We start from the raw sequence: 141,656 nt of genomic DNA, 5'->3' as shown, positions 1-141,656 counted from the left end.
GCAAGTCAGATCAAATCGTAAGGCGTTTTCTCCAACTTGCAAAGTCTTGTCATTTTCAACAACAGTGCACCCAGATGCAGGTGTACCTGGCTTTCATCAAGTGAGAAATGTTAACTTTTTTTGCTCTCTGCACCTCAATTTGCGCTCAGATTATGCATCTTTTAACCAAATTGAACAGACCCAACACGTGCATCAAGGACAACTTACATCATACGTACATGAGTTGCAACAGAATGTTTCGTTTTATGTTCTGAAGCATATATGAGTCTAATATTACCATAACCCACATTAATATCCTTAAATATCTCTGTGAGGCTGTTCTCCTTCATTAACAATGTTCTTCTGCCTGTGTTTTAGGAAGGTCGGCCCTATTGATCCCTGTCTCCGGGCACAGGTGTACCTTTACTACCTTCCTAAGTGGTTGAGGAAAGCCATCGCCATCTTCATCAAGCCCCTGGTGAGATTCCTCTATCTGTGACAGCTCTACTAAACTAACAGTAGTCAGTCAATTTATTTATTTATGATACACCCCACTGTGTGTTGAGTATGTTACTACCATTCGTTCATCCCACGTGCTTATTCTTCATAACTGCCTGGCAATTCTTCAGAGCTGCCTGATAAACAAATGACAAGTCGATCATTTTCATGCAGACATGATCAAGTTGTCTATACAAGGTGTAGAATTGGACATTCTAGACTCACTCGTGGATTTTTGTTAACTGGAGGTGAACCTCCCCTTTGTGATCTTTGTGGTGATCTCTTATCAATGAAGCACATTTTTTCCGGCTCTGCCCTTCGAATAAAAAGGCAGAAGTTTTTTTAAAGAAGATGCTATCGTAGATATTTTTCATAAGGTCACACCTTTTAAAGGTTTTAAACTTTTTAAAGTTAATTGATATGAACAAACTTATGTAATGTATTTGTTTATTTGTTTCATTGTTGTTGTTGTTTTCAAATGATATTTATTACCTGTTTTGGCCATGAAATAGCCACAGCTGCTTAACCGGCAATAAACTAAAACAAACAGAGCTGCCTGACCATCGGATGTGTCCGATTGTAATTGTGGTGTTAGTTTGGACTCTGTGCCAAAGGTCTGACAGCATCAATCTTGATATGCTTGTCTGTTGCAGTGTCCTCGTGTGTCTGCCCTCCTCAATGCCACCACCGGAGTTGGGTAAGATGTCTTTGGTTGTGTTTGACTCTTTGTTACATCATTACTCATAATATGATGGGGAACTGATTGTTTATCTCTTCTGGGGGTTACAGAGCTGTTTCAGATGTGTGGAAGCAGCATGCTGCTGTCGAGGTACTGTTGCCTGCTAATCAGGGATGCTTAGCACAAATGAACTCTTAGAAGGAGAAAATCAATTCTGCTGTGTTTTCAAAAGGACTTCATTCAGGAAACGATAGCAGAGTGGAGAAGATGCAGCATAGATGTGCTGCTTTACCCTGTGATTGGACCAGCCTTCAACTTCCACTATTGCGGCAGACTTATGTGTATGTTCCACTTAAATGTGTATGTGTGTGTGCGCGTGTCTTTGTGTTCGTGTGTACTACAAAAACATACAGTGTCAACAGCAAAGTTTTGAGATGTCATCCATTCTCTTACTATGACTTGTCATCCTTCTCAGAATATGTTGTCTTGTTTTCGGTCAAACTTTTGGTCAAACGTGTTCTGTGTTTGCTGTCAGTTTGTACAGTTCATGATGGAACTTCATTAGAAGCCCTTTTTCTTTTTAACATTTTTTTTTTAGAGGAAGAATTAAGAGGCTAGTGTTTGACTGAATTCAAAATCAGTAAACACTGACATTTTCAAACTAACACACAAACTAAACAGCTGTTTGTCCTTCTGAAAGGTTACCTTGCTTGGTTACCAAAAAAAAACAACAACCCACTTTACTTTGCAACAGTTGCAGAACACACATTAAAATTGTGTTATTTATTACACATCAAACAAATTGTAACAATCAAATATTGAAGTCATCATCAACGTATTAAGTCAAACTAGGTTTTGTTAGGTCATGAAAACCCTTTTTAAATCGATAAAGCAAGAGAATTTTGAAAAGCCATTGAGATTTGCTTCACAAATGACAATGTAGAGCAAATGTGGGTTTAGTTGGGATTGAAAAAAACAAACGGAAGACTTTTGCACATTTTGGTTCGTGTTCTACACACTGATGGTGGTCACAGTACCAAAACGTTTGTTATATATTGAATGAAACCTGTTGCAAATTCAGACAGTGTGCGGAATACTTTTCTTCTTTTTTAGTTGGGATTGGTAAGGCTAAAAGTGTGATTTACTTGGAACACGTTTATGTTGCAGTTAGCAGCTTAGTCATTAATTTTAGTTGCATATAATTTTTTTTTTTTTACAATTTCTCTGTATATTTTTCATGTGTAAACAGAAAATTATTCTCACAGATGAGGGAAATTAATGGAAAAGTATTTATTGATAAAATGTGTATGAATCTTGTCTTACAATACCCAAAGGATTCTGACTCAAACGTCAGCCAGTCTGGAAAGTCTCAGAAAAAAATGTGTTCATGTTATTTACAATGGCGTAGTGTAACAAGGTAGGTAACTATATTGGTCTTTTTTTCTCTTGTTTTTCTGTCCTTTTAGGTCCGCTATCATACACTATGCTTTTCAATATCCTCAATTTCCCTGCTGGTGTTGTTCCTGTGTCTAAGGTGACGGCAGCAGATGAGCAGGAGCTCAAACAGAGTGGAATTCAAGGGGACTACTGGGACAGGCTCTTCAAACAGGTACAAATGTACCAGCGACAGATGCCTCATTAAACACAGGGACCATAAACAATAATGTCATTAGTCCTGCTACACATACTGTAGCTCTAAAAGACCTTTTTTTTTTCTTGGAAAATGTATTGCCCATGTTAGGCTGTAGACGGATGATAACTTGAGATTGATTTTGTGTGTGAATTAAGCTACAGCATAGGAGAACTCTAACCTCACATGAGAACCATGAACCAGCCAACAGACAACATCAAATAGATGTTGTCCTGCGACCTGTGATACGCTTTTAATTTCACCAACGTTTAGAGCACATTGTCATAGCTGTCTCTGTGCCAACACAAACTGTAATTCCACAATAGGGCAGCAGGTGGAGCCAGGAGGCTGTATTCTTGCTGCAGACTGAGGACGATCTGTATTTGTGTGCAGGCGGTGTCTGGAGGCGAGGGTCTGCCCGTGGCAGTGCAGTGTGTTGCCCTGCCGTGGCACGAAGAGCTCTGTCTGCGTTTCATGAAGGAGGTGGAACAACTCACTCAGCAGAACAGAAAGTAAGGCCAGTGTTCAGGTGGGGCTGCAGACGAGAGGGACCTCAGGTTAACTGTTCTGAAGAAAAATGAACAATAAGCTTTCTGAATGAACCTGATCTTGTAGATTCACAGTATTGAACTGAAATCACATGAAATCATCTCTCTTTGCAGTCAAAATGATGTGAACAACATTATGCAACTGTTTTCAAACTTGGAATCTTTGGGGATTGGCGGGATGTAGAGGTCAGTTAACTAGGAACATTGGGAACGTCTCCCAATGCCGTCCTAAGACTTCTGAGCAGAGCCAGTCATTTAGAAAACAAGCTCATTGATCAAGACCATGACGTCACCTGCTACCTGATCAGCCAATAGCAAAAGCCATTTGCGAACACTGGCAATGCATCTTTATCACACCGTATTTAGAATACTTCCACTATAACGTTATTTGGTCTTTAATCAATCGATACAACTACTTCTTATCAGCTGACAAAAGTGGTTTGGAGATGCAGTTACTTTTATTTAGGACTAAATAGATATTTGGAGGTATTTTTCCACTAATAAATTGACAAGACATGCTAATATTAGATATATAAAGAGACTTTATTCGGAAATTGTGTTAATTTTGTGTCTTGCAGCATCTGCTCTCTAGCATTTTGTGTCGTTAAGAGAAGAACACAAAAACACAACGAGGTTGTTTAGCATTTGAAACTCTAAAATATAAAGGTATCACTCCAGAACTATGCAGATCAATTGCAGTTTCTGGATCTTTGGCAGTTCATCATTGTAATCCAGAGAAGATACACTCCTGTGCTGTACGTCATTTTGTGTTGAAAAAAATTCACAAACAAGCTTCACGATTTAATTTGATGTCAATTGCTATTAATATAGAGTGTAACTCAAATTTAATGGGTCCTGTTTCAATATTCAAAAGATTTTGCATTGAAATGAAGCTTCTCATTGACAATTCTGTAATCTGTATGTGGTTTAGATGTTATCAGAGTAAAACAGGCCAAAGTTTTTTCCTCTATATCAACTCAACTGAAATTACTGTAACATTTCCCCCAATGTGGTTTGAATAGATACTCCATGATGAAACTGGAGTCACTTTACAATTAGACATCAAAGTATCACATGGAGGAAATACTGGACATGAAGATCCGTTATCAATATGAGGGAAACGCTTGTGTCTCCTCTATCATGTTTGTCTGATCACCCTACTTTGTGTAAAGTAATGACTCAGAATAAAGCAAATTAACTGACTTGTCACACTGAAACTTTTTGTTGTTTCCATTCTCAAAAAGTTGAGACTCGCATATTAGAATGACTCAAGTAACCCCTGTTCTCTTTCCTTATCACTGGTATCAACTGAAAACCATTTTATGCTACATATGTTAATGTTCCAGCTTTTCAAGTAAATCTTTTTATGTAGCTGAATATTTGATGAAGTAAATAATGTATGTTGCACCTTTTAATATACCCATCAGTTTATACATTACATATCTTTCTCTACCTTCATCATTACCCCCGACCTCTTCATCCCTGTGCCAGAGATGAGCATCACCGATGATCATTGTCATTCCTCCTCCTTCGTGAGTGATAGTAGCATTGAAGCCAGAACAGGAAAAAGAAAAGAGCTAGCGGAGACTAATGACACATGGCGCCTCCATCTACAAGGCCAACGCACCATGTCTTCATATTGTGATTACCCCGCGCTATTGTAAATATGTGTTTCTGTTGGGTTTACATACATTTACATATGTTTTCTAACTCCCATGAGATAGGAAACCATTAGATACAATGTTAGTGTTTTCCATTACAATTGCCCACCTTTTGGCTGCTGTCTCACTCAATGGAAATAGCTGTGGTGTGCATGCGGTAGAGGAAGGAGGGCACATTAGAAGAGGAGGAGAGCTGGAATTGAGAGGTTGTTCTTCGCATTATCTGTGGCACATAGAGAGAGAGTGAGTGGCTCTCGCTGTGCCACTCAGTCAGGGAGCATTAAGCTTTAAGAGCCAGTGAAGAGACTCAGGTCTTCTGAGGGAACTTGACATTGTTCATAAATCCCTCGGGATGGGAGAAAGAAGCAGTGACAAATACACACACAAATGCACAAACTCATTTAAAACGGCCCATTAGATAAAAATTCACCCAGTGTTATTGTACAGAAATAAGCCCTAGAGTGAAAAAGAATATTTATGATTAAAATAATAGAAATGTTTCTATTTAGATCAATATTGAATATTCTTTCAGTTTAATTCTCTCCGTCTCCCACAGAGGGGGCGATCTAAAGGGACCTGGTTTAAAAATGTAATAGTTTGGGTAGATCACATACATGTTGCAGTATAACACAAACTAATTGGTTGATGAAGAAAACTCAATGTGGAGATAAAGTTGAGTTATGTGCCCTTTGAAGAGCTAATTCCAGGAAGAATTCAAATAAGTTTTTCCTTTTAACTTTGAACAGCAAGGCCAAACAATCTAGTATCCCAGATATATACACATGTAACAAAACAAAACAAAAAAAGTATTTAGTCAGATGCGTGTTTGTGATGGGAACCTGTGTGTCAATCATAACCTGGTGTTTAAAAGGTTGAGAACCCCTTATTTAAACAAAAGTGTATCGCATGAAAGCATTTTGTCATCATTTGCTGCTCCAGGATTTAAGTGTAGGCTGGTGCAGAAGCAACAACTGACCATGAGGGAAGGTGGTTTGAGGGGAGAGAATTACAAAATCTGAATGTTCAGTCAAGCAATGGTGCCCTCAATCCAAAGGTCTGTTCACACTGCAAGCATTTATTGTTTAAATGTGTCAAGTTTTAGATGTCAGTTACCAGTTTGAAATGGTCACGGTGGTGAACTGACCAGTTTGTGTCGCTGAATAATAAAGAAGTCTTCTGGAAGTCATTGTTGAATATGAACCCTCATGTTTTCCTTTAAGTGAAGTGTCACCCTACGTACTCATTGTCCCTCCACTGAATGCAGTCCTATTTGTCTTCCATGGTGGGTTTTTGCTGAATAACTCTGTGCAGAATTGTGAGAAATTTTCTTAAAAAGATGAGGCTCATTGTAATTTCAACTGTTCGCATTGTCATTAAAAAAAATCTGACTTGGGCCACATTTGCCTGTGGTGAGAATGATTCTAATGATTCTAATGAACACAGTCAGCCCCCGTATGAATCAGATCACCGCTGAGGAGCTAGCATGAGCAGAAAGTGCACTGCAGAGACAAAGTATTAGGATACTTTTTCTGCCATTAACTTTACGGATGCTATTTTGCAGTGTAAGAAAACAAACGTCTTGGTGGGGTCTTGATGGCGTAAATAGTCCTACAAAAGTGAGGTATAGGAAGTTATAGAGGTTCTCATGTGAACGATGGCACAGATCAGCCTGTTGAACACGTATCAAAGAATCATCAGCACTGCCAGTCCAAGGTGCTCGCTTCGTGTAACGTCTCATTGGTAAGTGCGGCAAACACCTCATTTACAGGAACCTTAGGCCATAAGATCAGGTACTTTAAAAGCCATCCAAACACATTCAAACCCTGCCTGTGTACCAGAAAATAAAACACCTTGATATCACCCCAACTAAACTAGGATGATTCTGTCTTAATGTCCCATTTCAGGGACCAAGGAGCCCATAGTCATTATGGTCACAAGTATTGCTGGTAGTAATATTTGAAACAGCAGGGCTCCTGTCTTTCAGATGATCACTTTGACAAGTTCAGCCTGTGACCAGAGCCACTTACAAGAGACATCGAGAAGCAGCAAGATTGGCAGCTTTTGGTCTTTGGTCCATTTCATCAGCCATTAGTAGCAGCAGTGGCGACATGCTGTGGAAGACTAGTGGGAGGAGGGGAAGGCAGATTAACAGACAGCTGATACAGGTGTATAGGCGGTATCAAACAACAGCTCTGTCAATACAGCAGCCTCCAAATATCTGCAGAAAGGGCTGGGATCCCCAAAGTAGGCCCACCGATTTCACTATGACGGGATTAACTGCCAGCTCTGTATGATTTTCTGAGATTCTGTGACTCAACAATTCAGTGATCCACGTTCTATCGGCTTTAAAGGCCCCTATCCCAACTTTCAAAAGCCTACCCTTCGGACAAGGGACACTCTTTCTCCCACACGGTTCCGCTTTCCCCTTTTTGCTGCATTCAGTTGTTCATCACAGCCCGTATCCTCGCCAGCTCTCCCATCTTCTCTTCTCTGCACATCTGCTAGGTCTGAGTTTTCCTTTCTTCCCTCCAGCGCCTTGATTGGCCCGAGGCCCTTATAGCCAAATTGGTTTACATTGGAGAGATAAATGCTCTGCAAATGCGCTTAAACACGTACAGTAAAAAATGCAGACAGTGCGTGTCAGGATTATCACCCAAGTCAGGGGGAGAAAGGAGAGCGTCTCTCTAGCACAAAGCTGGGGAGCCAGAGTGAAGCCTGCAGATAGAGTCCGTCTCATCCACTTCTCAGGAGAAAGAGAGAAGGATTTAGCATTTGCATGCTAGTCTGTAATTCCTGGCATTATATAACTTGTCGCCAACAATCAAACTCCTGTGGTATTGTGAAAGTATTGTTTCACATGGGTGAGCAAAGTGTGGAGTTACACTCTTGGGGAAAGGGGTTTTGGTGGTACTGCTTGTTCGCAGCAGTCCAAGCTCTCCTGAAGAGACCACCCTATCAGCTTAGCCAAGAATCATTGTTCCCCAGTACAGCCTCGGGCCCAACTAGAAACGGTGCACTTCTTAATCCTCTCCAAATATACAATTTATAACCTGAACACAGTCAGCGATATGTAGGTGGCTGCTGATCCAGAATGCACAAGACAGACAGATGAGGAAATCTAGCACTATGTTTGACACAAGGGTTGATTTAAGATGCTTCTGAACCGCAGTTCTCATAGCACTTCGAATGGAGAGCAACTTTGAAAAGCACAGAAATTCTCATCTGTGAAACGCATTCACTTTCATTTAAGTTCATGTCAGACAAGTTTGTTCATGAGACAGTTTCCCCCCGAATTTTGTATAAAATGAAAATGTGATTCACGTGATATGACAGGATATCTTCCTGAAGATTGAAAAACTAAACTGATTTCAAAAATGCATATTTTCACATTGTTTTTTATGAATGGTCTTTGAAAAATAAAATCAAGCGTACATTTTGATATATTTGCACTGGCATGTATTTGGAATTTAGTTCTGTGGTATGTTGATATACTTTATATAAGATAAAGTATTCAGAAAAATCCAGTAATTGTGAAATTGTAATCCTCATATGACAGAAATCTAATCACAAATAAATGAATTGGATTCACATGTAAAAAAAATAAAAAAATTGGCTCTTTAAAAATTGTATTCATGTGGAAAAAGTTTCATGTGATCATGTCTTAGTGTTGCATTTTAAAATTCCGTTCACACGGCACAGTAGCGGTACATGTAAATGTGAAGTTAAAATGGAATTACAAATGTAACATGTTTTGTTTTCACATGTGGAAATTTGATTCCATTGTAGAAAAATATTTGCATATGAATGTATGTAGGTTTCTGTGTATATGCGAAATAACTGATTAATTGTGGTTGATAGGTAAAAAAAAAAAAAAAATGCATGGAAAAATTATGCAATAAATCACTACCATGCCTTTTGATCCTATGAATAGAGATACAATTGTTTGTAAATGAGAGGTGAGAGAAACCAGTGGAGGTCAGCAGTATGCCCTGGCTGTGTCTAACCTGCCAGAAATTACAAGAAGAAGAGGATTCTGACCTTTATGATTTTATTCATTCATACATTTACCAAAAGCTTTTTGATTTGAAAAATTCTAATTGCGTGTCATGGACAAAATTGCAATCCCCACTTCATTTAAATGTTCAAAAACTTTGCGAAGTATAATTCCAAAAATGCTAGCTAAAAATGTTTGAATAAATCAAATTTGATTGACAGATTAAATTGCAACATTTTTTTTTATTAGATTCTATTTTTAACTTGATTGACAGCTCTTGGAGAATTTTAACTTTAAAAGGAGGACGATTCTATCCATACATGGAGAAAAAGCGAATCGCCTCGTAAGGGCAACACTGTGGTTCATCTCGACTTTCGTTCTGGTAGTTCCAAGGCAAATCATTGGTCTTTCATAATTCTATCCCTACTATTTTTTTTTTACAGGACAGAAGACGAAGCTAGCAGGTGACAGTAGTTATTAACAAATGTTACTTGACAGGAAAAAAAAAAATCTGTTTATGTTGGGAACCATTTTCATCTGCAGATTAGTTCACATTTGATGCTGGCGTACATATGCGTACAGCAGTTGGATGTACAGTATATGGGATCAACTCAAAATGACAAAGGACGTCAGCTAGTGCAACACTGGCTCATTGATGTGTTTTTTCAGCAGTTTTTGGATAACAAAGGGGCTCTGTGTCACAGGGGAATAAGGTTTGGCTCAACAGAAATGTCTTGTTATCGTTAGTGGGTTTGGGCTTTTCATGAGATTTGTACTGAAAGAGGAGAATAAAAGAATACAATGTTCATCTTTTAATGAAATAATAGAATCACAGCAGAGTCACTGTCACAATCCCACAAGCCCCCAAATATAATGTTGTGAGGTGAAAGAGGTCTCACTCCACTTCGTGAAGACTGGCAGGACAAACTGGATAATGATGATTCAGGAAGCTGTATCCTCCTCCCACACTTGATGCTGCTGCTGCTGTTGTGGGGGCATTGGGGGGGGGGGGGTGCTCCTGTCTCTGTGCACCAGCATAAGTGTAAAGACCCTGCTCTGCCATGTGGATGTGGGTCCAAAACTTTCAAGAGGAACCACGGTCACCCAGCCCTTCCCTACACCCTCAAAAGCCCCCTTTTTCTCATCCCCATGACCTAACCCTCCCTCCAAATCAACGCCGTCCCCCTCAGACCTCCCAACACAAAGCCCCTAGAGCACAACCAGCACAGAAATCATAGCACACCATTCAATCATTGTTTTTTCCCCTCTCTCACCCCTTTTATGGTCCCACTAAAGGTTTTAGCCGCGCAGAGAAGGAGGGCTGTCACTGAGGAAACCTTACCCATTGATGAAGTGACAGGAGCTGCCAGAATATGATCCTAATCCTGTTTCCAGCATTCTTTTAGCCCGCTGGCATCGCAATTCCTCCACACATTCTCTGAGCTGTCAACTAGGAAAATCCCTCTAATAGCGCATTGCCCAGATACACATCAAAGAGCTCCTGGAAACCTTCAGCAGCTTAGCTGCCATAGACACACACACACACACACACACACACACACACACACACACACACACACACACACACACACACACACACACACAGCATTCACTTTAACCTACACCCACACAATCTTTTACAACACGCCGAACCTAGATGTTCATGACAAATTGACCACATATTCAAAGAGGATGCATGAACATAATCCAAGTACAAGTAAAAAATAGTCTTAGCGGCCTCAAAATGATTCATGCACTGTAACCTGCCCCATCCCTACCACTTCCTCTTCCCCCAGAGAGTGATATCATCTTTATGGTCACGGAGCAAGAGAGCGGGAAAGAGCCGGGAAAAACAGGTGTCTGAACTTTGCTGACTCTAGGAACCCTTTCTCTTCCATTTTATCTCATTCTATTCTTACTTAATCCATCGATATCCCAACCAAAGGTAATCTTCTTATGGCAAAGCATTCGGTTTCGGTGCAGCCAAACCTCGACTGACAGGGTAGGGGGAGAGGGGAGCAGAGGGTTTGTGTATGTGTGTGTGTGTCTGTGTGTGTGTGTGGAGGGGGGGTGCATGGTTGGAGACTCTTTAGAACCTGACACACTGCTTCAGTCATTTCATTAAGGATTAGTTATTCTGCTTTGGGTGAACAAGTGGCAGGATCTAGCCTGGTTTGGTGTGTAAACCTCACCGTCAAGGATGGTGTAGACCCCCTGCGTCTAAATTATTTACACATCATCATGAACGTATTAACCACATTTGCACCACAAATGGCTGAAGGTAACGTGTGAAGAAATCAAAAGTGTCAGAGTACCTTAAACAAATTCTCTCACTTTTTTTTAATTTTCTCTTGGGTTCCCTGTCAGAGTGATTCTGTGTTGATGCTCGTGTGCATTAGCGAGTTTGTCCTCCCTCCTCTGACTTAACTTCTATCGCTGAAAGTTTAAAGATCTCTGTGTGCAACCCATAATATCTAGACATCGGAATTTTCTGTAAGTAAGGACACCTGGTAGAAAGGTTCTTTAATTTTAAGCAGCGGTGTTCTCTCCTTATTCCCTGTGCTTCCTTGTGTCACTTTTAGGTCAGGTCCTGGGGTTTGACAAACCAACACTTTCATCCTCTTTTCCAACTGACACAATGAAAACAGATATTTATTCATAGGTTTGATTTATTCCCTTGCATTAAACAGATAAATTACTCACATTTGAAACAATTGAGAAATACACATCTGGAATCTACAGTGATATAATACATGGAGACTCGGCCTGCATGTGCATCCTTCTGCAGAAGCCACTGGCTCAGAAAAAGCAATTTGGGACCAGAGTTAACAAAATATATCAGTTTGTATCTCCTTCACCGACCCCCCCCTCCGCCCCCCCCATTTCATTTCTGTTCTTGGTTTGAAGCCACAATTGAAATATAAATGGAACATTTAATCTCAAGTCACAAGGAGACTTGGTCTTTTAAAGATGCGCTGCTCAACAGATCTCGCCGAGCGCTGTCATCTACAAAAAAGCTCCTGTTGTGTGGGGTGTTATATTCATCAATATGTGCTTTATTTCTGATAGCAGATCTGCCTTGAGCGTAACGCCAGCGCCTGTAATCATGCTTCAGAGGGGCGCCTGCATGCATAGTTCATGGGTTCTCATGATTTATAGGAAAATGCTTGAATCAGGAATCAGGCCTGCAGCTCTGTGGTTCAATACTTTCTGCACCGACAAAGTGAGGAGGCTGAATTCCTTTTGAGCAGCTATATCTTTAGTAAAACAAACAAACAAAAAAGAATCCAAGAATCCACAAGTTGTTTTCAGAAACAACAGCAGTCCTGTGGGTTTTTTCATTGAAGAAGTCTGGTGTGTGTGTGTGTGTGTGTGTGTGTGTGTGTGTTTATGGAGATGTGCTCCAATGGTGAGCTACACTCTCATGGTGACCATGAAGTCAGAGGGACACAGCTGAGGTGATGGTGTTTGACATCACAGGGCCACAAGCTGAGGGGTGGCGCCTGAAGTGCTCTCAAACACATATTGTGGTCCTCAAGTGGGCTGATATTTTTTTACTGCCAAACTGCTCCGGTTGTCAAATTGGGTTTATTTGACATTCAGAAATTCTATAAGGGACAATCAAACAAGCACTGAATTTGTAAATCTCAATAGAGTTTGAGTCAGTTTGGTTCCAAGTGGGTAGCTGTTTGAAGGTGAGGGGTCAGGAGGGGATTGGAGGGTGACCCGGGTGAGTCCACAGTCATGAGCAGGGGGCAAAATACAGCAGCTGGAACTTCAGTTGGGGAGCGTGTCCAATCCCAGCGAGGCTGCATGCTGCTTGGCTCTCAGACGCAGGTTCTCAATGCTGGTGGTCTTGCTGTTGAGGCTTCCCGGGAGACTGCCTGGCGCTGCCTGCAGCAGCGGACTGTTCCATACCTGCTGGGCCTGGGATAGGGTTTGGTAGTAGGACTGGCAGGGCAGCGAGCCCAGTGGGGAGGGCATGTTGACATTCATGCCCAAGTAGGGCAGAGAGGATGGTGCACTCATGTCAAAGGACGGATAGTGCACCAGGTTGTTGGTGGCGGCCATGTGCTGCCGAAACTGTTCCTGCAGCCGGAAGAGGCTGAGGGGAGACGAGGCATAGGAGTTACTCTGAGCCAAGCCGGTTGTCATGCTGCTGCTGGAAGATGGCAGGGAGGGGGAGTTCAGGGGTGAGTCTGAGAGACAGGACAAGAGAGGAGTTTGTATTAACACACAATGAGGTGTCGTAAAGGAGTAGTTTTTGTTTCGATTGTGTTTTTGTTTAAGTATTTGTATTTAATTAATATCATGAAACAAACACCATGATGAAAAGAAAGCAGAACTGTGATTTGATATAATAATACAGTGTTAGGAGGTTTAAACAGCAGTGCTCTTACCGGATGTGGGACTGAGTTGTTTGCAGGACGGAGAGCTGCCCCCTGGTTGTGACCCCCCTTCCCCCTGCATCTCCTCCCTCATCTTCACCCTGGTCTCGCCTCTCATTTCTTCTTCCTCTCTGTCAGCAGTATCTTCTGCTGCTGACTCGCTGTCTGATGGCTCAGGGGAGGTGACGTTCACCTCCACGCTCATCTCGCCAGGCTGAGGCCGTGCCGCTGCTAGCCTCTCTGTCTCTGAGTGACAGGAGGATGCGGATGAGGGAGGAGGAGGTGTGCGGGCTTCAGGAACCAGGGTGGTGCTGGTGGTGGTGCTGGTGGTAAGGTCAGTCTTGGATTCTTCAGTTGAGCCCTCTGCAGCTCCCGATGCTTCTTTCTGTTTTTGGAGCTGCTCCTTCTGGAGACTGCGCTGCTTCTTACGGAACTTTGCACGGCGGTTCTTGAACCAGACCTTGACAGGTGGATTGACAGATCAGAGCTCGGATCACTGACATCACAGCTTGCCGGTTGATTTAATGCCCCTTATTTTTGCCTTCTTACAGTTCAAACAGCACAGAGGAGAAATCCTTCATGATAGGTTTTACCTGCACTCGGGCCTCAGGCAGGTTGGTGCACATGGCCAGTCGCTCCCGCATCACCACATCAGGGTAGTGGGTCTTCTGGAAGGTCTTCTCCAGGGCCTCCAGCTGCTGGGCTGTGAAGGCCGTCCGACTGCGCCGTTGCTTTCGGTGCTGGGAGCCATACCGAGCCTCAAGGATGATGTCTTGAAACGTGCAGCCGTTGAGAAACAAGAAACAGGACCAGTTTAATTGAGGGAGGGGTCAAAGGTCAGTTGAGGAGCCAGGCACCACACACACACACACACACACACACACACACACACACACACACACACACACACACACACACACAGGTAATTCTGCAGGAAAGAAGAGAGGAACTGAACAGAAAAAAGAGAGACTGATTCTTACCAGCCAGTCTCTCTGCCAGGGTGAGAGCGTGAACTGAGGGCCTATAGTCAGGCGCGTGCTGGGCCTGCTGCGCCGCCTGCTGGTGGAGGTTGTACATGGCGCTCAGTGAATTCATGGCGTGCAGCGAGTAGCCGTTCACCCCGTAGTGCTGCATGACCCGCCAGCTTTCTGCAGACGACAGACAGTGATAGTCTGTTTTTTTGTTTTTTTGTTTGTTTTTAACAGAATTTTTCCTTTTGTGTTGTAATGTTTTGGGGTCTTGCAACAGTTGAAATACTGAAATTCTATCTTTTACCAAGCAACAACTGAGACGGTAGTCATGATTTTAAAAAGAATCCCAGTGATTGACAAGCTTGTTAAAACCAGCTTCTACCAGAATTTTGAAGCAATAATTTTCCTTTTCTCGGCGGGTTTACTCTTAAAAAAAAACAATAGGATAAAAACTCATCACAAATTTAAAGCTCAGAAAAAAAGCAACGAGCGCTGCAGCAATTTAAGAGGAACTGAGGGAAACCAATAAAAAATGCGAAAGAATTATTTTAATAAATCACGTATTAACGATGAAAAATTAAACGCAGTGATTACTACTATTAAAATGTAGTAATGAGACTTGAAACATTTTTAAAAAATAGGACTTACGATGCTTCCTCTCTGTTTTAACATTTTCTTACTGGAATATCTGATTATGGTCATAATTTAGAAATGCAATTATACGCATTAAAAACAACACAAATAATAATAATGTCTCCTACTGCTGTTGTTGTTGTCGCTGCTATTTTAGATATATTATCATCGTCACCATCTCATTTGTTTTTCCTTGGCCAAGGTGGTAATGATGCATTTATATTAAGCTTTTGCAAAAAAAAAAAAAAAAGGGGGCCTGAAATAACTCTGATAATTTGGATTTGAGTAGTTAACTTCTATCAAATGAAATAAATTTTGAATATAAATATTTACTTGCAGACATGTTTGTGCACGCTGAAATCTCCGTATAGGCTGAAGACGCGAGGAAATATTTAATATATTTACTGCCCAACTGAGAGTTGGCCTGAAGTGGAGGCCGGTTGTTTTTTTGTTTTTTTTTTTGGTGTCAGTTTGAGTCTGACAAGTGAAATATACACGATCCCCGGGGGCTTCTGTCTAATGTGGCTGCAAATAGCTTTCAACTCCAGGGCTATTAATTTATCATCATGTCTGACATGTCAAAGGTGGGCCAGTGTGTGTGTGTGTGTGTGTGTGTGTGTGTGTGATCAAATCGTGTGACCAATGTAATATTTGTTCTAATGTAGCCGAACAATTTGTTTCACCATTTTACAAAATTGATTCTTGTAATCACTGGCTTTCTTTCCTCTTCTCTCTTTTCTTTTCTTTTTAAAGATATAACGTGTTTAAAAAAAAAAAACCCAACAACATCAACATAACGCTCGTCAGTCAGGACAATGTCACATAGCCCCGGGCCCCGATTTAAACCTCATTATGCTAATTGCCGTGAATTTATAAGTTACACAGCATTTACTGTAGACTGCCTCGGGGCCGGAGCTCATTCAAAAATGTATGGAAACAGAAAATTCACGGTGATAATTAACCTACGGTCAAATAAACTTCCTGTAATGTGGAATACTAAAACTCACCAAAGACGTAGATATGTTACCATGTGTGTCACCACACTGAATGGTTTTATTTTGTTGTAACCTACTCCGTTATTGCCCGTTACACATAAAGGCGATCCTGAAACTTGTTTTGATCGTGCAGGTGTTCGTGCTTTGCGCTGCTCGAGAAGAAGTCTGCTTCAAGTTTGAAAAGTAAACGACTGAAAAAACCAACAACACAAATTGCACACGCTCTCGTTCAGTTTAAAATCAGGCAAATATCAGACAACTAATTCGGGAAGATTGCAACTTGCAAAACTTTCTTACCTTTTCACCCTCTCTTAAGTCGAAATATCTCCACTCGCGGTCAGATATTTTCCGTTCAAACCTCCTCAAATATCCGCAAGCGATTGGTCATCTTTTTGTATTTTATTATCTACTATTATTTTATTCGACTCTCTCAGTTCGTCCTTCTACTCGGATATCCTGGGAGTATCCCGGGTTGCTCGTACCGTGGTCCGGCTGTGGTGCCTGTGGATGTGGGAGGATGCTCAGCTGCCATCTATCGGCCTTTAAAGCGCTCCGGGTGGAGTCAGCGCGAGCTGAGACGCCGCGTGTGTAGACCAATCACGTCGCTCTGCTCCGTTTCCTCAGCCCTGCCCACCGTCCCATCCTCCTCCTCTTCATCCACTTCTCTCTTTATAAATTATTCCTGCCTCCGTGCAGCAGACTTTGCTGCCACCTGACCTGCTCTTGTTTTGGGAGTTAAGCAATCTTTTTTTCTTTTTTTTTTCTTTTGGAAATTCTATTAAAGCAATGTTGCTTTTTCCTGCACGAATATTCCCATTAATATTTTAAGTTTCCCTTTTCTGCCGTTTTTAGATGAGTCTTTTTTTTTTTTGTAGTTACGCGAAGTACAACATATACAGTCATAATTGATCTATAAAATGATCACTTGAATTTGCAGGCCTGTATTTCATTTATAGTTTTCTTTAAATTTCCGCTTGTACGTGCGTCACATTCAAAGGACACGTGCGCGTGTGTGGTTGTGTGTGTTTCAAATTGTACATTCTTATATACATCCCTTTGTTTTCTATTAAACCTCTACTTTAAATTTTTGATCAAGGGTGATTATTTTTAATTTGATCATTTTCGACCCTTAATGAACTATCACCAATTTGACAAATCAAACATGTTCAAGTTCTCTATGAGAGTGTAATTGTTTATTTAATAGTATCAAATCCTTTTTTTCCCCCCATTTTTTTTGTATGCATGAATTCACACGCAGGTGTTAATGAAGCGTCCCGGCCCGCTCGAGTGCTGTGACTCCAGCTCTGACTCTCAGGTTAATTCTGAGCCCTCATTGTGCGTCTCTCCGCCTCGGTTCGGTGGGAAAGCAGCTGAGATGGAGATGCAGGCTGCCGGGCTCCTGTCTCCAGCAGCTCCCCGGCCCCGAGGGATTTAGGTTAGGATTGGGTAGACAAGACGCCATTTCACCCTCCAAAAAAATGTCTTAAAATGACTGCTGGTAAGAGGATTAAAACAATAATGCCCCTCTCTTCTTCAAGGTTTTTAGAAAAGATTCCTTCTCCCGAGGAAAAACCGTTTAGGTTGGAATTAAGGGCAGCGAAAAGTAGCCTTTTAATGTAAAGCTTGCATATTTGGTTGAATTTTCTCTGAGAGGGGGAGAGACAAAAGGAAAGGTGGGGGGCTCAAATCCTAAACTCAGTTTGATCTCTGGACACGTTTGTTTTCACAACTTCACACTCCTGACAACAGCCCGTGTGGGAAGAAAATGTGCTGCTTCATATGAAAGAGCCTCAAGTTCAACATGATCAGGCCCTTCCTTGTTTTTCCTTTTTAATTGGGTAGGAATTGGCTATTTATGGTCTGGAAAATCCCTGAGTGAATACAAATATATAAGTGTTCTTTTTCAAGCAACAGGTGGTTTTCAAGTGGGCCATAGGTGAAAATTTCAAATACAGTGAGGCTGGATCCTATTTAGATCAATCAAGTAATCAACTTTACATCCTAAGCTTTGCTTTTTTTTTTATTTATTTCATGGAAATATAGATGCACATCAGTATGGCACTGAGGACAAAAAATGCTTAACTTAAAAGAGAAGAGAAAAAAAAGGAAAATCTCTTTAGTTAATATTCATTAAAATAAGAAGGAAGAGTGTTACGTTCAGTCATGTCCGATGTGACAGTCGGGTTTGACGTGAGTGTAAGGAGGCCCCTCCAGGAGACTGATATCAGACGAGGTAGCAGCAGCTCCTCCTGGCTGTGCAGGCATGGAGGGGCCATCGACCCACTGAGGTTCATACACTGTCTTTATGCATAAACATTCCAGAACACATTTCATTGAATTCTCTGTTCACACCTTGAATCTAAAATGCAAAATTTTTTCTTACGCAAACTGAGTTTGGGGATTTGAATCTCAATCTTTCACATGACCTTTGACCGTGACTGATGATAGCAGTACTATTCATAATGAGGTGATATTAATAGTTTTTTCTGTACATAGTGTCCAACAATGAAAACAAGTCCGTCATAGATAGTTTCAGTAGTTACAAGGTGATCAATCAAGTTTAAAGTCTTGTTATATGAAATTCTGCAAAACAGGATGGCAGCCAATAATCACATCGGAGGGGCTGTAACCATCAGATTTGGGGATTTTCACCTGGAAATGACTGAAACATTTATTTTGTTCCCTAAAAAGTTATTGGTTGATCATTAAAATCATTGCAGCTCTGTGTTTGACTGTAAAAGATGACAAATGTTTCCAATTATTGAAGTTTGCAGTCCCAATGGTGATGCTGATCCTGTATGCAGAATCGTGTTTACTTATCTCTTTATTTACCATTTTCAAACACACCATCTTTCATCCAGATCACCTTCGGAATCTCAGCCTGCTGCTCCATGCTTTCTAGCTTCCTAAACCCCAAATTCATCTCAGATTTCTGTGGATTGTAACGGCACACTCATTGTTCTCTGCACTCCGGCTGCATTCAAGCTTTATCATGTTAAAGCCTCTCTTCAGATCGAAGTTATCGTCTTTGCTCTCAATCATCCTCCCGCCTGCGTTCTGAATATCAAAACTTTATCCATGCATCAGGACTTTGGCAGCCTGAATCAAAGCTCAGCCGAGGGAAGCTGCAGCGATTTATAAATCATGTTCAGTTTTTAATCAGGTTTATAACGCATGGATGTTTGTAATTTTACCCCTCAAATGGCTCTCTGCATCTGCAAGTGGCATTTTACAACAAGTCGAGGAGAAAGTTGACGCCTTCAGCCTTCAGAGCCCATTAACTTTTATCATTAGGTTTTCTTGAACTTCATGAATATATTAGGTTTCATTCTAGCTGCTCTCCTCTGCACATGCTCTTATTCAAGGTTAGCTTGTGCTCATTTGGGTGAAATTAATCATCTTGATGTATGCTTTAGAGTTGACTGCTTCCATGGGACTTCTGTGACTGGAGTAACAAAGCAGCTTGCCATTAGCAATGCTGTCTGTGAATTAGCGTGCCGTTCACCTTTAAGACTTTCCTCAAATACCAAATGTAAATGAACGAATCTCTCGGCGCCGCTGCCTTTTTTCTGTAGTCAGATAAACTTTGCGTCAAAAGACAATTTGCCCCGTTTCTAAATGTTGCTGAGTATGTGTACAAATCACCAAATACAGGTGCTGTAAGACAAGACATACTCAAAGGAAAAGGAGGAACTTATCTCACAATAATCAGTCTTGGAACATGGAACTGTAGCCATGTGCATATGTGTGTACGGTAAATGCATGCATATATATATGCATCTGTATATATATATATGTATACATACATATATGCATATATTACAATATATCACAATTTATTTTTCCACAATACTGCATTGATATTCTTAAATCTAGGAATGACACATTAAAAAAATCCACTGCTCCTGTAGATAACGTTGCATGGCTAAGTGCAATGGCACTGTTTGAGGAGACAGACTGTCATGGTGGACAACATCTGAGCACCCCCAGTAATGTTCCAGACAAATGTTTGGGTGCATGTTGAAAGACATGACTTAGATGACACATGTAATGTATATATTATTAGACTACCCACCGTAAGTTTTGTTTTTGTCTTGATCTATGTAGAGAATGTCAATAGGATTCATTTCATATGAAACGGTATTGCAATATATAGTGACAAAATCACATTGTGACCCATGCATCGTGGCATTTACTGTGAAGTAGTCAAAACCTTTGATGCCTAGATTCTGAGTGGTTTTTTTTTTATTTTTATTTTTTTATAATGGTGACAATACCATAGGTGCTTGAGATACGGGACATGAGAAACATCCAGAGGGACTGCAGCAGGTGCAGCAACAGGTCTGCCTGTGGCTCTTTGAAGATAAAAACACACACTGAAACTATAAAACTGAAACAATTTGCACCAGCGTACGATAAAAAGGTTGGGATCATTTACATAGCTCGAGCACAGCGAAGCTCTCTGTTTCAGTCTGAAATAAAAGCACAGTGGCACCACCACCGTACATGCATCTGTATGTTCACAGTTAAGGTGTAATGTTGGTTAGAGAATGCTACATCTCCTCAAGCCCTGCCTTCCAGTGTTTAGCTTGCAAACTGTGTAAAGTGAAGCAGGTAGCCACGAAGTTAGCGGTGTCTGCAGCACTGAACTATTTTTTAAAAGACTATGTTGCTCTTACAACACTAGTGATGGGGACTGATTCAGATAAAGACTGGATGTCAAACCGATGGGTTCGCTTTATTTTAGCGACAAGCCGCACCCCTTTAACACAGATTGCAGCAGGAGGCCATTTTAAATATTTCATTATTTCAATACATATATTGTATTGATGTACTGTAGAATGTTTTGTGGTATCAAAACAGGTATCAGAAGTTGTGTAAATTCAGTGGTAGTGTGACAACCCTATTTAGAGATCCTTACCCCAGTACAGTGGGTTTAGCAGACTTATTTGGCTTAAAACAGCTGGCCTGCCTGTTGCAGCCAAAAACCACGTGATAAGAACAGTGAAAGTAGTTGCGTCAAGTATGAGCTAAAAGAGCTGAGGCAACAGATTAACTGTGTAGCATTTATAACAAGAATGCCCCTTGTAATATTAAAACAATGGTGAGTGCAACTGTAAAACTTTTTTTTAAATAATTTGGAGTAAGACAGTTATTCTGTTCTTGAGAAGCTGCAAGTTGTTCACGCTCACTATTGTTCATCCTGTACGATGCTGTAGAAGCACCACACCGTGCTGCAGCCAGGGCCGCTCTCCTAAACGGTTTCTCTTGCAGACTTGACATATCGAGGTTGGCAGGTTTGTTTCCTCCCTCTTTCTCAGAGCTGGTCTTTGGTTGTGCCCCTTAGGCTGCGGCCCAGCACAAGGGTTCCTATTGTCAGGGCCTAATCCAGGGGCTACACAGCTTTAGCAACATGGTGGGATAAAAGCCCATCAAACCACTACTTTATGGGGGCAAATCTTTCCTAATCCCTCGCTTTATCTAAACAAAAGGAGAGAAACAAGAGGATAGAAAGAAATTGTGCAGACACAGGGCAAGACTGGGAGCTACGATGCAAAGAAGTAGTTTCACTGGAGAAGCTAACCATTTTTGACAGGCTTTCACCAAAGGAGTGACAAAAAACGGACATCAAGAACTCCAAAAAAGGGCCTTTCAGGGACATTTTTTAAAGTCTTAAATTAAGCTTTAAGACCCTGAGATGGATATGTTGAAATTAGTGAGAGAAAATCATAAATATTAACAACAAGGACTGTCAAGGGGCACCTGTCAGATTGGGAAAATGTAGACAATGTACTATGCCGATGTAAGCAACTACGGGCTTTTAAACCTTGTATATTCTCACTAGGGAAAGGGAATATTTCTTTTTTCACCTCTTTCTCTCTCTCTCTCTCTCTCTCTCTCTCTCTCTCACACACACTCACACACACACACACACACACACACACACACACACACACACACACACACACACACACACACACACACACACACACACACACACACACACACCGCTTATAGAAGATTCGCTCCATCAGGCAATCCGGGTGACCCTGACCTCTGTCCAAACCATGAAGGGTCTACTTTTAAGAAAACCCAGGTCAGACGAATCTACTTAATTTCATGTGAAAGAATTCCTCAAAAGACATTGACTGACATCTACAAATTAGGCTATTTATTCGAACACTCTTTACGCATCTGTGGCACCTTTGTTTGAACAGCCCTCCCTTGTAAATCAGAGGAGATTCAAATTGCATGGTCTGTGTTTGTGTGTGCATGAGCGCGTGTGTGTGCACGCGTGCATGTGTGTGTGTGTTTGTGTGTGTGTGTGAGAGAGTAACAAATCCCCTGTCCCCATTTCATGTCTGCTGCCAATTCCAATTTCTATCTTTGCAACTCGCTTCGAATCCCAAGTGTCGCATCTGCAAATGACTCTGTGAGTTAGGGGCTCCTTTCTGCCACACTCCAAATGCTCCACAAGAGGAACATTTGGAACCCAGCGGTCAGAGAGCCGAGCAGAGATTGAGAACAAGCCAGTTTGTTCTGGCGCTACGTACATAAACCACCATAGCTGGGGGGTGTTCACGGCCATGCTCGCTCTCACAGGTATGAACATGGTGACATACATAATTCACTTGCTGTCCTCATTCACACACAACAGGCATTGACCAACACAGCCTTTTGAAATATAATAATATACATCACAGAGTGCACTTTACTCACTGGAATTGCCTCAGAGCATGCCGCCCCCTGCTGGTTGGTGCTGTTACCCCCTTGAATGGGGTAATTAAGAGATAATAGGCTGGGGATGCTAGTCAGGGACCGGGTGATTAGTGATTCATTACATGAGCTTAGAAAGAGGAGAAAAAGGAAGTGGTTGGGGGGCGGGGTCTCACTGGAACAGTCTGAGAAATTGCCAGTGGAATTTATCCAGAGTAATTAACTATCACCCAGGGAGGGAGCTGGGTCTGAAACCCACAGTCATCGACATGAACTCATTTAATGTTGCTTATATGTCCATGAACAAAAACACAAACACTGAAAGCACATTGAAGCAAAAAAATAGATTAGAATTAAATTTGGTGTTGCTACGTGCAAATTTGCAGCCAGATTCTGTCCCAATTATGCATGGTACTTTTGGTTAGGGTGTTTGACACGAGTTATTTTGGTGTAACAGAGTATTTTTTACTGTCGTTGCTGTCGGGCTTCCACTTGCTAAAACTGAAAGCAGGAAGTAAACACATAGATAACTATTCATGAAATAATATAAAAAGAAAAGCACAAGTTGTTAAAAACTGTGGTCCCAACAAGAAATCATTTATGTCCAACTGACCGTTAAACGTCTGTTACTCAATGATTCCAATCCAAGATCCAATCGGATTTTTCAACCTATTTGCTGTCAGAAGGAACTGTTGAACATAATCACTCCAAGATAGTGGAATAATTTGCAACACTAATCGGTGCAACGTCAAGATATTATAGTTGTATAAAAATCAGTCAAGCAGCAGTTTTAAGAAGCCAGTCTGAAAAATTGCAAAATGTTCATATTTACTGCATTCCTGCATTGCAGTTTTATGCCTCCGCGATGTGCGCCTGTAACAGTGACCTTGACCTTTGAAGCTTCAAAGTTATTTATGATCCTTGATTCCAAGTGGATGTTTGTATCATATTGGAGGACATTTTGTCAAGAACTCCCTGAAATATTGTGTTCGTGAAGTGACAGTGACCTTTAGCCAACAAAATATTTTCAGTTCGTCAATGAGTCCCAGGGCACGGTTGTGCAAAATGTGAAGAAACTCCCCCAGGATTTCCTCAATATCTTGTCAACAAGAATGGGACAGACTTTTGACCTTTTACCACCTTTCTCAGTAAATTAAACGAAGTCCTCCGAAGCCAATAATCAAGATTATAAAACTGAAAAGTTGCATCACCAATTAATAACAATTACAAACTCATACAATGCATATATGTTGAATAAGCTTCACTCTGATTGAGAAACCTACTCTGCTGTAGACACTTGATCACCTTTTGAACTTCACTAAAGTAATCTGAAACTAAACATTCACCAGTGACCCAACCTGGTGGAGGATGGAAAAGTTTAACAGTCAGATTCAGTTTTATTTCTCTTAAAAAATGTTTGGATGAAGGACACAATGGCTTCCATCCATTACTTGACTGTCATGATCCCATAAAGTAGGAAAGTCTATATTCTGTCTTCATAGTCCTTCCAAAGCCAGCCTCCCATCCAGGAGTAATCCTCTCTGGTCCATATCAGCCTCCCAAAGCAGCACACACTTACATGGAGAACTTGATTTTCTCTGTCTGCTTTATCTGATTTTGAAGCACTTAGAAACAGCTCTAAGACTTTTCGCGATTAACGGGATGGCAGAAAACCTCAGCCGGTGTGATAACCGCTCCCCTGGATACTAGCTACCTCTCAACATCTGTCTTTTGTTGTTAAATCTGCTCAGCCCTGATTTAAAGCATTGGTGGGTCATCTGGATTCAAACATTTAGAGAATTGAGGCTCATCTGTTGAGCTTAAAGCACTGTCGAGTTGCACTCTTCTCCGTAGAGCTTCACCGAACTTCTAATCAGAGTAATGGGCGCTGAGCTGAAGCTCTGAGTCAGACGTCTTGGAGGTGCTGCTTTCCCTGCCCAGTATCTGATTAATCAACACACACTCAGCACAGTCATTCATTTCTACTGACAGTTTACCCTCTGTCTTATCAGGATGGGCCTTCATCTGAGCACAAAGCAACTCTTAACACCCCCCCCCCCCATAAGCTCTATTATACAGTGTTTTATGAAATGAGCAGAAGGGATTGTTTTGTTGTTGTTCTATAATCTGGTTTTATGCCTTGTTCTGCAAAAAGCCTTCTTAAAAAGGCTTTAGCTGGCCACCGCTGGAGCAGAGCCACATCCAGTATTAACCCAGTGACTGGCCACTGCCCACAGGGACATCAGCGCGACACGACCACTTAGACACAAATATTTGGGTGGTGTCTGGGTGCCTGGTGCTTAGAAGAGATAACATATTGTGACGACTACATCCCTGGTTTGATTCCACCCGGGGAGAACTCTGATAACCCATCCAATTAAGGCAAAAAAAAAAAAGAAGCTGTCAACAAGCTTATTACAAACTGTCAAAAGCATACATTTTAAAAGAACACAAAGAAACACTTTTTTGATACGTACATCTTAGCATTTAATTAAGAGACAAATGGTATAGAGAACATTTAATTTGGCACATTTAATTAGCGCTTCTTGCAGGATTGACAAGGATGGAACAGCAAATAACTCCAGGATAGATGTGGATTCTGTTTAACATACAGTGTACCAGTTAAAAAATTCTTAATTACTTGCTGACAAAAAAATGGGTTACTTGTGGATCAACATCTGGGCTCCAGGCTATTTTGCTCTAATTACAGTGTGATGGAGGCCTCCACAGAGAAAGCAAATAGGTGCTTAAGAGATGACTACAGTAGCTTGCCTGAAGGCATCGTGCTGTCTGCAGGGAAACTGTGGTTGCCAATTCAACCTGGGTACCTTTTCACTTATCCCACCAATCAGGTTCAAATTATGGACAGTTATGAGTAGAAGAGGTCGTTGAGGGGAACATTTATTATTTGTTATATTCCCATTTAAAATAAAAGCAGAATACAGTCACAACTGAACACCTCCTATGCTGTCAGTTAGAAAACGAGAGACAGAGAAGTGGTTGAAAGCAGAAGAGAGAATAAAGAGGAAGTCTTGCTGGGTCCAACTGGCCTTGTAAAGAGTAGGGCTGTCCTACTTGTCAGATGGCGGCTGGCTGGAGGACCCCAGGAGCCGCTGTCTTCTCGGTAGATAATCCCTGCGGCACACAGCAGCAGCGGGGGGCACTGAGAGCCTGTTAAAGAGAACCAGCACTGATGGATATCTGTATGTATTTATCTGCTCTTAATGAGTGCTGATTAGCTGCCTGCCGAGCTGCAACAAGAGTATGGGGGGGGGGGGTGGTCATGTGAACATGATTGTACAGTATGAGTGAATAAACAAACAGATGTAGAATGACATAATATCGGCATGTAATCGGTGTGATGGCAGATCTGTCTGGCCAGTTTTCCTGAAGACATATTTTCTTTGATGAGGAAACAACAATATGATTTATTGGCTTTTGAGTGGGTGTCACACCGTCCTCAGGAAATAAAGTACACTTCTCTTCATGCTGAAATGTGCTGTGATGATTGTGTGAGTGTCTTTTCTGTGCCCTGCGGCCACAGAGGAGCTCATTGGCAAAGATCTGACACCACATGAATATGGATGAGGAAGTAACACACAGGGGAGTGTCAGGGAACCTGATGACAGTGCAGGAAAAGACCAGAGCGTCTACGGGGATGTATGACTTCTCAGCCGCGTCACTGATATGATGAAGTGGCTACATTCAAATGTAAGTGTGTGTGGGTGTGTGTGCGTGTGCCTCGCCTCAGAATGTGTCCCGTCAGATGGATATGAATAATGTATTGATAGCCAGCCCCCTATGGTATTTCATACAATTTAGCTTGTGTGTGTCGTGTTTAGCCTGCCCAGCTGGCAGGGTCACAGGGGATGAACACACATTATGTCACAGTCCCTGGAGAAGTGTGTGTGCATGTTCCCTTGTCATCATCAATCAACTGAGCAAACTGTTTAACAACAACAATGAAGCAGTTAAGAGGCCCCTCAGTTCATGCCAGAAGTGGTGATAATTACCTAAACATGACGTTGTCAGCCGGCTCCCTTTTCCTCGCCTCTTGGCATCTGCCCCTTTTTGATGCTCTGCCCAGTGAGGCGTGAGTCCCACACAAGTGAGACAGACAGTAATTGGCCAGATTGATTCTTAAAAACCATATTCATTTAACCTGCCCTTTGTCCATATAGAGGTATGTCATTAAACTTGATAAATGCTTCAGTATATTTCCTCTCATTTCCTAAACTGGTTTTACTTTTTATAAATTGATCTAAGAGGTTAGTTTTGCCCAAAACATTGTTAAATCCACCTCCTTTTGCATTCTTATCAAGTCTGAAAATCCCAAATGCCTTTGTTGCATCCACATGCATGATAACATCTTCATCTCCTAAACACGCCAACACCTCACATGTAAAATAGGCAGCAGGACTGACACAAGAAATAATGAACTTGACTTAAACAAGTACTAGTGAGCTCACATTATGATAAATGCCTTAACTGCAAATAATTCTTATTATGCAGCCTCAGAGTGAACAGAAAACCATCTCTACCTCTCCTGTTCTTTGCAGTGATACCACCAGGTACCAAATATCACACTTCCCTTGTGAAACGATCCTGTCCTTGTTAAACATTTATATGTAATGGACTTCTACTGCGTGAACAAGTAAAAGCCCTCCCTGTAAGGAATGATACTGGCTAACTGGAGGCAGTAGACAGAGCTGTAAATATGACACATTAGCATCATATAAAGTTCTTGTGGCCCAGAGAGGCTGCTACCAATCGGACATATTTAAAATTTCACAATGACTCTATGATGTAAAATAGAGGATGATGACGGGGTGCAGTCATGTTCATTTTTATTCTCTCATTAACAGTGTACATACAGAGGACACAGAGGTGATAGGTTTTAACCTCTGTAGCTGGACATGAGGCTTTTTGGCACTGTGACTTTCATAACCTCTGGCCCCTGCATCAGTCAGCCCTGCATTGATTTCTGTTTTCTCAGTTTGAGTGCCAGCTGCAAGTGAAATAATATTCCCTTGTTTCAAGTGTAAGCGATCCACTTGAGGATATTCCAGGGAGCCTCACCAAGCTTGTACATACTGGAGCGTGACCTCAATGACCCCACATTCATTTCTACCCAACTTTCTCGAGCAGTTATGAGGAACAGCATGAATTATGCTAAGAACAAACTCTTCAATTCGTCATTTGTAAGATTCAAATAAAACATCAGAACTATCCCTTTTAGATGGACTTGATCAGAAATGTCTTTCTTTCAAAATAATAAGGAACCCAAGTGCAGTAGCAAAGTTTTATTATGAGTTTTTTTTATTAGTGCTGAGCAGGGTTGCAAAAGCAGACTCAACAAACATGATCTCACATAGCCTCCAAACTCAGAAACTAATCCATGATATTGATCAGCGTGTTTCATATTGGTCCCTGTAATCCATCAAGCTAACAGTGTGGGATAGGCCTAATTTATATCATCTGAAAGGTGTAATCAAAGATGAATGAACCCCAGCGTGATAGAAATGTGCACTGGGTCATAATTTCTACCTCTGTGAGTAATGATAGGTGGGATAAACACAACAGCCGCCGCAGAAAATAGGTCGAAATAAGTAACACAAGGTTTATAGAGCCAAACTGAGGTCTTTTCTACCAACATGCTCTGAATACTGTTTCAGGAGATTTGTGCAACAAAGTTGAAAGCATAAAAACAAAAAACTGTACTGGATATCTGCAAAATATAGCACATTCGATATATTGCAAATACATTACAGTGTGAAATAGTGCTAGGTTTTGGCAAGGGTCTCACATCACAAGACAAATTTATCACAAGATATTGTGATACGATATGACATGTTGGCTAGAGGTGGGGTTCACCCTGGTAGGGTCACCAGTCTGTCGCAAGGCCATCAGGAGCAGTTAGGGGCTCACTATCTTGCTCAAGGGTACTCTGATATGGACACCAGGGGGAAGTGAGGATTGAACCAGCGACCCTTTGGTTGCTAGACTGCCACTCTACCTCCAAGCCGCGCTGCCCCCATATATGATGTGGTACATGATTTGCTGCAAATTTTAAAGCTGAGTTGAAACTTGTTGTAATATGTTTCATGTTAAATTGATAACTCAATGGACAAAATTATACTTCATTCAAAATTTCCCTTCGTTTATTAAAATATTTACAAAATTGCACAGTTGCACACTGTTACTGAACAAATTTATATTGCAATAAAATATGGATACTAAAGGCTAGACTGTTAATATAGGGGAAAGTATGTGATATACCTCTATACCGATTTTATTGCACACCCCTTGATATGATAAACAATCTGACTCCACAACAAAGCTGACTCAGTCTTATAAAAATTGCTGCTTCCTTCAAATTAAAAGCTGTTAAATCTTGAGATACAAATTTACACGACAATGTAAGCAACATCTGCGTATCCGCAGTCATCCGCAGCTTTGATGAATTACCTGTGAACAACAGCTTTATTCATTGAACAGTAGAAGCTCATGTAGATGTGACAATGTGGGCTGACCCAGAGGCTGAAAGATGGAGGAGCTGTTGAGCGAGCGAGAGAGAGGGAGAGAGAGAGAGAGTAGCTGTAAATATATGTGTAAATATATATAAATGTTTCCTTTTAAAAAGCCACTTAAGAACTCCAACCCTTTAAATAAGGCCAGGAATAATCTGTTTCCTTCGTTGCGGTAGATCCAGCAGGGATTTACAGAAACATTCGGCAGTGACACAGATCTACATAATCATTTTAAGTTTCTACCCGCTCCTTCCGATGATTCTCCTGCTGTCACTTTAGATACCGCTAAAACTGATTTGGGCTCCCTAATCTCCCAGTATTTCTTAGACTTTAAAAATCTCTAATATTATAAGGAGATTATTTCATTTATAATTGATTGAGTGCATTTGCCGGAGTGCCACTTCAAAGTTGCTGAATTAAAGATGCATTTAAGAAGCCTGGTGCTGGGCGCTGCAAGTCGAAGGGTGGGGTGGGAGGTTGTGTTGGGGGACAGGATGGTGGAGGGGTTGGGAGTGGTGGTGATGGGGTGGTGGGGTGGTGGGGGGAGCTTGTGTCTTCATGGTGGAGCGAGGAGAGCTAGCAGGGACTGATCCATGGAGATTTCTTAAAATGGGCTCTCATAAAGTATGTGGCTGTGAAAAGGCATCAGAGGACACTAGCCAGTGGACCGGCACCGGTGGGGGTCTGTGGCTCTCATTACATTTACTTCCTCTAAGAAGTCCTGTCCATCCTTGGAGTTCCTCTAAGAACACATCAAGAGGATGATTCCCAGGTGAAGTCTGCTTTACCTGTAAGAGACTTTACCTTAATATATTCCTTTCCACTCTGTGGAACCACTCTCCAAAAGTGTGCTTTTTTAAAACGTTTTTTCTTTCTTAAGCTTTCTCTTTGGATTCCACAGGACCCTAAAGTCTTCACAGGCCAGGGCTGAAATTTGAAGCCCCTAGATTCCTCATCTGCCTCTTTTTTCCAGACTGAGCCCCAAACCCCACTTAAAATCAAGGCCTTGCCTCCTCATTGGCTTACCAATACCTGGAGCTCCTCCCAGCGGACCACTTTGAGGGTCTTTATTAATGCAAAGAAAGAGATAGCGAGTCTTTAAAGACAATCCCCCCCAGCCAGAGAGAACAGGAAGAAGATATGGCCTATTGGAGAGCTCAGGCCTATTGGGGTGCTTAGTTCTGACTAAATGAATCTTGACAGTGAGGAGGATGCTCCCCTTCTGCCCAGTATTGTACCAGCCGCCGAGCTCAACACTATATGCCCCCCCACATATCACTGCCTCAGATGCTCCGACTCCCCCTCCCCCTGTCCACCACCACCACCACCACCACCACCACCACCACCACCGTGGCCCAACCAGATCATAATCCTCTTAACGCTCTGCCTTATTAACCATTCATCTAAATGACATGAAAGCAAAAGGCTGGAGAGAGGGGAGGAAAAAAAAGCAAATTATTTCCCTTGAAATAAAGTCCTGGCCCTCTCACCATACAGTACTTTGTACTTCACATTTGATTATGTGACAAGTGTATCTAAGACTGCTCATGGCTCAAGAGAAATATATTTCAGAGCCCATCAGGCACAGCAAGTTTAAAAGAGGGTCTAATGTGCCCTCTGTGCTCACACACACACACACACACACACACACACACACACACACACACACACACACACACACACACACACACACACACACACACACTGCTAAATTGAATTCCAATTAAGATGATTCACAGATGATGAATAAATGGATGATCCATTTGGCTCATTTTTTTCAATTTAAGAAATAGTGAATTACTGATCCCTGCTTACCCCCGGAGGAATCCACTCATTAGGGTCCATTTCAGAATTAAGAGCTCCATTTCTATTTGCCCTCACACCGTTGGTCTCCACCCTCACCCTGGTGAACCCTTGTATTACTCAACATCACCACCTGTAAATTAATTCTTGCTTCAGCCATTTGACCCAGTTTTTGCTCCTGACCTTCAGAGGTAATAGAGGTTTGTCCCTCTGAGGGTTACATGGGACTAACCAGGAGGAAATGACTTGTATTGGAGGAGTTGATGAAATTACACAAATGCCTGTTGTGTAAGGAAATGTGTTACGGAAGTGGGATAACGTGATGTTCAAGAACTACAACCCACAAATTATCATCCCATTAAAAATGTAGGTCCAGTATTGCAAAATTTTCTTTCAAGTTGACAAATACTTACATTTTTAAACATGCTGATGTCCCAGGCAACATATGACTTCGGTTGAGAAAATAAAATATAAAAAAATCTCAGTTACATGTTTTCCTTCCGAGTACGCAAAAGCTTGGGATGCAGTGACAGTAAAATGTAACGTGATTTAACAACAGACCTTCCTCTTGTTGTTCATATTTCAAAGATTAGGAGAGGTTCAAGAACCTTAATTTAGATATTTTTGAGCGTCCAAGGATCACTACCATACAAACAACTCACTTAAAGTAGAGTATAGAGAAGGCAATGTTGGAAAGATCAGAAGAATCTCCTAAAAAATGATTGTCTTGAAGCAAATCATGGATTGAGACCACAAATGCCCCGCCACTGTCTCAGGCTGAATAGAGGAAACAACTTACAGCTGTGAGCCCCATATTTTAGATCGTATATTCAAACACAGCAAAGGCTACAGATGTTGTTTGTGGCGGTTATGGCAAGACCCACATACAACATCTGTAGAGAAGGTGACACAAGATGACATGGTGTGGTGAAATGAGGATCTGACAAACATGAACACTGACAACCAAACTAAAATACGCTCAACTAATGACACAACAAGAGATAGGAGGGAGAACACAAGGACAGGGATGGAGCTGACAGAACAAGGAACATTAGGAGAAGGGCTGTAAAGACTGATGACAAAACAGGACCCGGGTGCAGCACTCAAAAAGTGGGAAACAGACGAAGACAGGAAAAGAAAAGCACAAAACAGCACAGGTGGGAGGAGCTACCAAAATACGACAGGAACTGAGCGGAATGTACTGAACACAGGTAGACACACACACTAGAAGCAGACAAGTGAGGAAACAAGAAACACACAAGACCACCTCACGTTTCCAACACTAGCAGACATTACTAAAACTGACACATGACAAGACCAGAGTATTTTACAATCTAGCAGGTGATGACACAATGGATTTACCTGTGGGAGATATTCCCTTTGCCAATATTCATCTGTCCTCGAGTGGCCATTCTTCTTTTACCTCTTATTTTTTTGGCAGGGGCCATTCGATAATATCTCCTCTCAAGATGTTAAAATGTTGCTTTACCTGCGGGAAGTGTAGCAAATACAACAATCAATGTTACTGCATTGTTTAGAAATTAAGAAGTAAAAAATTAATACAAACACATGGAGAGAAGGTGAATAAATCTTTGGGGAAAAAAACAGAGGCTTTTGTTGACATTGAGATGCTGGCAAACAATTTTATTTGTTTCATAGTAGCAAATGGAAACAAGACATACGACGTTTCTCTGCACAAAATACGCTCCCATTTACATGGACACTGAAAAGTCACAAGGTCTGTCTGACAATAACTAAAAAAAAATTAAGCAGTGTTTTGATGCATTTCAGCAATTAAATAAATAATTAAGCGGAATTCAATATTTGCCATCAGAGCTGCCATCAACCAGACTAAAATGAGTGAAGGGGGAAGTTAGAAGTTAGTTTTACAGTATCTACAACATGAACTTTTTTTTTTTTTTTTAGTTGCAGGGTTCTCTTCATGGTTCATGTTTTAAATTCCTCATGTACTTCCTGTCCCAGCTTAGCCAGTGTAAGCCCTGTATTATCATGTCCGTGACAGAATCTCACATCTTGACCATAAGTGACTGGATCTGTGAGCTCTGGTTCTGCACAAAATTCTCACCAGCTTGTCATTAACAATAGTTTATTATGGCGCAATAAACTTTAGTCGTAAAAGAATAAGGATTACAAAAGGAATACAGTTTGATAAAATTGTGAAGTCATTGACCTATAGGCCATTAACATTTACACAAGTAAGATAGATAAGCTATTTTATTTAACTTAGAGTTAAAATTTGAGAGAATAAACAGTTTAAATTTAGAATTAGAGAATAGACAGAAAACTGGTTTAACAGGCTGTTCTCCTCAGATTTTTTCAGTATCACATGGACACTTTTCAGCATGAAATACAGCCCTGGTCTGTGTTTGGACCTGCTGAGATAAAATGGAGCTCAAAAGTGTCTTTCCTTTTACTCCTCTAAGTGTACACCATACTCCTGTTAAGTTAACTAAAGACACCATGTCCAGGGCTTTGTGAGGTCTGTTTGGTTTCCCCACATCTTGTTTTCTTGTGGCTCCTCAGCACTCTAAGTCCTTTTCAGGGAGTTTATGAGGGCCCGCCTTGTGGAGAGAAAGCCTTGGCTGTGTTTGCTTTGGGAATAGTCTGCTGACAGGGTGCTAAAGGAGCATGTCAGAGCACGGGTCCCAAAGTGTTTGGGTAAAGAGAGCCGCTACCTCTTGCCACTGAGGAATCCGCCCTTCTTCGGTAATCTGTCACACCTCCTTCCAAATAAAAAGGCTCAGAGATTTTCACACAGGTCTGTCAGGGTTAATATTTACCCCTGCCCTTCGGTCAAGAGGGAGAGGGAGGCCGATAGGGGAAGAGAGGAAGTAAGAGAGTTTGGAAAACTCTGCATGTCTTTACGGACAATCAAAGTGATAAAATACTGACATTCAATCAGGTATTTTAATGGTTTTGATGGGAAATTTGTATATTTATTTGGAATGTTCACAGATACTATTGTGCAGAACTAGTTTGACATTTTGGGAAATTTGCTTGTTCATTTTCTTGCTGGGAACCGTACTGCCTATCTGGAGTCCCTTCGCCACTCTCACATGCAAGTGTAACCCAGATTTGTATCCATATTAACTATCAGGCTGTGTATTTCTCCTGCTACTTACAAAAAGCTCTTAAATCAAAGTGGTAACTGTTTTGTTCACAAGACAGCTCCAGTTTGATGGTCTTTGCTTACACTATTACCTAAACATCAAGACACTAACTGGTCCCAAAAGAGCATAACTTCCCTCTAGGCAAAATAACATCAACAGAAACTAAGTTCTGCTTCAGACGGATGATCGAACCGGTGCTAGTGATCTCATTGGTGGAGATAATAACCGCAATAAATGAAAGGATTCAGTGTGCTTCAGGGGCCTCGGTTTCCTCTCATTTTTCTGGTGCTAATTTTTCTTGCAAGTCTGATTAAAATAACTTTTGCCCCTGGGTCAGAGCACCTTTGTTGCTTTCCTCACCCCCCCCCCCCCCCCCCCCAAAATCAATCACCCATTAGTTTAGCTGTTGGCTCTTGTCCCATCAATGCACGTTCCCCTGGTAGAAAAAGTGTTGCAAAAGTGTTGGCTCCATATTCACATATCTTCTTTTTCTTATTGGTCTTCTTCAAGATTAAAAGTCATTTGATTGAGCATTTCAGTGGCTAAAACAAGTTTGTTTTGTGGATGGACTTGGAGAAAAGTTGCCCCATTTGATAGTTGGACTGTGACTGGTCATAACACTAACACTGCTAAACATCGGGCCAATTTTTAGAAAAAAAATTGGGTGTGTCATTCATGTCAAACCAAACACAAAGGCCCAGGTTGAAAAATTTCTTTGAAAAGTTTCTTTCAACAAAAGACCAGCTCACATGAGAATATGAAGCAAGAGTCAAGAAACAATCAGTTCAGCTTGGCATGAAGACAGCAGCAAGACAAGTCCACCCGGAAAAAAATGTGCCACAGCCCTTTTAGTCTGAGAAGTCTCTCCCGGTTGACTGGTTGGTGATTAAAAGCCCCCAACAAGTTTTTAACCATTAACAATTTTATTGTTGTTTTTTTAACCAAAAAGCTGTATCGATCATCTCACTGAAATATTGGCAAGTTGCCTAAACAAGTAATCAAATGTCTCAAAATCACTTCCTCAAAGGTTCTAAGAAATATATTTGCAACTTGCTAATTCAATTCAAATGAATAGACATGCCCTTTTTTTTTTTAATAAAACCAAGCATAAAATTCCCCTCTTTAAGTTTCTGTGTGTTTCCTGTGTGTGTCTGTCATAGCCCGTCAAAGAGTGACAGCGGATGAATAAGAGGAGGCGCTGCAGGAGTAAAGGAGGAAGCAGGGCTGGTGGGAGGAGGTGGGAGATTTAGCGTGGCCTGTCGGAGGGCTAATTCCTGTGCTGGCGTTGGAGCTCCTCATCTCCGCCGTGGCTCAGATATTCAGATTTGGGCTGGGCTGCCATGTGGGCTTGGAGATACTCTGTAGCGGGCTCCTCCCCCGCTCTATTCAGGGCCTGTGAGGAGCCTTGGGACGGCGTTTAAAAAGGAGATTAAGTTTCCTCTAGAAAGCAAAGCTCCTTAAGGGGGTATCTGTGTGCTTCTCAGCTGCATGGTCAGTGAGGGATGCGCGAGGGGGGCCTTGCCGTGAACTCCACTGAGACAGCGGAGGATAGGGGGTGGGGGGTGACACTTGAAAAAGTGGGGGTAAGGAGGCTGACCTGACTCCCACCTCGCCTGAATTCCCCCTGACCTGCTGAAATGTCAATATCAAACCAGATTCAGAGGTTTGGGTCCTAGTGGTAAGAATCCTCTGATAAATAATGTTTTTTTCTGAGGCAGCAGAAAGTTGATTTATCTCATACTATCAGATAATCATCTCAAGACTGTGAGATGTTGAGGGAAATGTGGCTTGTCTAAGCTGCATGTCTATGTCCTGCTGCACTGAAGCTCTCAAGGTCTTTGGGATCTTGTCACTTCTCCTCTCAGTTTTGACTGATCTGACTGTATAAACACACAAACACACACACTTCAGGAAAATGTGTTCAAACTGGTTCGTATGATGGATCTGCCTCAAATCTTCTGAATGATTTCAATCACCCATTCAGATTAGGTGAATAATATATATCTTAAAACCCAACTTGTGATAATATATGAGTGACTGCATATTCAAAAGGCAGATTTATTGCAATTTTGAAGTTATTGAGGTTGAAATCTACCCTTCAATGGATATTCTTTTGAACAAAAAAGCCCTGGGGGCACACAGAGAGGAAAGACCCTTACACATTCCTTTCGTTGATTAGAAATACTGATGATGGGGTTGGATGAGAGAAAAAAATTGAATGCCATCTTCAGCTTTGTAGCTAGCTGAAAAAGCCTTATCTGCTCTATTCAGCAGCAGTCTGTCCTGGAAAATGAGGATCACAATGCTGCAGGACTGGCAGGTCCTGCCAATAGCTGTAATGGGCCCTAATTCCACATTAATGCAGTCTAAATGAAGTGTCATGGGATGATTGATCAGCTGAGGGCATTGCAGAGATGAAGGCTGTTCTACTGAGTGTGCGCCTTGGTAGACACCTGCTTACCCTCTGCAACGCCTCAGGCCTCATCTGAAGCCTCCAAAGCCACCTGTCAGTGTGTGAGTGCACATCCAAAAAAGTCTTAAATATATTTAAAAAACTGTGACTGAGTCAAGATGAGAGAGTCATTTTCACCGATTCCCATAAATAAATATCAGCAGGTGGAGGGATGGAGCCATGCTGTCACTAATGTTTTGAAGATTGTCTAATATTTGCTAGGCTCCTTTTGATGAAGGTACGTTTTTCGTCATGTTCTGTTGTCTGACAGGTGCATAGGCTGGATAATACTGCCAGTGGGAGACTTTGCAGGGAGCTTAAATACAACCAGTCCTCCTACTGTACATATCTAAACCCCCATTTTACTTCTTTCCATTAGTAATTCTTGTCCACAGAAATGGATTTTTACTCACTGTCACGTTTAAACTGCTACTTTTCCTGTATGTGGAGTATTAGGCTAATCATGCAGTAATTCGGGTTTCTCTATGCTTGTCAAAAATATATATATAGCCGGGCAGCCACTTCTGACAGGCTCTGTTTCCTTTTTTCATATTTACAGTGGAGGTCTATGTCAAGTCAAATTACAGGGCACAGCAGTGGCAGATCTTGTCATCTTCACATGTCAAACATAACATGGTAATAATATCTTCTTACATATCTAGTATGTATGTATATATTTATGTGTCTATTTACGTATCCATCCATTGTCCATTAAGGGTGGGGGTGGGGGGTGGAGGGCTGGAGCCTTTCCCACCTGACATTGGGCAAGAAGTGGGGTTCACCCTGGAAAGGTCACCGTCGCAGGACCATCAGGAGCAATTAGGGGTTCAGTGTCTTCCTCAAGGACACTTCAACATGGTCACCTGGGGAGGTGAGGATCGAACCAGCGACCCTTCGGTTGCTAGACGGCCGCTCTGCCTCTGAGCCATGCTGCCCCTTATCTAGTCATCTACATATCTATATCTATAAGAATATTCAGAATTTTAAATTAGAGTCAAAATGTTTCATACATTTTCAGACCTAAAGTTATTTTATGAAGATATTAAGATGTTTCATTTGTTAAAAAAAACAAAGACCAGAATGAATAAATCGCCTTCAGGAAAAAGTGCAAATAAATATGAATATAATTAGTATTTTATGCATGTCACCAAACTTTAAAATATATGACATATCATATACGGCATATCAAATATTGCATATCTACACATATGTATTTGATATTTGCAATTTGACTTACATCTAAAGACTTGAATTGTGGCTAAAAGTATAAATTCAAGGTTCAACTTGATGATTAAATGACATTCATACAGGAACGGTAAGCCGTGAGGCTCAGTGGACACACTACCTTCACATCCGTCATCCATCGTTAATTGAAACTCCTAAATTATATTTCATGTTGTTGTAGTTACAGAAGAGTGAGGCGGTGAGTTTTCTGAGTATGACAGCACATGAGATAAATACATGCATATACTACAAGTGTGCACCTCCAACATTTGAAGCAGCAGGCGCAAGGATGAGCTTCCCGGGTGACCCAGAAGATTGCAGCAAGTGTGTCAGTGTCAGTTTGATTAACTCTAATACCAGGGCTTTTGGCACATGTGGTCAGGTTAATGAAACTCAGTGAGAAGGCAGTTTTCTCTGGTTTCTTCCCCACCAGGAAGCTGCGGGTGATGGGATGAGGTTCAGCAACTCCTTCAGCAGCCTCCCCCTCCACTCCACCAAAGGACAGTCTGATGCCTTCTTCAGGCTTTGAAGCTGTTGAGAAGTAACCTCCACACCCTTCCTTCTGCTGCTGGAGATGATTCATTTGGATTAGTTTGATAATGGAAATATACATATTAAAAGTTTAGTTTGTTCTTGGTAAAAGATGTTTCCCTGCCAAAGTCATCAATTGTAACTTCATGACAAATTCCCGCCACTTGCGAAGGAATGCAATGACAACTTAATGTGGGTGTTCCGTGTGTGTGGATCGGTTGAATGCTGGAAACTTTAAACAACTAGAACACACGCAGAGAGCACATACCTCCACCCAAGTGACATCAGCCAAACCTAATATGAAGAAAAAAGCCATGTCTCATCATGTTAAATGGATCTGCCCCCCGTATGGAATGGGTTCTTCCTTGGCTCACACTACAATCCTCCACCACTTTGGGTGACAGTCAACCTTACTGTCTTTGTGTAATGCTGCTCACAGACAGACAGATGCCACCAAAAACATTATCTCCTTGGCAGAAGTGAAAAAAAGTAAACAAAAAAATTCATTCATGTTTTTCCATGGATTGCCAAGGTTATCATAACAGCAGCTCTCCAGACCCTCAGACTGTTTCTCCCTGCTCTCTCTTTCTTCGCTGACACAGAAGTCGGGCAAAGCGGAGAAAAGCAATACAATTGGAGGGCATCCTGTCACTTTAAGAGGGAGACCCATCTAATCTTCCCCTATCCACTCAGGCCCTGGATTTATAAATTTCTTGCAATCTCGATTCTCAAAGCCGTCTTGATTTTGAGAGTGTGTGTGTGTCTGTGTATGCTTGTGAGAGAGGAAGTGTAGGACTGGCAAGAGGTACTATTGGGGGGGTTGTGGTTTGTTTGTGCTGTCCTTTAGAAAAAGAGCTTACGGGTTCAGCAGAAGAAACGCGGGGAGCTAATGTGAAGATTTAGGACTTTCTCCGAGGCTTGGCCTCGTCTAAGCTCTGTTTGCTTGAGCCGTTTGTGGGGTCCTGCTCACACTAAACCCAGATTAATATTCCCCCCATATCCAACCAGCCCAGACACCGACTCCCGGCCTCGCTGTCCTCCACCCCCCCTTCTCTCCCTGCCTTTTCTGGCCGTGATCGTCTCCCTTCCCTAATCCAAGTCCGCTGCCTCTCATCTTGCTCTTTATCTCGTCTAAGTAAGCACCTTTCTCATGGCTTCTTTCCATGAGTGGGAAGCAGCAGGAGGAACGTAAATATGTTTTCCCCCATCCCTCCTCGTTGCTCGCTGACCTCTTTGAGGCGTTATTATCAGAGTGACTGCTAAGCTCCGAGATTGCTTTTAGCCAGGTTCACCAGGGGGAAGTAAGGCTGGCTTTAATGGCTCTGTATTGGTTTACATGCCACCCAATGAACATAAAGGATGGGTACTTATTGTATTAGGCAAATATATGAACCATTAATATAATATACCCATACAAATGGATAAAAACTTCAAGCTCATAAATAGAGTGAAATGCTGAAGAAATCAGTTTGACTTGTCATTTGTTTGACTTCTGTGTTATTTAGAGACCATGTCAGAAAACCCCGTCAGTTTTTTTCAGAAGAATTTACAAATTTTTTGGAGACATCGAGTCATGTAGGCAGTACCTTATATTGTTTTTACAGCACCAACAGGAAAGGTTGACAATATTTCAATTTGGTTTCAATTCATTTTTACTTTTATAGCACTTAATCATGACATGTCATGACACTCAACAAATAGAGCAGGTTAAGAACCACACTCTTTGAATTGATTTCAAGAGACGCAAAAATATAATGGGATGCAAATCAAAAACACCAGTTATTAGCTTCAACATTAGCTACCAGAGATGCAAAATTGAGCTTCCAAAAGGATCTATTGACAGCACAACTCAAGTTTCAGTTTACAAATGTTAACAACGAGTTTGGTTCTAAGAGCCAACAAAAGTTGAATTACCTTGTGGCTCATCAGCACTGACCTCACTGAGAAAATGCAAGCACTAGCGCCATGGCGACTGTAAATAACAAAAAAATAAAACGTGAATGTTATTCAATGTTAAATACTAATTTGAGTGTCTCTGTATTTTGCCCTGATTTTCTGGGGACATTTCTTTCCTCCTTGAATGTACAAAATGAAACAAACTGAAATACTGAACAAAAACTGCATACAATAGTGACATGACCATAATACTGGGTTGAGTCATTTTAAGGCCAGTCCTAGTCACTATCTCACTTGGCCTTATTTTTATAAGACCTACTTGTATTTTACAGAAATGTACAAGATTTCTGTAGACCAGCAGAATGATAAGCTGCACAGGCAGTCTAGTGGCTGCTCCCGCTGGTCTCCCAGACTCTGCAGACTCTCTCACAAGATTGTCACCAAAATCCTACTCTTCTCCTTTTTTCCCTTGTTTTTTTCCTCCCTTTTTTGTCCCTTTTCTCCCATCTGGATCAAGACTGGGAGAAGAATAACAAATGCATTTCGAGCCTAGAGAAAAGGGGATGAATTTGGCGTGCTAAACAGGCAGGCTAAACCCATTACCTAAGTGTTCTTTATCTTCCCATATGCTTTTGTTGTTTAATCAGCTTTGTATCTCTCCAAATCCTGGATTGAGATAACAAACAAATGGATGAGCTCAACGCGCAGAGTAAGAAAGCCTTTTTGTTGGCATCTTAAAGGGCATTCCTACTGCTACACAGTGGTCAGAGTAGAAATCACAACCTGGTCTGTTTTTTTCTTGTTGTTGTTGTTGTTGTTGTTGTTGAAATTTTGGACCAGTACTGTTACAGCCTTCACCTAAAATCACCTCTTCTATCTCCCTGCTGTAGGAGACTGGCCCGGAGAGAGAGCCCAGAGTGAAGCTGTGGCTGACAGATTTGCAATCTTCAGCTTTGACTTCTTTCTGATTCTTCTCCATAAGAAAAGGAGGATTCTAGATTATCTCTGGCATTCAAAGGCAGGGAGAGTTGAGGACTCACTGCTGAATAGAGAAAGGATTTGACTGCCAATGTAGTTGTACAACAGCCACACTCGTTATCAGATTTACTGTTGGGTTTCTAGGAATGTTCCATCTGCTGTTACTTTACTTGACTGCAAAGAACAGTGGGGGACAATAAACTTGTGAACTACATTTTTGCCAAAAAAAAAACAGCAAAGAAAGAAAGAAAGAAAAATCCCAAATGTTGGAATTCTGCATAGAGTATATCAAACCAATATGTGTGGAAGTCTTAATCGCAGATTGTGTGTCTTTTTTGTTACTCTATAGCACATCTTGACACCTCAAATAGCCTTTCATTCCTTATCATTAACCGTTTAATGTTGTTACTCGGTAATATAATGGTAAAGCAGGTGAGGAAATTATTAAAATTCTTTAACATACTCTCACAATAAGAAGCCAGAAAAGCCAGCAAAGTTTGCTAACCATAGAATTTAAAACAGCTAGCATTGTTCTCTGAAGGATTACACTGCCCCTGCACAAGGAAGTACAACACAAACTTAATGTTAAACTCACTGCTGTTACTAACTTTATATTTAATTGTACGACTTTATGGTGGCATCAATGTTCTCATCTAGTTCTCAGGGAGAAAATAAATGACAAGCAAATAACACTCAAATGTGTTTGTCTTGGTGAGTATACTAGATTCACCTAAAAAGACTCAAGACTCATCTTTCTGTGTGAGTCTCCATGTTCTCCCTGTTCCTGTGTGGGTTCTCTCTGGTACTCCAGCTTCCTCCACAGTCCAAAGACATCAAGAGGGGACGAGGCTGATTGATACTCTAAATTGACCGTAGGTGTGACTGTGAGAGTGAATGGTTGTCTGTCTCTATGTGTTGGTCCTGTGATGGACTGGTGACCTGTCCAGGGTGAACCCCGCCTCTCGCCCAAAAGCCACTGGGATAGGCTCCAGCCCCCCCACCCCCCGAGATCCTTAACAGGATAAGTGGAAGAAAATGGATGGATGGATGGATGGATGGACATGTTAGATGAGTGTCCTGGCCTGGCGACATCTACAAGCTGAATGTAAATCACAGCATCACCAAGTTGTTACACAAACTAAAAACTTTTGATTTACATCAAAATTACACTGTGTTGTCTTCATGCAATGTACAGCAGTATAGTGTATAGTAGATGGGTGTTCTCTAGGAGCACCAGAGGACACAGGAAAATACATTTGCACCACACAGAAGTCTGCTAATTCATACAAAATCCAAATACTATCAGGTTTCTCATCCCTCTCAATCTATAGAACAGGCACACAACGTGAGGGCTCATTCATCAGTGCTTGCTGCATTAGTTAGGACCTGAGCATGAAAGTGTCGGGGGCTAAAAGTTCTGCTTTCGAATTCACTATTTTTTTTCATTTACAGCTTTTATCATTTACATGTTCACCTGTGTAACCTTTCAGTTTCATTCATGTTTCCATGTCAAAGGAATAGTTTGGTTCCTACCTGCCATTGTTTACCAGGGACTGGGCGAGTGTGGCATGATGATACTGAAAGAGAATTTAGTTGTACTGTAATACTGTGTTGGTGCTGATTAAGGGATAAAAAGATAACTGTAACCCAACACTGCCTACAGCCAGAGAGATTGAAGATGGTAACTCGAAGTAAACACTCAATATGATTCTGCAGCAACTAACGCGATCTGTGTGAGTTCAATTGCATAGCGGTCAATTCAGCAAATATGGAAACCAGTTAAAAAAAATATTGGATCACTCATAAACATTTAGAGGGCTCAGAAGTTATTTTCAGTGACATCTTAACTCATCCCTGACAGAAAAAGGAAGACAGAAACAACTCTCATGTCAGGGAAGGTGATGATAAGAGTGGGTGCAGGAGACCTCGATGTGCATCTCACAGTTGAATTCCCCCAGGGTAGAAAGGCTCATCACCCCTTCTTGTTTCCTCCATCAGCTACACACACACACACACACACACACACACACACACACACACACACACACACACACACACACACACACGCATACCAAGACACATACGTACACGTAGTCTGGGAATGCTGAGGAAAATAGCCCTCATTTATTATTGCCACACATTTCCTCGCCTTGTCCCCTCGGTTCAGTGGGTGCACCGCCAAAGCACGTCTTCCACCGGCAATGTCACACAATTACCTCTTAACTGCTCAAACAAATAGAGCGACCTGGAGAGTGACATCAAATCAAAACTGTCACAGGTGATTGAGTCCAGTCATCAAGGCAGGCGCTTGCTACCTGTCAGGAGAGAAGAGGGCCAATGTGATCTCTGCTTTATATAACAGAGCCCTAATAATGTATAAACACCCTCCCTCGTGTTTCTGCTCCAGTCATATTAAAGTTGGGCACAGAGTGCATGATGCCCTCCTTTTCAGCCGCTCCGCTTCCTCTTGGGACTCAGGATGCAGAGATGGCTGTGAATGGAGTAATGATAGGGAAAATGATAGAGGGGAGATAGAAATTTCCATCCTCCCTGAACCATGCCAGCTCTGTTCCTCAAAGACATTGACTGTTAATGGAGTAAGATCATGAGTTTGGGGAGCCGGGGTGATGTCAGCTGCTGATAGTCCAGATTGAAAATAAAACTTGGAGAACTGAATGTTTGCATGTAGTGATGACCCCCCCCCCCCCCCCCCGGGTCATCAGATTCAGCCAACAAAAGAAAGAGAAAGAGAAAAGAGTTCTTTTGCAGTTATGTTGCATCATCGAGAACAACAACAGAGAAATGAAAACACTGAGGGAAGGGTTGAGCAAGAGCAAGCTCAGGGGACATTAGGGACATGATGATGTTGTCAGTGTCTGATGTAAATTGGGAAATTGACACAGTCAACAGACACGCCTGGCTGCTCGCTGCAGCGACACAGTGAAGCCGTGACACTGACAAATGGAATATTTCAAAGGACTTAATCAGAGGAAATGGGGTTTGGTCTGCAGGTGACATGAGTCCCGCTTCAGCGCTCACAGAGAGAAAACTGATTGCCTGCCTTGAAACCCTCCTACCCTTCCTCTATTTCTCTGCCTGTCGCTCTCTCCACTGTTCATCACCAATCTCTCTGTTTCCCTGTCTTCACCATCTCACTCCCGTACAAGTGAAGAAGTCAGCATGAGCGTGCGATACAGTTAGATTCAAGCAGACAGCCAATGAAGGCTTCCAAGATACGTTGAAGCAAAACTCATCACTACAGCCATGCTAGCTGCAGATGATAGCAGCTTCATTATCTTTGCAAGTATTTAATAATTTTGACCTTGAGATTAGAACCACCAGAGAGGCCTAAACTGAAAAAGTCTACAGTACATATTTGGAAGACTTTGAGTTATCATTAAATGGTGTTACCATGGAAGAGAAATCAGTAACAGGAGCTTGCTGGTGCCCCTCAAACCAATCAGTGCCAATGAAAACATGTTACCTCAAAATGGTAAAATTACACTGTTCTCTACAGCAATAAAATTATGTGCTCTCTTGTGCTATCTTGTGAATGCAGGAAATAACATCTGCACAACAGTGCACACTAGTCTCCTTCATCCATTCATTTAGTTTCTTCCGCTTATCCTCTTAAGGGTTGTGGGGGGTGGAGCCTATCCCAGCAGCTTTCGGGCAAGAGGTGGGGTTCACCCTGGACAGGTCACCAGTCCATCACAGGGCCAACACAGAGAGACAGACAACCATTCACACTCACAGTCACACCTACGGTCAGTTTAGAGTATGAATCAGCCTAGTTAGTCTACTTCATGAAAAATCCAAATAATTTCACTGACAGTTACACACTGCAAAGTGGGTAGAGGTATGGGCCCACTCATTACTGCTTACAGCTTTAATTAGAGCATGCACAAACGTGTTAATCTTGGTGTATGTAGACACTAACTGAGTGGTCGGTTTGTTAGCCCAGTGCTAAAATACCAAAAGTTTCACCTTCCCAATAATGCTTCATGCCCCTCAATGGGCCACATTTTAACACACTGTTCATAAGTACTGGGCTGCACGGTGGTGCAGTGGTTAGCACTGTGGCCTCACAGCAAGAAGGTTCTGGGTTCGAGTCCCGGCTCGGGCACGGGATCTTTCTGTGTGGAGTCTGCATGTTCTCCCCGTGTCTGCGTGGGTTCTCTCCGGTACTCCAGCTTCCTCCCACAGTCCAAAGACATACAATTGGGGACGAGGCTGATTGATTCTCTAAATTGACTGCAGGTGTGACTGTGAGTGTGAATGATTGTCTGTCTCTGTGTGTTAGCCCTGCAATGGACTGGCGACCTGTCCAGGGTGAACCCCGCCTCTCGCCCGTTGACGCTGGGATAGGCTCCAGCCCCCCCGCGACCCTTAATGTGTAGGAATAAGCGGAAGATGACGATGGATGGATGGATGTTCATAAGTAAATTATGATGCAAAATGCCAGTAAACCAGCCAAACTCTCCGACTGACAATAAGCTTTTTCCAAAACTGCCACCCAGACATCTTCAGCAGACAGGGACTGTATCCATCTCCTTTATTTCCCGGAGCTGGCATGGCACTGCCAGCAGAAGCTGTGTGTGACTTTGGGAGATTGGTGACTCAAGTAGCCTAGTAGTAGTAGTGACTGTAGCCTGTTGCCTGGTATGAATCACGGCAAGGGGCTGCTGCCCTGTCACAGCAGCTACAGATCAATGATAATTACCACCTTGACACGAGTACGCTTATTACTGAACAGGATCAGGGACGGGGGCCCGAGCTGTGGTGGCCGTAGGGCCCGATCGATACTCCAGGAATAATGGCTCTCTGGGGCCTGAGATTGGACTTTGCCACTAAACAAGCCATTACAGCCGCACGCATGACAGCTTAGGTCTAGATATGCATCCTAACTCTCCTTCTCCTGGAGGTTTCTCCGCCAGAGTCCGTCTCAGTATGGCTCCCACATGCCTACCCACTCAATCTTCTCACCGACTGTTATGGGCAGGCGAGACACATGCCTCTGGCCTTGAGACGTGTTAACCAGAAGTGAGTGATTTGAGGAAGGATGCCGCTACAATTCAATATGCTCTTGTGCAACACGCCAGAAAAAAGGGCCTTGTAATGTGACCTGATGATTGCCACTGAGCATAAAGATCAAACACAGCCGCACTGCTGTGTGTACACATGAACATACTCACACAACCATACAAACAAAACGGCACACAAAAGTAAGCACATCAATGCGTATAAGCGATGCTGATCCGTCTATGGCAGCCCTCATCTTCTTTTCTCTTTGATTTTTACCATTTCCCTCCTCCAGATCCCTTGTTTTTTTCCCTCTCCTTTTTTTAATCCGGTCACACCTGTAATCAGGCTCTGCGACAGGAAACTTCAGAGAATCAATTAGTCCTTGCCTCATCCCCGAGCCAAGACGATTCCTCTCGACTTGAGCCGCAAACTCCTTCTATCAGGAGTCATTCTGCCTGCCTAACACCCAGACTCCTCTCTCCTGAGCCCGGATAGGTTTGACTCTAAGCCTCTAAAACGTTGACAACCCAAAGCGCCTTTCTCTCAGCAAGCCCTAACCGCCTGCCTCACCCTGGCCCTTTCTCTCTCTTCTCTCGTTCTAACCATCGTTGCAGCTAAATAAAGAAGGATTTGTTGTTTTTTTTCTCCTCTGCAGCCTGTGATAATGATACTACGTTATGGCGTTTCATCCACAATTAAATAAACAGTCCTTTTTAAAAGCAACCACAGCAAAGCTTGATAAGTGTAGAGGCTAGTGAGTCCAGGATATCCTGTATGCCTGTAAATTAGCAACTGAGCGAGCTGCATTGTGTTGTTTTAAAATTCCGCCAAAATGCCGCACAAAGGGAAATGCAAACCTGGCACTCTTCTTCTGGCTACAGCAGGCCCTTGAGTGGAGTTTGGAACAAACAGAACATTGAGGGGTCAGATTTAATCCCCCGCCTCTGCCTTTTGTATTCAGATTACAGACTAAGGAGGATTTGCAGGAGCCTGGAGTCTCTTGTTAAAAGACTGTGTTCTCCACTTAACCTGCAATTTACCTGTCAGTTAAGCCTGCTGTGGCAATCATCCACACCTTTGTTAGTGAAAGGGGCTGTTATGTTTCTGCATTTTCACAACTCTTAGGAGAGGTGTTATGTTCACTTGAGCCAGTGAAAGTGACATCATGAATCCCCTGACAGATGCTGATAAAAGCAGCGGCAGCTTGTCAAAGATATGTAACGCACCGGACCTAAAAAGAAATGAGATTACGTTTACGGCAGTCCTGAAAGAAAGGTTTTCTTTCAATAAAGTGGAAATCACTTCTTGATCAGTCGGACTATTCTAATGAGGTTGAGTTCAGTGTGTATTGCGATGTAAGAATTGAAGAAGTAGCTTCTTGACTTGATTTGTGTTTCCAACCTTCTTTATCTGCTCTTCTGGAAAATCCTGCCATGGAAGCCTGACCTTCTGTTACCCTCCATAACTTTCACTCAGACGTCATCACTCATGATTCATCTCCCTGAAACCAGTCAGCAAATGAGTGAAAGGGCCGCCATCATTCTGCACCACCACATCCATTTCATCCTCTCCTGTGAGTTGTCTTGCCCTCCTCTGGACAGCCATAATGCCTCCCTTAAATCTCACTCCTGAACAGAACTTGCCAGGTCCACAGCTGTAGTAAAGCATTCGTTTTCACCACACAGCCAAAAGGAGTAATAAAAGTGATGTTTAGACATTATCAGTCCCTCGCTGCATGCTGCCAAAGCTCTGTGAGCTACTCCTGCCCCCTTTTTTTTAAGCATGTGCAGATGCCCACCAAACAACTGCACAGCTTTTGATGGAGCTTTACACAAGTCTTTGATATGTCCCTTAATCTCCACTAAACTATCCCACTGGTTTTAACACCCGTACGCATTAGCCTATGTCTTAAAACTTAAGAGTTTATCGTTATGCACTAAATTTAGACGCCCTTTCTTAAGACTCAAGGCAGATTGGAAGCCGTGTGTGCATACAGCGTGCAAAATTATAAACCTTACAAAACATAACAAAGGATGGGCCCATTGTTTTATAATTCTGTAATTTTCTCCATTGAGCCACAAGAGATTAAAACAGTTTGGAGAAACAATCTTCTGGATGCAGGAGATAATTTTTTACTTGGACTCTGTGGACATCCAAATCAAAAGAAAGTAACGTGAAGGGCAGGCGCCAAAACAAAAGTCAGTTGTCTGCTGAAACCCCCTTCTTTGTGTTAAAGAGGATCACTGTCTGCTGTGACTTATTTTTAGAACATTTCTCATCATCTCTTCTTTCCTCTTCCTCATCCCTTTTTTGCCTTTCAACCAAGTCTTCTCCCTCATGAGGTTTTCCCTCTTTATTCTGGAGGAACCTACCTGTCCGTCTGCACATCAAACCTGTCCCCGATGGGCTTCTGAGGTAAATTCCAAAGTTAAAACCCATTACCGAGCTATCAGCCTCCTCATAATGCAGTCTAATGACCTCATTTACCTAAGTGTCAGCCCCGTCAGTAACCAGAGGCTCTGTCAGCTCGGCCGTCCATGTCCAAGGGTCCCTAACTGCTCTGAGGCATCAACACCGACACAGCTGTGTGTGTGTGTCTCGGCCTGTCCTCATCAAAACCAGGATAGAACGCTCAGCCTCTGAAAATATGTCAAGGCAAAGTGACTGGGGACACAGGGGGTAAGAGACTTTGGAATGAAAGTGCAGGGTATTTCATTTACCATATCCACTCTATTAGTCAGAGCAGCACAGTCAATCAGGGCCCCATTTTGATATGACGGGAGTCAGGGGAGAGAAGTGGAACACGGAAAAATGTCTGACGGTCACAGCGTGGCTATTCCAGCTCAGCTGAAATCAATTTGAGGAGTTGGTATGTGTGTAAAAATGGATCATGACCATCCAGATCCAAACATCGCTGCCTGTCCTTGTTAACTGAAGCTGTAGCACCGAGCATGCGTGAGGAGGAACATGACAGGAGGGGGCAAGGTTGCACACGAGAGTGTCAAATCGTTAAAGACTGTGGGCATTGGTGGGTGGGTGTGTTGTCTGCCCGCTGTCTCCCCAGGTCTCCCAGTGTACCTTTCTGTAAAATGATTTGGTAAATATGGAAAGGGGCCTCTAGGCCACACAGGCCCGGCCCCTCTTTAGGAGTGGATAATTGACTCCTTCGCCTCTTCGATAATTCATTGCTTGCATATGCTGGCTAATACATCAGACGAAAACTGCCCTGGCCCCCATCTCCCCTGACACACACACACACACACACACACACACACACACACACACACACACACGCACACGCACACGCACACACGCACGCATGCACGCACACACACCAGAACCACCACCACCCTGAGGAACGAGTGACTGTGAAGAGACTACGCATAAAAAATGGGGATGACAAATGAGAGCACTTCTAGCTCTATGAATGAATTATGTTCCCTAAATACCTTGAGCAGAGGCAACTGTCAGTTGGCGTCTATACTAATCTGGGACAAAATATGACCAGCTCCGCATTAAAGAGGAGGGAGCAGGGCTGCTAGAGAATGAGGCGAGAAATGAACGAGCAATCAGGCCATTAAAATTTGGTGTCTGATTCAGCTTTGTTGGACATTTGCACATTTATCATAAGAAGGAAATATCCTCCCCCTTTTGTCATTTTAATATGGCAACCTTCCATTGAAATAGATTAGGATTATTCTGACAGGACAGAGATATCATTTGTTTTACAATAGCAAAGTCAGCACTCACAACAGTCATTAGGAATTAGATAGATGGTGTTCGGAGAGACACTTGAAAACTGAAAAGAAGGATAACACTAATGGCACTTCATTTCAAGGATATTAAACGCTTGTTCTAACCAGCCACTGCAATGTGAAAGACAAATTGCTCATACAAGATGCAAGAACAGACCATATACGTGTCAGAAGTTCAGCAAGTATGAAGCACATCAGGTCACTTGGGGATGACTATGCTCACAGAGGGAGGGCAAAGACATTGTAACCTTGCTATTGTTCTATCTGTTAGGGATCTGGGGAGGTATGTGGTGTATTACTTGTGGGAAATGTATTTTTCAGGCAGCAGTTCAGAGACATCCTGGTTCAGGGCCACGGGAGGATCCTTGCATCCCTTTTGAAACACAGTAAGCAGTAGGCCCAAGGACAGGACAGGGACAGAGGCCACAGAGGCATTCAAGGCACAAAAATGGAAATAATAAACGTTAAAAATAATAAAAAATAACGAGTAATTTAACCAACTTTTTTGATTATTTCTGATGATAGAAATTATAATTTTAATTAATAGATATACTGTCCTTTTTCTAAAAAAAAGTTGCATGCATTGTCTTATGACTGCTGTATGAAAAATAGTTTTTGCTAAAGGCCTTGTATGATTTTAACTGTGCATGACCATGAATACACAGGCAGTGTCAATGTGCATATAAAGTATAATGTATGGGTGAATGCAAATACGATGTTCGTGTGTGTGTGCGTGTTTTTTTTTTTTTTTTTTTGGTTTCCTATCCAACAACGACCATGGTACAACAGGAGCCCTGTTTCATTTTACTCTAATTTATTAATGTATTATCATCCATCCATTCATTTTCTATACCGCTTATCAGTTAAGGGTCTCCTGGGAGGGGGGGGGGGGGGGTATCGCTGGTGCCTATCCCAGTTTACATTGGGCGAGAGGCAGTGTACACCCTGGACAGATCGCTAGTCTGTTGCAGGTATATATTATCATTATTGTTATTATCATTATTATTATTAGTAGTAGTAGTAGTAGTAGTGACAATAATAATAGTAGTAGTGTTGACAATAGTAGTAATTCACATCTGAGTTCTGTAGCTTGTCTGTCATTGTATCTCAACCTACATTTTTATGTTATCATGAACTTTAAAAAAAAACAAAAACAATGGTTATTTCTTTTGTAGTTCAGAAAACTTTAAATTTTAAGGCAACCTGTATTTATTTTGAGGCCAACCCAAACTCACGTCTAACTTCTAAGTTTATTTTTTATTTTTAGGATCTTAGTGTATTTTCAAGAAACCTCACATAAAAACTGGAAAATTATTCAGTTTTTCAGTATCATGTAAGCGAAATAATTTTTTAAGCACGCTGATTTAGCTGGCTGAGGAAAACCGTATGAATGCCGATACTGCCCTCTAGTGCCAATATTCAGTACTGAGGATAGTGTTAAACAAGTCTGTTTCAGTGCTTTGAATTTATAACGGGCAAATTGTCTTTCAGTTAATTTGTTTAATCAATAAAACACATGGAAAATAAATATGTTCCAGCTATAATAAAGATTATGACATGCAATTTTGTGCAATTGAGAGGAACCAATGTGTCAAATAGAGTGATTGATTCTAGTTCAATTGATAAACTTACATGCATTCACATGCATCCTGTCAAATGCTATTTTGACAGGATGCACGATTGCAGTTTCATTACAAGAGAGGATCAACACAAGAGAGTGTTCCTGGGACTGCTAGCTCCTCCCCACATGGTGGAATCATAGTCCTGGATGTGTAGCTTGATTGTTGGGGCTTTCAGCTCTTCAACTTATGGAGTTTTGTGTCTTTGAATGAAATGATGGTCTATGAATGAGTTGCATGTAAATGCAGCTCTTTGTATGCTCACTGAACACGTTCTGTGTAATTTCAGCTGTTTGCTTATGTCGTCTTTTGTGCCTCATTCAGTGCTATCACACATGATTAATGACTCCCTATCACCATGATTGTATTTGCAAATGATTACTGTCATGAGTTGGCGAGATAAAGACTTGTAAATTACAGCTCTCCCATGCATTTATCAATTATGAAAGGGTGGTGATATCTGAAGAGAAGCACTCTGACAGAAAAAAAACACCCATGAAAATGGCATAAGGACATGTATTTACATACATCTTTTGATTCTTTTATGAGTGGTTTGACTGAATAACATCATTTTCTTTTACTTTTTATGCAAAATATCAACAGAAAAGCCACAAAGGGACAAAACATGAAGGCGGGAAAGGAGCCTTTCCGTTTTGACTCTGACAAACATTTAGAACATGTAAATATCACAGATATTTGTACGTGTGAACACATGAAAAGATCAACTATAAGGATTGAAATCCTTTTTAGTTTACATGCCTTCCCAACGTTTCACTGCTCAAAGGCAATGATGGCCATGATGAAAACTAGGACCCATCCATCCATCCATCCATCCATCCACATTCTCCCTCTTATCCTGTTAAGGGTCGCAGGGGGTGGAGCCTATCCCAGCAGCCTTCACCCTGGACAGGTCACCAGTCCATCACAGGGCCAACACATAGAGACAGACAACCATTCACACTCACAGTCACACCTACAGTCAATTTAGAGTATCAATCAGCCTCGTCCCCTCTTGATGTCTTTGGACTGTGGGAGGAAGCTGGAGTACCAGAGAGAACCCACACAGGAACAGGGAGAACATGGAGACTCCACACAGAAAGACCCCCTGCTGCAGCCAGGGCTCCACCCACAACCTTTCTTGCTGGATGACCACAGTGAGGACCACCGCTCCACCGGGCTGCAAAAACTAGGATCCTTTTGTAGTTTTCTTTGTATGCATATTATCCTCATAGGAGCTGGCGTCCACATATGTGAACATCATATTTTAGGTTGTCTAGACCACAATATGAGGGCCCCACGGTGGTGCAGTGGTCAGCACCGTCACCTCATAGCAAGAAGGTTCCAGGTTCAAGCCTCGGCTGGAGCACAGGGTCTCTCTGTGTGAGTCTCCATGTTCTCCCTGTGCCTGTGTGGGTTCTCTGCGGTAGTCCGGCTTCCTCCCACAGCCCAAAGACATCAAGAGGGGACGAGGTTAATCCAGACAGAGAAACTGTAAAACAGGTTTTAGGACTTTGGTTGGACTCTAAATTGACCAAAGGCGTGGCTGTGAGAGCCACTGGTTGTCTGTCTATATGTCTGTATGTAAGCATTGGGGTCTTAGGAGGTTATATTACTTTTAATTATATAATCCATTAATTCACAACAACTTGGCCAGGTCTGAAAAGAAAATGCTGGCTAACGTCTGCTGGCTTAGCAGAGATCACATCAGAAATCTCAGATTTGGCAGGTTGCTGTTTTCATTGGTGGAAAACTATTCATTTCTAAATTATTTGTTTTCATTTGCAATTATTTCAGTACCACAGCGATGCAATTGTAAAGTCACTGAGAGTGTATTGATGGCTTACATTGACGACAGAACTTCCAGTAGAACACACAGCCCCAATCAAACAAACTGTAAAACAGGTTTTAGGACTTTGGTTGGACTCTAAATTGACCATAGGCGTGGCTGTGAGAGCCAATGGTTGTCTGTCTATATGTCTACATGGATGGATGGATAGATGGGTATACTCCAGGGGGTACGTGAAGCTTTACAAAAATACATCCACCCAATTAAGTCTTGAGAAATAATTATATTATAAATATTCGATAAAATACAAATACATACACTGAATTTTATATTCAGTATTTAATTTTAATATCTTTAAAAATACAGACTCTCCCCAAAACAACTTAGTTTGACCCATTGATCCAGCATCACTTGTCAATAACCTGCCGTTGCCATGACAACGCACTGTCATGATGAATGTGTGACTAAAGCGCAGCGATGGTGCTGAAAATACGTAGAAACAAGTGAAAAAGAAGGCAAAACCTGAGCTGATGAATAAATGAACGTAGGCACCGAAGGCACTGTGTTGTTTTTTCCCGGTAGAAATTAGCCAAGGCTCGCAGATCATTGATACAAGTTGTTTAACTTTCATAAATCTGACACTGATGGCGCAGCACTGTACCTCTTTATTTTCTACCAAAAATATTTTGCGTGTGTCAGGGGGTACTTGACTAAAAATATTTCAAAGGGGGTTCGAAGCGGGAGTTTGAGAACCACTCTCCTGAATAACTGACTGTTGGTACCGTTAGTGTAATTTTTCTTTCGTACATCCATGGTTACATACTGCCCACCTTACTGCACTTGTGTATTTAATTCATGCCTGGGCCGTGCGAACAGGTGCGGGTCGACAACGAGCCCAACGGTGTAGCTTTGGTCTCAACATTGATAAGTCATGACAACATTGCCCCTCCAGTGGATTCGCTTTTTTCGGACCATGCAGGGGGACATGAAAAACCTGCACCAGTCAATGCACCATCACTATGAAGAAACAAATGTTCAACTGGAAGTAGAGCAGCATCAACATGACAACATGTTGTACCTTTAAGAAGCGACGCCTGCGTACTGAAATTCAGAGGAAAAACACACCATTAAGCGCCATGTAGGTCAATCTGTTGCTGAATTCATACAAAATAAACAAGAGGAAACATTCTTCGTCATGGCAGTTTTTAATGGGTCCATGTCTATTGCTTTTGTTTGTAATGTGAGATGATGTAACGGGTCAAAGATAACGTATTATTTTGTCTGCCTGTTTTCTGACTTGAACTCATTTAGCTTGTTACCCATGGTTTAGTAAAGGAGGAACAGACTTAAACTCTCAGGCTCAATAACTCCTAAAACAAACACTTAATTGGAATAATTTACAGTTCCATAATTCTGTGGAATTTTTAATGGCAAAAACATCCAATAACTTCACTTTTACACAATGAAATGCCATCGAGATCAGGCTTGGGTCTGCTCGTTTGGATAAAATAAGTTTGTGGCCTGTTGTCTATGTTCCTGAGGTTGTTGTGCTCGGACTTCTGCCGCTAGCGCCAGTTCTCTGTCTGATACCTGACTTTTGGCGGTATTCCGTCCAGTTTTAAGGTACAATTGTAACCCTAGTTATTGCTCACAGTTGGTTTTTATTTTTTATATTCTTTGGCATCACTGGAAACCTGGTTTTGAATTATTTTAGCTTTGACTGCCTCCACGCTTCAGTTGACAGCATGTGAAAACCCGACAGATATCAGCTTATAGCAGAGCGCTAGCACGTTGACAAGCAAGGACTGTGATTTACTCAGAATGGAGATTAAGACATCCAACAGCTCTCAAATTAGTTCAGAAAGACCAGCTTCTATCCAGCTACAGGAGTGTGTCCTCTGGCATGTCCAAACAGATCGTCTCACTCTCCACGACCCTCCAGGACAGAGCTGCATGGGATCCCACTGGCCGACAAACACCCTGTTATTGGCAGTCATCCTCCGGCTCAATGCCCAGGAAGGGCAAACCTCAAGAAGAATTGCCTTATAATACAGGAATCATCAGATAACCAGAATTCTTGATCCACCAGTACAGTCCCCCTGCCCCCGACCCCCCTACCCATCACAGGCTGGGTCATCAATGCCTGACAATTAGGGCCGCTATGGCCACAGGGATCAGGGTCAGCCCCAGACAGATCCCAGCTGTTTTCCAGAGGGATCCTTTCTTCACTTCTGGCACTGCAGCGTCCTCCAGAGGTTCAGGGGCTGTTGGCACAGGTTCTGCCCCCTCTCTGGAGGTTGGATGTCTCGTCCCGTTGTCCAATGACTGCGGCATCCTCTCAAGGTTGTCCTCCCTGACTTCATTTTGATGAACCCCCACCTGTGTGTGAAGCTCCACCTGGTGGGTCTCTGCCACCTCAAGAGCAGTTTCACACCTGTTCCTGACCTCCTCACGGAGGCGGATCTCTTGCAGCTCTTGTTCCAGCAGAGCGTTTTTCCGCCTCTCCACCTGGAGGTCAGCGGCCAGTTTTCCCACACAGGCCTCGAGCGTTACCCTCAGGTTCTCCTTCTCCCTGTGAAGAGAGCGCTCCTTCATTGCAGCGTCTTCCCGCACGGCCTCGATCTCTTTAGCCATCTTGAGATGGAGGATTTCCATGTCAGTCTTTAGGGAGAGGGCCCGGAGCCTGTCCTCCCTGGTTCTGTCTGTGGTGGACTTCAGCCCCAGCCTTTTCCGGATCCATCGAAGGTTCTTCAGCTTCATCCTCCTGTTTTCATTTCCCTCATAGAAGACTCCAGCCAGGTTTTTGGGCGGTAGATGCTGAGAGTTTTCATCACTGTCTTCATTGCTGGTCTCAACATCGTCCTCATCAATGGTGTCTTTACTGGTCTCCTCACTGTCTTCATCATCATCTTCGTCATTGTCTTCATTATTGTCCTCATCACTGTCTTCATCGCTGGTCTCATCGCTGGTCTCATCATCACCGTCATCATTGTCATCACAATTGTCCTCATTGCTAGTCTCATCATCATCGTCATCTTCATGATTGTCCTCATCACTTTCTTCATTGCTGTCTTCGTCGCTGTCTTCATCATTGACCTCATAGCTGGACTCATCGCTGGTCTCATCATCATCTTCATAATTGTCCTCATCGCTGTCTTCATCGCTGTCTTTATCACTAACCTCATAGCTGGCCTCATTGCTGGTCTCATCATCATCATCATCTTCATAACTGACCTCATCCCCGTCTTCATTGCTGTCTTCGTCGCTGTCGTCATCACTGACCTCATAGCTGGACTCATTGCTGGTCTCATCATCATCATCATCTTCATAATTGACCTCATCACCTTCTTCATCGCTGTCTTCATCGCTGTCGTCATCACTGACCTCATAGCTGGACTCATTGCTGGTCTCGGTCTCATCGTTGCCTTCAAACTGAGCACCGCCAGCAACAAAACGATGGGCCAGGATCAGCGGCCATGACAACCTCTTCTCAGGGTCTCTGATCAACAGACCTCTCAGGAAACTCTGTAAGGGAGACGTCACATGGTCACGGTGAGCAGGACGATACACTTTTGTTTGTCTTCATAAGCAGCAGTAAGCATCTTTGGCTTTTAACGGTAACTTGTGTTTGAGCACACTAACACAGTAGCTAGCTAGCTAGTTAGCAGCTGAGGACGCAGTATAAGAATGTAGCTGTTGTACCTTGCAGCTGGCGCTCATATTGTTGGGCCAGTCAACCGAGCCTTCCAGGATGAGCTGCGACAGGTGGTGTCTGGATTCCCCGAGGAAGGGAAGCTCCCCAGTGTGGAGCTCGAACAGGGTGCAGCCCAGAGCCCAGAGATCAGCAGTGTGATCATAGGGCTCCCCCCTTATCCGCTCAGGGGACATGAAGGCTGGCGTTCCCTTCTGAGACGTCAGCTTCAAGGTGGGCTTCCTCAAGACGCTGGCAAACCTGAGACAGAATGGCATCAGATATAAACATACTTGTAGATAATGATGCTCACGGCCATGCTTTCCTTCAACGTCTAAATCTACTTACCCAAAGTCACACAGTTTCACCACTCCGTCGTCCCCCAGCACAGTGTTGGCCGTCTTCACGTCCCGATGAATAATGCGACGTGAGTGTAAGTAATGGAACGCTGAGAGCAGCTGGCAGGCAAATTTCTGGACCTTGGAAGAGGGAGAGAAATGCAAATGTTGATGAAGTGAAGTCTCAGTTAGTGTAATGTCCGGCGTGACTTTGTGTAATGAAGGAGTACCTGGTGCTCTGGGAAGTTCCCGTGATCATGAAGGGCCTGGAGCAGGTTGGAGCCTCCAGCGTACTCCATCACAAAAACAAGCTGTTGACACAGTGGAGAGATTTGGTCACACATTGAGACGATGGTGCAGCAGATCAAGGATCCGCCAGAGAGCAAGAGGCACTTCCAGGGAAGATTAATCACTATCTTACCCATTTTTTCATTTGAAAACTGCTCAACAATGTAACGATGTTGGGGTGGTGGATTTTTCTCATGATGGTCACTTCCCTGTAGAGAATTTGGATCTCCTGATCTGAGCGACCATCTTTCTCAATAAACTTCAGAGCCACAATCTGAGGGACACATGAGAACAGATGCTGACACATGGAAACTAAGTCAATGACAACAGTCTGTCTAATCCTATTCCAGCTAAAGCTACTTACTCTGCCAGTTTCTGTTTCTTTGGCCCTGAAAACTTGGCCGAATGTGCCCTCTCCCAGCTTAACCAGTTCCTGATAGGGAACCATTCTGAGTTGTTGGTAGACTAGTAGACTGGTTTCTGTTTGCAGAGAGTAGGAAACGTGTTCCTTTACACTCCGGTGTCCTTGAATCTGTCATCCTAAAATCACTGGCTGCTCTCAGTGACATTGTCTCTGATATTGTCATCTTGACTGAACGCTGTGATCTGCTTCTGTCATCTTCACTGACATCAGAACTCTGGCCGTACGCCATCGTGCATGCGCCCTCCCTCCACATTCACCTTCACGTGGATCGAGAAGGAAGTGAGTGTGTGAACATGTAGTCCTCCATGTTCAGGCCCTCAGAAACATTTCCTACAGAAACTGCAAAGTGACGGTGGAGCCGCAAAGAGCGGAAAAAAGTGAGAGATGGAGAAAAAAAGAATGAGTCCTTGAACTGGTAGAACAGACAGGAGAGAGCTGAGTGGAACCTGACAGCCAATGTACCTTTAACTGGTAGAACAGACAGGAGAGAGCTGAGTGGAACCTGACAGCCAATGTGGCTCTGAGATCAGATCTGAAAACTCCACTGATTCTGATTTCATGAGTCAATAACAGCAGGACAGTGCGTTGTCATGGCAACGGCAGGTTATTGACAAGTGATGCTGGATCAATGGGTCAAACTAAGTTGGTTTGGGGAGAGTCTGTATTTTTAAAGATATTGAAATTAAATACTGAATATAAAATTCAGTGTATGAACATAAATTTGTATTTTATCGAATATTTATAATATAATTATTTCTCAAGACTTAGTTGTATTTGGATTACTGCTTTTTTTTGGAATATTTATATTTTTGTAAAGCTTCACGTACCCCCTGGAGTATACCCATCTATCCATCCATCCATGTAGACATATAGACAGACAACCATTGGCTCTCACAGCCACGCCTATGGTCAATTTAGAGTCCAACCAAAGTCCTAAAACCTGTTTTACAGTTTGTTTGATTGGGGCTGTGTGTTCTACTGGAAGTTCTGTCGTCAATGTAAGCCATCAATACACTCTCAGTGACGTTACAATTGCATCGCTGTGGTACTGAAATAATTGCAAATGAAAACAAATAATTTAGAAATGAATAGTTTTCCACCAATGAAAACAGCAACCTGCCAAATCTGAGATTTCTGATGTGATCTCTGCTAAGCCAGCAGACGTTAGCCAGCATTTTCTTTTCAGACCTGGCCAAGTTGTTGTGAATTAATGGATTATATAATTAAAAGTAATATAACCTCCTAAGACCCCAATGCTTGAATTTTTTTTCTCTTTGCTGTTTGGTCTGATTGGGACCTGATGATTGTAAAACAAAGAATTATCTTTTTACATGATGTAGTTTCCGAGAAAAATGCTGTCCACATATGAGGACATTCATTTTAGATTTATTCATCTGAAGTGCTGCTGACGGTTGCAGGAAGACGTTTCTCTTCAACAAAATCAAAAACATTCCAAGCATTTTGCATCGTTACTGTTCCAAACTGTTCATTTCAATTTCTGAACATGGCATGAAACATGAAACATTTCACTGACACTGCTTCTTCAAGCAGTCCATCCATCCGTCCATCCACCCATCCATCATACATTCACCCATCATCCATCCATCCGTCCATCATCCATCCACCGATCATCCATTCATCCATCCATCCATCCATCATACATTCACCCATCATCCATCCATCCGTCCATCATCCATCCACCGATCATCCATTCATCCATCCATCCACCGATCATCCATTCATCCATCCATCCATCCATCATACATCCACCCATCATCCATCCATCCATCCATCCATCCATCCATCCATCCATCCATTTTCTACCTCTTATCCTGGTAAGGGTCGGAGGGTGGAGCCTATCCCTGCAGCCTTCAGGTGAGAGGCGGAGTTCACCCTGGATGGGTCACCAGTCCATGGCAGGACCAACACAGAGAGGCAGAATACCATTGGGTGCCGGTTCATTCTGTTTATTTGTACCAGTGCGTGTGAGTAAACATTTTACCATAAATGATGTATTTTTAGATGTAATTTTCATTGATTTCCAACAGTTTTTTAAAAATTTTATTTTACATGCCTGTTGTTGGGTTGTTGGTTCTTCAGGTTTCATTCAGACCACTTTGAATAAGGTGTCTGTCAAAAACCATCGCGCCTACACGTGTCAAACCCAAGGCCACGTGGTTAAGATGAGCCAGAGTTCAGTTCCAATCAGCCCCACATCAGTCACCATGGAAACCTAAAAACCACCAGTTTCTGGCAAAGCCTGAAAACATCCTGCTAGGTTTGGTTTGAGGGAGCAGAAATATGAGCAACACCTTCGTTCCATCAATTAAGCACATTTTTCCAAACCAAGTGCTGCTGTATCACCAGCAGGAGACATCTGGTGGTCCTGGTGTTTGTGTGTGGAAACTTAATGTTACTTTCTTTTTTCAAAGTGGTTAAGAAATGTTATTGATAAACTTATTTGCCATAGATTCACGATGAAACTTGATTTTCCATGGTGACATCGTCTTCTTCTGTCCCCTCAGTACTCCTGCTCAAAACCTTTGACGTCCTGTTTGATGAGGACGTCATCAACCAGGGTCTTCCTCAGGTGGGAAGCCAGGAAGGACACGGACCAGCGAGATAGCAAAGCTCAAGCGCTGGAATCCGTCCGTCTGTTTTTCTCCTGGCTCAGCAAGGAAGATCCTCAGGAGTTCCTTCCGGAGCGCAGACATGGACCCTTTTGGCAGAGAGGCAGAGACCACTGAACTCAGTCACCAGCACTTAAGTGTTGAAGTAGTGGTGCCTCTCTGCTGATAAATGAACACCAATGGTTGCAAGTTGTGTTTTGATTTTCAATTTTACAAAATAAAAGAAATGAACTAAAACTGCTCAACTGAAATCATCATTTGTATTGTGTGAGTTCATGTGTTCATCATCCAGCAGCTCCTGATAATGGGTGCCTCAAAGTGCATAATCAGGCTTACACCAGAGACTCTGTCCTCATCTATCCGTCCATCCATCCATCCATTTTCTACCTCTTATCCTGTTAAGGGTGGTGGGGGGTGGAGCCTATCCCAGCAGCCTTCCCCCTTGACAGGTCACCAGTCCATGGCAGGGCTAGCACATATAGACAGACAACCATTGGCTCTCACAGCCACGCCTACAGTCAATTTAGAGTCTGGATTAACCTGGTCCTCTCTTGATGTCTTTGGACTGAGGGAGGAAGCTCGAGGACCGCAGAGAACCTAAGCAGGCACAGGGAGAACATGGAGACTCCACACAGAAAGATCCCGTAGTCCAGCTTTGAACCCGGAACCTTCTTGCTGTGAGCTGACAGTTCTGACCACTGCACCAGCATGCCGCCCTCATATTGTGGTGTAGACAACCTAAAATATGATGTCCACATATGTGGACGCCAGCCCCTACAAGGTTAAACATGGCATATAGTTGGGTGAAAAGTGAAACTAAGTTTAAAAAGGCTTGCGTAGAGGAATTTTTGTGGGATGAAGAAAGTCATCAGACACAAGAAACAGGCTGGAGACTCAGAGAGGGCTTACACTGGACATTCTAATAGTACGTGCACTCAACATCAAAATGCAAAATGCAATTTATGTAACCTTGTTTTTACTTTTAGCTCCCCCCTCCCCCTCCCCCCTCAAAGAGCCTTTGCTTTTTGGATCAGGCTGCATTTGTAATTAATAATTTGTTCTTAATTGTTTGCCTGAGTAAATAATGGTTAAAAAAATCAGAATAATATATTTTGTACCACTCTGTCTGGTTTGTTAGAGATGTAGAGCTCTTTCACAATCACCAAATATTCTGTTTCTGGGTGCTAAACTGAGGGCTGCTCATCCTGAAGGATGTCTTGACCTGTGTTCTCCATGCTGCAACTCCTACGAAAACCCTTCAATGGAGATCACTCCAACTTCATGATCACATTAAGTCTGGTGGTCTGACATTGATCCTGGCTTTGCCAAGGAGACCACATCCTATCTCGGATAGGGGATACCTGCCCCAGCAAGCCTTTGTGCCCAGAAAACCTGACTTTCCCATCAAACGATCCATCCATCACCCTCTGGAAGAATCAGAAAAAAAAATGGACAATGCCACATTTACTGCTGAAAAAGAATTATCTTCTAGAAACTTAGTTTAAATTCCACATCTTATTCATGAACTGTATGTGGAAATTATTACACTGTGCATGACAGTAAACACTGAAAAACACAAAGGCAGCAGTGAAATTCGAGTGACATGACCTCATTACTAGTTTAGTCATATGAGTGCAGGTTGCCAAGACATGTCACCCTCTTTATAGAAACACTGCTGGTTGTAAAACTGACTTACTGGATGCTGCATACACACACACACACACACACACACACACACACACACACACACACACACACACACACACACACACACACGCATACACACACACACACACACACACACACACACACAAACGGTGGTTCTTGCAGGCAATTTAACCTGTGGAAAGATAACACGAGAGCCACTGCCTGCTATCAGTACAGTCCCATTTTTCTGTGTTGATCCTTGCACCTGTGTAATGTGTGTGTGTGTGTGTGTGTGTGTGTGTGTGTGTGTGTGTGTGTGTCTTGCTGTGTTTGTGTACAGCTAATATAATGATGAGTAAACAGAGCTCTCGCCCTCCTCGCCAGCTGTTGGGTCAGATGCCAAGTGATGGGCTGCATGTTAGGAGTAAGCTGTTTGCTCTGCCACTACTGGCTTTCCTCAGATAACAACCAATTATCTTCTGTGCACTTTCCTTATTCCAACTAACAGGCGTGTCTGTGTGTGTGTTTATTTTATGTTATTAACATGTTTTTAAACAGACACAAGTCATGTGGCTCACAATCATGTTAAATGTTAGCTTTATTTGTGAAATATGACCCATAGCTATTATAAGAGTGAGACATGACAAAGAAATCCACTGTGGGTAAACGTTTGTTCTTGAACATTCATGTCATCACAGATTGAGTTTATACACTTGAAAGTAAAAACACTTACAGTATGTCATAGTGTTAAACATTGTGGATGATATTTACACGGCGTACACACGACTCGACCGGCACATTCTAGTTTGAAATGATGACCACTAAACATGGTTAATCCATGGGACATAATCTGCTTTAAATGTTCCACACAACAAGAAGTAAACGAACAGGTCCTTAGATTAAAGGTGCCCTTTCCTGTTCTGACAATGTACAAAATACATACTCCAAATTAACATTCAATAACTTCCAGTAACACAGAGAGTAACAATGAGCTGAGAGGTTTTACACAACACGCTTGACTCACACATTACATCCTTGCAATAAAAGTTGAAAAAAATGTCAAATGCAACAAAGCAACAAAAAAGTAACAGTAGCTTCTCTTCACATTGTCGAGGCGATCCTGATCCTGATATTAGAGGCCGACATAAAGTTTGTACATGTCATTTCTCATCCTCTCATTTAAAAATATCTTAACACTGAGGAGCTTTTTCATGAATTCAGTCAAACATTATGGATTTTCTATACAAAAAGTGAAGCTTGTTCAACAGTCTGGATCTATTTACATTCCACTTCAGTTTTTCAGTATCAGCAGAAGCTGGTCCGGATCCTTACCAAGCTTTAACATTTACTGTTAAGTTATGAATGACCAGGCTCCCTTAGCAAAGTCCACTTACATTTCAGATACATCGGTGATCTACGAGGGTCTTATTTGTTCATATGTTCTTGTGTATCACTTGTACTCATTGCTGAGAGGAAGTGAGTGGGTGGTTCAAATAGCATCTTTAAGAGACTCTCTCAAGATTCAGTTCTAAATAAGCCTGCACAATATCACACAAAATTGCATACCACTGAATTATTGTGAGATAAATCCTAAATTAAATTAAATTAAATTAAACATGGTGACTCCCAACTAACTGCATATGGAGAGATTAGAGTTTTGCTCTGTGCACCCTGAGGTCAATCCGACATTTGCAGTCATGGCAGAAATCTCTGATCTATTAACATGGGTGTCTCCATCCTGACACACAGGTGAGGTGGGGGCACTCCCGTGGCTGCAGCTGGATCTGGCAGAGGAGCTGGGGGAATTGGTGGGGCTTAGTTGGACAGCTGTTGTGTCCTGTAGAGTGTGTTCACTGGTTTCCATTTCAAATGTCGTTCCACTCATCTGTATCAGCCCCCACTTGTCACCCCTTTTGGTGTTGCGGGCCATGTGAGCAGGGGTCTTCCGGCTCACCAAACAACATAACGTGAAGAAAGCCAATGCTATCAGTAAAAGAAGGGGCCCTATGATAATGGGAGGGTTGCTGGTTGGAATGAAGGTACCAAAGGCGAAGGCTCCAACCAGGGTGATGTTGATGCCAGCCAGCATGATGCACAGGCCACAGGCGCAGCACAGAGCTGGGGAGGGCATGCTCTGGTGTTGCAACAGACCCTGCTTGGAGACCCTCTTGGCAGCCGAAGGTCTGTTTTTTTTGTCTGGTAATACCATGTCTCACAGAAAGCTCTGAGAGATGCAGACAAGCTGAAAATCAGATGGATGAGCAGGTCTCTGTATGGACAATTTCAGAAAGGAAGCTGCAAAGAGAGTGTGAGGTTTTATAGACAAGAGATAGTTGAGCTGCACCTTTAAGTTCCTGAACAAAAGCTATTCAAAGAGCTAAATAATTTACCACATGGCATAAAAACTGTTTCAACAAAGTAATTAATTACACGTTTTCACCGCAATCAGTGGGGTATGGCATGCGGCAACAACCGGTATTCTGATAATTTGCCAAGTATGTAAAACATAAGCAACTGTTAAAATACATTTCCCTTTCACCAAACAATTTGCTGTGAGAAAAAAACCTGAGCCTTAATTACTAAGCACTGTTATCGCTGTCACTTACACGTTTGGATTGTATTCGTCTGTCCATCATCATGTGTAGGAGTGGTGGAGCTGCAGGCGGTGTGTCCTCGCAGAGGGTGAAGTGCAGAGTGAGTCGTCGCTGCTGCCGCTGCTGGTGTCTCACCTCACGGTGTGAAGGTCTACCACTGGGGGGCGCAGTCCACTCCTAAATAGGCCCCCTTCACAATAACATGTCATAGTAGAAGTAATTACTAACATGAATTATGGTTTAGTTCCATTTAGGTGGACCAGGCATTGTGCGTGCTTGCTCGTTTGAGAAGCTGTGACACACTGAATGGAATTGGACCATAATCAATGTGATCAATTACACCTGCTTTGACCTGCTATCACATATATGTTGTATAAAGCCACTTTTTCACAAAGAAAGTTATTTTTAAGTAATGCTCTGAGGCATCAGTAGACAGGTAAGGCTTATTTATGAAACCCATCATATTTCATCATTTGATTTTTTTTTTTACAGAAAGGAGAAGTTCTGATATGAAAGGGATGTCTTTAGTACGTAACAAACATATAGCCTGAGTTTTCTCAGTCCATACGCAGGTTTTTTTTAAAAAAAAATCAATGTTTTGTTTTTAAATTTGAGGGCTTAACTTATTTGAAATTTTTTCCAGGCCCTGAAACTACTGTTTTTTTTAAAATTCTATTACTTTTAAAAGATATTTCAAATGACATATGAGTCCTACATATTTTTTGCTTGTAGGCTCTCATTTATTACATTATTTACCAGTAAATTTCCATGCCTCCCCACAACCCTTAACGGATCAACGGTATAGAATAGGGATGGATGGAATGTCCATGCCTTGAGGAAAATTTCCATGACCATACATTTTCAGAAGTGTCTATTAATGCATCAAAAATTAACAAAGAAATCAATGTCAAAATGTATCAACATATACATTTGAGTAAAATTAGCTTTGCTGTTGAAACAACATAAACATCTATTTAGGTAAGCCAATATTAACCAAGTGATTTTCATGGTCAAGTCAAGTCACGTCAATTTTATTTGTACGGCGCCAAATCAGAACAAAAGTTATTTCCTGACTCTTTACAGGTAGAGCAGGTCCAGTACCACACTCCTTCAATGAATTTACACCCAACAATTCTCCATCAGCAGCACATCCTGCAACAGTGGTGATGACAACCTTCCTTTTAAAAGGCAGGAACATCGAGCAGATCCAGGATCAGTGGGGACGGCCTTCTGCTTTGACTGGTTGGGGGGAAAGAGAGCAGGAGGGCAGGGCAGAGACAAAGACAGATAATGGAGGAAGACAGATATAGAGAAGGGGATAGAGGGACAGAGATAAAGAGAGAGTGGTCAGGGATTTTTTTTTTAATTCTCTTGACTTTATCAAAATTGTATGGTTTTAGTTATTTTCAAAATTTTTCAAGCCCCATAAATGGCTATTTTAAAATTCCACTCCAAGTTCTTTATTGAGCATATGAACCATGCACTGAAGATGAAGATGAGATGCTGAAAAAAGAAGAGGGTGCTCCCCTCTTATAAAAGTCTTAACATGATAAAGTTTTTAATGTAGTGATGTCAGTCCATCAGCACCAGTACAGAACTGTTGCCAATTTACAGCATCGGTTAATCTATTAGTGATGCCGAGATGCATTTTATCTTGCAGCAAAAGGAAAAACATTCAAATGACATCAGAAACACAAGACAGAGGATGCTAAGGATTTTTTATTTAGAGCAGCACAAATGAAAACAGGCTCCACATTTAGAGCTTAATACATAAGACCCTAATAGAGCATTGGCAAAATTCACTGGGTCTCATCTGCATACCAATTACTGTATCTCATTTGAGGCCATTACAGGTCATTGTGAAAACAAACCAGTCCTTTTCTGATCCATGAGTAAGAGGGCTTTAATATACAAGTGTTAGGGATCGAGTGTCCATGGCAACAACGTGAAATAAAGGGGTGTAGTTGAGGTGGACAAAGTTAAAAAGGGTTAGAGGACATTTACCTTATGAAAACACAGATGGGACAAATGAAACACATCCCTCACATCTAAAAAAATAAAATAAAAATAAAAAAATGACAGCCAGTCTGTCCCCCCCCAAAAAAATATTCATTCTTCTCAATGGCACATTCAGAACCAAATATACAAAAACTCATGGAAAAAATACACGGCTTCAACCTCAGTAGGGAGTCGTCTGTCTCCGTCACCAACTGTGCCATCAATTATTCACATCAGTTACAGCCTACAGCAAACACATCTCACAATAAGACGGACTGAAAACATGATCACAGCAATGACAGCTCATCACAAACTACTCACGTCTCCATATTGCATTTAGACAGACCTGGAGGCAATGCTTGCGTAATGAAGAGAATACTGCCATGAGGGGTATTACTGCAGGTGTGAAATTGACATTGCTGAACCAAAACATTCTGTTACTTAATTTGAGAGTTTCAAAGACTTCCTCCCTTTTAGGTATATTAAGCAAGTAGCTTATTTTAAAGTACATGAGTGCTACAGGTAGCTTGTGTGAGTGAAAGCTTGAAATAAGAAAAAAAAAAAAAGAGAGACAAATTTCATCAGAAGTACATCTTAACTTCGTCATGTACCCTTTCATGTGCAACTTTTTAAAACATAAGACACACTTAGATATGTTGAGGTAAGTATAAAGTCCGTTTCTTGGAGGGGGGGGGGGGGGGGCTTCTCATTTTTAGCATTTAATCCCAAAAACTTCAAAAATGCTTTAGAAAAAGCAAGGAACAAAAGCTAAACAATGTTTCCTTACAGGAAAATAAGTACTTTTTAAAATTCACAGTTGGTAAAAGTATCGTAAAATCTTTAAATAAGAGCAGGCATGAGGAGAGCAGCAGCTGCGTAACTGTACTGAACCCATGCAATGCCTTACTGGTTTGTTGGCATTACAAGTGGTTTTGGTTGTACTGGGGTCACGATCAATCAAATTTGTACTGGACAAAAATTAAAAATGTGGAAAAACCCCAAACCACTCTGAAATAAAACAATCCTTTAAAAACAAAATCAGGCAGCTCAAAACACTTTTCCTGGACAAATCTCAGGAAACGTAACTGCATTGTCAATGAGGAAGTGCAAGCCAAAGACGAGCTGGGCGATCTCCCTGGTGCTAAACTCTGTCAGGATGATGATTACTGGCCATGGGAAAAAGAGTCAGTCACTTCTGATAGTGTGCAGAAACACACAAGGAGGGCTCCAATCAGCGTGACAGGACAGGAGGACTTGTGCTGCTCCTTCAGGCTGTGAGGTCATCAGTGGAAGGGGTGAAATCCCTGGTGCGCAGGGCATTGGATTGTGCCCTTCTGCGAGCAAGTTTGGAGTTAGAAGGAGGGGAAAGCCTCATGGAGCACACGATGGCTCCAACGTCCTCCCGCTGCTCGTCGTGCTGGGATAGCTGCCGGTTGAAGGCAATGGCTTCTGCTGCAAACTGGGTCAGGTCTTTGGTACTACTGTTCCTGCGAGACAGAAGGAGCACTTCATTTGACTGACAGTGGATTCTTCTTACTCACGTGTACTAGTTAGCACATTCATGAGTTCTTTCTGTGTCCCTGCATTCATACCAGTGTCCATCCTCTTTTGCTTTCTCTGCTTTGTTTTTTCCGCATCATAAATAATACTTGACTAGCAGTTTTTAATCTTGTTTTATTTGTTTATTGGGGAAGTTACCATATTGTTGTACTGATTCCCCTTATCTGACCTTTGTAATATCCTACTATTTTACTTTGTAGTATTCTATCTCACAGTAGTGCTGTTCTGTTATCAGATAAGATGAGTGTTCAGTGCAAAGCAACAAAACGTTGATTGGGTCTAACCAGAAGTGCATAAGCAGTAACTGAATATATATAGTATACAAAAGTGCAATGGGAATTATTTACAGAATGTACCTGTAGTGTAGTGTAGTTTTAATGTACAGTACAATGAAGTACAGGTTCTCACATATACATTATGTCCAGTAGTACAAAGCAGATTGTGATAAAAGTGCAGTTAACAGTGCAGTGATGTCAACACACTCCTGAGAGGCTATGAATTCGAGGCATTATTCCGTCTCCATTCCAGCATGGCCTCTTTAATTGTCTTCTGAAACAGTTTGTAACATTTGTTTAGGAAAGTACTCTATAAATACTGTTATTATTTTATCATAACCACTACAACTAATGATATCGTTACTACTTTGGAAGCAGTAGGTCATACCTCTGGAGAGCATGAGGAGTTGGAAGACCTCTCTCTGGAGCATTCTGTAGAAACAAGAGGGGAAAGATGTACTTGAAATCTCTGAATCAAAGATAATTTACTTGGAGAGCAGTCTTGCGTATTTCACGCAAGATTTGAGTCGCAACAAAAACTTAAGATATTTTAGTCAACAGTAAGTAAGTAAGTAAAATTGTATTTGTATAGCGCTCTTCGCAGTACTAATACACAGAGTGCTTTACAATAAAAACAGATAAAACAGAAACAATGAGGTGACTGATGTCACCGACACAACACAAAACAACAAACATTAATAAAAACCATAGCCTTGTGACAGAGGCCGTCCGACACTGGGTGTGAGTGCAAATTCCACCAGCAATAAATAAATAAGACCATATAGCTGAGCAAAAAAAACCCACTGGTGCCCCGGAGAGGATGTAACCTCAGGCCTACGTTAGGAAGGCTTGCCGGAACAAATGAGTTTTTAGCTGTTTTTTGAAGCTGTCCACCGCCTGGGCAGCTCTCAACGCCTGAGGAAGCGAGTTCCAGAGACGTGGTGCCACTGCTGCAAAGGCCCGATCACCTTTAGTTTTTAATGTAGCGCGGGGCACTGCCAGGAGCCCCTGGTCAGCTGACCGCAGAGAGCGACTGGGGGTATGATGGTGTATGAGGTCACAGATGTAGCTGGGAGCAGAACCGTGGATAGCCTTGTAGGTGAACAGTAATAGCTTGAACTGGATCCTGAAAGTAAGAGGTAACCAAGTATTGGTGGGATATGAAAAGATTTCTTAGACCTGGTGAGTAATCTGGCGGCTGCATTTTGGACCAGTTGGAGACGGTTTATGGATGCTTGGTTTAGGCAAGAAAAAAGAGCGTTACAGTAGTCGAGTCTGGATGAAATGAAAGCATGTATGGCCATCTCCAGCTCTGAGTGCGAGATGATGGAACGCAATTTGGCAACAGGTGTAATGATACCTACCCCTTGCACCCAGGGGTGCTTGAGGACCTGAGCAGCACTGAGGCGTAGAGTAGCGTCTCTAACCAAGAGCTTGGTGATGAGATCTTTGGCCCCGCCTGTGATGTGAGCCCAGTCCTTGTCTGGAAACTCGTATTTGCCCTGCTGGATGCTCTCGAATAGGTGACTCTGGAGACAAAATATCACTGTCTTTTTAGACTGTACAGCACAACTGTTGTGTGACTGTAGTGACGCAGAAAGGAAACACTCTCCACACACACGTGGTCTGACACTCGTACTCCAGTAGGTGAATATCTGAAATCTGTGTCTATTTTTGAAAGAAATCTGCTGCTCAATAGTTGCTAGTGACAACTGAGGAAAATGAGTCATGCCTAGAGATTCCACAAATACTCACAGCCCTCTTAAAGTAAAAAAAAAGTTCTTCCAGCATTGATTAATCCTTAAAATTCCTCTGTGCAAAATAACATATTACATTTTTAGGTGGTTTTTTTCCCCAAAGAAGAAAGAAAAAAAACGTCCTTAATATGGCTTACTTTTAATTCTAAACCTTGTCTATATTTAGTGTATGGTGATAAAATCCTTAATAAAAGGACAGTCTGGCAAATGGAAATAAACAGTTGGTGTGATTCAGCCATACACGTTCAAGCTGGAGCAGAGGGAGAAGAGACACACAGCACCCCCATTTAACAGAATATTACAACATTTAGAATGTTAGAAATTTAACTTGTGATTGTACCGACAGATGTCATCACGAGAGGTAATGTTACATTTTTTAATTATTCTTTTATTCTTTTACTAACTCCTCCATTCACTGAGCCACCACTTTGAAAATAGGATAAAAAAGAATGTTTGGCTCAACTTTGTTCTCATTAAGCTAATAATTTGATGCTTGTGGAAGAATATTTTCAGGATCGCAACAAAGGAAGTGTTTGTCAAATAAAGCCCCTTTCACACTGCACCAAAAATGCGGGTGAACGCGGGTGTTTGGGCACTCTGAAAGGGTCGACTCGGCATTTCGACCCGTGTCCACTGACCCTCCAAGTGACCCGGGTGTTGAGCGGCTCGCCTGCAGTGTGACAAAGGCAACCTGTGTTGTCTCAGGTTTCTCGCGACCTTCCTATGGCATTCTGATTTCGTCACTGTGCCACTTGTCAGGCTGTTATTGTGGAAGCTCCGGAAAATAAATAAATAAATACATTAAAAAAAGTTTTTAAATTGGGCTGGGCTGCGAGAGCTGCTCACTCATCTCTCAATAAAGTTTTGGCCTCTGCCATAAGATCTGTCTTCCTGTCGATGTCCCCAAGACTCTATTTCACTCCTTTTTGTCCAAACAATTTACATGTGGATGATCTTACGTGTATTAATCTATACTTGGGAACTCCCATCGGGAACCCTAACATTAAATGCGCAAGCGCGACCGTGTTTAGAAACAACTTGTGTAGCGATCTTGCACATCTTTTTTCATGATCATGGCAGCGCACTGGCAAGATCATTAAGACTGCGAGCTGCTCATCATCCGCGGTGAAGAGGAGATCCGGCGGCAGATTTCTGGAACTGTAAGAGACACGGTGATTTATGGGAACATCACCGGCATTTTGAGACACGGCGCACTTTTATGTGTAACAATGACGTACGATAGAGAAAAACACAGGCACGCAGCCCTCACAGTGCCTTGATGTCGAGCAAAGGCGGGTAAAAAAAAACCACTTCGACACGTGTGTTTCAGTGTGAAAGGGGTATAAGAAAGACACTGAGACATGAAAGTCATAACTGGCAAGCGTACCTGACATGTTCTGCAGGTTTCTCCTCGGTCCCAGCCACAGTCAGTGCCGCAGTGACCAGTAAAGGGAGGGCTGCCACTCAACAGGATGTAGAGAATGACCCCGAGGCTCCACAGGTCACAGCGCTTATCGTAGAAGGAGGCTTCATCTGTGAATACCTCTACTACTTCTGGAGCCATGTACTCTGCTGAGCCACACTAACAGAGAGAGAAAACATTAAAAAAAGAGAAAGTAAAGCAAGTGACTGGACTTAAAACGAAACTGTTACCGGTGTTGTGAGCTCTGGGGTCGTTATGGGCGTGCAGGCGCTGCTAAGTTTCACTCCACTTCCCAGATCAAAGTCACAGATCTTTACTGGCGACACCTGAGTATAGAGAGGAAAGGCATCACTATACTGTTGATACATGTAGCCATCTGTCAAACTTCTCTGAACAGCTTCCTCACTCACTCGATCAGTGTATTCACAAAGGATGTTCTCCAGTTTAAGGTCTCTATGGGCAATACCTGTAGGAAAGCACAGTTATTGTGTTTACATTGAATTGACAAGCAAATGTTGCAATGAGGTGGCACAGTGGTGCAGTGGTCAGCACTGTCCCCTCACAGCAAGAAGGTTCCAGGTTCGGGTCCCAGCTCCATCACAGGATCTTTCTGTGTGAGTCTGCATGTTCTCCCTGTTCCTGTGTGGGTTCTCTCTGGTACTCCAGCTTCCTCCCACAGTCCAAAGACATCAAGAGGGGACGAGGCTGATTGATACTCTAAATTGACCCTAGGTTTTGCTGTGAGTGTGAATGGTTGTCTGTCTCTATGTGTTGGTGCTGTGATGGACTGGTGACCCACCCAGAGTGAACCCTGCCTCTTGCCCAAAAGCCACTGGGATAGGCTCCAGCCCCTCCCGCGACCCTTAACAAGACAAGCTGAAGAAAATGGACGGATGGATGTTGCAATGTCGCAAAAAAAGGAAATGTGCTTTAGATATGTATCATCAACTGGTTACGAAAAAATAAAATAGGCTACCAGAAGATGCTGGTAGAGGCGATGTTTTGTAGTCATCATATTTTTTGAAATAGAAAACAAATACAAAAAAACAACTTGAGCCAGTGTTCAAACTTTGTCTGTGGAATCGGGGGACTATTGTTTCCATTTGTTAACATTATTCCATTTCTATCAAACTTTTATAATGAGATACCTCAAAATATGCAGCACAACAAGTTGATAGAAACCCAAATGTTACCACAACAGACAAAAACATGACTGAAGTCAATAGACCGCTTGAATTCTTACCTACCTTTTGTGTGCAAAAAGTCGAGAGCTTGAGCAATGTCCCGAACCACCTTACTGGCCTCCAGCTCATCAAAGTGCTTTCGGTTCTGAATATGTGTAAGAATGGAGCCTGAGGGTAGCACACAGAAAACAAAATTAGCAATTAGTGTGTCCACGGAGACTCATGCATGTGATCACAAGGTGAAGTCATCGGCCAAGAATTACCTCCACGCAACTTTTCAAAAACCAAATAAAAGCAGGAGTTGTCTTCAAAGAACTGGACCAATTCCAAAACATTCCTGGAAGAAAACGTGTACCACTGATAAGAACATGTTTTCCTTTGGTGCTAATGTATAGTTTAGTTAAATGTGTATATCTCATGTGTCGTAATGAATACACTCACTTGTTTCCTTGACACTGGTAGAGTGTCTCCACTTCTCGAAAGACTCTGCTGCGGCTGTGTCCTGCACTCTTTTCAATGACCTACGTGATCCAAAACACAGAGAAACCAGTTATTCATATAAAAGTGTAACAGGTTATAGTTTAAACTTGCTGTCTATGTGGTCTTTTAGTTTGTTGTTGTTTTTTATTTTAAAATTGTTTTTTAATGTTCACCTCACCTTCACAGCAAACTCCTGTCCATTCTGCAGGCTTACACATCCTTGGACTTTAGCATACGCTCCCTGACCCAGCACCTCATCTGTCAGCTTGTAGAGGTCTGAAAACAACAACAACAAAAACATATTGGCTGTTTATCAAGATGGATATGCGTTTCCAGAGACAAAATGACTCACAATAATCAGCCTTATTACCATCAAACGTGCCAGTGGAACTATCTGTCGCTCTAGTTCTTTTCTTCTTCTTTCTTTTGGCTGCATCTGGGATGTTCACTGGCTGACTTTTCTCAATATCTGCAGCAGCACAAAAGCAAAAGAGTTAAAACACCATGGACATGTCCGACGTGTTATACTACTCTCAATAAGGGAGCTGATGTACCTGCTGGGGCTTGAGAGAGGTGCTGACTGCCCTCTGAAGCAATCCCACCCCCCTGAATTACCCCACAGCTCTGTCCAACTTGGCCCACAGCCAGGGAGTTGCCCTGTAACAGAGAGGAGGAGGCCACGTGGGAGGGGGAAAAGACCGAGGGAACATGCGAGAGAGATCAGAGGCTTGTACAGCGGTTACAGTAGAGAATGCAGGAGAAGAAATACATATACATATTTATCTCTTCTTTGTTTTCAGTGGCGAGACCAGGATTACAACATAATGATAACGTATAGTAATAAAAATGCAGTTGTAAGATCAGTAATACTAGCCCATCTTCCTCTTCTGCAACCTGCCAAAACAGTGACAGAATACTGGAAATGCCAACAGCCTTACCTCACCCAGGATAATACCAGAGGCATTTATACAAAGTTCATGACTCACCATGAGTGGTGAAATATGTGTTTCCGTATTGATAATCTTTACAACATTCCTGGAAGTTTAGAAAATATTGTCTCAGGAAGTTGCGAGTTTTATATCAGGTTATTAGATAATACCTGGAGCTGGAGAGAGTGCTGGAAGGTTTGCAACTCCGTCATCACGCTGTGTCTCACCATGTCTGCCAACTGAGGACACGTCACAGACATTTAATATTTCTGTAACACAGTGTATGCTAAACAGTTACTTTAAAAGACTCTCAGCGAAGGAAAAGTCCATCAATCACTGAAATAAAAGTTTCTAAAGAGGATTAATAATCCTTTAACCCTTAAGTGGTCGGTTTTTGTCTCGGTTAAGTGAGTCTACGAGTCAAATATAGTCATCTTTGACGTAAGCTTCCCCCGATATTATGCGAATGATTAGCAAACACATTACAGGTCAAATTAAACTATGATGTGTATACCACTACAAAGCTAGTGAAGCTAGCGACCACAAACTGAGGTACTTACGAAACACGGTAGTTAACTACCTTAAGTCAGTGAATGTAACGTTACTGACACCGAAGCAGTTCAACCTTAACAGCCATTAGCCATGTCCCACTTAGCGGGAGCACTATTTGCACAAACACTGGCACCGTCCGTGAACGCTATCAAAAACACAACATTGTTAAGATTAGAAAACACATATTTAACTGAACTGCCGCCTCTAAAATTTACAATCACAAGCCATTATTCTCGTTAGCTTCTACTAGCTAACAAAACACTTAGCCAGTGTCTGCTAACGATAGACGTACATTTGCTGTTTTTGATCTTACTAACAGCCGGGACAGATACCGGTAAGGCAAAAACATATTATTTCAGTGAATCCTCTGACCTGGCCTAAGTGTCCAAACCGGCCAAAACCCCTTCGTCAAAGCCTCCGACAGCTGATGTAAGCATCCATTGCTAGCTGTGATCCATCAGTCAAGCAACCAGTGACGCACACGGCGGGAAAGAACATAAACAGATGTTTGCCCCGCCAGCATTTGCATTCCTTATTCTCCTATTGGTCTAGACTATGTTGATACTGAAACGTCACTTGGGCAGGTCTCACCAGGTTCAGGGACACGTTTTTTTGACTTGTGTAGGCTAAATTAAATAAAATACGTAAAGGAGTGAAAAAAGATTTATCTGTGAAAGTAAAAACAGAATCGCCATCAATTTTTTTGTGTGCATATTTTATGTGGGAGGTTCTTTAAATAAAGAAACGTGCAAAACATAAAACATTTTGGACTGTATGTACTTTAAACTATAAAAACATCAAATAAAACATGAGCTTCATTCACAAAATAAGGCTTCACACTGTAAAAAAAAAATATTTAAAACAACAAACACAAACAAACATGCACAGGGAGTTAGAGGGGAAGGATGTAGAATTATTAACAAGCACAAACTCATAATGGCGCATCACCATCGCTACAGTAAGGGAAAAGCTCTGTGAAGATTTAATGACACCATCGACATTAAGAATACCATTCACATATCTTTATGAACACAGTTCTTTGTTTTGCGTGTTTTGAAGTTGATGATGTCTCCAAAAAGGCCGTCTCCTTCATCTTTGTTTAATTGCATATCTTCTCAGTCATCTCTTTCTGTAGAAGAAGAAAACAACAGATATGTTGAACAGATGATATTGCATATGGAGATGTGCGATTATCCTGAAGTGGCATCTACATTTTTAGTGTGAAAAACAATAAAATGTGCATTATCCTAATGTGATAAGATGATTGTCTTGGGTACAAAAGGCCGATCTATATAAGTTTTTTGTTTATGTTTGCCATCTCCTCTGCAAATGGGTGACATAATCGTCTCATTCCTAGTTGATTTCACGTCTCAGTCTTCATAATGATGATAATGGAAGCTTTTTATGTCTTTTCCCCCCACCCAAAAAAAGCAACTTGCTCATAAAATTTGTGTCATTTCATAAGTGCACAAGGCTTGTAAGGGTTACTGATTCAAACCACTCAAATTGTACAATTTTCATGAATGAAAAAATTGGGGAAGAAATAAACATTGTTGATTATAACCTAAATAAAATTAAAGATGGCTGGATGGCAGATAGTTTCCTTAAGAATGACAACTCCTCAAATATATATAACATCAATCTAATTCTCCTGACCCCTGTCTCCCCCTTCACGCAGGTCTCACCAGAGGCTCCAGTTCTGAGTGGTCAATAAGGTTGAACTCAGAGATGAAGAAGTAGTAGTGTTTGTAGCAGGTGTTGATATGAGCCTCTGCACCCATGCTGCAGACGCTGTCAAAATGATGGATGTAAACATGCACAAACACCCTGAAGAGACGGCTCAGGATCTTTTTGCACACCTGCTGGAAGTTCTTGGGGAAGGGAACACCTGGAGTGAAGAAGGAAGAAAGTTGTTGAGTTTACCAGGAAAACTCAGATGAGCAACAACAACAACAAAAGTTTCCGTATATGACCTGTGGAAGATACTTGTATTTTTTTTATGGCATCTATCTTCATTTTGTGATAAGGCAATGCATTTAAGAACCAATCATTAAGCATAATGACTCAGTCAGTCCTAAAAGCTCATTTGTCTGAAATCAAGACACATTATCTCAGTGCAACATACAGAATCCATAAACAAGGAACACCTCAGGAAATTAAAGGAGTTTGATAAGACAATACATTCTTTTTCATTACATACAATGAGTAAATTTTGTTCTTTCCAGTGACAGGTTATTACAAGCAAAAAATAAATAGATAAAACAAAACCACAGGGTTTTTTGCTTTTTACCTGCTCAGGACCACCATACATGCAGGTAAGGATTGGGGCCTGTAGCAATTTAGGGCCCCAATCCGTGAGCTCCTTCTTCTACTGACTGAGTCCTTCTTTCCCTGCCACTATAAAAGCTCTGATATTGGCCTTGTTTTTGTCTGTTTTCATTCAGTTGCCAACTTTTATTCCTTACTAACTTTTATTCCTAGTTTTGCTAGTTGTGATGGGTTATGGCCCACTATGACCGTCCTATGTGGGGGCCCAGTGATATTGAGTAGGGACTCTGAAATAAGATGCCCCAATTGGAATGTTTTCATTTCACCTGACCTACATATACATGGGCTACTGTGGGAAACCAGAACTCCCAGAGAAAAATAGGTCATTGGATGAGCACATGGACATTTTAGTGTAAACCACTGAGACCCCCTCCCCAAACTTCATCCTTTCATCAAGCATTATCTCTCACCGCGGATAAGTGCTGATAGTAAAATCTGATGAGAAAAACTAACATCACAGCTAGCCATTCAATTTATCCTAAATGTCAAGCTTATTGTTTCATTAACCCTGCTTGAACCTTTATCATCCAATTTGAGATGATAATGACGAGGACTGCACAGCACTCCAACCTAACACTTTAATACTGACTGTGTAGGCAACATTCAGTTACACAATCAATGACAGCCTGCTGCTGTCATTTATAAACTCCTCACACACCTACTCTGGTGGGGAAGATGTCTTCATTGTTGATGAGCGACTCTATCCAGTCCATTAGAAGGTTCATGTACTTGAGAGCAGGCAACTTGGTGGGCTTCTTGTAGTCATCACCATCCTGCCACCTGTATTCGTACCTAAGACCTCCGGACATGATGGGACAGGTGCGCTCAGTGCAGTACTCGCTGACCGTGCCATAGATCAGGTTGATCCTATTGAAGAAATCCACCACGTGCACAGCAATCCAGTCATTGATGTTCTCACCCTCGGGTAGTTGAACCACTTTCCTCAGGTCCAAGCCAGACTTGAGTGAGGCCTGTGCCTTCTTGTAAAGTTCAAAACGTTGGGTACCGGGTTCAAAACGCTTCCGCGGCCTGAATGTTTTGTCTTTGCTGAATACCTGTCCAAGACACAACGCCATTGACTCACTCAACTGTTTCCCCTGAGAAAAGGGGAGAATGAGCCCTCCAGAGTAACAATTATTTTTAAGTGTAAATTGTGACCTTCCTGAGAGAAGACCCGGCTGGTTCCAGCTCTGAAACCAGGTCACAAAGGGGTCAGCGAAACTGTTGTTTTCAGATGGTGGGATGTCTCTGTGAAACAGAACAACAGGATTAGTGTATGACTTTCTTCTTCCCTCTCAATCCACCGTTTTAACCCAGACTAACCAAACACTGCATGAGACCCTATCACTGTTGCTATTGCTAAAGGCCATACATGCCGTTGTCAAGTTGCTACGAATGACTCAAGTACATACTGCATACTGTTTCTGCAATTATCGCCTCCATTGCTCTGCATGATAAAATGACCTTTTCACACAGCTTTCCTACGATATAAGAAGCAACAAAATTGAGGGAATAAATGGCATCCAGACTTGACAGAACACTGCTTTTGCTCAGCCACGATGCTTTGAATGATGAGATACAAACCTGAGTGCTGTGGTGGCAAAACTGAAAAAAATTAGTGCGTTACTTTAATCACCCCCATTAAAATACTGGATGAAAATATACCAGGAGAACTGATGAAAGACTTCTTATGAATGAAGCATTCAATAGGTTATCTATAGATGGAGCTATTAAACATCTGCCAAGTGATACACACTGATTAGGAGCAGGACCTCAATGAGTGCTAATGTGCTCCGATGCCTTGATTGTTATGATAATAAAACATACATGTCAGCAATTCAATATTAACTGATGGTCAGTTTATTACAGTTCTACATCCAAGAGAAAAATGTCACAGATATGAGACAGAATAATGGGGCTTCATTGAACCTTGAGCCTGTAGCCCTCCACCGAATTTCCATTCAGTACTTTGGAGGATTAGAGCTCTGATTTAACCCTGCAGTCAGATTCAAGTGACTGGCTGCAACATGATACTACAGTATATCCGCATTTGTGTCCATTTTGAACTGCCTGTCTCAACGTTTCCTGTGGTTTTTCACTCTGACTCAAATCAGCAGAAGTTTGTGTGTGTACTTCACTACGATTGTGTGTTCACATTATAAATACTGACAGTAGCGTTGGAATTTGAAGGTTTGTTGACTGAATCAGTTGATTTTAGAGAATACCTACAAGTTTAAGTTTAAGGCTTTGTCTAAAGTTTATGTAAACACAATGGTTCAAAATGTAGACCATATTCAATGTGTGAAAGACAAATCCTTTTTCTTCCTTTGGCTGTCCTTGTCTGCCTGATCTCAGTCAGAGCCCACCACTGGTGGAGTGTGAATACGTGGTCATGAGATAGCTCTAAATGTGTCCATAACAAAAGGGCTTCTGAGGAAAGCTCTCAACCACAATGCTTCATTCACTCCTCGATTCATTGAAACATAGTCTCACCCAGACATAAATAAGACAGCAGTGGTTTGCACGAAAGATACAAGTGAGTGGTAAAGTTACATTTATTTTAACCATTTTATGTCTCTGTCTGCATGCCTTAACAGCCTCAGGCTGAAGCATGTCTGATCACGTACCAAAGCTGGCAGACTGTGCGTTCTTTCATGGTCTTATTGGAATTTGCCTTTGACTCTGCAAATAAACAAGTCTTTTCAAGACTCGATAGAAAGAAAATAAGAAACAACATAAGGAGAAAGTAATACGGGTTGCAGTGACCAGATTTGACACAAGCTATGAGTCTGATGAAGACAGAGACGAGACATTACACGATGGAAAAAGCTGTTTCCACAGTACCTGGAGGATTTCCGACAGCGGAGAGTCTGGAAAGATGTGAAAAGGCCAGAGAGGATTCAGGAGTCGGACGTGTACACTTTAAACTCCTTGAGGAGGATAGCTCTAGCAGCTCTACCCCCTCCAGCTCCTCTCTGCCAGCCACTAACAGACCGAGAGGCTCCAACTTCACTCGGCAGCACTGCACAGCACAGATGACACAATAAAGAGAGAAAAAAGTTGTTTGGCTTCTCTTCCTGTGGATGATGTCACATCCTGACTTTGTCTACAGGGCCCTGCTCTGTGTGTGTGCGTGTGTGTGTGTGTGCGTGTGTGTGTGTGTGTAGGACCCATAAACTGAAAGAGTAGAAGGGATAGAAGAGGCCTCTCCAAACCCCCACTCTACCCTTCCTCTTTTTTTCCTCCTTATCCTGTAGGCAACAGCCAGCCCACTTGCCCCACTAAAGCCCAGCCCTCTGGTAGAGGTCCTGAGAAAACAACCCCTCCTCCTCGCCACATATAGGACAGAAGGAGCAGAAAAATCCCACAAACATTTCTGGACATTTGGCAGCGCATGCTTTTTTGGTAAAGTCTCAGTAACATATTATTTGAATTCTTGGCCTTTGGAAGATATTGTCATTGAACTCAACTCACCCCTTAACTTAAGCGCTGTTCTCCAAATAAATTCTCATTTAAACACTGAAGAGAAGCTGCCTTGAAATCATTAGCAATTTTCAGATCATGGACATGTATGATCAGAAGGTTCAGCTCTTGAAAATAAAAATGCACAAGGTGTCTGATTCTCAGCTTTTTAACAATACAAAACCTGCTCAAAGACGTTTCTTACACTGTTGATGGATATAAAACCCACAGTATGTAAACACTGTGAGATTTCATTTGACAGGAATCAAAGGTCTAGTAATTAAGGTTGCTACAATAATATTGACTTTACAAATAAGATTTTAGAAATGAAGGTATCTGGACTTGGGAAAATATCAGTAAATTGGTCAATAGACATCTCTAAATCAATAACCAAAAGCCAGCAGGACAGACAACTAGATGGTAATTACCAAGGTCAACATTCCTATTTTCCTTGAACGACAGATATCAAATCAGTAGTTATGGAATTCCTAAACAAACCAAAACCATCAATTTCCAGCTGCTTTGAACTCCTCCACTCTTACAACATATAAGCTAGATTGCACTACTTTCATGACCTTCATTTGTGGTAGAGATGTCTGAACCCACACACCCATTGCTATTCGAATTTTACCTTATTCTGTAACTTAATCTTATTCTCATTACTATTTATCATTTTAATACTATTACTATTATTTCATTAAAATTGCTTGAGCTCTGTCCTTTTCCACTATTCTGTATATATGGTGCTATGTTGTTAGCCGGAAACCTAATTCCTCTGAGGGACCTCCCCAAGGAATGAATAAAATTTAACCTATCTATCTATCATCTATCTATCTATCTATCTATCATCTATCTATCTATCTATCTATGTAGTATGATGTATTAAAACAAAAATAAAATAAAATAAAAAATAAAATTCAATAGCAGTTTGTTTTTTCACAAGTATAGAATATTTGTCACCTATATTTTGAATATATACAGGAGCTGATTGTTTTCTTTCCACCATTCAGCTTTTTTTATGGAAAATGACATGAATAACATAAACAATGAAAAAAGTAGTTGCAGTAACCTCAGATGCCCACTTGGTGCCGCAACGCTACACCACGCCTCAACATTTTCTGTGGCAAGGGTTATCAAGCAGCCAGTAAGGGAAATTCATGTTGTCAGTGCAGCAAGTGTTGCAACGTAATCATGCACTGGTTGCAAGTAAACAAATAAATAAATAGTCCTGTTGATGCAAATAATTTCTATAGGTTTCCAGATCTTGTTGATGGTGTATGAGCTTTTATGAGCTTCTAAAAGCAGTTTAGGAACAAGTGTGACTCCAACCCTTTACATTATTTTAGATACCTCACTGCAATAATTAATAATAAAATCAATGGCTCATGACATTCTGCAGCATAATCGCACGAGAAAGTGCATCAAAAAAAGTGTTGTCCTTCAGTGATTAACTGCAAAGACAAGCCAAAGTATGAATGACGAAGCATGGGAGGACACACGGACAGGAAGAGGTCTTGGAGGCAAAAAGTACAACCCAATCACAAGATACGATTCTGAGATTCTGTGTGAACAGAGGCTCACAGCATCAGGCAGTGTAACAGAGCACCAAGTCAGCAGTTTCAGCATTGAAGAGACTTCATGCTGCAGGTCTGACAGGTCGAGTGGAAGCTAAATAATAAATAAAGAAGTACTAGGAAGATACACTAAAGCTAAAACAGCATACATTGCAATCAAAACTTCTCGAACATCTTCATCTTTGATGGGATTTGAATATAAGTTCTGAAGATGACAACACCACGGGAAATGGCATAACATGTGTAAAAGATTCATGACGCCTGCTTGCTGCCCTGTGCTCTAGTTTGACTCTGAGTGTTCCTGTCATCACCCAAAAATGTGACACAGGCGGAAGTGAAACCAGTCAGGCCTTTGGTGAGCTTTGATCATCCCTAAGCTAGCTCACTGTCATCATTCACTAAAACCATGCTGCCTGTCACTCAAAGCATTTACCTGGCAGCAGAAAGAAAACACAGGGTGAAGTTTGCGCTTGTTGTTGAGGGAAAACAGGACCTGTATATGAAATGTGTATGAGGTTCATTCCAGAAAATGACAGTGTGTAAGAGCCAGACACTTGATGAGTATTTTCATTTAAATTTGTCTGGACTGGCCGATGTCAGTTCTTTGCAAACAATGTCAAATCATAACTGATGGTGAAGGCGGAGTTTCCCCTCTGGTTAAAAGTGGCCCCAGGCAGAGGACATTAAGAGCAGCAGGTGGATAATCTCCTACCACACAGGTGGGTGATTTATAATCATGTAAGCATAGATGCCTGACAACCTATGCTATTTGCTGCAGGCTCGACTCAGATTATCACCTTTGCCTCACTTTAGTAAAGCCCCAGGTCAAAAGATTATACCAGGGGGCAACCTTAGGATCGCACAAAGATTCTTCTATGTTTTTACAGAAACTGTGGTGACTAAACTGACACATACCTGAGCTACAGCATGGTTTATTCAGTGTGTGTATACATCTCATGCTCACGGTTGTCAGACGTGTGCCAGCAGATCCTTATCTTCAATGGTTCTCTTAATCGGTGATATGAAACTCAAGAATGATAATCCTTTGTCATTATTTCTGAACAGTGGAAGACAAACAATGCTGTGTTTAGTTTTCAATACAACAGATGCATCGCTTGATTTTAATGGGTGCACAAAAAGGCCCCTCATCATGACCAAAATTTGCTGATGTTCAATATCATCTGTACAAAACGGTCTATATAATATACACATTTAGAAAAATAAACATGTCAACAATGTGAATTTGTGTAACTTTTTTTGATTTTCAAAGCGCTTGGTAAAGCCCCATAAATCATATTTCTACCACCATGTTTCCTCATCACGTGATATTGAGCAAAGAAGAACAAATGAGTTATAAATTGATACAGTTAATAAAAAAATGACCACTGACATTCTGATAATATTGTGTATCTATAGTTTTATTATAATTTTTGAACACATTATTTGGAGGATAAAAAAATATACCCGATATACAACTGTCTTGGGCAATTTCAATTTCATCTGTATTAAAATCAAATTCATATTGTTCTCCCATTTTATTCTAAAAACCATGTAAACAGTGTGAACTTGAGCATCTTTTTTCTTTATTTCCCCCACCAAAATAAAAAATCCACTAAGTCCTTCCACATATAGATATAGAAGGTTACCTGTTGCCCCCAGACTTCAGTCTCACCTGTCTGTTTAATGTTGCCAGGATGAACGAATAAGCACTTCTGGATGATTTCAGTTGATACGATCGGTCGGTTGATTACGTCCATATCAGGCGACTGAGTCCCGGTAGTGTACAGACAGATGACTCCACCTTTCTTCAGCTCCATCAAAGGGTTGGCCCCGGAGGAAGATTTAAGCGGAAAAAGAGGAAGCATATCTAACTGACAGACACGCGCGTCGGGCCACATTCGTCACCACCTTATTTCGACTCTCCGTGGACTTCTTATCACCACAAGTGAGTAACTTTTAACTCTTGTCTTCACACAGTTACACAAAAGAGCTTTTACTATTTTTTCCCCAATGTTTAGAGACGTTGAGGACATTGTAGGTGTTACCGGGTGTGTCTCCGCGGGGGAGTTGCGGGGCGCGCGCTGGTTTTCCCACACATTAACCTTCATTTAGGAGGGAAGGTCTTCAAGACCAGAATATCGTCTTTTGGAACGAATAAAACACTCGCTCTGGATGGAGATAATCATAACTCGCTCTTGACTTGGTGTCTATTGTTGTGTTTAAATTAATATGCACATGAACTAGAAGAGTTGTAGCCCAGCTCGGTCATTGCTCTTCCTGCCTGCTAATCACCATTAATTGCACCTGCAGCTGCGAACAAAGGGCTCATTGACTGCGAGGAGAGACCTCCTGGTACTCTGAAGGTCGCTGATAACAGCTGTCGTGCATCCCAATGAAAGCCCTGACGTGTGGTTTGAGAGTGTCACTGCACCGTTGATGAGAGAAACATGTTTGTGTCTAACGGTCCATCATGAGGGCCTCATGTTCGCTTCTCCAGCTCCCACAGCCCCTGTTGGGTTGATCAAGGCGCATTTTACAATTGTTACACTTTGCTCCTTCAGCAGCAAGTTGCTTAATGCAAAGTGGATGGAATAGTGTATATTTTTATTTCTTAAATCAAAAAGATTGTGAGAATCACAACAATTAAGTGGTTTGACATGCATAAAACTTGCTGTAAGTGATAATGCAGTATTGCTCTTTACAATGATCTATTTTTGTCTATTTTAGTCATAATCTCCTATCACAGTTTGCAGGACTCAAATCTGCCAAAGCATGGCCAGCCTCATAAAATAAATTGATTTATTTAATAGATTCAAAGTTTTACTCAAAATTAAAAAAGTCAGTGAACATGACTTTGACCATTTGAATGGTGTGAATTTCATGAATATGTAAAATCCCTACACTGCTAAGGTAACCTGTGATCATTGTGCCTCTACTGCTGGATGAAAGTCATGTAACACCTTGTAGGGAATGTCAAAAACCCCCCTTCAACTTCACCTTAGTAGATTTAGATGTATTCATTTGTAAGGGACTGTGCAAGTTGTTGAACTATCAGAGAAGACAGTGTGGACAAGCCATATTATAGTCCGAGCCTAATTTCCATCTGCTGTCCCTAGATAGACAATACATAGAGCAAAGATAGGAATAAATCAATAATGCAATTATGTTACGAATGGCATACATCATGTAGCGCTAGTACATTTCGCAATTCATAGAGGAAAAGATTTTGGTTTTGACTACAACCTTGAGATTTTAGCATGAAAGTGAGATTAAATTTCACAGGTAAGGTGGCAGTGAGGTGCATAACACAATTGCGGAAATGTTAAAACAGTTTTGCACATAGGGAAAGTACAATGGCAAACTGCAAAATAAATGAACACATGGGAAAACAACCAATAGTACAACATCAAGCTCTACTGTTTTCTTTTTTGCATTTGTAATTTACTATTATTTTTATAAAACATTTTGTTGATTTGATGTGCAAACCGCCATCATAAACACACGTTTGAAACATTGTACTATACTACCGCTGACTGCACACATACATTACCCTGTAGAGCTGACATAAATAAAAATAGATCTCTCTGGAACACTGTGTATGTGACCATGTAAACATTAACGGTAACTAAGAACTACAGGCCAGACACAAAGGCCTCAAGGTCAACCAGCCCAGCTGATTGGAGTGCAAACACTACAGCAGCATTATGACGTTTTCATCACACCCCAGTGCCAACACCCTCACTGAGGGACTCCTATAGAGCAGAAATGATAACAAGCTCAAACCTGTCTATAAAGGCTTGGATTTAAAATCATGTTTCATGTAGGGCGGGCTTAGTTGGGTAGGTGTGTGTGTGTTTACCCAGCAATTCTCACTGCTGACCGGATTTCTCCCGTTGGTCTTTTAGCAGCTGCACGACATTGTTTTACTTTGCAGAGGAAAATGTTACACTAGTCTGCCCCCAGATACAGTATTTCAAAGCAGAAGCTAGTGTTAAAATGTTTCTCACAAAGGCACAATTTTTACATTTCCCAGATGTACTCATCCATAGTACATTTGTGTCATCCCCTTTATGGTTCAAGATTAAATTGTTTTATGTCTAACATCGGGGGGCTTCATGATAACCCTTTGAAATGGAAAACATTCGCACTTCTTAATTTTATGTCTTGAGGCTCATGTTAGTTTTGTTCGGCATGTTTGATAGATAATTTAACTCTCCATTTCCTGTATGATATGCAAATGATCTTCAGTTTCACTGAGTGTAAAACGTTACAACTTTTCTGATCCTGCTAATGGATGGTAACAGCTAGAAGTGGTGCTGCCCCATGGTCATTTTATAGAATGAACACATAACTTGCTGTCAAACTCTGAACCATTTTAAAATACCGTACTGGTGTTTGAGGCTGCAACAAACCAAACAATACCACACAGTGTGTCCACACAGAAGCTGCAGCACGATCAACCAATCGAGCTGGAAATTAAAGTCCTCACAATTTGTAATAGATTATTACTGTTGATGTCAACATTCTGGTGACCTTCACCCATTCTTAATGCTCAAGTCTTTACATGAGTTGCTTGTAGAGTATTCCACTCATATTTACATGCTACACAACACATTTGAACCTATGTTTAAAGATGCTAAATGTCACTTCAATATGTCTGCAGTCCTCTTTTTTTGCTTTTGTGAATATTTAAGTTGTAAACAAATGAGAAAACTTCTAGGAATCCAGAGCATGCATAGCAATGCTGTCCATACATCCAATGCACAACTCAAGGATCGATGTGCACTTTGAACCACAATTTTATTTATTTTTTCATTTTTTGGTTCCATGCACACAGTCGGTCCTGGATTGCTTATTAGCTTTGCTCTCACTGAGGAAATGTAAAGAAGAGAACAGGCATTTGCATAGTGGGGATCATAAATGACAGCAAAAGTAGCCGTGACTGTTTTTCCATTTCAGCTCATGCTGAGGATGTTTTTCTTTGTAATGTACAAATAAAGATGAACTGAAACCATGTCCCAAAAACCTCAATCCAAACCAACCCTGTGTTTGCTGAACCATCCCACAACCGATATGTGTGCAATGTACTTCCGTGATGTGACTAAGATCACAATTCTTCATATGACCTTGTGTGGGTTAAGGTCATCAGAAAATTCTGTTTGTGGCCTACTATCTTAATTTGGTGAATGTCAGGATATGGCAGTACACAGAAATGTAGTCATTGATTCATTCCAAGTCTGTATTTCCTCCCAAGGGTGGAGAAGCTACTTAAGAGCACCTATCTCTCAGCAATGAGGCAGTGTGGATGGCAACTGTGCGCAGTTGACGTTGTGTGCACAGAATGTACCAATGTAGAAAGATAACAGTGTGATAAAACCTAATCTATGAAAGCATGGGCAGGAGGACATTAACGTCAGGTGCTGCCTGAGGAGCAGAACCTCTCCTTACCATGGAGATCTGGAAGGAGATGACACACTTTGCACACAAACTAAGTGGGGACACTCCATTCACACATAGGGAAGGGCGATGAAAAACTACACAGCTAGTGAGACATCCTGTGTGTGTGTGTAACTGGGATGTATGATTTTGATTATGGCCTTTTCCCCGTTTCATTAAAAATCTAATTATGCAACTTGTCTTGAGTGAAATCTGTGCTTTGTGTGTATATGAAACTATTCTCACTCCTTGCAGTGATGAACCACTGTTTGCTGTGGGCTGTAATGCGGTACAACTTGTTCTCATGTAAACAAACCGTAAACATATCAGCTCAGTCAGTTGCTCTTGTGCTTTTGTCCTCAGATGTCTTGATGTGCTCTAATGACTGTCTTTTGGCAAACAAGTCTGGAAATGTGGCTAAAAACATTTGTTTGATGAATGGTTAAGTGTTTTTTTTTGTTTTTTGCAATTCACTTTTTAAAAAATTACTTGGTTCATGCATAACCATAAAAAAAAAGATTTCACTGAGTTTCCTGCCTTACAGTATTGTGAGGAAGGTTTTGGTGAAGTAGATTAAAGGTCACAACACATGAACTACTGACATTGTAAGATTCAACCGCTTAGGACATATCAGCATAATTTGCTTTGTTCCTGTCATTAGCATCAGGTATATTGGAAATTGCTCCCTGTAGATGAACCAAAGCTATCTATGCATTGAGGGTTTTTTTAAATCAAGGGTAAGTTCTTGTCCCCATAGTATCCAAGGTATTTAACATGGAGGATGTCAATCCAGTGATGGTGCAGTCTTGCATAACTGTAGCCTGTCAACTATGTGGCTTTTACAGTGCCTCATTTATCAGGTCTAAAAGTTATTGAGGAGTTCCAGTATGGATAAGAATACCCCCATATTGGGCGATGAGTAGTCGAAAGCATACCGCTAGACTGAGTATTATCCAAATGGGGAAGTAAGACACTGTCTTGCCAACAGATGTGCATCATTTTGCCTCAGAAATGGCAATGAAGTATTGCCTGATTTTGGAGGGAAATGGATCAGAGTAGTAGGGTTGTGCAGCATGATAATTGTTCCTTTGTTGCTGAGAATTGTGGACATGTCGGTGTAACTAAAATGAAATCGTGGGGATGAGAAATGAGCGACAAGTTGGGCATTTTAAAATGTCCAGGTTTGGCGGTTTTATCGAAGACAGAAAAGGAAAGCAAGCAGTCAAAACAACTCCTGAAAATGCAAAGTAGGGCAGTTTACCAGAGCTAATCCATGACATACTGATTACGAGAAAATTGTAATTTCTACCCATGATGAGGATTTTGCACATTTTCTCATCAGGCATATTTCCACAATTTAAATTTTAAATGTATTTTTACAGATTTTGTTTTTCCTACAAGTTTCCCCTGGGGTAATCTAAACCCATGCTGATGTTTGCATTTTCATATTCACATTGGTAAAACCTTTTTTTTTTAAATTCAGAATTTTCAATCAGCTGAGTTGTTTTATATTTGATTATGGTCAGGATTATTATTATTTTTTGTCTGGTTTATGTGTGTGATGTTTTTTGGGTCAGTGTTTGTGGCTGTGAAGCTCTCAAAAATGAGACTTGTGGCAAAAGGTGTTACTCTTGTCAGACACAAATGAGTGTTGAAGAGATGGCCTTTTTGAATCAGGTAGGGGTGATACTATTCCCCCTACCACCGGCAGCAGCTCAGACCCACCCTCATCCAAACACAATAAAGGTAACGTGGTGTAAACATGTCAGTCTTGAGGCAGGTTCAGCAGCATTCCAGTGCTGGGGGTAACAGTACCACTCTGGTTTTTTTTATCAACTTTTCATAATAGAGGCACTGTACTCAGTTTGTGACTTCTTATTCTGCCACATGTTCCAGGCAACCTCTCCAGATGATCCAGAATGCAGCAGCATGTCTGGTCTACTTTCCCAAAACTGCTCATCACCCCGCTGTTAATGTGTTTTCACTGGCTTCCAGTGGCAGCTTGAATCAAATTAAAAGCTCTTATTCTGGTTTACAGAACAGTGACAAGAACGGTTCCTGCCTACCTGGAATCCCTCATCCAGGTCTATACTCCCTCTCGCCACTACGCTCTGCCTGAGATGGCTGGTTCTCCCAGCCCAGCATGGCTCTAAATCTCAAGCTGGGCTCTTCTGCCCTGTTGTTCCAAAATGGTGGAATAAACTACCCAACTCCACACGATCCAGAGTCCCTTTCTAAGAGACATTTGAAGACTCGATTGTGAAGGGAACACCTAGGCATTTAAACCTGACCCTTCTCGTCTTTGTCCTCAGGGGTAGAATGAGTCAGAGGGTTTAAGACCCAACTCTCAGTGCATACTTAGCACTGACAATGTTGAATATTGAATGTTGAAAGATATTGTTGATATTGAATTATTGGTTGTGGTTAAATTTTATATTAAGAAAGGGGGACAAAAAAACTAGCACTTCTTCTACCACTAGATGGTAGCACCTGTGGCCACTCGAACTTCAAGCGCTTTGTCGAACTCACTAAGGCTTTTTAAATTCTTGCTTTTGTTGTACGACACTATGGACCCCCAAAAAAAAGAGAATTCCAAATAAAATTGTGGAATTGTAGGGTACAATTCTACAATTTTATTTGGAGTTGTAGAGTACAGACCAGTGGGCACGATAAATATTTGATGGTGAGGTTAAAAAAAAAAAAGTGTACAAGATGCAATTTAGAGCATGGCCTTTTTTCTTTTTTTTTTCTCAAACATTTAGTTCCATTAAAGGTTGTGACTTATGAACTTTTATGTGTACGTAACATGCATACATGAATTCCCCCCCTACTTCTTCGCAGGTGAGTGGGCACACTGAAACTTGTAAATACCTAATACTGCATTTTTTTTTTGTGGCTGCTTTTGATTGAAGTATACCTCTGGTTCTGACAAATGCAGTACTTTTTCACAGAATACATTCAAAATGTAGTCCCTGAAGAAATGATGTGGTTAAATTACTGGCAGCACCAGGTTTGATGCTCTCTGAAATGTTGCACTGTTTGGAAATTGAGTTAATTTACATGAAAACCAAAGATATAAAAGTATTTGACATTAGTAGTGGAAAAGTGGAAGGTCAATTATTTGCCCGGGGTGTCCCAGGTGTGTTCAAATTTGAAGCCTTGACCTTTCTTGTGGCATAATTGTATAGTAACTGAAGTCACCTCAGATGGTTTTTTCCTATGTTGTTTTGATGCCTATGAGCATGCCTTAGAGAGTGACATGTTTCAAATTTGATCTTGTAGTTTTCCTTTAAATCACCTTTAGCATGACAAGACTGCAGAACAGGTTTGAGATTGAGTTGTAAACAGTATGGCAAGAGGCCAGATGCTTGAGTTGCTCATTCCATTACTGTTGATTTGAGACACATCCATAATGCCGGTGCCCTTAGAGGACCGGGACATTCCCTCAGGGCCAGGAGGCATACTCGTGTGTCATCCCATGGCTTGATAGGAATGTGTTGGTTGTTCATTTCATACAATTGAAATCAGATGTTTACATACACTGTGCAGAAAGACATAACTAATTATTTTCTCACTGTCTGAAGCTAAATCAGACTAAACCTCTTCTGTTTCAGGTCAGTTAGGATTACCAAAATTATTTCTTCTTCGCTAAATGCCACAATAATGAGAGAGCGTATATTTTAAGAGAATTTTTTACTTTATTAAAGGTCAAAAGTTTATATACATTTCCTTCGTATGTAGGAGCATTGCCTTTGAATTGTATGACTTGGGTCAAATGTTTTGGGTGTCCTTCCACCAGCTTCCCACAGTACTTTGCTGGAATTCTGGCCTATTCCTCCGGACAGAACTGGTGTAACTGAGTCAGGTTTGTCGGTCACCTCGCTCTCACACACCTTTTCAGATCTGCCCACAAATTTTTGATGGGATTCAGATCAGGGCTTTGTGATGGCCACTCCAAGACATTGACTTTGTTGTCTTCGAGCCACTTTTTAACCATTTTGGCAGTATGCTTAGGGTCATTGTCCATTTGGAGGACCCATTTGCACCCAAGTTTTAGCTTCCTGGCTGATGTCTTGAGATGTTGCCTTAATATTTCCACGTAATGTTCTTTCTTCATGATGCCATCTATTTTATGAAGAGCCCCAGTTCCTGCTGCAGCAAAACAGCCCCACAACATGATGCTGCCACCACCGTGCTTCACAGTTGGTATGGTGTTCTCAGGTTTACAAGCTTCCCCTTTTTCCTCCAAATGTAACGGTGGTCATTATGGCCAAACAGCTCCACTTTAGTTTCATCGGACCACAGGACATGTCTCCAGAAGTTAAGGTCTTTGTCTTGGTGTCTTTTTGCAAACTGTAATATGGCTTTTTTGTTTCTTTAGGAGTAATGGCTTCCTTCTCGCTGAGTAGCCTTTCAGCCCATATCGGTGCAGGACTCGTTTTACTGTGGATAATTACACTTTCTTACCAGTTTCAGCCAGCACCTTCAAAAGACCGAACACGTTCATCTCTGGGACACAGAGCCCATCTCCTTCCTGAGCGGTGTGATGGCTGGACAGTCCCATGATGTTTATACTTGTGTATAAGTGTTTGAACAGATAGATGAGCGTGACACCTTCAAGCATTCGGAAATTGCAGCCAAGGATGAACCAGATTTGTGGAGCTCCATGATTCTCTCCTTGATTTGTTGGCTAATTTCTTTTGATTTTCCCATGATTTCAAACAAGGACTCAGAGTGTTGGAGGTGTGGCCTTAAAATACATCCCCAGGTTTCCCTTCAATTAACTTGTATGTTGTCAGTTAACTTATCAGGAGCTTCAAAAGCCATGACATCATCTGGGCTTCCCCACATTGTTTAAAGACATAGCACTTTTTTGTATATGTAAACATTTGACCTTGAAGAAAGTAATATACAATTCTTTAAGAAATTCTCTCACATTATTGTGGCATTTAGCAAAATTAAATAACTTTGGCAATCCTAACTGACCTGAAACAGGAGAGGTTTAATCTGATTTAACTTTAGATGGTGAGGAAAAAAAGTGTTATGTGTCTTTTTGCACGGTGTATGTAAACTTCTGGTTTCAAATGTATGAAGCAGCTCTGCCATCACTCACTTGTATATTAAATCCCTTTAAACTGATAGTCACTGCCATTTTAAATACTCTTTTCTGTTTTCTGTGTAAAGGTCGTGAAATATATCCTGAGTTCGACAAATGTGTCCTTCATTTTACACTCGTGTATTCCATGCGAACTGCTCTGGAAGTATTTCACTGTACACATCTCAGTTATTGCTGTGCCATGTGAAAAAGTCAAGAGTCCTCACACCAATGTGAGACATGGGGGTGGCAAATCGGGGAGTGTGCTTACTGCTTTAGTGCATTTGCTGCATTCATGTGAATTTGTACTCCTCTGTTACCTATTAGAGACCTTTTCTGGTGTAAACACTGAACTAAGTAGGACCCCTTGTCCTCATGGGGATTAAAGATCTGTTCTAATGCAGCAAAATGTAATTTCAGGAGTCTAGTTTGTCAAAGCCTTATGTTAGGCTGTTCATATGAAAGGAAGTCAATAGAATTTCCTAAGAAAGATAACTGCCAAGGTGTGTGTGTGTGTGTGTGTGTGTGTGTGTGTTTTTGTACAGGAGCAGTAAGTTAAGACCCTGTCTGTACTTTGTTATGTATTGTCTCATCTCAAGCCAATTCTGTAAACTGGCTCTACAATGGAGAGAATAAATACACAATACACACAATAAGCTACTCAGATCCCAGATTGTCTGGCAATATATCAGTGGTCACAGAAATGCTGTATTGTGATACTGTTGTTACTGTGTGCAAAATATGAGTTGCTGTGATTCCCATTAACACAAACATGTAGACTTTGAGGTCTTCGATGTGCTTTCAAACTGTCACACATCATAGGGAATCTATCCTGCACTTGGGGAGGATGGGGACTGATGCTAGCTTTTTCAAAACTTCATTCTTACATTTTATGAATTGTTAAATTATTGAAGTTTGCTGAATCCTTTTCCATCTTCAGCTGTAACCTAACATCAAAAACTTTATCTCTTATTGACATTGTGGTCCAGTTGCTGGAAAAGGAATAACATTTTGTCTGGTGCTGATATGTAGTTGTGTTGTATTACTTATTATCCATTTTGTGCCATGGAGTCCATAAATTCATTATGAAAGAATAGCAGAACTTCTTCATCATGCTCTTTGAAGAACAACTTTGAACTTAATCTTTCACAACTGATTAGCCACTACTCTTGAATACCAAAATTGATTTGTCTTTATTGGCACAGTAGGCTTGAAAGGTTTGATGATTATTATATTTCAGAAGTTGATCCATATGAGCAGTAATGGTATTAAAGTGCTTTTGTAAACCATCGTGATAGTATTTCCTCATACTTTTTTTGAAAGAGGTGTTGGTCTCACAGGGCAACATGACGATCATTTTTGAAATGGTCCTGTCAGTGGTTATAGCAGAGAGCAGTGATATATTTTGTTGTCAGATCTGTTCGGGTACCAAAGGGCTCCCACCCCCCACCAGGGCTAGTGTGACGAGTAAAACCAGCCCAGTCAGTCTTGGATGTAGTGTAACACTGAAGAAGGCATTTTCCTTGACAAGATCAAGGTCATCTTTGTTGGTCTTTCTGTTGGTAATTTAAAGAAAAGTGAAGTTCAGCTACATTCACAGAAAAAAAAAAACCTAATTTGCAGAATTTGCTTTTAATCACATTTATAGAATGTCTTGCTGCTTGTTTGCCTTCCAAAGGTGGGATGATGTATGTGATGCTAATTGCTATCAAGAGTGACTGCTGCCTTGCAGGTTGTAGCTACATGTCTAAATTTAATCTGAAACTCTTGATGGTAAAGTGTGTGTGTGTGTGTGTGTGTGTGTTTATGCTGGGTCTCAATCTGACCATTAGATATCTATATTCACATAACAGATGAAAGAAATTGGGTGATTCTTCATGCACTGTTCTCCACTGTAGCCATTTACTTGTTGCTAATCGACACTTGATCCAAAAGCAGAAAATGTCACAACTATTATTTGTCATAATATTATGTTCCCACTTCTGTCACGAAAATCTGGATGTGTCAGAACGATCTGAGAATGATAAGCTATCAGGGGACTGAATCCTCTCACACAACCATCTCACAAGAATTCTAGGCATTCATGTATGAGTCATGCCTTACAGTCATTGTTTTTCTCTGCCATATCCCTACTATAAGTAAACTGCATAATTGTTTTTATGATGGCACCCAGTTCTGGAGCTTGACTGCACTTCCCCTCCAGTCAGCTGCACTCCTATGTTCAGATTTGAGAGTATATGAAGCTGATGTGGCCCATGGGTGAGGGTGCAAGTGCTCAATGGAAGGAAAGATAAATAATACGAGCAAACATAATAGGGTCTTCGCCTGAAGTACCTTCAGGCTCAGGCCCCAATAATCATTTTGGTTGGCACATTGAGATCAAATGGGTTGAAAGAAACATCCAGTTTTGCAAATACTTGTCATGACACTGATTATCTCCACACAGAGGGAAATGCAAGCTGTTTGTCTTTTTTTTTCTTTATGGGTGTTGGCCGGGTAGAGGGCCAGTAACTACATAACAATGGCCCCCTTCATGACAACAGAGTCGCCACTGATTTCTTGCCCGCAGCCTGTGAATAATATCTGCCCACCCCAGAGAGAACTTACAGGGCCACTTCAGGCTTGTTTCTGTGTGTTTCAATGGGTGGAGGGTGTGGCCAGGAGAGTGTGTGTGTGTGTGTGTGTGTGGGGTGGGGTGGGGTGGGGGGGGGGGGGGCTTTCACTTGTGAAAGTCGGGCGGCGGTTACAGTTTTGTTTGTTTTGTTTTTTTCTCTATTTTGGAGGTGTGGGTTTAAATAAAGGCCATTTCGCTCTCACCCTAGATGTACTGTCTTCCAAGCTCGCTTGCACACAGTGCTCTCCTCTCTCTCGCTCTGAGTCGACCTCTTCCCCTCCCTCTGCTCTGAGCTAGTTATTCATCGACCGTGTGAGTCAGGGAGGGTGGGGATTTGGAAGACTGCTGTACCAGTCGCACTTTGTTGGTTTACTTTCTCATTCCCTTACCCCATCTCTCCCTTTCTCCTTGCTCTGCTGCTCAACTGCCTCTTACAGTTCTGTGTGTGCTGTTAAGGAGGATTCAACACAGGCAGAGACTTGAGGATTTAAGAGACAAATTATAGTCCCGACAAGGTAAGTTGTGTAGAAGGTGAACTAACCTGTGTGCAGGCCTCTCATGTTGAGCAGTGCATGGAGGGTTTGTTTTTTTTTTTTTTTATAAGACAACTTTTCCAAGGTTTTCCCTCTGGGAAAATTTTGGTTCTTTGGTGTTTAAGGATCCTAGGCTGTTCTGTCTTTTTTAAATGATGCGTTATGTATTCGACTAATGATTCCTTGACTGCTCCTCATGAGTTTATTTTAATCCCTGCCCCAGTTTGTTCATGATTAACTCCTACCTTGTGAGTGTGAGTACTCTTTTTCCATCCCTGTGATTCACTGATATTGCTCTCACAGGAAACACTTCCCCTCCCTTCTCCTTTACTACAACTCCTTCAGTAGATGTAAACCAATACCAGGAAACCTTGACAACAAAGTGGCTGAATGGGTGCTTGTGGTGGAACACTCACAGTAACTTTTTTGTCAACCTTCACTGGAACTAAAGTTTATTTACTTAAAGCTAAGGGTTGTGAATTGCCATTTCTGCTGGGAGGGGACAGGAGGCGATGCTGTAGCGGTCATGTGTCCACAGTTTAACAGTTTTTGGCTCTGTTATCCTAAAATTCAGCTTTTTGCTGGTCCACATTCAGAGAACACGTACATGCGGTAGGGCTGGCATCATGATTGAGTTTCCTTCACTGATGTAAGAAATGCGGCAGATTACAAATTGTGTAATTTGTCAAGCCAGAGTGGAATTTTTTTTTTTTTTCAATCTCTGAACTTCTATCTTCATCTGGGTCTCAGGATACAGGCACGTTGGGTCCTTGCTCTTCTTTGCATTTTGCATCTTTACTCCAACATTCACTTGTATTATTGTTGAGGATTGTAAAGAACCTCTCTTGCCTAAGTCACATTTTGCTTTCGTGGAATGGCCATGACAGAATGAGATTTAAATACAAGTTCTGAATCATCTCATTCTGTTCCATTATCTATTGCATCATAATATGATAAATGAGATACTTGCTGCACAAAGCTGATTGGTTTTATCTCAATTGAATGCACTTCACGAAACATGATTTCTAGTAATGGGAGGACTTTGAACCCCCCGTTATCAATTTCATTGGGAAAAAAATCACTCTAATTGAACTGATAAATTTATCACATCCAGAATTACTGGAAATTCATTTACACTACACAGTTTGAAGCATGTATGTAACAATTGAGGTTTGACCACTAACCTGACCATTTGATCATCTGATCAATGTAACTTCTCAGAATTTTTCCTCAGAACAAGAGACTCTGCACCTTGATGTTTGCTCTCACCACAGACATGATGGTGCTCTTGTTGAAATGTGACGCACCTGACCAATGTTTCATCATGGGTTCAAATACAACCACAGCTTGTTGTGTAAGAGTTTCCTGAAATGTCCTATACCTGATTTGCTTACTACCACCTTTTGCATTTGTTGTGATAATGCTGCTGTCTGTAGATTAAACAAGACTGCAGCTCAATGTTTCACTGTCAGTGGTGGAAGGTCAGTCAGTTTTGTCAGGTTTGATTGCCACAAATGGGTCGGAACCCTGAACTCATTGTCCTGTGAGCTTAACTAGAGGATCTGCCAGAAAGATAAAGCAGTGGGAACAGACAGCTGACAACCCTGAGGCCCGGCTTTGACGATCTACAAAAAGAGGAATATCTAGTTTGCGAGATGGGATCTGTCTTCACTCTGAGATGAACTTCCACCAAATGAACTAACAAATAACATCTCTCTCTCTGTCTCTGTCTGTCTCTGTCTCTGTCTGTCTGTCTGTCTCTCTCTCTCCAAAACATCTATATATCTACACATCTATGTAGACACACACACACACACACACACACACACACACACACACACACACACATATATATATATATATATATATATATATATATATATATATATATATATATATATATATATTTAGATGTGTGAAGGTATATATTTGTGTAGTGTGTGTGTATATATGTATATATATGTGTGTGTGTGTGTGTGTGTATGTATATATATATATATATATATATATATATATATATATATATACATACATATATATATATATATATATATATATATATACATACATACATACATACATACATACATACATACATACATACATACATACATACATACATACATACATATATATATTTACATACGTGTGTGTGTGTACTTGCTTCCTGCTCGCAGAGTGACATCTGAGCGTGCTTGCCTCCCCACGCAGTATTCCTGGCCATGAAATTATTAGCTTTTAATGATATTTACCGAAGGAGGTCTGTCCTCAAGGCCTTGTCAGTGAAAACTGTTGATAGTACATCAAACAAAAGCTTCCTGTGGGTCCAGAGTAGCAAGAGGAGACCGCGCCCTGCATGTCCTCAAATTTGTGAGCATGTTTTATACTTGATATGGGGAACCTTCATTGTCAGGAAAATACCTCCTCACCTGAACATTCCTGCATGTTTTCTTCTGCATGATTTCTATCTGCATGATAGACTTGATTTAGTCAAGGACCTTGAAGTTGACTGTCAAGGTTCTGTGGTTGAAGCAAGTTCCTCATTACTGATCTAACAGTGTACCGCCTTGAAGAGGGACGCCGTTCAGTTCGCTGTAACCCCTCCCCTCTGATATCAGGCCATGTCGGATGAGTGGGGCTGGAGATCCTGGGATTTTGTTGCAATTGTTGATTTGGGGAGGGATGAGCTCCTCTGTCTTAGTAATTGCATTTCAGTCCAGCTGACTCAGGAAATGACAGGAAAAAAAAAAGCACCTCTTCGGAGGCATTTACCAGTCACGGACTTCACCAGCAAGACACAAATGATGTGATGTTATGGTTACGACTGACACAACACAACTCTCATTCACTCTTCTTTAATTAGGTTATTTAATTGTTCATGTCTGACGAGATTATTAGGGTATGTAGGAATGGGTAACTTTTTTTTAATGTTTTTTTTTTTTTTAACAAGCCAGTAAGCTCCCAAGACAACGTGACTGTTGCACATTTAAACTGTGATGAAATTAAACAGATCGAGACATTTTTTTGTTGTTGTTTTTAAACATTTTACATGAAATGGATGACATCTAGACCGAGATGTGTCAGAGATGTTTGTGTTTTTGGACGTACTGAGTGGTTGAAAATGTATTCTTCAATTTAGTTATTTGCTCTATCGGAGATTGTCATGAAACTGGTGGGGAGTGGATCAGCTCTGAGGTAAAACAGACTTTTTTTTTTCAATTTTGCAGATAACTAGGTATCTGCTACACGAAGGCCAACATGCTTCGGGAGATTCAGGAGATTGGCTCACATGCCAGGGATATCTATGACTACCTCTTGGCAGGAATTGGTAGGTTATGTAACTCAGTGCAGAAGCTGATTTTGTACTATTTGTGTGTGTTTGTGTATTTTTCATTAAATGTCATTTTTATCTGTTTGCCCTTTAGATCCAAGGTTGAAGGACTATCCACTGATGCAGAGTCCTATTCCCATGACTGCAATATTGCTGTGCTACCTTTTCTTTGTACTGTACCTGGGACCTCGCATCATGGCTAACCGCAAGCCCTTCCAGCTAAAGGAAGCCATGATAGTCTACAACTTCATGCTAGTGGGGCTGTCGATATTCATTGTCTATGAAGTAGGAAAACAACAACATTCAGAGATGTATAATGACTTATATTTGTAACATATCAAAATGTAAATAAAATATGTGTCATTTAGTTCTTGATGTCTGGATGGGCCACAACATATACCTGGCGTTGTGATGCAATCGATATATCTGACAGCCCTCAAGCCCTTCGAGTATGTCCCTGCAACTCCCATGATTCTTGCCTCACATTTGATGGTTTCCTGCTCACAAGTCTCTTTATTTCTACTCCAGATGGTCCAAGTAGCGTGGCTGTTCTGGTTCTCCAAGATTATTGAGCTCATCGACACAGTGAGTCCAGTTCAATTAAGACCTAGGTGCACAAATAGTTCCCTGAATTACCAATTTTGTTCTCGGCTTTAATGAGAAAAATGAATCTGCTTTTGGACAGATCTTCTTTGTGTTGAGGAAAAAGCATGGTCAGATCACCTTCCTACACATCTTTCACCACTCCTTCATGCCCTGGACCTGGTGGTGGGGAGTTGGCTATGCTCCTGGTGAGTACAAATAAACTAAATCTGCTGTATGAAAAGCCAGGAGATCGTGTCAGTCTTTCTGCATACATGCGTGCGCATGTAGACCTGTTTGAACACCCTTTATGACCCCTCTGGATTCCTTGGTCAGAGGTCCTTTTTTGTCTGTGCTGTCTGAGGTTGGCCTAATGTGTGATTGATACTCCAGGTGGAATGGGATCTTTCCATGCCATGGTGAATTCTTCCGTCCACATCATCATGTACTTCTACTATGGCCTTGCTGCTGCTGGACCACGCTTCCAGAAGTTTCTGTGGTGGAAGAAATACATGACTGCCATTCAACTGGTACGTGCACCCTCATGAAATATTGTTATTCTCAGGCAACACAAGGGAGTAAGAATGAGTTTCAGTCTTTATATGTGTTTTGAGCAACTTTTCTTCACTGGACATGTTCCTCTTTTAGGCACAGAGCTTTAACATACTTGTTGGTTTCTTCCCAATAGACCCAGTTTGTCCTCGTATCCCTTCATGCTACCCAGTATTATTTAATGGACAGCTGCGACTACCAGTTTCCCATGATCATCCACCTCGTCTGGATGTATGGAACCTTCTTCTTTGTCCTTTTCTCCAACTTCTGGATCCAGGCCTACGTAAAGGGAAAGCGGCTTCCAAAACAAAGCATTAAACCATGTCAGAACGGCACAGCTGTGTACGCCAATGGGAAGCACCATGAGAATGGCAACAGCATCGGTCATGGCACTATCAGTGGCACCAGCAACGGCTCTGCTCACCACGAGAATGGCAGCACTCACATGGGCAAGATGAAGAAGGCCTAGGATGCCCAAAAAAGTATGACCTTGTGAACGTGCTACACCTTCCACAGATCCCAAAGATAATTTGGCTGTTTCTTTTCCTGTTTTTTAGTTTTACCTGCAAAAACATAGAGAAATAACGTGGTCAATGATTTCCACAGCTGGGGTCCCACATTTGGTTGATTGGTTTCTTTGTCCAGTTGGGAGCACAATGTATGAAGAGAAGATGTTTTGACCTAAATGTTATCTTCACTGATGTTGCAGACATCAAATTTCAGTATCACACGTGTGGTCTTTCACCCCAATTCCCTCACTACTTATTAGCCCTGCATCCTCATTGACCCCCTGTGGACAGATGACTGTACAGTTTCTATTGACTTGAAAATACTTTTTGTAAATAGTTTTTAAGCAAAAAAAAGAATCTAATTGTTTTGGTTTGACTTTCTAATTTGTTATATTGTGTATTTAAAATTAAAATGCCAATAAATCCAATTTTAAATTATCTTATACAGTTTGTCTCAGTATTTGTGCTCTTGCAGCGGCTTACTTTGTGATAATTACACTCTTACGAAACAACATCCAGGTTGCTTAGCTGCTGAAAAGCTTCAAGTAGTTGTCATATCTTGGAAGACTGACTTATTGTTACTGTGTTGCAACAAAGAAAGCATTTGCTTACTTGTGCTATCCCAAGTATGTGAAGCAAGTAGGAGGTAAACAAGAGAGCCATTCTGCTTTGTTTAAACAATTCAGTAAGCTGCAGAAAGATGGCATCATGCAGACCGGATCTACACCCACTCAACTCAGCTGTGAGCTCATTAAGGTCAGAAATTGAGTAATCTATTCCTAATTTGAGGAAATTTCAGCTTTTCCATTCAAGTGATATGTGTGAAGGAGACCAGTTTGCTTAGAATCATCTTTAGGAAACTGATCTTATGGACATTGGGTTTTACCTAACAGAATAATAAATATAACAATGGTAATACCATTATCATTACCATTACTATTATCATTATAGGTAAATCTGTTCAAATGTCAACATGGCATTAGTCAAAACTGTACATGCACTTAAGATTCTCCGTACAAATCAGCTTATTGAGAAATAGTTTCACCAGTGTTTGTTGATTTAATTGACAATGCATCAATTGAAACGTTCATGCAAAAAAAAATCTGAAGTTGCTTGATTAATGATGTCAAAATTTCCCTCTAAAATGTGGAGTGTAAGGAACTGTGAAATGGCTTTATGTAGAGTACAACTACACAAAATTGCACTTGAGTTCTGAGCAGACAACTTGTTCCAAGTTTAATTACAGACTGATACATTTCATAAGCAATTAAAATACATCCAGTAGGAAAACATTCTTCAGGCATTTATTCGCTGTGCATCATTTTCCTGCAGATCTTCTACATGAAGTACTTCGTTTTTTGTTGTTTTGTTTTTTTGCTTCAAGGTTGTGAGGCTGAATCCCACATTAAAGGTGTTAAATCTCTAGATCAGAGCCTGCACTGACACTGTGACATGAATGATATGAAGCATAGCAACTAACGGTGCAGTCCTGCACCCTACTCTGACAGCCCATCGTATTTCATGCATACCCAGATTGTTGTAGGGCAATTTGAGAACAGAAAACCACTAAAAGTCTGACCACGTTGCTCTACTAGTGGCTGGATGATGGATGCAGACTCGCGTGTGCTCTGGTTTGCCCTTTTGAATGAGCTGCATTTATTGCCCTGAATCCAATGGCAGCACTAATGAGGAGTGCTGGAGATAGAGCTGTGGTCAGTCAGGTTTAAAAGATGGAATCGTGTGATGTGTGCACTTTAAGTGACGTTCTCCAGGATGTAAAAGATGAGCTCCATCACGATGGGTTCTTCACCCCTCTTGCGTCCCCTGCTGTGAATGACTGGGATCAGCACACTGTCAAGGGTGTTGAGGTACTGAGCTGGGAGGAGCTGACCATTACTCCCAGCCACGAATCCCACCTGAAATTACAGTTTACCAATTATTGTAGACACAATCACACCCAGTAGTCAGTTATAAAATTTACACCGACTGCATGATACACGTCAGGTGTTACATGTGGGCAAGTGCTTTTAATTCTAAGCACAAGTTCATATTTTGTTGCAGTGTACCAAGAATTTACATGAGTTCTGAAACCGTTTTAAGTCAGAAAGAGGAATCATCTTTGAGAAAGCTAATCCCATCGCTTGCTTGTTTGCCCAAATATTTTTTCATAATGAAGGAGAGAGGGGGGAACTAGCTTTCATACTGAATCATGTGCAAGACCATCCATCCATTTTCTTTCGCTTATCCTGTTAAGGGTCAAGGGGGGGGGGGGGGGGGGGCTGGAGCCTATCCCAGCGGCTTTTGGGCGAGAGGCAGGGTTCATCTTGGACGGGTCGCAAGTCCATTGCAGGGCCAACACTAATAGACAGACAACCATTCACACTCACAGTCACACCTACAGTCAGTTTAGAGTATCAATCAGTCTAGTCCCCAATCAGTCTCAGTCTAGCCCCCATTCCACGGCACAGGGAGAACATGCAGACTCCACACAGAAAGATCCTGTGCCTGAGCCAGGACTGGAACCCGGAACCTTCTTGCTGTGAGGCACCAGTGCTGACCACTGCACCACCATGCCGCCATGCGCAAGACCACATCAAGTTAAGCTCAGATGCATCCAGTGGGCAACTTTATCCCATTTAGAGGATCTGGATTTTGACAAAGACCTGGTAGCCCTCTCCTCAAAGAGAGCACACCTACAGGAGAAAGGTCTCAACATCAATACTTGAAAGAAACAAGTCACGTACATAAACTCTACCAACTGTCCACCTTTCATCAACAGTGAACCACTTTGTTACAGTATGCCTGGACAAGCAAAGAACACTTGGAGCAGAAGAGCTGAAGGTGAGCTAAGAGAAATAAAATTAACGTACGCGGGAGAGGCGCAGAAGATAGAGAAAGACTGAGATCAATGGCATTGGATCACTGAGGTCTTATTTCCTTATTCAAGAAGACAACTAAGTATGTAATCCTGTTGCTCTTCCCTTTATATGAGGTGCTTTATCAAACCTGATGACACAGTGACTAAATTATGCAATCTCATTGATGGGAAATACTAAATATCTTTTCTGACCTCTTGGGGGTCAAAGGTGACACGCAGCCCCAGTTTGGCCATCCCATCCTCCTTCAGCAGTTTTAGGTGTGGACACAGTGCCAAGCAAAATGCTCGGGCAATCCGCTCTGTGAGCCGGTTGTGTTCGGCAGAGTCAGACGCTCCTTTCGGATGATTACCCCTCTGTAGGAAGAATAGCTGCACAAAAGAATTCATACAAATGAAAAAGACGCTTCTTAATGTACTGATGTATTCAACCTTTAGTCAAATGTACTTCTGTCCAGCGGATGATCTTCCCGTTTTCTTTGTATTCTGATTTCTGGAACATCTTTGTACTGCGGATGGACTCCATGGATTTGCCATCAATGGGGCTGATCACTCTGGAGATGATAATAATGGTGATGCACACAATTAAACACCCTTTTCTTTTGTGTTTGGTTAGTCACTGATAAAGCCTGCATAATACATCGTTTTCTTTTTTCCATCATAATCTTCTAATTATGAGTTTTTTTACTGACTATCTTTGCATGTTACTTTCATTTTGAACTTAAGCCTTAGGCATCAAGAATTTTAAACAGGTGGTTGCACCCACCCTTCATTCACAGTGCATCTTTCCTCCACCCACTGCACACAAACAAGCTCCTGGCTGTCTGACTGGTCAAGTTGTCCACAGGTGATGGTGTAGTCTTTCATCTCCCGTAGCAACCGGCGGAGCTCCACCATGGTGTCCGGGGTGATCTGCACAATAAGTCCATCTGGGGAGAGGGACAGCAATACACGAGAAACACACAAACACACCAATGGAGAGTCACTCTCACGCATGCACACACACACACACACACACACACACACACACACACACACACACACACACACACACGCATCAACGCGTATGGACACTTAGACAAACAATCTGTTAGAATGTACACAGACACACACATACAACACACTCTGAATAAACCTGTTCTGATGCAGTGATGTGAGCGTGCACTAGTTTCAACAGGTAAAGAGAGAAATTCTTGCCAGGACATGATCAACCCGAGGCCCTCTGAGGGGATGTCCTACCTTCTACGATGCTGGACTTGGCCAGATATCCTGAAGATGCTTTCAGTGCACTACTGAATATAAAAAAGCATGATCCAGTAACTGCAATAAAATGGAAAAGTTAATCATCAACACTGATAAACTGTGTGGCTTCCCTGTAACCCAGTGACAAGAAAACCTCACATGGCACCATTCAGTGTGCATGAGTTCACCACGCTGTGGTTGAACCCCACCTGCCCTTGATTGCCTTACATTTCTCAAAAGATTAAACACTGGAAATTGATCGTCCTTTTATGTGCAACCCCATCTATCCCGGACGTGGTTTAGGCAAACAGACATTGCACACACACACACGCACACACGCATTTTGTTATCTTTAAGATCTTGTTTCACAATTTTCGGAATAACTTTGCAAGAATCCATCTGTGTCCCGTGACCCCTGTTCTAGCGTCCAGTCCATATAAAACCAGAGTTTGAACAAATATATTAATTTAAAACTGTAACACACAATAAAGCTCATTTGTACATGTAAGTTTTGTATTATATGAAATGAGATCACATTACAGTTAAGTAGTTGATTTGAAACACATCAACACATGTAAGGTATTGCAGTGCCCCTCAGTGGCCAAATGACACAAGGTTTTGCTCAGCCTAAGGAAGGCACGGTGTTGATGCTTACATCAAAAGCCTTCCTGGTTGTGGGCTGATTTCAGTTGGCTACGATGTATGGATGTTTAGGTCTTTTGATAGGCTTGGTCTGAAGATCTGTTTTGGTTAGACTGGAAAAATTTGTGAAATCCATACCTTTGCGAGGGTGATTGTGGATGCTGATGGCTTGGGTCTGGTACTGGCCATCTTCTCTTTGCATGCAGATGAGGTGGGAGTCTGCAGTCTCACTGAAGCATGCCCCTACAGCCAGCACATGCTCATTGGACTTATTCAAAGCTCTCATCAACTAAAGAGGGTAGAAAGGGGGGTAGTGATTGATGAATAATTCATAATATTAGCAATAACTGTGAATATTTCGGGGCTTGGTTGTACCTCATTATACCCGCCGGTTGGTATCTTAATGCAGGTCCTCTGAGCCTCTAGATCCACAGTGAGCCCCGGAACCATTGGTAGGCTATAACGGTAATTCCTAAAGTCCTAAAAATAATTGAAGGTGTGAGGTTTGCACAATAGTTCTAGTAGGGCAAACAACACTTATCATAGCTGAAGGAAATTACTCACCACTAAGAGTCTCATTATAGTGTGGCCTATTTCCCCAAACAAGGGCCTCCTAAAGCGCACACTGTATAAAGGACATGGGTAAACTAGAAAAAAAGGACAGTGGTTAACTGACAAAGAAACCTGCAGCACTACAGACACAAAATTTCCTTCTAGGAACCCCCTTACATCTGTACTCTGCGCCTAGTCGCAGCATGAGACGCAAGGGAAAGGCTTTGGCCCAGGCCATCTCTGCTCTATGGACCAACAAGCCAAAGAGGTAGGGCTGGTTGGGCAGAGGTAGACCTTGGAGGGACTGAAGAGAGGCATGCACGTACAAAAATCCTGCATGCTCCTCGCTGCCCAGGAAACTGCCGCCAAACTGAGACAGTGACAGGTGTTTTATAATCTTCCCTGCAGACATACAGAGAAGGACAGGTGTGTAATTAAAGCGAAAAACACATGAAAGAGATGACAGTCCGTGTCATGAGAACAGCACGTGTAGGGAAACATATATACTCTCTTATTAATATATGCGTGGTTCTCGCCTGTGAGGGTGTCCTTGTACAGCTGGATAAAGTGGCTGAAAATATCTTTGGGGAGGCTTTTCTCTTCAGGCAGGCACTGCAGCAGCACCACAACCTCCACCTGGCCCACTGCATGCATTCCCTTGGTCGTCACGCACCAGCACTTCCTGTTAACGTCTATCAAACAACCAATGCAGAACCTTAGGGTGTTTTATCCCCCAAAACATACAAATGTGAAGTTAGAAGCTCCTACATGAAAACAAACTTATTATTTGAACCTTGGACAACTTATTCTTTTAACAATTTCTTTAATTTATTTTAGGATAAGCAACAATCAAAAACATATTTTAAATGAAAGCACATTCTATTTGAGACTGTATGTACAGCAATAGCAGTAATAGGGTGGCATGGGTATGAATCTACAACATGGAAATGAATTAGCATTGTTGAATATCTCCTTCATCGCAAAATCCATGGGAATTATAAATGTCTAAATGAAGGTCAGTGATTCACACTTGATAAATATAACCCAACATTTAGCTCAACAAAATATCATGTCAGTGAATTCGTAAGGCTTGTGAATTTTGAAGCAATTAACTATCCAAAAACCAGTTGGTTTGTAGATAGTGGCAGACTACGATGTCATCGTGCCAAAAGAGTGAAGCTAGTTGTGCTAACGTTGAAGTCGTGCGACTGTGATGTAGATCCTCCCTAGCATAATGTTAGCTTTTTACCTGTAATAATTGAGGCATTTACACTACAAAAGTCAGACAAGCGGTATTTGTGAAGATTATCTTGCTTAACAAGACATGAAGTCTCATGAACTTCTCTTTGCCACATAGCTTTTTCATTAATGACTGAAAATCCAGCGTAAAAATTGTATCGGCTTTTGGTCGATGAAATACACAAGTGATGCTGTCTTACAGGTTGGCCAACAAAAACACATCATCCCTGCAGTACTCAATTGGAAATGCACTGCTTAGCTTTTCATGCACAGTACAAACATAAAGAAAAAGAAACGTACAGTTGACCAGTTTGACCATGGCAAGTAGGTTAGCGTTGAGAACAAACACCAGAGGCTTTGGCCGCCCGCTCTCCAGCTCCTGAATCAGAAGCATCTCAGAGGGATGCTCCTCCACAGTGTAATCTGAGAAGACAAGCACATCTTTTATCTTCTGCAACTATTTACGCTCGGCACAAGCGACGCATAGCATTTTTATGCTTTGTTCCTAAAATGAATCAGAGCTGTGAAAGGGTTAATAACTAATATTTTGCGGTCAGAGCCACAGGGGTGAGGTGGCTGTAATTAATGCTGTTACTTTAACCTGTTGAGTTTAACCAGATCAGACAAGGTCCACATTGTTATTCACAATAACAACCCTGAGGAAGAGATAAGACCTATAAGTGGTTCATATACACCTGGGAACTGCCCAGCACTTCCACAGTCTAATTTAGTAAAGTAGAGGTGGTTGTTTAATGTGTTACATACACCAGACGGTTTGAGGACATTGTCTTTCACACATGTCCGTTTCAACAGTGGGATGCAAAAAATGTCACAACACGCAAACTGAATCTATGTAAATTTGAGCTTATAATGGTCACAAGCTGATTTTGCTTTGAGCTGCATCATGTCATCGTGCATTCTCAAAAATTCATCTTGCATAATCTGCAGTGTGCTCAGTGCTACACACATCTGTCCCTCTGCCCTGAGGTAGATGGTGGCTTGTAACAGATCCCTACAGGAATCACAGATCAACCCCTCTTCAGCTCAGCTCATTATCAATACCTTACAGTTCTGTGCCTCTTCGTCCACCATGTTAAATGGCCACCTTCATGCCTTAACTACTGTCTGTGCATGGACATCTCAAGAGCAAAACACTGGTTGGGCTCATTTCAAATAGAAGAAAAATACTGGCATTAATTTGCCCGTTGATATCAACAATTAATCGACTGATAACAGTCAATATAAACTGATATCAACTGATGTGTAATTTATAAATTAGGTCCGTTCATCATTTGTCCAGTAAAATCTGCTGTCCTCCAGTGCTACACTGATGTCATTTTAGGAAAACAACAACAACAAATAATTTCAACACTTGAATATTATGCTTCAAATACATACAGTATCTCTGTCACAAGTGATTGAACGACATATGATGGAACAATGCAAACAAAAAAGAAAATATAGACCAATAACTTGGTTATCACATTTTTTTTTTGACTCCTTAATATTGGTATCTGTCCCAAAATTCCCATATGGGTCAGGCCCTGCTTACCTCCTTTGACTCCTGTGGAGGTAAGAATGGGTGGCAGGCCATCCAGAGGGATGAGGTTGGCAGAGCTGCTCACTAAAGTTGTAGTGGAAGGACCACAGACTTCCTAAAGGAAGAAGGATGCAACAAACTGGCTATGTCAAACAAATCTGCTATGTCAAACCTACCTGGAACAATTTACCAGGCATCACAGAGGCACGACGGCCGACACTAAGGTTTAAAATGTAGAGCAACAAGAATCATATTCGGTTTAAGGCGATCCTACGTTTTTGGTCATCCCATGTGGCCTCCCGGCTCTCCTGATCTGCGGTGAACTTGCAGGACTCCAGAACGTTGGCCTTCTGACCGGAGTGGTGGGAGCAGACTCAGACTGCTTATTGATGAGGATTTCATCTGCAAACCACACCCTCCTTTTGCCACTTGGGGGTGTACCTGAGGAGAGGATATAAGAATTACTCATGCATTCTTTTAAAAGGACACCTGAGAACTTTAACAACAAAACCTTTTTCCTCACCTTTAATGAGGGTTGAATGACAGGATACACAAACTCGCCCCTCCTTGCCTTCCAGATGTGTAAGTCTGAACTTCAGGCTTGAGCAAAGTGCACAAAAAACCTGACAACACACGTGCACAGGCACAAATATACAACAAACGCCTCTGTACTTTTAAGCTGTATTATTTTACATACTGCATAATATATGAACTCAAAAAATATCTCTCACCTTCCCACAAGCACGGCAGTGGTGCCTCCTCTTAGTAAATGTAAACTTGACCCCACACTTCATGCAGACCTGTGCCTGAGCATCAGGGATCCAAACAGGAGCCACATCCCCAAGGACAATGCCTCTGTCCCTCGACAGAACGCCGAGAGGGCTTGACAGGCAGTCATTGTCAGGGCTGTCAGGGGAGGCGGCAGAATCCCCCATTGCTCCCTCTCCACTGGCTGTAGGGGGCGAGCGACTGCTTGTATCCTCTCCTCCAGTAGATATGGCAATTTGAAGCTGGCTCTGGAGGTCCCCTCGACCATACGTCTCCTCCTGTGAGAGGGATGAAGGGGCTTCTGTCCCTTCTGTGCTACAGGACTCCTCCAGCTCCTTCTCCTCAATAACTAAGTCCTCCTTGGAGGGGAGAGTCTGGAGTTTTGCCTCTTCCCCCTCTGGCCATGCTGCCTCAGCTGGACTAAGAACAAGGGGGCTGGAAGACTCCTTGAAACAACTCTCGCCCCATGTGGAGATGGCGGTCACAGTGCAGCAGCCTTCCTCCAGCTGGGAGGTGGAGGCTGTTTTGGCAGGACATTCACATGATTTCTGCTCACATGTTGCAAAAGAGTTGGTTGCATCTGAAGAGGTCTTAGATGGGAATTCAGGTCTAATTTGACCGCAGCCCAGCTCTAATTTCGATACATCTCTATCTTTGAGGACCAATAGACAGGGTCTGTTCAGCCAGTGGTGCTTGGTGTCTTGAAGAGAAGGATTGTCTCCTTCATCTGTGTTGAGGAGAGACAGATTCAAGATCATTCATGTCCCCTGTTTGCACACACCTGCAGAACACTCATTCGTCTGTGTATCTTTAGATGGCTGATGGCTTTACAGCCTTTAGTTTTTATACAGTGTTTGTCCAGTACTTTTGGATTCCTTTTAAATGTGCACTCCAGAGTCAATAAATAAAGATGTGTGTGTGTGTGTGTGTGTGTGTGTGTGTGTGTGTGTGTGTGCGTGTGTAAAATTAATCCATCGGTGCCATGGTAATAACACCAAACTGAGATTAAACATTACTGGGAGATTATATGGGAGCAGGAGTCATAACACAACACCAATGCTCAGTAATAGTGGATATAAGAGCAGACCACAGTGATATCCAAGAAATCCAGGAACCATCTCAATGGTAGATGTCCAAGACCAGGTATGAAAAGCTGAACCCTGACAGGATTCACACATTACTGGCTAAAGAAACTAAATGCATTATATTAATGCCTGGCAGCACAAACACACCAGCTGCTGATGGAGGGGACCAACCCAGAGAGGCTAACCCAAGGGCAGACAGTCCTGATCAGGGAAGACTCCAAGAAAGGTGCGATCCCATCCAACTACTGGCCAATAACCTGCCTCTGCACAACATGGAAGTTCCTGTCGGGCGTCATCGTGACTAAGATGAATAGGCTCATGACCCAATACATTAACAGGACCCAGAAAGAAATTGATAGCAATACCAGAGGAGCCAAGCACCAGATTCTGGTCACCCAAGACTGCAAAAGCCAGCAGACCAGCCTATGCACCACCTGGACTGATCATTAGAAAGCCTATGACTCAATGCCACACACATGGATGCTGCAATCCCTGGCACTGTACAACATCAACAGGAGGCTGAGAGCTTTCATTAAGAACTCTGTGGGGCTACGGAAAATAACTCTGGATGCCAACTCAAAGACAATTGCACAAGTTACCATCAAGTGCGTTGTCAGATAGTATCAAAGACAGGGAAGATGATCAGAACTACCAGAAGGCAACACTGGAGATCTTCAGGACAGCTACAATTACTCTGGGATCCCACAGGCAAACGGAGACCATGAGCAGCCTGCAAGGAAGCCAGCCACAGCCAAACGTCCACAGTGTAAGGTAGGTCCTGAGAAGTCAGCTCAGTCTTTGGCCCCCAAAATGAAATGTTATCTGAGTATCGAAGGCAGCAGAAACTCAACTATGTAGAGGAGGAGGAGGAGGAGGAGGAGGAGGAGGAGGAGGAGGATGAACCATCATGGAGGGACACAACCCTGAACTACATATACCAGCGACTTATAGAAGAAGTTTCTGATATCATGAAATCCTTCAAGTGGTTGTAGAAGGCTGGACTGAGAGACAGCAGAGGCACTTCTCATGGCAGTACAAAAGCAGGCACTTAGTAAAAGCTCAATAGAGACCGGGTATACCAGGACACAAGGTGCAGGGTGTGCAACGATGCCCCTTAAACAACTGAGCACATAGTAACAGGGAATGAGATCCAGTCAAGAAGAACATACATGGAGCTCCTAACTGAGGGGCTGGGATAGTGTACATCTGCACTGAGTATGGGCTGGATGTCCCAAGATCAGAATGGACCCCTTCTAAGGTGTGTGTACACACACACACACACACACACACACACACGCGCGCACACACACACACACACACACACACACACACACACACACACACACACACATATAGTTCCATAGAATGATTCAACATCTAATAATCACAATAAGTTACAGCTGCAACAGTCACAACAGAGCCGGCTAAGAGCAAAGCCTATGATCTCATATTCTGTGCTTTAATCAAATTATGGGAACAAGTCAAATTTTATGAACATTAACCCATGACATTGACAAGTCAGTGTGAGGAAGCAATGTATATCTTGTAACCAGTAAATACGGTTTTTTTTTTTCCTTTCAGGGCCACTTTGGGGCTCCATAGCATGACTCATCATCTCTGAATACATGAGGCGAATGTTCTCCCCCTAATTACAGTAATACTCCCAGTCCTTTTATATCATGTCCATCTGTAAACGACCAGCAAGCGACGCAAAGCGAGGGAATAATGTATGTATATTTTATTACGTCATGATCAGGACTGTGGCGCACCCACGGTGCCTGCAGCTCATGTGATATTGGAGACATTCTACATTTCAGTGATAATGCTGGGCACAATACTGCAAAATATGTCAGAGATAAAAATCCCTCATAGTTCTGCATGACGTGTCGTTAATAAACAGAAAGGCGGGCTGTGTCACGCCTGCTGGGCTACAGTGAGAAGGCGGGCTGCTCGCCCCCCTCCCGGGACAGTGACGCAGTCAACACACGTGCGAATGTTTAATCCGCTGGCAGGCAGCGAGGTCGCCAATGCGACAGTCAGACCGCATCCTCGTAAACCCCAGACCACTTCACTAAGGTTTTGTTTATTGAACGTTTAATGCTTACTTCACGCCATATGTGAACAACTCACCCACCCACAGACACACACACTTCTGATGATGCAGGGACTATGCAGGCGACTAAACGCTGAATCAGCTGTTTTCTGAGCCAAACAGCCCTTTACTCAATATAACACACGAAGAACACGCTCATTCCGTGAAATCTTTGCAGTCCTCACCTTCGGTTATTGCTTCCAGGAGGCTTTCATTCTCATCATCCCGCGCAGGGAAGAACTTATGAAGCATTTTATCCCGTTGCACCGTAGTGGCCAGGAGGACGCGATCAGGCAGCAATGGTTTGGGAGAGGATGGGATGATTTTGCCTCGCACTACCGTCCCCCCCTCTAAGTGATCTCCCTCCTCCCCTGTTCCTCTGCAGCTCTTTGAAGAAACTCAAGAGGTGTGCAGAAACGTCCCTGCCCAGCTTGCACACGCGCGCGCGCGCACACACACACACACACACTATAACTATGATGTCAGACCCAGCCTGAAGCACACCATCAATGAATAAACCAGGGGTTTATTTACCATCCCTTGGGATACTTTCATTGATATTTGGTCAATGACCACAGCACCATCTAAAAATGTTAATCACCTTTATTTTGTTTCATAAACAAACAAAAAAGTCTTAAGACAGCTTTTATTGACCATCGCAATCCTGACCATTACTTACAATGTAGTGAAGGTACTTAACCATTTATTCACAGGGAGTTTTTTTTTCCAAATGCATTATTAGTGCACAAGTCGATTTGACTGAGAGATTTGTGGATCGTCTGCAAATAGAAAAGTCTCTGATTTGTGGTGTCGGTTCTGATATGTCTGGATAATGAGACACTGGGTGGGGTTTCAATGTAATCCAGTCCATGTGCACATGCACAAGACCTTGAGTGTGTCAGTTTGCTTCATTCTTTGATGCTTCATCAAAGTTCTCCACAAGATCTGCAGAACAACAATATGGTTTTTATTTCTACAGAAGACAACAGCCTTTACATTCAATACACAACGTGTGTTCATGTCATGAACACATATATGATCAATAAACACCAGATGTGAAAATTCCTTTACACAACCGAGTCCATATGAGTGCATCCTAAACACATTATGGTCTGTACCTGGAACATCGTCATCCTCTTCCTCAATATCCTCTGCCTTTGGAGCTTTGCTGTCAAGAGCTGAAATGATATACAAAACAAAAAAGGAAAAACAAAAAAAAAAAACAGCTTTAGGTCGTCTATTAAATGACTGCAACAAGCTATATGACGGATGGATTCAGGACGAAGATAATGAAGCACTTTTTAGCACACATTTTGTAGCACATGTAAAATCAGCCCTTTTCTAAATGGGAAAAGTGGTTCAGTACAATTTCAGTTACTTATTTATATAGGAAAAAATAAACAAAAGTACCACTTGCTTTTCTCCACACAGACCCTTTCCTATATTTTCTCTCCTTAAACAACAGAGCAGCTAAATAACTGTCTGCTGGAGGGCCATTACTGTTGTCATCGCAGACAAAAGCCGGATGTTAGTGGGTGTCAGCAGATTTTTTGCCCGCTGGGAAAAGTTCTTAAAAAAATGTCAAACATAAGTTGTCCCTCTAAGATCAGTAAATACTTCCTCCAAGGAAAACCAGCTTTGCCAATACATCACTTGCCTCTTTTATCAAACAGGCTGAGTTCGTACATACAACTGAGATTTTCAGCAAGTACCTCTCTCCGCCTTTAGGTGTCACCATCGAGCAAACTATAAGATTCAGATCACTGTAGAGTCACACTCTGCCAGTAAACTATAATTCCTCCTCCTCCTCTACATGACCTGTAAGAAAGAGAGGTGTACCGGGTCTGAATACACCCACCTTGCCGGGGGAACTGTTCCGCCAGTTTGCGAAGGCTACTGAGGCTGTCGGCTCCCAGCTGACTGAGGATACCAGGAAGCATCTCCGTCAGCTGCTTGGTCTCAGCGTGACCTGTGATGGCGAAGGTGTTGGCGGACAGAGAGGCCTGAACTTTGGGGTTGTTGAAGTGGATCACAGTACCATCATCCTTGATCATGTTAACCTGGGAGGAGAAGAACATCTCAGATCTTCAGGTCATCGTTTGACACTCTGTTGCCGTAGTGATCAGACGGACGTCATCATTCAGCGTGTCCTTAAACAGAGGGTCCATACTAATTTACCTCCTCAATTCCAGCTATGTTGTTGACCGCCAACTTCTTTAGGGAACTCTGAAGCTTTTTATCATCAGCTGTTGCTGTTCTGTGTACCACCTTCTTCTTCCTACGTGCAGAACCCTGAAATCAAAGTTCATATTTTACTGCTACATGACAGAGAATTGAGGCTGATCAGAAGAAAGGTGAGGGCAATCACCTGAGGTTAATAATGGGATGGACTACTAAATACAGCAGTTTACACACTCGTACATGCATAGCATCCACGGTAGAATCCACGTCTTCTTTACCTAGAGGTATGTTCAGTAATCCAAAAACATTTTGATTTGAGCTACAAATACACTTGAAGACTTCTGGTTAAGTGTGACAGCTCATTGCACCAGCCAGCTTTGATCACTGTCACTGTAAAACACAAGTGCTTTGTTTGTTTTTAGCTCCAATCAAAGTGTGGATTATTGAGCATTGAGCTGAATAAAGAAACTTGGATTATACTGGAGGATGTGTTTGATAATTTGAACGCTAATGTTTTGGATCGTTTTACTGTTGTTACTGGTCAGTCTCCATAAACTTCAAGGTAAAAACACGTGGCTGGAGCTTCGTGACGTCTGTAGTCCCTCACCTAACTGTGAGGTTTTTTTGTGTGTGAAATGTCCTTTCTAAAAGACCCAAGATGACAGCTACATTAAGATGCTGTCATTGTCGGGTATTAAACATATTACACTTAAAATAGTATTTTCCACAAGTTTGGAGTGTAACAAATACCTCATAAACATTCAGTATTAATAAAGATACTCCAAACAAATTATCACAAATCCATAATATAAATATAAATCCAGCCAAATTGGATTTTCACAATTGTTGCACACACACATCACCAAGCAACAAACTAGCTTGGAAGACAGAAATGCTAAACCTCAACAACAGTAAAAGATTAGTTCGACTTTGTCTGAGGGAAAGATGTTTCGTCCCGTTATCAAATGTTAATTGTATACAAACAGCAAAATAACTCTTTCCCCTGACAAAAAAAATGACATAAGACTTGGGAGCATAAAGCACTGGGTCAGATTCCCTCTATTCATTCTAAAAATGGTCACCTTCTTGAAATAATCACCCGAGTCATTTTTTTCACAAAAACTTGAATCAAAACATCATAAGGAGTTGATTTAGGCAAAAAAAAGAAAGAAAAAGTCTTAAGTCTAAAATGACTCAGGCAATAATTTTAAGAAGGTGACAAAATGCTTTATGGTTAAATAATGTTACAATATTCATTCAGTAGCAAATTTGCAAAATAAGTTTACAATAGTTATATTTACTGACATTCCAATTTCGTTGAAAACAGCACAGCTAACCAATCAAAACAAAGAAAACACTTCCTTTACCTTCCCTCCTATCCGGACCTGGGCTTGAAGTTTGGCCAGTTTTTCTTGATTCATGTTGTCACCTGGGGTCAGACACATGTAGATAAAGTGATGACAGGGACATGATGCTGCTATCAGTGGAAGGATGAGTGTGTTGTCTCAAGCAGAGAGAGGGACAATATGAAGACTGATGTAGCATTGACGTTAGCTACAGCAGCACATTATGCTCAGCAGCTAAAATACAGCAGGCCAAGATGAAGCTGGCATACAACAATTTGGAGATATTACACTGATACAGAGTGTTTCCGTCTAACTTGTCAGGGACAGTGTGTGTGTGTGTCTGCGTGTGCTTAGCGGCCGTACACATGAAAACACAACAGTCTTGTCGCAGGCAAAACCATATGGGCTGAGCTCTATCAACTCGGCTCCGATCAGTCACACACCCGCATGCACATAATCTGCAGCTACCGGACACGAAACACACAATATTATCATTCCAAACCTGCTTGGAGATCCACAGAGGCATGCGGTAGTGAAAGATGGAGGTTATGAGGAAGAGATTACGTCACAAACCATATGGATTTTTCTTTTTCTTCTTTTTCGATCAGCTGACGGCCCGGAGGTGCTGCCATCTACAGGAAACTTGACATATTACAACAACAAACATCCTAAAATCTCCATTTTGATCGTTGGCTGAAAAAGTACTCAAGTTGAACAGCGATGTAAAAATGCCTTATTCAGATGCATTCAGAGAGATCCGGTTGGCTCGGTCCATGTGGGGCGTATAGGCAGCTGTACTTATATGTATATATGTATGTTTGTGTGTGTGTGTGTATATATTATAAGGAATCAATTATGGGCCAGGCAGCACAGTGGTGCAGTGGTCAGCACTGTCACCTCACAGCAAGAAGGTTCTAGGTTCATGTCCCAGCTCGGGCAAAGGATCTTTCTGTGTAGAGTCTCCATGTTCTCCCTGTGTCTGTGTGGGTTCTCTCCAGGTACTCTGGCTTCCTCCCACAGTCCAAAGACATGCAAATGGAGACGAGGCTGATTGATACTCTAAATTGACCGTAGGTATGAATGGCTGTCTGTCTCTATGTGTTGGCCCTGCGATGGACTGGTGACTTGTCCAGGGTGAACCCTGCTTCTCGCCTGAAAGCTGCTGGGATAGGCTCCAGCCCCCCTGCAACCCTTAACAGGATAAGCAAAAGAAAATGGATGGATGGTGTATATAAGAGCTCATCTTTTATATGTTGGTCAGTAATGTCAAAATACTGTCCTTGAGCAAATTTATGAGAGAGTATTAGCCTTTCATCATAGTCAGTCCCACTGCATAAAAAATGTTGCCTGCAACAAAAGTATTCATTTTGCACAAAAAGCACAGCTCACCACTAGTAAATGCCATGTAGTAAGTAGTGGACTGCCAGGCATTTGTGTGCTTTCAAAGTTTTTTTTTTTCAGGTTTTGAATGTGTCAGTTGGGTGCATCAGTTGTGCATAGTTGGTGTGGCTTATGGCAACAGTGCCCGATGTGAAATCTTTTCATCGAGCCAAAAATCCCTGCTGCTGCCCCTGTACGCATGAGTCTGCTTCTTCCATCCAAATATGATCAGGTTTCAGTTCCTTCTTGCTCTGCAGAACAGCCTCACACTCTGGTGTTTGAAGGTGTGCTGGCTTGCTCATCACTGCTTGTTTTACATTGTGTTTGGCTCAACTTGGCAGTGGTATTTTATCTGAGTGCCCTCTCGTAACAGTATCACATTAACACCTCAAAGTGAAATAAAGGTTATCCCACAGAGCAGCAGTATGAGATGCAGACTCTTGGCCCCATACGACAGCTAAAAGATAGTGATTCAAACTGCTTCTTAATGCACCCATCAGTTAGTAATGTTATCATTATGAATTTATGTCATATAATCATGTATCATGATTAGATTAATAATGATCGTAACTGCCCGGATGAGTATAATTTATTGTTACTTGATACTGTTATGGGCGGCATGGTGGTTAGTGGTGGTGGTGCAGTGGTCAGCACTGTCGCCTCACAACAAGAAGGTTCCAGGTTCGAGCCCCATCTCCATGACAGGATCTTTCTGTGTGAGTCTGCATGTTCTCCCTGTTCCTGTGTGGGTTCTCTCTGGTACTCCAGCTTCCTCCCACAGTCCAAAGACATCAAGAGGGGACGAGGCTGCTTGATACTCTAAATTGACCGTAGGTGTGACTGTGAGTGTGAATGGTTGTCTGTCTCTGTATGTTGGCCCTGTGATGGACTGGTGACCTGTCCAGGGTGAACCCCGCCTCTCACCCATAGCCACTGAGATAGGCTCCAGCCCCCCCGCGACCCTTAACATGAATAAGCAGAAGAAAATGGATGGCTGATACTGCCACAGAGACAGAGCTTCCTATTCCTTCAAAAGATATTTTAATTTGAGAACCATTCTTATTTCTCGTCTCCATCATTATGACAGAACATGTCATGCAGTTTGCTCTGTAATTTTTACAAGGCATTTTACAATTTTTATTCATTATAGAGTTCAGGCCAGAAAATCTGAAAATATTTCGAGAGACAGGTGACATGTGACAAAAAAACTGGTTCAGATCCTCATCTGTACTACACATGATCCCTGAAAAGCTCTGCTCTGTCATTATCAAGGGAACATCACAACCATCATTGGTGGTATTAGAACATTTAGAAACATCATTTCCAGTCAAAGGCAGACCAATCATTTCTTAACCTTGAATATTTTAGGAATATTTTATTTACAGTCACTCATCTGATATTAAGAACAGAAAAGTTCAGCCCAGGTTACACTATACATCACAATATCACACCAGTTCATGATGATCATTTCAAACATGACTCGTCAGGAGGCTGTTTATGTCTTATTTCATATAAATCTTTTATATGTTTGACTATCTAGTGATAAAACAATTTCCTCAAAGGTCACTGCAGCTTTACATGCACTCCTCCTATGAGTTCAGGTGATGGATCTGATTGCAGTGTCTTGTAAAAATAAGCCTCTATGGCAGCGGCAGTCGTAGGGCCGAGCACCTGAGTTGCTGGTCTCCACTGAGCTGCACAGCCCGCTGCGCTGCCAGTGGAAGAGATGAGATTTTGACCCCCAGCAGCTTTGTAACAACGTGAAGATTTTCCTCAGTACAGCCTTCCTCAGCAGGATGTAGACCCAGGGGTCCAGGATCTGGTTCCATGTGGCCATGCGCACCATCATCAGCAGGCTGTAAGATGCCAGCTCATCCTTGGCTTTGGTAGTCAGGATGATGACACGGAACTAGTGGAGGGTCATGAAGTGATGGGAGTGATAGAAAAACTTAAACAGGAAACAAAAAAGCTGTAGAAATAGTAAAATTCTCATTCAGATGTAACTGATTTTGATTTGTGCACAAAGTTTTGACTAGAAACACGAACAGCCTGGATTAAATACATAACAAACAAAGCTTGTTACTGGACTTCAAAATATAATTTAGTTCAACTTTAATATTAATACAATTTATGTCTTTCCATTAAGGCTTTATTGAAAATTATTGTGTGACTAGAAGCAGTCCCATAACCAGTAAGACAAGCAAATCATTCATTTGAAGAATTGCTTAAAAGCATTGTCACAACAGACATCTATGAAAGAACAATTATGTTTTCCAGCTAATCTTTGGGAGACAGACGGTGTCAGTCACCTCTTTTGTCACATGAGTGGTCCTTTCCTTTTCCTCTACATCTTTTGCATGCTGTTTGAACACAAAAACCTATTTGACTGTTGAGATAGCAACAAAACCAACATGAAAACCAGTACTTTCCTTTTTTTGGAAATACATTTGTATCGTCACTCATGGGTGTTCTTTAGCAGTTTCTTACCCCAAATTATCAGTAGCTTTCTCGTGAGTCAAATGTTATCAGACATCATTCATAACGGAAGCTGCCAGAAAGATAATGTCATTAATATTCTTGCCCGATAAAAGCCAGCAAATTGGGTTCAGTAATGGACCAGAGACTCTTGGCTGACTAACTGCCTTGGTGTCAGCCTACTACCTGTGATTGATTTCAGTTATGTAACAGAGGTAAAAGTGTGCTAAAAAGTAATTCTTACCAGTAAAGGGCCCCAGCAGATGCAGGACACCAACATGATAGCCAAGAGCTGACAGATCATCTCTATGTGGTAAGATGTGCCTTTGCAGTGATGCTTACGGTGCAGTCTAGACTGTAGCAATGCACAGCTTGTCAGCATATTACATACGATGGAGAGCAGTAGGGCCAGGAGCCCCAGTATAGAGAAAAGTAGAGGCAGTAGCACATCAAGCCAGTCTTTGGGCTCCTCCATATGGAAGAAACACCAGCTTTTGGAACTCTGAACCTTGTAAGGCCTCCACAGCAGCACAGGCAGCACAGCCACCAGAGCAGCGAGCAGCAGGGTGAGTCCCAGCAGCCTTTTCATATGGTGGGATGCTAATCCTGTGGAGTGGAAGATGGGCCTTGTGACTCCGATGCAGCGCTCTACTGCCATAGCACTCCCTAAAAACAAGGGGCTGAGGCCAAAGAACACCATGCAGGCACCAAAGATGTTGCACACAATGCGGTGAGGATCAAATGTCTCCCATTTTCTGTATGAGCTGTAGACAAAAAGCACCAAGGATCCATTGATGAGGTGACCCAGAAGGTCTGTGACCACCAGGCTGCTGGCAAACAGCAGGAAGGATGCCTTGGATTTGATTCGGATGCGCTTGTAGGATTTAACCAAGATGAAGAGTGCAAGGCTGTTGGACAGGATGCCCACAGTCATTGAGGTGACAGAAGCAGAGACAGACAGTTCTTTCTGGCTGCAGGTGTTGTTGGCTGGTCTGACCTCTGACCTGCTGCTGCTCTCTGAGGTCCCCCTGACCGACATGTTGAATGACATCTGGAGAAAGATTTGTACCACAAAGATGACACCCACTCCACCTTGTTGTAAACTGCTTTTGCTTATTTGTAGACAATTTTAATTTCAATGATTTATAAAACACAAGATAAAGTTAGTAAGATAAGATAATCCTTTTTTAGTCCCACAAGCAAGGAACTTTCGGGTGGTTGCAGAAAAAAAGGGATAATATAAGAGTACAAGGTAAACTAAATGATAAATACAGAGAAGTTAACATGCAATTTAAAAGTAAGGACCTAAAAAGATGCTGCCAATTTACCAAACTGAGGACTTAATTTACAAGAACAAATAAAAACCAATCTACCAATGACCAATTCATGAAAATATTTAAACAAAATGAAATTAAAATATATAGCAAAGTATCCATATTAAATCATCGTTTTGATGTTTATGCAAATATTATTTTTCAACAGGTGAAATCCTTCTATGAACAATAAAGATGCATTTTTTCCATCCATATTTCAAGTAATATTAATCTCTGAAGTTCAATAAACACCCTTTCATATGAGTCAAACACTGAGAAGGTCATCATCACCATCTCTTGTGAGGAAAACAGCATTTCTTACCTCAAGTGTGGTCTTCTCTTACTTGAATATGTTTCTCCGCTGTCCGGCTTCCAGCAAAAAAAAGTTATGGCACGTTAATTCCATTAAACAGCTTCTTTCAATATTCCTGTCGAGGCAGTGATCTGCGCACAGCTGGTACGCCAGGAGGACACGGAGACGAGATGAGCTGCTGCACTCTAAGAGGCTCAAATTCAAATCTATGTGCACAATAAGCTGCAGAGCCCTCTTTTTGATGTCTCTGTAACCAGGCAAATGCATTCCTTTAACTCAATATGAGTTTGCGCATGGTCGCACCACTTTGAAATGTGAGCTGCTCCTCCATCACTGCTCCCCACATGAGTGTGTCACATCCAATCATCTTACTGATTTTGAAACAGGTTTGGTAACTTTACATGATTCCCTGGATGTGCACGCTTGAGACAGTATGACACTAGCTGCTAAAGGCATCTCCAATACGCTGCAAACATTTGAGAGGTGAGCAGAGGAGAATAGACAGCAAAGGGTAGTTACAACAGCAAAAAAATAAATAAAATAAAATCACAAAATAGTAGTAGAAGAAGTTGAAGTACTATCATTACCATCAGTATTAGCATTACTATTCGTATTAGTCCATCCATCTTCTAACCTCTTATCCTGTTGCGGGGGGCTGGAGCCTATCCCAGCGACCTGTGGGCGAGAGGCAGGGTTCACCCTGGACAGGTCACCAGTCTATCGCAGGACCAACACATAGAGACAGACAACCAGTCACACTCACAGTCACACCTACGGTCAATTTAGAGTATCAATCAGCCTCGTCCCCTCTTGATGTCTTTGGACTGTGGGAGGAAGCTGGAGTACCAGAGAGAACCCACACAGGAACAGGGAGAACATGGAGACTCCACAAAGAAAGACCCCCACGCCCGAGCTGGGACTTGAACCCAGAACCTTCTTGCTGTGAGGCGACAGTGCGAACCACTCCACCACCGTTCCACCCAATTGGTATTAGTATTGGCATTAATCATAATTAAAATGTTAAACCATGCGACTATTATTATATTGTTGGTTTTGTCAAATATAGAATTTTGGAGACCTCCTCCAAAGTCCTGTCTAAAATTATATGTGAAAAGAATTCTTGACCAAATGCTGGCCACAAAAATATCAGAAAGTTCTGCTCACATTCTGAGACTTCACCACAGAAAACAAAACTTTAATTTAATACTGTCTATTCATGTTAATTAGTGATTTTATTTCACACATTTTCAGGGGTCAGGTTGTTACATATGTGAGGGAAATTTTGGAATAGTCCCTCTTATCAGTCTTGACACAACACTGTCTTGCCTTCCCTAAACAAATACATAGATATGAACAAACAACAAAAGGAGGTTCACGGGTTACTCAGACCTACTAACTATACTTCTATAAGTGAAACAGAACAAACGTTTTATTCAGTGTCAGAGAGGTTAAAAAAAACATTTATGTCTACCTATACTCCCTGCAAAGGGTCTTAGGGCAGAAGACAGTCCATCTAAACAATTTCTCTTAAAATTCTCTTTGAAGTCTCAGAACCTGTATATCTTTTTTCCAAATCAAGCATCTCTTTTATGCTCTAAAAATTTTAAGTCAAGTCAATTTTATTTGTATCACATCAAATCCCAACAAAAGTTATTTCCTGACTCTTTACAGGTAGAGCAGGTCCAGTACCACACTCCTTCAATGAATTTACACCCAACAATTCTCCATCAGCAGCACATCCTGCAACAGCGGTGATGACAACCTTCCTTTTAACAGGCAGGAAGGTTGAGCAGATCCAGGCTCAATGGGGACGGCCTTCTGCTTTGACCAGTTGGGGGGAAAGAGAGCAGAAGAGCAGGGCAGAGACAAAGACAGATAATGGAGGAAGACAAATATAGAGAAGGGGATAGAGGGACAGAGAGAAAGAGGGAGAGAAAGGGAAGAGACTGACAGACAGACTGGGACGTGAGCAGGTGGAGCTATGGGTGGCTGCTCAAGCCTCTTCAGGTCTGCAGCCTCCTCCAGCAGCACCCGGGATCTGGGATGAGGGGAGCCCAAAGGCTCCGGAGAAGAAGAGGAGTTAGTAACACATATGAGTATGATTTATATATGACACATACAGGAGGACAGAGAGGGAAGAGAGGAGGAGAGAAAAGCACAGTGCACCATGGGAGATCCCCCAGCAGCCTAAGCCTATAGCAGCATATCTAAGGGCCAGCCTAAGCAGACCAACTATAAGCCTGATCAAAAAGGAAGGCCTTAAGTCTGCTCTTAAAGGTAGAGAGGGTGTCTGCATCCTGGACTGAAACTGGGAGACGGTTCCACAGGAGGGGAGCCTGATAGCTGAAGGCTCTGGTTCCCATTCTGCTTTTAGAAACTCTAGGGACCACAAGTAACCCTGCATCCTGGGAGCGAAGGGTTCCAGCTGGATAATAGGGAACTATGAGCTCAGTCAAATATGAAGTTCCCTGATTGTTGAGGACTTTGTACGTTAGAAGAAGAATTTTAAATTCTATTCTGAATTTCTAACCCTTTGGACCAGCTGGAGAGTCTTTAGGGACTTATTGGTGCAGCCTGATAGGAGGGAATTGCAGTAATCCAGCCTGGAAGTGACAGACTATATGTGACCCCTCCATTTTGGAGGAGCACCAGTTTTTTGTTTAAGCTATCTGGTTTCACAATTGTACCAAGGTGCTTGTTTCCTTGGACTCATAGTTTTTGTTTTTAGTGGGGCAATCGAGTCCAGAGTTGTTCCTAAGGAGCCTGTTGCTCTATCGATAAAATGATCAATTTGGGAGGGACTAAGGTTGACAACAGCGTCCTCTGTTACAATGGGACATGACAATGAATTTAGCACCAATGGAATCGCTTCCTTAAATCCAGCTACAGCCTGATCAGACAAACATCTGGAAACTACAGTTTTCTTTAGTGGAGAGTAGACGATTAGTGCAAATTCAAAAGTGATCAATTGATGGTCAGATAAAAGCGTTCTGTGGAAACACAACTGGATGTTCAGCTTCAATTCCACATGTTAGGACGAGGTCGAGGGTGTGGTTGTGACAGTGAGTCGGTTCATGTACAGACTGATGGAAACCAGTTGAGTCTAGAAGAGAGAGAAATGCAGCACCCAGACTGTCGTTATCAACATCCACATGAACACTGAAGTCACCTACAATCATGACTTGATCTGTTTCAAGAACTAAACTGGATATAATTGCTGAGAATTCAGATAAGAATTCAGAGTAAGGACCAGGAGGGCGGTACACAATCATAAATAAAAGCGGTTGTATTGTTTTCCAGGCTGGATGAGACAAATGAGAATCAGGCTTTCAAATGAACTGAAACTTATTTTGGGTTTGGGATTTATTGCTAAACTTTTGTAAAAAATGGCAGCAACTCCACCTCCTCGGCCAGAGCCTGGAGAAATATGAGTGTTAATGTGACTGGGAGGAGTGGATTCATTGAGACTAACATACTGATCATCACGCAGCCAGGTTTCAGTGGGACACAGAAGGTCAGTACAATTGTCAGATATCAGTTCATTCACAAATTCTGTTTTTGACATCAGAGATCTGATATCTAATAGTCCACATCTAATTTTGATATTCTTTTGAGATAATTTCATGGTTGTGTTAATTTTGATTAGGTTTTTTGTGATCGATTCCTCTACAAGAAGAATTGGAGTGAATAAACTGACGTGGTTGGGGGACAGACGCAGTCTCTATGGAGTTGTGGGTGGGTAATTGCCCTTGTGGAGGAGAAGCAGAGAATAGGAAGGCAGCTCCGCTTTCTGGTCTGAACTCTGGGTTGTCAGGGTTCTGGTTCTCTAATAAACTGGCCCATATTTCTAGAAATGAGAGCAGCTCCGTCCAACGTGGGATGAATACCATCTCTCCTTATCAGACCAGGTCTCCCCAGAAAGTTTTCCAATTATTTATGAAGCCCAGAATTTACCCCACATTTAAACAGATATCTTTCTTTGTGGAGGACATTTTTTTCATTGAAAAGTTATTTTTCTTCTAAGTTTGTTTTCTCCAATGAAAGTCACCAGAAGAGTGGGGTGGGGGTAGACATGAAATTAAACATTGGAAACAGAAAAGAAGTAGAGTGCAATGACAGTCACATCAAAGAAGAGCCACTTGCTCCACCATAGACCAAATACGGCAATAAAAATAAACAGGCAATATGTAAGTGTGCGTAATTCTGATGGCAATACAGCATGAACAAAACAAGCTTAATTAAACCCCTAATCTGAATTTCAGCAGGTCACACACACACACACACACACACACACACACACACACACACACACACACACACACGCCCACACGCACACGATGTCCTTCAATCATGAAATTATTTTGTTTTATTTCCCACTCTACATTTCTTCCTGACAGGCAATGGTACAAGATTTAATCAAAGTCAACACTTAAGATCCTCTCTTCAGACAAAACCATCTGTTTCTTGACATTTGGTTGCTCAGAGCTGCTGATTTCAGCAAGGACAAAATATCCAGACAGGATCTGCCTGAGTGATGTTTTACTTGAGGGGGATTTCAGATGATGTCTGTGTTGTATCTTTGATGAGGAAACTAATTCACTTGCGCCCTCAACACATTCCACACCTCCTCCCTCACAAGGACTTTAGGAGCACCAGAGTACCAAAAATATGTTGGAGGAGGAAAGTAGAAAGAATCTAGGACTTCCAGACATGCATCACCAAACAGGATTCCATTATCTTTCCTTGAGTGACTTGCTGAGCCTGTTGCATCATGCCTTTGACTCTGGGGTCAGTATTTTGATTTATCGAGCAGTTCATGCAGTGCATTAAATCCAGCATGTTTCTGAGCTGGGGTGTCAGGGACATGAGTCAGACAACTTTTGGGTTACGCTACACTTAAAGTAAATTCCACTCCATTGTTCACATCAAACTTTGAGCTTGAATGGTTCCTTAATAAAAGTTGGAGTAAATCTGAAATTTTTTTTAAGTGTTTTTGAGTCATACTCAAGGGGCTTCATCAAGGCAAAGGTTTTTAAGAAAGACAAATTTCCTCTATAATTCCAGAAGTTGTGTCAAATGTCTTCTTCACTCACATTTGCTTGAAAAGGAAAAAAAAAAAAAAAAGATTACTTCATTTGCAGTTTCGATCTGCAGCAAGACTGCAACTACAAATTTGAGAAACAGGAGAAAAGGGATGTTAATTGCAGTTATTCGAGGATTTCATACATTTTGAACAAAAATTAATAAATTAAGGTGTACCAATATTCTGTTTCCCCTCATTAGACCTTCACGACACCTCACAGTATAGGTAGAGACTGATGTAAGACATTGGTTGCAGTGAATCTTCATGCTAGTGTTGAGGATGTTAGGTCCAGTGTCAAATGTTAGATACGGGGAAAAAAAAGTAAGCAATGCTAACAGAAGCTAATGCTGAAGCTCAGGGGGAGGTCTTGGCTGTGTAAAGAGAACCGATACAGCTTCAGGTCAGGGCCTCATTTTATAACTATGGAAAACTTACATCCATAGGTTAGGTTATCTAGCTCTACATTAGCAGTAGCTTATGGTCAGGCTATTAAGTCATGGTTCAGGTGTAAAAAACAGAAAAACAATAACATCCATCCATCCAGCCATCCATTTCCTTCCGCTTATCTCTATCTTCACCGGCGAAATTAAAATACTCAAAGAGCATCTTCCACCCAGGCAAATGCACATATGACTGCTCGTGCACTGGAGTCTGATAATTATATTATTAATATTGGAACGTCAATGGGGTGCCACCGTGATGCAGTGGTTAGCACTGTCGCTCCAGCACAGGATCTTTCTGTATGAGTCTCCATGTTCTCCCTGTTCCTGTGTGGGTTCTCTCCGGATGCTCTGTCTTCCTCCCACAGTCCAAAGACATCAAGAGGGGACGAGGCTGATTGATACTCTAAATTGACTGTAGGTGTGACTGTGAGTGTGAATGGTTGTCTGTCTCTATGTGTTGGCCCTGCGATGGACTGGACCCATCCAGGGTGAACCCTGCCTCTCGCACAAAAGCCGCTGGGATTGTCTCCAGCCCCCCCCCCCCCCCCGACCCTTAACAGGAATAAGCGGAAGAACATGGATGGATGGATGGAATTTCAATGGATAGTGTCATTACCTCAGTGAAACCGGTCCCTCTTTCTATGAGGTCTGCTACTCACCACACAAACATGTTGGCAGATCAAACCAGGAGCTTGTGGGTTATTTCAAGCAACACAAAGCTTTGAATTTCTTTTAGTTTCTGAGAATAAAGCTGTCAGCTTGAACACTTTATGTTTTTGCAGATAAGCAAATGAATAAAACAATTAATTTTAAATGTCAGAGCATCAAAATAACCAGGAGCACCAGATGTTATCACTGGAGGGGCAAAAATCGGTCTGCAGGCAGCCTATTGCCTTCCACCGATTTAAACAGAAGATGTTCAGAGGAATTTATGCCTCTCCCACTCAATTAAATCACACACGCAAGCCAGGGCGCACAACCATTGCAAAACCAAACCTCTCCCAGATTTCACAAAGCGTAAGCTTTGATTTTGTAAAACTCTTAGTTATAAAAATGATTCTACAAACAAATAAAGGCTCAAGTCCTGTCACCCATTCACACCCTCTGGATGACCGCGCCAGAGGAACTCTCCACTCATGTCAATCGAATTGTTTTTTTCTGTTTTGGGGGATTTTTGCCACCATCATTTCTCAAGTTCCCACCAAAAGCAATAACATGGTTGATCTGATCAAGACACACATTTTGATTCAAGAGAGAATATAACCACTGAGATCATCAATTTGAGGTCAATTTATCCACTTGTCTGTCTGTAAATGTACTATAATTTTTTGGGGGGGTGAATGAAGCAACAGGCTTTTAGTATTTCTGCAGCTCAGTTTCTGAGTGACGCCTATAACCCTTGGCTGGTCAGGAAGTATTCGCTAGCTTTATCCAGGAGTGGAGAAGAGACTGCAGCGGAGGTTTTTACACTGGGCTATGGGCTTTTTGCAGTTTGGAATTTTTTGCCCCCTTTTTTTAAGTCACAAAAGATGACCAATAATATTATAGATTAATTGTACAAAGACTCCTAAATTTCAGGCTGCATTATAAATCTTCCTGGGGCTGGTGGTGGGTTGAATTCAAACTGGACCTGATTGAAATTGGAGTAGCAGGAAGCTTGAGGGTACTTTTTAAGTACGTACAGTGCGAGTGAGTTAAATTAAATAATTAAACAGAAGACAGACAGATGCTACTGTGTCGGCATCTTTTTTTCTTCCGTAAAAAAGCACTCAACACGATTATCAGAACTACTGTTGTTGTCAGAAAAATGATCAGGTTCATTTTAATTGATAGGTTGATTAACTGTTTAGCGAGTCAGGCCTGGCTATAGTGATCTCGCTCAATATCTGACCGAAATTTGATCAGCTTTATTCCAAAATTCATTCAAAGTAAATCTCACACCAAAACTATGAGAGGTCTTATCCTGACAAACTACATCACTGTCGATATCTCTCTCACTCTGGCCACTGATTGGCTCCCCCGGGACCAATGAATGGCTTTATTGCTCATTAACACCCTGCTGAGTCAGGAGAAATGGATGGTTGCTCATCCTGCTGCTTGTGAATAAGAGCTGGTCAACCGTTACAGAAATGTGTCAGCTCGCTGTAGATCTGAGGATGATTTATCGATGGCGATAGCAAGTCCTTAAGCAGCAGTCTGCAGCCAATCACAGGGAAATGGTCAGACTGATGATGGATGCTGCATCACTGAGAAATCCCTGTGTTTCAGTCTTTATGCGGATGAATGGCCCAAAAATGTCTGTCCTGTTAAACGAGTACAGGCCAGCTACACTACCAAGTCCAGATAAAATGGCTGCAGATTAAACGTGCCTCATTTAAAAGATACTTGAATCGCACATAAATAGCATATGAACTACAAACATAGTATTTCACTCCTCTTTCCAGAAGGAGATTACCATTCATGAGGAGCGACCACAACATAAATGATGAAACATATTAAATGGTGCAAATGAATAAATTATCAATGACGAAACTCCTGCCAATGAAGCAACATGAAAACTTTACTGTAACCTCCGCCATCTTTGCTGTGGCTGACACATGAATTGAGAGACAGCTTGATCCAACACTGTCTCAGTGGTGCTTCAACTTGTCAGTCAGTCAATTTTGATCCCTGAAATAACAGAATAGCAGTGCAGTGATCCGATGTAAAAAAAAGAGAATAACTCAAATCCAACAAGATGTAGAATATGGCTCAGAGTTTAAAATACAAGAATCATCATCTTATGCGAAAATAACTTCTGCAGATGCTTTCAGTCCTTCAAAACAGTGGTCAACTCAGTGGTACAAAGGACGTATTGTTCCTGCCGGGGAAAAAAACAAAACAGCAGCAGCAGAAACTCTGTGAAATTTTACAACAGAACCACTTTAATGTACATTGTTCAAAACTCTCAAAGCTGCAAGAGGAGTCATGCACAGAAAAGTGAGGAAAAATAAATAAATGTGAGGGACGGCTGCTTATGCGAGTCCATCACGGGTTCATAATAATCAAATTAAACATTGTTTAATGGCTGAGGTCAGAATCCAACACGACAGAGACACTTGGTGGCGAAAAAATGCCTAAAGTAGAAACACATTACAATACACTTAAAAAAAAAATACATGTACATTTGTATATCTAGATCTATCTATCTATCTATCTATCTATCTATCCATCCATCCATCCATCCATCCGTCCGTCCGTCCATCCATCCATCCATCTATCTATCTATCTATCTATCTATCTATCTATCTATCTATCTATCTATCTATCTATCTATCTATCTATCTATCTATCCATCCATCCATCCATCCATCCATCCATCATCCATCCATCCATCCATCCATCCATCATCCATCCATCCATCCATCCATCCATCCATCCATCATCCATCCATCCATCCATCCATCTATCCATCCATCCATCCATCCATCCATCCATCTATCATCTATCTATCTATCTATCCATCCATCCATCCATCCATCCATCCATCCATCCATCCATCTATCTATCTATCTATCTATCTATCTATCTATCTATCTATCTATCTATCTATCTATCTATCTGTCCGTCCGTCCGTCCGTCCGTCCGTCCGTCCGTCCGTCCGTCCATCTATCTATCCATCCATCCATCCATCCATCCATCCATCCATCCATCCATCCATCCATCTATCTATCCATCCATCCATCCATCCATCCATCCATCCATCCATCCATCCATCCATCCATCCATCCATCTATCATCCGTCCGTCCATCCATCCATCCATCCATCCATCCATCCATCCATCCATCCATCCATCCATCTATCTATCTATCTATCTATCTATCTATCTATCTATCTATCTATCTATCTATCTATCTATCTATCTATCTATCTATCCATCCATCCATCTATCATCTATCTGTCTATCTATCTATCTATCTATCTATCTATCTATCTATCTATCTATCTATCTATCTATCTATCTATCTATCTATGACAATGAAATCTCCTATTCAGCAGCCTCCAGATCTTTATTGTTACTTTTCGTCATCCAGGTGCCCATTTATTGTTTTGATTCACTCTCACAGTTGTTGTCACATTAGAGGCTACACCTGGCGGCTCTGCCAGTTAGTGACTAGCTTGTGGAGACAAACAACATAAACAGAGCAAAAGAAAGGAGAATATTAAAATACATACACACTTCAAATGTGACTTTGTAAACTTGCTGAGTCCAAGTAGTCAGAAAGATCAGTTCATGACTGTTTAACTGCATGTTTTATATAAAATCTCTGTAATAAAGTCGAAAGTATTTGTTTAACTTACAAGGACTAAAAATTTCAGGTCATTATAGATTCTGTCCTTTTGTGGAATATACAGTTGAAATATGTCTTTAAACGATCATCAGAGATCTCATAATCTTGTTAAGATTTCTTGTCCTTCATGCAAAAGTGAAAATATTTGAAATGAAAGAGGTTATCAAACAGTAAACATTTACATTGGCTATGTTTGTTTTTTGCTTAAATGATATTTCATAAAAGGTAGTTTTATGGACTTTCATATGACCTTTTAAATACAAACTAAATTTTCTCTGTACAGAACAGAAGCAGTGGCGGCACGGTGGTGCAGTGGTCAGCACTGTCGCCTCACAGCAAGAAGGTTCCAGGTTCCAGTCCCGGCTCCAGCACAGGATCTTTCTGTGTGGAGTCTCCATGTTCTCCCTGTTCCTGTGTGGGTTCTCTCTGGTACTCCAGCTTCCTCTCACAGTCCAAAGACATCAAGAGGGGACGAGGCTGATTGATACTCTAAATTGACTGTAGGTGTGACTGTGAGTGTGAATGGTTGTCTGTCTCCATGTGTTGGTCCTGTGATGGACTGGACCCATCCAGGGTGAACCCTGCCTCTTGCACAAAAGCCGCTGGGATAGGCTCCAGCCTCCTGCGACCTTTAACAGTATAAGCAGTAGAAAATGGATGGATGGAGTACGTAATGCTGTTTTGACACTCTGATGACTCTATTTCAACTTCAGTATTGATATGATGAATTCTCCTGATCCCAGAGCTGACGTACATTGCTCGGTGTTCACATTTAGCTTAACTTTTAATACATTCCAGCATCAAAATGACTCCCCCAAAAAAGTACTAATTGCATATATTTTTTTGTTTTTTAGAGTTTTGAAAAAAGTTATCACATTGTCCTCTTGATAGTTGTGAAAATGTCCTGAGGCTGATGTAACTAATTATTTCGCAAGGTGAGAGCTGATAAAATAATCCTCTACCAGGTGACATTACACCTTCGAGTATGGTGTCATATGTGGTCTAAGCAGTAATGACAGGCAGCAGAGTGGGTGGTCACAATGCAAGAAAGCACAGGCATGGGAGCAGTATCGCATTCTTTAGTTGGCTGTAATAAGCAGACCGCCTCAGTGGGGTTCAGGTTGAGCCTGTGGAAGATTGAGCAAGATGGGAAAATAACACATAATGCAGGCTTTTATGCCAGCATCACTGGAGCTTCCTCCATTTAATCAGAAGACAACTCCTCCAGGGCCAAGATTCACAGGTAACAAACGTACTCTTCCTCTGCTCCTACTCATCTTGTCTGCCCCATTATTCCTTTTCTCTCTGTCACACAATCTCGGACACTCTGACACACTAAAAGATTTCTCCCATTTTAAAGTTTGTTAATGGAAAGGAGTTGGTGTCAAGAGAGGAAAATGTGACAAAGCTACAAGCCAAACGGGGACAAATGATGAAACTGGTTAGTCCAGAGATGAAGAAAACCCTCCACAATTTGAACACAGGTCAAGGTGGCCAAATATCTTAAACTTCCCTTGAGAAACAATACTATAAAGTCAGTATACTGAAATAGACACTGAAAGAGCTATGTCTTTCTGGCTTGTCTGCTCAAGTAGGTAAGGCCTTTTGCCTTTACAATATGGAGTGAAGTAGAAGTAAAATAGATTAAAACAGAGATCAGGGGAAGTAAATGATTTATAATACTGTGTGTGATTCATATATTGTCCTTTAAAGATTGTCAGATTAAATTTAAAATCAGATGAAGACTTTCCTCATATATCAACCTCTTTGCGATGTGCTTATGAGGGGAATACTGCGGACATGAGATTTAGTTATTTTAAGAAATTAGAGCTGGTCCTGTTGTTTGAAGGTTTGTGATGTCATTATTTCCGTCAGGATAGACATTTGAAGGAGAAGAAGAAGAAGTTTATTACCACCCAAGGACATCATCCAAGAGCAGCTGCAAGATAGACCCCCCACTGAGTCCAGATGTTGTTGGGGGTGGTGGTAGAGGATGACTCTGGATGAGACTGGTGGCAGATGAAGCGACCAACAATCCAGCAAAGACAGGGTTGGGATAGAGAGGAGAAGGGGCACGCTTAACAGCAACAAGCCAAGACTGAGCACAAAGAAAAAGGCATATTTAAAAAAGCAAAAGCAATATGTAAGGCCAGCAAAGAAAATGTTGCGCTGGACTATTGGAAAGAAACGATCTGCTGGAGAGAGCTGAAACTTGACCACATACCCGAGTATTTGACATTTAGGATGTGACTGAGCTGCATGAAAATGACAGATTAGGGCCTCCATCCAGGTGATCTATAGCACCAGCTTGATGGCAGATTGCGCCATGTGTGCGCTTTGCATTTGTGGTGTATTGTGCTTCATTTTGATATTTAGAGGGCACATGTCATTCTCTTTAAAGCCCTTGATGCGCAAGGATTTGGTGTCTCCAAACACCAGGTGAAGGTGCACAAGCACATCGTGTCCCGGAGCAACAGGAACCTAGCCAAGCTGTCATAGGTGAAGCAGGTCTAGGAGGACGTGATGGGCAAAGCATCCATGTTTTCAGGTGTCCATAGAACTGCATTGCAATGCGTCTCTTCATCTAAATGTTGCACCCTGTAAATAGAACTTCACTCATAATGCTGCTGATCCAAGACCAGCCTGCTCTAGATCTATGCTGCTTGTTATTTGAAGTTATTTGATTTATGTCATATCATATTCAGTTGGTGCCTAAATACAGAACCTACATGTCAAGTCCCAGCTAGCAATCTTACCTGTATGATAAAGGGTGTTAGGCGGCTCCCAGCTGTCAGACGGTACAGGCTTCACTCTGACTGAATACAATCAGAGGAACTTTAAGCTGCCGTTATGTGAATGATCCCTGGTGGCACATCAAGGCTTGTGAACAACTGGGCCATAGCCAAGATTTTAACACATCAAAACTCATTGTTTTTTAGTATAATCATGAGTTCACGAGCTGAACAAACACCATATAAGGTCAGCTGTCCCATTGTGAAAGTGGCTAGGTGAAAGAACCTTACACAAACTAAAGCCAAGGCCACTAGGGAAGGCTTTGGTGATTGTTTGTATTCTCTGCCTCTCAAATACTCAAAAAATGTAAAGCTCTCTTTCATTTCTGCTGGGTCAAGACTGGATCAGATCCTTCCATCATATGATGGTGGTGATGGCAAGACCCAAATACAGAGAACGGAGAGCAGGCTAGGCGGGACTTGTTTGAACTTAAGTTTGTCGTCGTCTTCCGCTTATTCCTTACTAGTAAGGGTCGCGGGGGGGGCTGGAGCCTATCCCAGCATCTACAAGCGAGAGGCGGGGTTCACCCTGGACAGGTCGCCAGTCCATCTCAGGACCAACACATAGAGACAAACAACCATTCACACTCACAGTCACACCTACGGTCAATTTAGAGTATCAATCAGCCTCGTCCTCTCTTGATGTCTTTGGACTGTGGGAGGAAGCCGGAGCACCCGGAGAGAACCCATGCAGGCACGGGGAGAACATGCAGACTCCACACAGAAAGATCCTGCGCCCGAGCCGGGAATCGAACCCAGAACCTTCTTGCTGTGAGGCCACAGTGCTGACCACTGCACCACCGTGCAGCCAACTTAAGTTTGTATTAAAGAAAAAAGAATAAACGGCTGACTGAGAAACCAAACACTAAAACTAAAAACACTGGGAAGCAAAGAGGCTGGAAAACCACGAGGTGAAGTGACGTGAGTATCTGACAAAAATTGACATGGACAGCCACGCTCAGAAACACTTAACTAATGATGAAAGAAGAAACAGGTGGGACAACACAAGGGCAGGGAAGGAGTTAATAAGGCGAGAGATACGATGAGAGTGGCCATGGCAGACGAGGACTGAGGACTAATTACATGATTACATAACAAGACCCGGATGAAGTACCCAAAATGAGGCAGAAACAGACAAAGACAGGAAGTGACAGGCACACAAAGACTGAGGGGATGGAGGGAATAGCTAACAAAATAAAACAGTAACTGAACAGGGTGAACTTAAATACAAGAACCCAAACAAGGAAAACTGGTGAAGAACAACACATGAATTACTAATTAAAATAACACTTTATTAAATACTAAAGAGTGAAAATCTATAAATCCATAACTAAAACGAGAAATGGTCCTGATGGGACCATGACGCTCCCCACACACAGAGACACAGACACACTTTCAGTCAAATTGTCAGCTTAAAGTAGTTCAAAATTATTCCTCTGATATCAAACACAAAGAGGTTCTGTTATTGTGCTATGTATGGCCTCTCAATTCCAATAAACATAGGCGATATATATATATATATATATATATATATATATATATATATAAAATAAGAGGATGTGTGTGGTTGGAGAACATGAGCAGAATCTGACACCAGCTGAGCCACAGCCGTGTGTGGATGACCCTCGACCCTGCCTCAGGAGTCTCTGGTCAGTCTCTGGATCTTTCATTTCACAAAATGCAGGGAAGACATGAATGAGGATTCGTGCCTCTTCTTTTCGGCTGATGTTTCACCTTACCTCTCCACATCGCAGTGAGACATGATGGTGGTCACTGGCTGACAAACCAGCATTAACTCAAAATTTAATCACGTTCAGCCTCCATTTAGAGTCTAGCAGCTGTTAGCTGTTTAACTTTTATGTCCAGATGAATAGTATTGTAGTATCGCTCTCTTGTCATGGTTTTAATATACAACTCAGTATGAATAAGGACAATTTTACTTATTACTCTTTCTTTATTAAAACTCCATGTGTTTTTACAACTTTATTCTGTATTTTCATAGCAAGAGGAAGGCTGAAGACCAGCTTGGCAATGAATAATAAATAAATAATAAAAATAAGAGGATAAATATATTGATATGTAACATAAACCAGCAGCATCTGTTTTGACAGTATCTGACTGTTTTTATTGCAAAAGCTACCCTGAGACCAGCCAAAAAGGCTACACAGACATTGGAGGGTGCTGAATCCCTTTACCCTTTCATTCATGAGACCAGGGACCCACAGGAGGGATGTCATCATGTATCAGAAGGGACAAACATCTGTGATGACATAACAGTGCATGACGAGCATGGAGAGCATCCCACACAGGCTGAGTGTGAGGACAACCTGCCTCAGGAGTCTCCAGATAGTCTAGCCTCCTCTTCACCGTTCCTGTCAAATGCTGAAGGAGACGATAGCGAGTGGGAGTTGAGTGAGGATGAAGACCTTTTCACTTCCTCATCATCTTCAGACCTTTCCATCTCTTCATCATCTTCAGACTCTTTTTAGATATTTTGTAGCAGTTTTACTGATTAAATTTCAAGTGTAGTGTGGATGAATATTTTTTAGAATCTTTCCTTTCTGGGTTTTAATCTTTGTCAGTATAAACAGAGACCATTTTAGGCGTGTCTTATTATAATCTGCTCATTATTGTTGTACTACTGCAGTGTCTGTCGTTTTAGGGGTGGGGACATGGTTTGTGTGATCTTTCAAAACCTCAATTACAATCTCTGAGTCCATTAAACCACTGAGTCAGTCAGTGGTTTAATGGAGGGGTGTGAGAATGAGTCAGAAATAGGTTAGCATCATTTGATGGCCAAAATCAATGGGACTTTTGAGTGGATGTTCAACTAAAAAAAAGGTCTGTGGTTCTCACTAGTTTATATTTGATTATTTAGCTCTGTGGCCTAAAACGCATCAGTACTGTAAATACTTTAAAAGTGGCTCAACCACAGAGGTTGCCAGACATTAAATGCCATCACACCACAAACAGACGAGGCACAGACTTAGTTGTAGCCATGAAATCTATGGTACACTTAGATTATAGTATAACTTTGTACTTTAAGATGATTACCTCCAAATACTTAGTCTAACAGTAGCACTGGTAGGTCAAAAGGAAGAAGACAGAAGCAACATACAAAAGACACGTGTGTGTGTGTGTGGGGGGGGGGACAAGGAAAACAGAAAAAAAAGTCCATAATAACAATCCACTGAAGTGTAAACAGGAAAAAAAAAACACTAAAACTATAATAATATGCAAATGCATTTGTATTCGTCTATCTTTTGTTGTAACTGCGTACTCAGAAACTTGTTTAATGAGGCCAGTTTGTTGGACTTCCTGTGGCCAGAAATGACCCTCCATTGTCACCACAACACAATATGAAATTTCCTGTCACAGAGCAGGCTGATACTGCCCTGCAGTGGTAATATGTAGTTCTACATCTTTAACACTGACGCCTCATTCAAATATACACAACTAAAACGGCATGAAAGCAATTATTGTTCAAGAAAAAGTTGTAAATCTTGTTTTTTCGTTTTAGATTTTTATCTTTAGGTCTCTTTAAAAAGCTCCTATGTCAGTGAGGAATAATGTCCTCACTGTTTCGCATGGATCAAACTCATCCACATTAACATCAGAGTTAAAGCAGATATAGAAAAAAATGTACCTAAAGAATTCAGGAAAAATGTAGCTAAACTACAATTAAACACAACTGAAAGTTCTGTCAATGATCCAAATTCAATATTCACAGTAAAGTATCGCATATGATCGTTTAACACTGACCATGAACACCAGAACGTATTTCAGTAAGATGTGTGATTGTCATGAAAGTCATGAAAGAACAGAAAAATGTTCTTTGGACATAAGTAAACTGAAATTATATGTCAGTTTTCTTTTCGTTACTGTATGTAAAAGAAAGGAAAAGAAGTTGACAGTGCAGTTTAACAGCCCTGTCACTTAAAGTGGCTTGCAAAAGTATTCATACCTCTTGAGCTTGTCCACCTTTTGTCACATTACCACCACAAACGTAAATATATTTTATTGGGATTTGATGTGAAAGACCAACACAGAGTGGCACATAATTGTGAAGTACAAGAAAATTTTACATGTTTTGAAAAATGTTTAATAGATAAAAAACTGAAAAGTGCAGTGTGCAAAGCCTTCAGCCTCCTTTTCTCTGAGTGCAAGCAATTGCTTTCAGAAGTTGCCTGATGATTGCTGAATGATTGACTGTTGACCTAATGACTAAACAGATGCCACCTGTGTGTAATCTAGTCTTGGGACAAATTGAGCTGTTCTGTGAAAGCCTCAGAGGTTTGTTAAGAGAATGTTGGGGAGCAAACAGCATCATGAAGTCCAAGGAACACATCAGACAGGTCCGGGATGAAGTTGTGGAGAAATTTAAAGCAGGATTGGGCTATAAAAAAGATTTCCCAAGCTTTTAACACCTCATGGAGCATTTTTCAGTCCATCCCCCCATCCGATTTCTATACCGCTTATCTGTTAAGGTTCTCAGGGGGGCTGGAGCCTATCCCAGCTGACATTGGGTGAGAGGCGGGGGGTACTCCTTGGATGGATCGCCAGTCCATCGCAGGGCCATATCAGGAACAATTAGGGGTTCCGTATCTTGCTCAAAGACATGGTCACCAGGGGTTGTGAGGATCGAACTGGTGACCCTTCAGTTGCTAGACAGCCATTCAACCTCCAAGCCATACTGCCCACTGTTCAGTCCATCAGCTAGTAATGGAAAGAGTATGGCATACCTGCAGACCTACCAAGACACAGCCATCCACCTCAACTTACAGGCCGAGCAAGGAGAGCACTGATCAGAGATGCAGCCAAGAGGCCCATGTTGACTCTGAATGAATGCAGAGATCCACAGCTCAGGTGGGGGAATCTGTCCAAAGCACAACTATTATTCGTGCACTGCACAAATCAGGCCTCTATGGAAGAGTGGCAAGAAGAAAGTCGTTGTTCAAGAAAACCATAAGAAGTCCAATTTGCAGTTTGCCAGAAGCCATGTGGGGGACACATCAAACATGTGGAAGAAGGTGCTTTGGTCAGATGAGACCAAAAATGAACTTTTTGGCCTAAATGCAGAACACTATGTGTGGTGGAAAGCCAACACTGCAAATCAAACGGAACACTCCACCCCTACTGTCAAACTACTGTCACTGTGGTGGTGGCAGCATCATGCCCTGGGGGTGCTTCTTTTCAGCAGCGACAGGGAAGATGGTCAGAGTTGATGGGAAATTGGATGGAGCCAAATACAGGGCAATCTTGGAAGAAAACCTTTTGGAGATTCATGTTCCAGCAGGACAATGACCGTAAACATAAAGCCGGGGCTAAATGGAATGGTTTTAAACAAACATATTCATGTGTTCTCATGGCCCAGCAGGTGTGTGTTGTACTGGAAATTACTGTTGAGTAGATGAATGTGTTATTTGGTCCTGCTGCTGTATTGGAAAACACATTTGAGGATTTAATTAGTCTCCTGTTATTCACTTCAAATTATTTGAGAGGATCGTCAGTAGGGCGGCATGGTGGTGCAGTGGTCAGCACTGTTGCATTGCAGCAAGAAGGTTCTGGGTTGGAGCCACAGCTTGAGCATGTGATCTCTCTGTGTGGAGTCTGCATGTTCTCCCTGTTCCTGTGTGGGTTCTCTCTGGTACTCCAGCTTCCTCCCACAGTCCAAAGACATCAAGAGGGGACGAGGCTGATTGATACTCTAAACTGACCGTAGGTATGACTGTGAGTGTGAATGGTTGTCTGTCTCTATGTGTTGGTCCTGCGATGAACTGGCACCCCAAGGGTGAACCCCGCCTCTCGCCCGAAGGCAGCTGGGATAGGCTCCAGGCCCCCCCCCCCCCCCCCCGCAACCCTTAACAGGATAAGTGGTAGAAAATGGATGGATGATCAGTGACCAACTAAAGGAATTTTTAGAATCAAACAATATTTTATCTCCACACCAATCTGCCTTTAGAAAACAGCAAAGCACTGTTACAGCTGTGCTGAAAGTCCTAAATGATTAATTGAGGCTCTTGACGGCAAAAAATGTCTCCCTTTTTATTAATCTGTCAAAAGCATTTGACACAGTAGAGCACAGCCTGCTGATATAAGCCTTACATTACATTGGCTTATCTAAGCATGCAGCTGCCTGGTTTGCAGTCTATCCAACAGAACACAATGTTTCAGGCAGCTGGTACTACCTCTTCTTTTCTGGACATTACCAGCCGGGTGCCCCAAGGTTCAGTGCTGGGACCCCTTTCTATTTTCAATCTATATAAATAATTTCTGTAATAAGTTGTCAAATGTTTTGTATTATTTTTGTGCTGCTTTTAATGTTATCCAGTCTGGTTTATTTGATCTTAAATTGGTTTTAAACACAGATAAAACCAAGCTCGTGTTTTTTTCCTCATACAAAGGTGCTACCACAGAACACTACAAATATTGTAATAGAACAACTAAAGGAAAACCTATAGAGCAGGTGTTAAATTACAAATGTTTGGGTTTTATCCTAGCTCAGGAGCTTTCAGTTAAAGCCCATATTAATATTCTGGGGCCTCATGTATCAACGCGGTTTCCACAAGAAAAACTTGTGTATGCCAGGATCGACGCTCACGTTCAGATGTATCAACGCGAAAAGTTCGTCGATTCTCTCGGCTGGCATGGAGCGCAGCGTCGCCGAAATAAAAAAGAAGTGGTCCGATCTGGTGGAGGTGGAGGCAAAGCAAAAAGTGGCTTTACAACGCCGGAGCGTGGCGGCTACAGGTGG

The 141,656-nt window shown here is 41.9% G+C and overlaps 10 protein-coding genes across 21 annotated transcripts in view; 2 read left to right on the top strand and 8 right to left on the bottom strand.

Moving 5' to 3' along the window:
* faah (fatty acid amide hydrolase) overlaps positions 1-6,316 on the top strand; it is an 11,986-nt gene extending 5,670 nt beyond the window's left edge. Inside the window, exons 10-15 of one of the 2 annotated variants that reach the window (XM_086224930.1) lie at positions 358-457; positions 1,131-1,174; positions 1,267-1,306; positions 1,389-1,497; positions 2,623-2,765; positions 3,180-6,316. In XM_086224930.1, coding sequence (XP_086081056.1) covers positions 358-457; positions 1,131-1,174; positions 1,267-1,306; positions 1,389-1,497; positions 2,623-2,765; positions 3,180-3,302 — 559 coding nt within the window. In that variant the 3' untranslated portion in view covers positions 3,303-6,316. The remainder of the gene's footprint in view (positions 1-357; positions 458-1,130; positions 1,175-1,266; positions 1,307-1,388; positions 1,498-2,622; positions 2,766-3,179) is intronic. The other variant, XM_086224929.1, reaches the window with a different exon arrangement.
* Positions 6,317-11,844: 5,528 nt separating this feature from the next.
* LOC147250048 (diencephalon/mesencephalon homeobox protein 1-A-like) lies at positions 11,845-16,505 on the bottom strand. Of its 2 annotated transcripts, none has more exons than XM_086223834.1 (5): positions 16,274-16,505; positions 14,359-14,525; positions 13,971-14,165; positions 13,390-13,837; positions 11,845-13,188 (listed from the first exon to the last, which is right to left on the bottom strand). In XM_086223834.1, the coding sequence occupies exons 2-5, from the start codon at positions 14,509-14,511 to the stop codon at positions 12,767-12,769; spliced, it is 1,218 nt and encodes a 405-aa protein (XP_086079960.1). In that variant the 5' UTR covers positions 14,512-14,525; positions 16,274-16,505; the 3' UTR covers positions 11,845-12,766. The 2 variants fall into 2 exon arrangements, with proteins under 2 accessions (XP_086079960.1, XP_086079961.1); XM_086223835.1 differs by having other exon boundaries at positions 11,846-13,188; positions 13,971-14,149; positions 14,358-14,525.
* Positions 16,506-53,766: 37,261 nt separating this feature from the next.
* On the bottom strand, positions 53,767-58,210 carry LOC147250047 (uncharacterized). Of its 3 annotated transcripts, none has more exons than XM_086225324.1 (6): positions 57,874-58,210; positions 57,683-57,763; positions 57,463-57,593; positions 57,126-57,375; positions 56,808-56,948; positions 53,767-56,705 (listed from the first exon to the last, which is right to left on the bottom strand). In XM_086225324.1, the coding sequence occupies exons 1-6, from the start codon at positions 58,186-58,188 to the stop codon at positions 55,560-55,562; spliced, it is 2,064 nt and encodes a 687-aa protein (XP_086081450.1). In that variant the 5' UTR covers positions 58,189-58,210; the 3' UTR covers positions 53,767-55,559. The 3 variants fall into 3 exon arrangements, with proteins under 3 accessions (XP_086081450.1, XP_086081449.1, XP_086081448.1); XM_086225323.1 differs by having other exon boundaries at positions 53,767-56,948; positions 57,874-58,014; positions 58,105-58,210; XM_086225322.1 differs by having other exon boundaries at positions 53,767-56,948.
* A 5,194-nt stretch (positions 58,211-63,404) lies between these two features.
* On the bottom strand, positions 63,405-65,147 carry LOC147250046 (transmembrane protein 275-like). Its single transcript, XM_086224313.1, has 2 exons — positions 65,048-65,147; positions 63,405-64,736 (listed from the first exon to the last, which is right to left on the bottom strand). The coding sequence occupies exon 2, from the start codon at positions 64,648-64,650 to the stop codon at positions 64,072-64,074; it is 579 nt and encodes a 192-aa protein (XP_086080439.1). The 5' UTR covers positions 64,651-64,736; positions 65,048-65,147; the 3' UTR covers positions 63,405-64,071.
* Positions 65,148-66,736: 1,589 nt separating this feature from the next.
* mknk1 (MAPK interacting serine/threonine kinase 1) lies at positions 66,737-75,708 on the bottom strand. Its single transcript, XM_086224026.1, has 14 exons — positions 75,566-75,708; positions 74,812-74,880; positions 74,267-74,369; positions 74,083-74,181; positions 73,891-73,988; positions 73,674-73,753; positions 73,496-73,569; positions 73,296-73,400; positions 72,459-72,514; positions 72,279-72,374; positions 72,013-72,207; positions 70,233-70,397; positions 69,257-69,300; positions 66,737-68,520 (listed from the first exon to the last, which is right to left on the bottom strand). The coding sequence occupies exons 2-14, from the start codon at positions 74,869-74,871 to the stop codon at positions 68,301-68,303; spliced, it is 1,395 nt and encodes a 464-aa protein (XP_086080152.1). The 5' UTR covers positions 74,872-74,880; positions 75,566-75,708; the 3' UTR covers positions 66,737-68,300.
* A 196-nt stretch (positions 75,709-75,904) lies between these two features.
* On the bottom strand, positions 75,905-84,583 carry mob3c (MOB kinase activator 3C). Of its 6 annotated transcripts, none has more exons than XM_086224034.1 (7): positions 84,230-84,583; positions 83,522-83,614; positions 80,366-80,543; positions 78,441-78,769; positions 78,180-78,320; positions 76,879-77,081; positions 75,905-76,322 (listed from the first exon to the last, which is right to left on the bottom strand). In XM_086224034.1, exons 4-7 carry the CDS (start codon positions 78,595-78,597, stop codon positions 76,293-76,295), a joined length of 531 nt encoding a protein of 176 aa, XP_086080160.1. In that variant the 5' UTR covers positions 78,598-78,769; positions 80,366-80,543; positions 83,522-83,614; positions 84,230-84,583; the 3' UTR covers positions 75,905-76,292. The 6 variants fall into 6 exon arrangements, with proteins under 6 accessions (XP_086080160.1, XP_086080156.1, XP_086080155.1 ...); XM_086224030.1 differs by adding an exon at positions 82,991-83,050 and having other exon boundaries at positions 75,922-76,322; positions 78,180-78,769; positions 84,230-84,570; XM_086224029.1 differs by having other exon boundaries at positions 75,922-76,322; positions 78,180-78,769; positions 84,230-84,570.
* On the top strand, positions 84,303-101,648 carry elovl1b (ELOVL fatty acid elongase 1b). Of its 2 annotated transcripts, none has more exons than XM_086224028.1 (8): positions 84,303-84,502; positions 99,463-99,563; positions 99,661-99,851; positions 99,935-100,015; positions 100,095-100,151; positions 100,252-100,357; positions 100,542-100,678; positions 100,837-101,648. In XM_086224028.1, the coding sequence occupies exons 2-8, from the start codon at positions 99,494-99,496 to the stop codon at positions 101,167-101,169; spliced, it is 975 nt and encodes a 324-aa protein (XP_086080154.1). In that variant the 5' UTR covers positions 84,303-84,502; positions 99,463-99,493; the 3' UTR covers positions 101,170-101,648. The 2 variants fall into 2 exon arrangements, with proteins under 2 accessions (XP_086080154.1, XP_086080153.1); XM_086224027.1 differs by lacking the exon at positions 84,303-84,502 and adding an exon at positions 96,035-96,217.
* Positions 101,649-102,270: 622 nt separating this feature from the next.
* zfyve9b (zinc finger, FYVE domain containing 9b) lies at positions 102,271-113,637 on the bottom strand. Of its 2 annotated transcripts, XM_086223527.1 has the most exons (16): positions 113,430-113,637; positions 110,031-110,794; positions 109,823-109,922; positions 109,574-109,740; positions 109,312-109,414; positions 108,060-108,182; positions 107,057-107,212; positions 106,698-106,922; positions 106,533-106,615; positions 106,344-106,448; positions 106,107-106,257; positions 105,324-105,404; positions 104,851-105,013; positions 104,533-104,638; positions 104,280-104,456; positions 102,271-103,125 (listed from the first exon to the last, which is right to left on the bottom strand). In XM_086223527.1, the coding sequence occupies exons 1-16, from the start codon at positions 113,494-113,496 to the stop codon at positions 102,964-102,966; spliced, it is 2,733 nt and encodes a 910-aa protein (XP_086079653.1). In that variant the 5' UTR covers positions 113,497-113,637; the 3' UTR covers positions 102,271-102,963. The 2 variants fall into 2 exon arrangements, 1 of the variants encoding a protein (XP_086079653.1); XR_015119159.1 differs by lacking the exons at positions 102,271-103,125; positions 104,280-104,456 and having other exon boundaries at positions 104,534-104,638; positions 104,851-105,171.
* Positions 113,638-113,842: 205 nt separating this feature from the next.
* On the bottom strand, positions 113,843-117,362 carry btf3l4 (basic transcription factor 3-like 4). Its single transcript, XM_086223529.1, has 6 exons — positions 117,274-117,362; positions 116,793-116,854; positions 115,423-115,536; positions 115,103-115,304; positions 114,363-114,422; positions 113,843-114,189 (listed from the first exon to the last, which is right to left on the bottom strand). Exons 2-6 carry the CDS (start codon positions 116,844-116,846, stop codon positions 114,143-114,145), a joined length of 477 nt encoding a protein of 158 aa, XP_086079655.1. The 5' UTR covers positions 116,847-116,854; positions 117,274-117,362; the 3' UTR covers positions 113,843-114,142.
* A 2,349-nt stretch (positions 117,363-119,711) lies between these two features.
* ptgfr (prostaglandin F receptor (FP)) lies at positions 119,712-122,585 on the bottom strand. Its single transcript, XM_086224216.1, has 3 exons — positions 122,262-122,585; positions 120,871-121,677; positions 119,712-120,060 (listed from the first exon to the last, which is right to left on the bottom strand). Exons 2-3 carry the CDS (start codon positions 121,675-121,677, stop codon positions 119,749-119,751), a joined length of 1,119 nt encoding a protein of 372 aa, XP_086080342.1. The 5' UTR covers positions 122,262-122,585; the 3' UTR covers positions 119,712-119,748.
* Between the last annotated feature and the right edge of the window lie 19,071 nt (positions 122,586-141,656).

Source organism: Aulostomus chinensis, chromosome 14 (assembly GCF_037954235.1).
Source record: "Aulostomus chinensis isolate RoL2024-O1b breed Wild chromosome 14, RoL_Achi_v1.0, whole genome shotgun sequence".
NCBI classification, from domain to species: Eukaryota; Metazoa; Chordata; class Actinopteri; order Syngnathiformes; family Aulostomidae; genus Aulostomus; species Aulostomus chinensis.
Note: the sequence above shows the minus strand (reverse complement) of the source record. Positions and strands in the feature narration are given on the sequence as shown.

Bases quoted from the DNA above. Each gene is read 5' to 3' on its own strand.
- LOC147250048 (XM_086223834.1), bottom strand. From the start codon at position 14,511: ATGCAGCACTACGGGGTGAACGGCTACTCGCTGCACGCCATGAATTCA. The intron at 14,166-14,358 runs GGTAAGAATCAG...TTGTTTCTCAAC, and splicing joins CCCTGGCAGAGAGACTGGCT to GGCTGCACGTTTCAAGACAT. The intron at 13,189-13,389 runs GTAAGAGCACTG...CCTGTCTCTCAG, and splicing joins ACAACTCAGTCCCACATCCG to ACTCACCCCTGAACTCCCCC.
- LOC147250047 (XM_086225322.1), bottom strand. From the start codon at position 58,188: ATGGTTCCCTATCAGGAACTGGTTAAGCTGGGAGAGGGCACATTCGGC. The intron at 57,594-57,682 runs GTACTCCTTCAT...CCCTCTTCCAAG, and splicing joins GGAACTTCCCAGAGCACCAG to GTCCAGAAATTTGCCTGCCA. The intron at 56,949-57,125 runs GTACAACAGCTA...TCTCCCTTACAG, and splicing joins ATATGAGCGCCAGCTGCAAG to AGTTTCCTGAGAGGTCTGTT.
- LOC147250046 (XM_086224313.1), bottom strand. From the start codon at position 64,650: ATGGTATTACCAGACAAAAAAAACAGACCTTCGGCTGCCAAGAGGGTC.
- mknk1 (XM_086224026.1), bottom strand. From the start codon at position 74,871: ATGGTGAGACACAGCGTGATGACGGAGTTGCAAACCTTCCAGCACTCT. The intron at 73,570-73,673 runs GTGAGTGTATTC...GTTTTCTTCCAG, and splicing joins TACCAGTGTCAAGGAAACAA to GAATGTTTTGGAATTGGTCC. The intron at 70,398-72,012 runs GTACGCTTGCCA...TTTTGTCTCCAG, and splicing joins AAACCTGCAGAACATGTCAG to AGTCACCTATTCGAGAGCAT.
- mob3c (XM_086224030.1), bottom strand. From the start codon at position 78,597: ATGGCGTTGTGTCTTGGACAGGTATTCAGCAAAGACAAAACATTCAGG. The intron at 77,082-78,179 runs GTGTGTGAGGAG...TCTTCACTCCAG, and splicing joins CATCTTCCCCACCAGAGTAG to GTGTTCCCTTCCCCAAGAAC. The intron at 76,323-76,878 runs GTGAGACCTGCG...CTTCTTCTACAG, and splicing joins ACTCAGAACTGGAGCCTCTG to AAAGAGATGACTGAGAAGAT.
- elovl1b (XM_086224028.1), top strand. From the start codon at position 99,494: ATGCTTCGGGAGATTCAGGAGATTGGCTCACATGCCAGGGATATCTAT. The intron at 99,852-99,934 runs GTAGGAAAACAA...TGTGTCATTTAG, and splicing joins CGATATTCATTGTCTATGAA to TTCTTGATGTCTGGATGGGC. The intron at 100,679-100,836 runs GTACGTGCACCC...TCTTCCCAATAG, and splicing joins ACATGACTGCCATTCAACTG to ACCCAGTTTGTCCTCGTATC.
- zfyve9b (XM_086223527.1), bottom strand. From the start codon at position 113,496: ATGCTTCATAAGTTCTTCCCTGCGCGGGATGATGAGAATGAAAGCCTC. The intron at 110,795-113,429 runs GTGAGGACTGCA...TCCTCAACACAG, and splicing joins CCTGGAAGCAATAACCGAAG to ATGAAGGAGACAATCCTTCT. The intron at 107,213-108,059 runs GTACGTTTCTTT...GTTGTTTGATAG, and splicing joins CATGGTCAAACTGGTCAACT to ACGTTAACAGGAAGTGCTGG.
- btf3l4 (XM_086223529.1), bottom strand. From the start codon at position 116,846: ATGAATCAAGAAAAACTGGCCAAACTTCAAGCCCAGGTCCGGATAGGA. The intron at 115,537-116,792 runs GTAAAGGAAGTG...CTTTGATTTCAG, and splicing joins AGGTCCGGATAGGAGGGAAG to GGTTCTGCACGTAGGAAGAA. The intron at 114,423-115,102 runs GTGGGTGTATTC...ATATCATTTCAG, and splicing joins GGAACAGTTCCCCCGGCAAG to CTCTTGACAGCAAAGCTCCA.
- ptgfr (XM_086224216.1), bottom strand. From the start codon at position 121,677: ATGTCATTCAACATGTCGGTCAGGGGGACCTCAGAGAGCAGCAGCAGG. The intron at 120,061-120,870 runs GTAAGAATTACT...ACCCTCCACTAG, and splicing joins TCTGCTGGGGCCCTTTACTG to TTCCGTGTCATCATCCTGAC.